Here is a 121,896-nt window from a genome sequence, read left to right as displayed (position 1 = left end):
GAGAGAGAAAGAGACCAGGAGAGAAGACAGCACAGTACAGGTCTAAAAAAGGGAAGAATGGAAGGAAAGTGATGGACGATGGGAAGATTTACAAAGAGAGTTCAACACAGTGAGGACCAGAAGCAGAGAATGACATGAAAGGTCTGGCAGAGAGAAGTCCACACATGGTGGTGGGGGAGGGGGGAGAGGAGGTCAGAGCTAAAAATAGGCACAGAGTTGGCGTCACCACGCCTTTTCTTGGCATTTATGAAGAGCCTGACTGAAGTGTTTGTGACTCTTGGGCACAGACCTGAGGTGACCTGAGGGGCTGAGAACCTCGACTGCATAGGTGACTTATCCTTACATATGTAGCTTCCCCAGGACCTGCACTGACCCTGGGGAGAAGGAGACTCAAGCTTCTGCTTCTGGGCCCTCGGGGTGGCACCCCCTCCACAGCCCGGGAGGGGCCCTGGGAGGTGTTCACGTGGCCATGTGTGTGTGTGGACAATTTGTCAGCGGGCCCAGTCACAGCCATGCTCACTTTCCTCCCTGACTTAGGCAGGTTGCGGTCACTCCATGTACAGTTACACCATCCACACATGTTCTGGTACAGACACGGCCTCGAGGACACACCTCCCACCAAAGGCCTGTGGTCCTACAGCCACACGAAGGCCGCCGGTGATGCCAGGGCTCTGGGAGGATGGAGCAGTGAACAGAAGCTAAATTCCACATTTACGAAGCCTGAGACTAGGCTGCAAAAAATTCTTCCAACCATCAGATGCAACACAGTAAGGATTTGGTTCCTCTCAAGGCCTAATCCGGAGAAGGCAATGGCACTCCACTCCAGTACTCTTGCCTGGAAAATCCCATGGACGGAGGAGCCTGGTGGGCTGCAGTTCATGGGGTCGCTAAGAGTCGGACACGACTGAGCAACTTCACTTTCACTTTTCACTTTCATGCATTGGAGAAGGAAATGGCAACCCACTCCAGTGTTCTTGCCTGGAGAATCCCAGGGACAGGGGAGCCTGGTGGGCTGCCGTCTATGAGGTCGCACAGAGTCAGACATGACTGAAGCGACTTAGCAGCAGCAGCAACAGCAAGGCCTAATCAACACTGAGGTTCTTGTCTGTCAGGGACATACATGGTGACGTAGCTTGTGTGGTTGTGGTGCAGCCACATCCCCTGGGGGACACAGGGTCTCTGGTCCTGGAGATGGGTTAGTTCTGCAGCCCGCCTGTGGGTGCTTTCGCTAAAGGGTAGCTACATGAAGGCAGGTGTTTCTTATCTCTAGTAAACAACATAGTGCCGGGCACGGAGCAGGCAGTCAACAAATAGTTGTAAGATTTATAAATGAATGAATGAAACACACACTGAAATCAGTATCTGATAGTTCCTTCTCCAGACTCTTGAAAGTCCCTTGGACAGCAAGGAGATGAAACCAGTCAATCCTGAAGGAAATCAACCCTGAATATTCATTGGGAGGAACTGATGCTGAAGCTCCAATACTTGGGCCACCTGATGTGAAGAGCTGACTCATTCGAAAAGACCCTGATGCTGGGAAAGATTGAAGGCAGGAGGAGAAGGGGATGACATAGGATGAGATGGTTGGATGGCATCACCGACTCAATGGACATGAGTTTGAGCAAGCTCTGGGAGACGGTGAAGGACAGGGAAGTCTGGTGTGCTGCAGTCCGTGGGGTCTCGAAGAGTTGGACACGACTTGGCAACTGAACAAAAAGTTCCTTCTCCAGGCACTGTGAGTGGAGCTTTATCTGCAGGACTACGTGGTTCTGGACGAGGGTCCTGTCCTGTCCACCTCCTACCACCCCACTTCCAGCAAGTTGATGGAGATTAGACATGAGAACATTGACGGGACTAGATTCCAACACCCAGTCTCATTCGCCTTGAAGTCCCTAGGTTCTAGATTAAAGAAACCTTGGTTTTAGCTGATTCTTTGGAGTCTTCTGATTCCCCGCAATTTTTTAAACACAGGACTTGCTTGTTGCAAAACCTCCTTGCCTGTTTTTGTTCCCTTTCAGTAGAGACCTCGCCTTGGCACCAGAACTGAAGTTTCCTCACAGGTTTTGGATTACAGAGAGTCCTCCTCCAGCCCCGGAGCGTTCCCGCTGGGAACATGGTATTATTTTTTGAAGCTGTGACTGTGCAGAATCTGAGGCTTGGGTAAGGCCGCAAAGACTCCAGATCCAAGGACCAAAAATCCACTTTTAAAATTAAGTAGAGGACTTTGGACCCAGATTTTTATTTGGAGAGCCTGGTTCTTGGAAATGTAGCTGGTCTCTCTTGGGATGTCTTAGAAATGCTCTCATGAATAGCTTCAGGCATCTGCTGTCCACCCCCTGTTGCAGAGCCTGCTATAGGGGCTTCTTGGGGTACAGGGATAGCCCCCCTTCCCATGTAGGTGGTGCTTCTGAACTGGTGGGTTTTCTCATTTGGGGTCCTCTGTAGGCCTCTCAGAATCTGTGCTATTGTGAAACTCTGATTCACCCAGATCAAAATGTTCCCTGAGGATGTTTAAAACCATTTCTTGTGGCTCAGTTCTTCCTGGAAAGGAAGATCATCTTTGTTTTTTGGCCACACTGTGAGGTTTGTGGGGTTTTAGTTCCCCGACCAGGGATTGAACTCAGGCTCCCTACAGTGGAAATGTGGAATCTTAACCACTGGAATACCAAGGAGGTCCTAGAAGACCATCTCTTTACCAGCTTATACCTAACCTCCCCTCTTTCTTTCCTTTTTTAAAAAATAATCTTATTTTTTATTTTTGGCTGCGCTGGGCCTTCATTGCTAAGAAGGCTTTTCTCTAGCTGCAGAGAGCAGGGGCTACTCTCATGTTGCAGCTCCCGGGCTCCAGAGCACAGGCTCAGTAGTTGTGGCCCATGGGCTTGGTTGCTCTGCGACATGTGGGATCCTCCAGGGTCAGAGATCGAGCCCATGTCTCCTGCACTGGCAGGCAGAGTCTTTACCCCTCAGCCACCAAGGAAGCCCCCTAATTGCTTCTCCCACCCCTTTCTGAATTGAAAGACATTAATCCAATCCTTCTGGGGTATTTTCTTTCTCTCTTTTGGTGGTGCTGATAGTGAAAGGAGACCCCACGCTGATCACACTTTCTGGGGTATTAGCACTTCTTTTCCAACCAGGTCTATTGCCCTAGCTGAGATGGCCCAAGGAGAAGTTCTGAGGCTTCCAACCCACTGTGGAAGGGCGAACTGAGGATGGGGCCTGAGGGCAGTCCCCTGGCCTGTCCAGTGATCCCCACTGAGGGAGCAAGGAAGTGGGGTCATTCATGTCTGGGTCCTCTCCAGTCCCCAGGGACCGAAACCTTTAGGGTAGTCATCTCCCCCATTCAGCAATGTGAGTTCCAGTGGTGCTTTCTGGGGAAAGAAGCTCCCAGATCCAGCCTGGAAGTCAGGGATTGGAGAGACAGGCTTCCTGGAGAACTGAGCATCTGATAAGAAGGATAGACAGGAGGTGGTCGCTCCTTTGTGCCTCTGTGCCTTTTCCCATGCTGTTCCCAACACCTAGGAATGGCCAAGCCAGTCCTGCCCACCCGCCTCATCCCACTGCCTGTCTGCCTTCACCTCTGCACCCTGCCCCCCACTTGCTGGAAGGCAAGGCATCTCCTCCTCCACTCGCCCACTTCCCTCCCGCCACCTCCCAGGCGCTGTCTTGTAACCACTTGCTTGCTTATCTTTCCTCCATCCATCGTGAGGTCCTGAGTCTTAATCATCTCTGTGTCCCCTGAAGCCAAGCACGTACACACACGCACACACAGGCACAGGCATGCACACACTCAACAACGCTAGTTGAATGAGAAGCATATTATTTGCACACAAGTCTGGTTTGGCCCCCGAGCTTCATTTTTAGAGATGCCATTTTCAGCACAGGGGGGCTTCCCTGGTGGCTTAGTCAGTAAAGAATCTGCCTGCAAGGTAGGAGACCCGGGGTTCGACCCCTGGGTCGGGAAGATCCCCTGTAGGGAGGCATGGCAACCCACTCCAATATTCTTGCCTGGAAAATCATCACGGACAGAAGAGCCTCGGGGGCTACAGTCCATGGGGTCGCAAAGAGTCAGATACAACTGAGTGACTAAACCACCACCACTATTCAGCACCGGGGTTGTGGCCCCACTTTCATTGGCATTGGTCACCCCTGGTCATCCCTGGGGTCCAGTGAGGCATCACCAAGAAGGACTTTGAAAAGCAGGGGTGTGGCGGCCTGAACTCGCATCACACAGATCCTGCAGGGAGTGAGAGGCGCTTTGGAGAGGAGAGGGTGAAGGGCAGAAGTGATGGGCTCCACAGCTATGCAGAGAACTGACACAGAGAGAAGGCGGGGCTCTGGAGTCAATGCAGGGTGTGTGTGTGCGTGTACTAAATCGATTCGGTCATGTCTGACTCTTTGGGGCCCCATGGACTGCAGCACACCGGGCTGCTCTATCCATGGGTTTCTTCAGGCAACAGTAATGGAGTGGGCTGCTGTGCTCTCTTCGCCCAGGATGTAGGCAGAAGGAAGAAACTCACATTTCAGACCCATGTAAGGAAATGCTTTCTGAGGAAAAGAATTATCCAATTGTTGGCCAACTGGTCTGGAACTCTCTCATGGACACGTTCAAGGAGATGCAAACCAGCCCTCTCTCCAGACACTGTCAGGTCTGGGCCTTTCATTCTGGATGGAAAACTAGCTCAGATGAGTCCCTAGGTGGTGTGCAGACCTAGGATTCTTCAAGTCTAACATGTAGCTTCTGGATGCCTCCTTCCTTCTGAACCGAGTGCCTGGCTCCTTCCCCTCCCTGGAAACTCCGAGGCTGCTAGAAAGATTGGAAGCCTTGAGAAGGTGTTGAGGGAACGATATGAAACTCCTTCACTGATTGATTGATTGTCCCCATGGGCGCTGTCTCCTTTGGGCATGGACACCCTCCCGGCCTTTCCGGATTAATTCAAGTGCATCTCCCAGGACCAGCCCCTGACATTTCTGTCCCCTGTACTTAGAAGGAGGTGCCCCAGCCCCCCGGCTCCTGGCACCTGGTTGGAAGGCCAGGGGAGGCCTCTGACAACTTGCTTCCCCTCTCTGGGTGGGTCCAGGCACCTGTCTGAGACCCCAATCGCTATAGAAACAAAGAAGATGGTGGGGAGGTTAGCAGGTGAGTTGGGCCCAGACCTTTCTCAGAGATAGGTTTTTTTTTTTTTTTGCTTTATTTTCTGGTGGAGAAACACACTTCATATTCCCCATTCATATTCATTGTGGGCAGTCTCCACCCCACACATGAGTTTTAATTTTAAATTTCTCTAGTGGAACAATGGAGTCATTTTTAGCCAGCCAGTTTGGGGCGCCTTTGAAGGGCCCCTGGAATCTGCAAGGATCCACAGGAGCCGGCGGGGCTGGGCTGCATTTGATTTAAAATTGGAAACAGGAGGCAGAGGAGAAGCTTTATATAGCCTGGGAGGTCCAGGAGCCCAGCGCTGATTTATGACCAGCCTGCTGAAAGCCCATGGAAGCCGAGGTAATATTTATAAATTCCTTCTCCAAGGATGGATGGAATGTTCTGAGCTGCAGCAGAAAGCACCTTTTTGGGGATGAAGGGAGGTGGTTTAAGTGCAGCTATTCAGTGATCCAAAGGAAAAGGAAATGAGGGTGTGGAGGGGCTGCTCCACGTCTCTTCTGGAAGCACGGGCTGGTCCGCAGACCTGGGCTCCTTGCTCACATCTCCGGGACCTCCCTCCCATCCAGGAGGGCTTGGGGCCTCCTTTCTGATGCTCTGGACCCCCCCACCACCCCATCCTACTCAAAGAGGCCAGGGTCCCATGCCTGACAAATGTGGTGACTGCATTTTACTAGTGAAATGAATAGCTGGGTATCTGGGGACAGGACAGGTCCTGGAGCTGTGGGGAGGGAGGAGGGAAAAGAAGATGGGGGCGGGGAGGCTAAAGACAGACACGGGTGCAGTCCAGGAGCCTGAGTCCTAGGCGAGAACCAGAATGGGAGTGGTTGGTGCCTGGCATGCAGGTGGGCACCTTGAGGGGTCCCCACCTGTGAGCCATCGTGAGGGACTTGTGGCCACTGCAGTGTGGATGTACCAGCCAGGGCAGGGGACCCCCAGCCTCAGACAGCATTGCCCTCTGTGTGCCCCTCTGGCCGGCATCCCTGTTCCAACCCCGGCAGGTGGGGAAAGTGGCCAGCAGGCGGCCAAGCTGGCTGATGACCCTCCTGGAATGAGACAGGACCATGGAAGACATTTTTAAACATTGTGTCAAGAAAGCAAAACCAAGGGAGGCACAATCCCCCTCGACCTTGATGCCAGATTCGCACCTGCTGGCAGAAGGGAGGCCCATGCATCACCAACCCACGTGTGCTGGTTCCCCGAGGCTCAAGGTCATGAGAGGTGAGCTGAAAACAGAAGGGCTCTGCTGTCTCTGGGGAGGGGGCAGTGGTTGCAGCCCGTCTGGACCCCTAACCTGCCGCCCAGCCTCTGGGCATCACTGGCACACCCACGGGAAGACCAGGAGGTCTTTCCAACACCAGCCACATCCCTGCCCTGCCCCACGGGTCTCCACGAAGGGCTCTAAAACCTGTTAAATGCAGGCACAGAAAGATACCCCAGCCCTTCTAGCTGAGGTGTGGGCAGGTACACAACCCCTGTACTTCAGGGCACCCCATGGGATGGGGGGCACTGAATGCCAGCTCCCCAGCCAGCTCCACGCTGGTGCCTACAGACCCGTGGACACTGGGCAGGGAGACTTGGGACCCATGCCCTCACTCACCCCTCTTCTCTCCCTCCTGCAGCGCTGAGGGCACATGCCATGGAAGGCATAAGGCCCCTGGGGGGGACGTCACTGCTTCTTTTGGCAGGGGGGGCCTTGGTGCCCAAATGAGCCTCTGAGGCAATGGGCACTGGACTCTGCCCATGGCACTGCGGGTGCTGCATCCGTGGCATCTGGATGTGCCGTCCTCTTTTACGGGCTTGTTCCCAAGTCTGTGCCTGGAGGCGCTCAGCCACCCCTGGCTGTTGAGACGGGAGGAGGCTGAGCCCACGAGATCCCATGGTCAGAGTCCCGGCTCCCCTTCCTGCATGAAGGGGTCTCTGTGGTTGCCCTGCCTGGACCACTTCCCATTCCAGACTCCGACTCTTCCCTTGGACCATTTCAAGGGAGGGACATGCAGTGCTGGGGCTGGAAGGATAATAGCAACGGTAGCTGCCATTTATTAAGCACCGACTGCATGCCAGGTGTGTTAAGAAGATGGTATCTAATCCTCACAAGTGCTGGAGGAGGCATGGTTCTCATCAGGTCACGTGGAGGCCCCAGGGGTGATGGGTGGGGAGGCAAGAAGCAAGGTTGAGGTACAGACATGCCTCTACCCCCAGCTCTGCCCCTTCCGCTGCTTTCTTAAGCTCTCAGTGTCTCGGCTTCCTCCTTTGTAGACGGGGAAGCGATGAAGGGCAGCTGCTTGTAGGGCGGCTGTGAGTTACTGTGCAGGCAGTGTGCTCACAGGGGGATCTGGTGCCCAGTTCAGCTGTCCCCATAGGGAGGACGAGTGACTTGGCCCAGTCAGTGGGGGCAGCAACAACCACCAGAAGGCCAGAAATGCCAGTCTGACCAGGCCCAGAGCCAATGCACACCCCTCTACATATGAGGACCCATGCATGTGGGGAGGGTGTTGGGAAAGGACTCATGGAGATGGCCCAGCTGCTCTGTGACCATCCCAGGGCTGGCAGCCCTTCCTGATGAGCCCCAGGGTAGCGTCCACCCCTTGAAACACTGATGTCATCTCTGACAAGCCCCTTGGCCTCTGGGTCATCTGATGCCACCTCTGGGAGCCAGAGTTTAATGCAGGAAGTGCGTCTCTTACTGCACTGGCATCATGGTGGCCTCTCCAGTGCTGGAGTCTTCACTCTATACTTCCCAGCAACTCCATCGTGAATGCAGGGAGACCACGGACACAGACCAGTGTTCCTTCCACCCCACAATCCGCTCAGATCTTAGAGCTCTACGTGGATTTCTAACCACCCTTTGCTGCCAACTCATCCATTTTATTTGAAATAAAAATTCAAGATTCACCTTGCTGAGACCCCTCTCTTTGCTCTGCCCACCAGTGCAAGATTTCATCACATTTCCAAAAGGCACAAAAAGAGAGATTGCTGCCTCTTGGAGCTAACAAGGATCATTTCTGTCTGAACCAGGGAAAAAGAGCAGGAACGCAAGCGTCTTCTTTATTCCCCTGCAGCCTCTTTCTCCCTTACATTCAAATTTCCTTCCAAGAAGGTGAATATAAACCCGTTAGAACTGACTCCTGGCTTCAAGAGATGAATCACCATGGTTTGGCGGAGACAGAAAGGAACCAGGGGGCATGTGGGGAAGAGAGGTTGGACCCTGGTTGTCAGCCCCAGTCAGCGCCCCTTGCCCAGGGCCTGGGCCACCCCCTCCTCCTGAATCAGAGTGGATTGATGGGGGTGCCAGTTAGGGGTCCTGGGTGGAGGGCCCTCCCCAGGGACACGCAGCTGTGACTGTCTTCCTCTGATTCCTGCCCAGGGCCCCCCTCGAGCATCTGCTCCTGAGGCACTGAGCATTTGAGCTTTGCTGGTCTTGGCAGTGGTCTGGGTCGTCCTGAACAAGGAGAGTGTGGGAAGGTGGGCAGGAGCAAGGAAAGGAAGTGAGGGCAGAAATCTGGATTGGTCAGCCAACCAGAGAAGGAGCAGTGCCCGGAGGGGTGGGGATAACAGAGACGGGACACCTGGGCAGGGGTGGGCTAGGAGAGTGGCCTCACTTGAGACCAGCAGGTGCATGAACTCCTCGCAGTTCACCTGCCCATCTGCATCCATGTGTGCTGCCCGGATCATCTCCTCCACCTCCTGGTTGTTCAGCTTCTTTCCCAGCCAGGTCATTGCATGCCGCCACTTGGCGGTGCTGACCAGAATTTTGCTGTCCTTGTCAAAGACGTGGAAGGCCTCCCAGATGTGGTCCTCGCTGTCGCCAGCCTTCACCTTCCAGGCCATCAGGCCCAGGAGCTCGGGGAAACCCACAGGGCCCCTGCCGTCGCAGTCCAGTTCACCCACCACTTTCTGGAGCTCGGCCTTGGTAGGGTTTGGGCCCAGTGACCACAAGACAGTGCCAAGCTCCTGCATGGGAATGGTGCTGTTGCTGTCTGAGTGGAACAGGGAGAAGGCCTCCTAGAACTCAGCTACTTGCTCCTTGCTCAGTTGCTTGGCCATGACCATTGCTAGGAGGTGGCTGGGCATGCAGGGAAGTGGCCATGTGTGTGTGGAGATGGCCTTGTGCATGTGCAGGTGGCCAGGTGCGTGGACAGGTGGCCGAGAGCACATGGAGGTGGCTGTGCTGCATGAGCCCCATCTTTCACCGGCACTTAAAAGCAGCCGGGTTGTCCCTCCCCTAGCATGCTCACCACCCTGCGGTTGCCTAGAGCCCAGGTCCTGTTGGGACAGGAGTCTAGGACCAGGCAGCAGGCTGGCCAGCTGGTTGCACTGATGCCAGCAGCTCTGGGAATGGCCAGACCCTTGTCCCTACTGGCCGGAGCTGCGGGGACAGCTTCAGAGAGGTGAGTGGACAGCCTCGAGAGGGATGAGTTCTGGGTTTGCCTACTGGACTCGCCCAGTTCCCACTCTTTCTCCTCCAGTCTTCACACCTTCCACACTTAGTAAAAGCACCAGCCCTGAGCCCTCTCCTCTCTGAGTTTGGGTTGGGTTTAGAGGATGACCTTTGAAAGGAAGACTTGATAAACTAAGTGCTATAGCTGGACGGTGTGTCCCCACAAGATCATATGTTGGGGGACGTGTCCATGAAAGACCACGAGGGCAGGGTCAGGAGAAGCACTGGCCGTGGGTGTGAAGCTGACACGGTGTCTGGGGGGACCAGAGGCCAGCATGCCTGGGTCACATTGCCTGACACTGTCCGGTGGATGGGCTGCCATATTCTGTGTCCTGCCCTCCTCACCTGCAAGGCGTAAGTGGCCAACAGGAGTCTCCAGGTTTCTGGGTCAGAGCCTGAGTGGACTCTTCATAAAGCAAGTTGAAAGGGAGCTCAGGAAGGGTTTTAGAGTTGCGCCTGACTCACAGGACACAGTGCTGTGATGACTGAATTGTTGCAAACTGCTGGTTAGGAAACTATGACAGAGGGAATGTTTTTAATTTCCTGAGCTGTGTGTTTTTCCCCTGTGGCCTCTTAGGGTGGTGATTCCCTTCCCTGCAGGATCTATTTGTGGTCTTCAGTCCCATTTATACATTTAAGGATTACTGCAGACTGTAAAGAGCCTTTAAAAATGTCTATCAATATTTTCTGTGTTTGACATGAGAACTAATAAAATTTTAATATATGTAAATGTATTTTATGTATTCATAACTTTTTGTAAGGAATGTAGAATTTTATTAAATTTTTTTTTACTGGAGTATAATTGTTTTACAAGGTTGCTTTAGTTTCTGCTGTACAACCCTGTGAATTAGCTATAAGTATACATATGTCCCCTCCCCCTGAGCCTCCCTCCCACCCCAGCACTCCTCATTGTACCCCTCTAGGTTACCATGGAGCACTGAGCTGAGCTCCCTGTCTTACAGAAGCTTCCTACTAGCTATCTGTTTTATGCACAGCAGTGTGCGTATGTCCAGCCTACTCTCCCAATTCATCACACCCTCCCCTTCCCACCCTGTGTCCACAAGTCCCTTCTTCATGTCTGCCTCTCTATTCCTGCCCTGCAAACAAGCAAAGAAGAAATGAAAAAGCAAAAATAGCGTAGTTTTATAAAAAATAATTAGGGACTTCCCTGGTGGCTCAGCAGTAAAGAATCTACCTGCCAATGCAGGAGATGCGGGCTTGATCCCTGAGTCAGAAAGATCCCCTGGAGAAGGATATGGCAACCCACTCCAGTATCCTTGCCTGGGAAATCCCATGGACAGAGGAGCCTGGTGGGCTACAGTCCATGGGGTAGAAAACAGTCAGACATAACTTAGCAAGTAAACAACAACATAAAAAAATAATTACATTTCCAAAACAAAAAATTAGAATCACAGTACCTAAAAAAAATAATTTTTCAAATCTCCTTAATGCCTGGCTTTATAAAAGCTTGTCTGCTTCTGCACTCAGTCTGTGGGCAGGTACTTTGATTTGAAGTATATGATAATTCAGCATCACATGATAGGCACACCTGGCAAAGGAGAGAATGTTCCCTTCCAGAGAACTGTGGTTCTTCTTGTTGGATACCATATCAAAAATTGACAGGTGGCAGCTTCTTAAAAGTTCACTGTGGTATGGACTCGGGAACCATGTCAACGAACTTTCATCCTGTTCCGTTGAAATCCACTGGTTGTTCCTGTGCTCCGAGTGATCTTTCACCCGCTCGTGATTTGGTAATTCCATGTGTCAGCCAATTGGAAACTACTAGTTTACTGAGTATTGGAGAAGGAAATGGCAACCCACTCCGGTGTTCTTGCCTGGAGAATCCCAGGGACGGGGGAGCCTGGTGGGCTGCCGTCTATGGGGTCGCACAGAGTCGGACACGACTTAAGTGACTTAGCAGCAGCAGCAGCAGCAGCAGCAGTTTACTGAGTTCCGCAGATCTTCTGAATGCTGAATCACTTTATGCATAGTTTAAAAAAATTATAAAGGGCTCTTGTGTCTCCAGCATTGGAAGGCAGATTCTTTACCACTAGTGCTGCCGGGGAAGCCCCCACGTTCATCAATATCATCACCAATTCTGTTAGAAGAGGATCTAAGTATTGGGATCTAAGTATTGGGAAGTCTCAGGGCTGTTTCTGATTTCCCCCCCGACCAGCACTGGTGGCTCAGACAGTAAAGAATCTGCCTACAATGCAGGACAGCCCTGTTGGGAAGATCCCCTGGAGAAGGGAATGGCAACCCACTCCAGTATTCTTGCCTGGAGAAGCCCAGGGACAGAGGAGCCTGGTGGGCTACAGTCCATGGGGTCACAAAGAGTCAGACATGACAGAAGTGGCTGACACACACACAGACAGAAGCCCTCCATGACAGGACGGGCCCTGCGCTCGGGAGACATCATTTGCTGAATGAGTGGAGGGCCGGGTCATCACTCGGGCAGACTTCTTCCACCTGCAGGAGGCCTGGACCTGTGTCATCCCTTCCAGCCCTTCCCTCTGGGCCAGACCCCATGGGGTGCCCCCAGGCGCTCCCTCCCAGGTGCCAGCTTCACCCATGGTGTGGTCTGTCATCTCTTTTCACTGTTCACAGGTTTGCCATGTGGCTCCGTGGGGGCGGGTGACCTCTGTGTTGACCCCTGGGAGCAGCTGCTGAGGTTTCACTCTCTGGCCTTCCAGCCCTGGCTTCTCCGAGGCTTCACATCCCCACACTAATGCTAGAAAAGTCCACCCCCGCCCACGCAGCATTCTTGCTGTTCAGGCCTCAGGGGGACAGACTCACCTCCCAGCTTCCTGCAAACCGTCTGATCACCTGGGGCACTTTGATCCAACTCGGTCTTTATTGTGGAATGCTGGCTTGGCTTCATAGCGAGGCCCGAACACAGTCGGGGTGATGGGGGCCAGCAGATCTGGGGATGGTGGACTTCTCTCCTCCAGGCCAAATGTCTGGATGTGAACCCAGCAGGATCAGGCAGGAGGTGCAGGGAGGCTCAGGACAGAGGTGGGCGAGAGTCCTGGGAAGGGAAGTGTGGTCCCAGGACCCCAGGGTAGGGCCTCCACCTTCTCCCCTTGTGGCTTTAGGGCCAACAGCCCCTCAGAGTCTCCTCGGTTCCAGTGCATGCATCTAAGGGTCAGTGCAGGGCTGTCCCCGTCTCGGGCTGTCTCTGGGGTGTTTGGTCTGCGCGGATCAATTTCCTACCTGTGACTTTCCATCACTCAGTCTCCCAGAAATGAGCGGACACGCCTGGGTTTGCAGGGAGCACACAGCATGCACTATTGTTGTGGGAACTTTGCAGTTCACACACAGTCTAAGAGTAACAACACTGACACAGACAAACACGGGATGTGGTGGTGGGATACCGAGAGGTGAGTTCAAGCCCACCTGGGGGCAGCAAGTAGCCTCTACCAAGCACGTGGTCTGGACCAGTGCTTTCTGGGGCTTCTTGCTTTCCAAGGCTGGGAGGGGCCAGTAACATAAGCGCATTTTTGCTCAACTTCCTGAGACCTCGGGAAAAGCAACACTTTCTTAGTCGCCCTTGTTGCCAGGAGAGGGTCTTTGCAGCTAGTGGGGGGCCTTCTGTGGGAACTTGTGGGGGTCTGGATTGTCCTTTCTCACCTCCCCCTGAAGACAGTTGCAGCCCGGAGCCTGACCAGCTTGGGAAGGATGTTTGCTTGGTCTTGGTCTTGTGTGAGTCATCAGGACTCCTCCAGGCCTGTCCTGGGCTGTGCCTTCAGTTCAGGGAGGAGACCATCGATCTGGATCAGAGCTGTGCAACGTTTAATTAAAACCTGATAAACAGTCAGGTGCGTCACCCTCCAGGACATGGGCGCTGCTTCCCGCCTCCTGCTCGGGGTCATAGGCCACCCAGGTGATTCGTGTTTATGATCTGAGGCCTCACCTGCGGAATGAAGTCCACCGAGTGTGGAGGAAGCCCAGTGCTCAGGTTGCTCTGAGGGTTCCCTGTGTCTTCCTGGGCTGCCGTGTCCTCCAGGCAGGTCCTGCTGCTTTCTTCAGGTGGCTGGTCTATGAGTCCACCTCCAGGGTGCCCCCCTGGGCCACCCCTGCCTCTAATCCTTCCAGCTCCTCATCAGCTTATCTGCACCCACAGTGTCTCTGGGGGCCTCACCCTACTTCCCACCCAAGGTGACATATTGTTCAGTCACTTGGTCGTGTCCGACTCTTCGACCCCATGGACTGTAGCACGCCAGGCTTCCCTGTCCTTCACTGTTTCCTGGAGTTTGCTCAAACTCATGTCCATTGAATTGGTGATGCCATCCAACCATCTCATCATCTGTCACCCTCTTCTGCCCTGAATCTTTCCAAGCATCAGGGTCTTTTCCAATGAGTTGGCTCTTGGCATCAGGTGGCCAAAGTATTGGAGTTTCAGCTTCAGCATCAGTTTTTCCAGAGTTGCTTTCCTTTAGGATTAACTGGTTGGATCTCCTTGCAGTCTAAGGGACTCTCAAGAGTCTTCTCCAACACCACAATTCAAAAGCTTCAATTCTTCAGTGGTCAGCCTTCTTTATGGTCCATCTCTCACATCTGTACATAACTACTGGAAAAATCATAGCTTGACTATATGGCCCTTGGTTGGCAAAGTGATGTCTCTGTTTTTTGATATGCTGTCTAGGCCCTAACATATCGGTGCCTGTGTTTAGTTGCTAAGAGTCACTTTGATTAACTCAGGATTAAACTGTCACCCAAATCAAAACACATCAGTGCTACAGCTCACAAAAAAAGTAGCCAAACAGGACAGAGTCTCTTCTTGAACTTCCTGCTTTCCTGGGGAAATGATGGTTTCTGTGATTCCTGTGGTAACTTTTCTCAAGTAGCTTACCCCGCCGTCACTTACTGCCTCCGCTGTGCTGTGGGCAGGCGAAGGGGTTCTGGGCTGGCCTTGGGGTGGAGGCCAGTGGAGAGCAGGCTGGGGGTGGGCAGGGCTCATGTATGTGACTGTCCCGCCTTTCAAACTTGCATTTGATGGTTTGAGAAAAAATGGACAAAGTATTACAGAGACCAATGTGGCTGAGGGGCTAGAACGCCACGCTACGAATCTTTTGATACCGAGATGCACTTGATGAGTGGCTAAGGAGGCCCATCTGTTCCTTTGAGCCCTCGTCACCACTGGGGTGTGGTAATTATGTTCAAGAGAACAAGCTGCTTTCCCCCAAGGGTCTGGGACTCACTAAGAGGCCAGAAAGGTGTTGGTTCCAAGTTCCCAGCCTTTGAAGTTTATGGGGTACGTGCTCAGTCACTCAGTCATGTCCAACTCTTTTTGACCTACTGTAGCCCCCCAGGCTCCTCTGTCCAGGGGATTCTCCAGGCAGGAATACTGGAGTGGGTTGCCATTTCCTCCTCCAGGGGATCTTTGCGACCCCAGGTATTAAACCCACATCTCCTGTGTCTCCTACTTTGGCAGGTGGATTCTTTACCCATGAACCACCTGGGAAGCCCAAAGTTTATGGGTGATGAAAACCTTTGCGTTTAACACAGGAAAACACGTGTATGTGCAGGTTCAAGCATCTATGGGTGGACACATGTGCCCGCTGGTGAGCAAGTGAGGTGTGGTTGAGGCAGGAGGCTTGGGGCGTGAGCATGGTATCTGGACAGGGCATCAGAAGAGCAAAGTAGTTTAACTCCCTTTAAGGTCATTCATCCCCTGGATTTGAACTTGCTCTTGGAGACACCTGGACTCTGCAGAAGTCCTTCCAGAGATGCCGAGGGAGCAGGAAGAAGCCGATGGGCGCTACTCTGCTTCCTTCCTTTCCCCCCGCCAACCAGGAAAGCCTGCTTTTAGCCACTTCACTCATGTTGGACAAGTCAGACTCTCCTGACCCCTGGGCCTCACCTGTCAGCTGATCACAGTGAGGCCCAGAGCACCGTGCAGTCACACTTGGAAGGGTCACAGAGCAGCTGGAACATAAGAGCTCAATGAAGATGAACTGCTCTCTCTCAGACCAATAAGGCTTCATTTGAAATGTGGCGCCCCTGCCAATAAAATTCTGAGAGCCATCCTCTAGTGCAATGCCCTCATTTTCCAGACCTGGTAACCCATCAAAACTAAGTGGTTATCCAGGACTGTGCAACTGGTGAGCGAGGGACAAAAATGTGCCTCATAGGAGGGTCTCCTGGCTCCGGGGCAAGTGCTCTCTATGCCTCCCAGGCCGGATGTCCTTGGAGAATAGACCCAAGGGTGTTTCCAGCCTCTGAGGGGTCCTCTCGCCAGCCTCAGCCCCTCTGGAGGTGGGGAGAGCATCTGGTCACTGGAGGCTCTCAAGGTCAAGCTCAACCCTGGCAATGGCATCTGTTGAATGGACGAAGAAGGCTCTGCTTTTGGCCACGTGGCTGGATGGAGGCCCCACTGGGATAGAACTCAAGTCTCCTGGAGCGAATGATGGAGTGATGGAGGGGAGGACCAGGGTGGGGGAAGGCCTTGTGACTTCAACCTCCCAGCACCCTAGGGAGAATCAGTGCAGTCCTGGCTCTGAGAGCACCAGCAGAAAGTCCTCCGTGCGCACTCCCAACCCCGGACGTGGAGACAGGAGGGGTGAGTGCACCTCAGGGTCTGACATCCCACCCCCTCCATCCCCTCCACCCTCTACTTCCTCACCTAGACCAAAGGCTTTGCGCCTGGACTGAGTTCTTGGGAGCGATGGGGCTGAGAGCCAGAATGTCTGTTTTCACTAATGAGATGCCGGCAGAATCAGCACTGTAAGTACAAATGGAGGAGAGACGCTGTCCTCCTGGCACCTTGGGCTAGCCGTCTGCTCTGCGCTCCGCTCTGGACAGATGCCATGAGAGGTAGAAGGGTTTGGGCTTCGTGGTCTGGCAAGCCCAGATCCAAAACCCTGGCTTGTCCATGACTCTGGTTTGTGACTTCTCTTGAGCTTCAGTTTCTTTATCTGGGAGCGGGAGTGAACAGCGAGGATGAGATGAGGTCACCTTCAGAACCCTTCTCAAGGCACCTGGCACACGGGAGCGCAGCTGTGAGGAAGACTATCACCCTCTCCCCCAGGTAAATGGGGGAACACAGGTGTGGGCGTGGCTTTACCAGGTCAGGCAAGTAGGTGCTGGCAGGTGTGGAGGGACAGCTGGGGACAGGGGAAAGCTGGGGCTGCCACCCCTGCTGACCACAGATATAAAAGGTTCTCATCAGCCCATCACTGAGGGCACCCAGAGTCCTGGGGCCGTACAGAATCAGGTGCAGAAGGGAGCAGAAATATGTTTCCTCACTGTTGACCGGTGACAGCGGGTCTGTAGGAGACTCTAGACCAGGAAAGAGCAATTTCCCCGAAGAAGGAAGCAGCCTGAGAGACAGATTCTGTTTCTAGGAATCTTGGTTGGCTGGACGGGATTGTGGGAAAGAGAGACCCCAGCTCTGGTGGCAGAGAAAGGGCTTCTGGGATCTCATGATGAGGGAGGAGGGGGCAGGGACGCTGACCCAGATCCTGGGCACCGGGCTGAGCCATCCTGGCCACGGGCAAGAGGTGACCTGCCAGGTTATGCCGTGTGCTTGTATGGTTGGAGCGGAGCTGCCCCCACTCCCCAGGCGTCAGCCCTGACCTGGTCTAAACCAGCACCCCTGTGCGGCTCAGCCAGAGTTCCCCAGACAAGCACAGGGAGACGAGTGCCCCCTGCTCAGGACTGGGTCCCCGTCTTCTTTTTTAAAAAAAAAAGGATTTATTTTTTACAGCACTGAGTCTTCATTGCTGTATGGGTTTTTCTCTAGTTGCTGAGCGTGGAGGCTACTCTTTGGTTGTGTCTTCTCTAGTGTGGAGCAGGGGCTCTAGGGCACCTGGGCTCAGTAGTTGCGGGCTCCCAGGCTCAAGAGCACACACTCAGTAGTTGTGGGACATGGGCTTAGTTGCTCTGCAGCACATGGGATCCTCCTGGATCAGGGATTGAACCAATGTCTCCTGCACTGGCATGTAGATTCTTCACCACTGAGCCACCAGGGAAGTCCCCCATCTTCTGTTTTGTCAGGCCCACAGTGCTGAAGGCAACTCTGGGCTTTTCCTCAAGTGATGTCACCAGTAGAGATGAAGAGGACGCTGTGGGACACTGGGCGAGAAGTGGGGAGGCCAAGTAGAAAAACAGCAAGTCAGGACTGTGTAGCGAGTAGCCAGCACTCCTGCCGGAGTCCCAGTGGGCAGTAGGGCATTGCAACACAGCTGATGGCCACACTCATCTCCTCTGACCACCGGAGGGACATTCCAGCCAGTTCTACAGTGATGGGAAATAAAACACGTGAGACCTTAGGAAGATTTCCACCTGGGATGGTTAAAGTGAAAGTGCCTGGTGTCCTGGGATAAGTCTCAGCCCTCTGGAAGCACTTGATGGAAGCACTTTTTACAGAAAGTGCTGGAAGACAAGTCCACTGTTATCGGGTCAGGCGTGTGCATGGATGGTGAGTGGAGCATGATATGTCTCCTGCCAAGTTCCCCTAAAGAGGGGAGAGGACAGTCCTGCCAGTCTGCCCTATGCAGGCGAGTTGTGGGCCCTGAAAATCCAGCAGGCCTGGCTGGCGAAGAGTCGTGGGTGCAGAGCAATCAGACGCATGCACGTGATGTGATGTCTACCTCCTGGAAGCCCCAGAATCACACATCTGCTGCAACAGAGACCTGGAAAGTGGCCTCCAGCCTCTGATCATGTCCTGAGAACGTGCTCATCCAGCGAATCTGCTCCTCTACCAGGAGCACCGGCCATGTGAGGGCCAGTAGGAACAGGAAACAATAGAAGCGCTAGGAGCGAAGCGGGACAGACACTGTCCCCCAAATTTGGGAGCCCAGGTGTTTAGTTCAGATAAAGACTTTCTGAGACCTTAGAACAGCCACCCTGGTCCCCTTCAAGGATGCTTGTCCTTTGGCCTGGAAGCAAATGCAGGGAGGAAGTGTGGAGGTGCCGGGCGGACAGCAGCACTTGGGTAATGGGGCAGCGAGGGACAGTGGAATCCCTATTATTGAGTGCCTTCTGTATGCCAGGCTCTAAGCGACTGCCTCCTGTCCGCTTGTGTCACCCTGACATCCCCGACACCCCATAAAGCCCGCGCTGTGTCATCTCCTTTAAAGGGAGGCCCCTGGAGCTGGGGAGGTGAAGTCACCCACCCCAGGCTGGTGGAGAGGCCAGCCCCACACCCCATGCTTTCTGGACCCTGCCGTGTGGCCCAAGTGGGAGTGCTGTGTTCAGGGTGGGGGCCTGGTGGGGGCAGCAGGCTGGAGCAGGGGAGGGGGGCTTGCCTTGTGGGCGGCAATGACCCCCACACGATGTCTTTTCCCTTTTCTTGGAGTGGGTCTCCTGGGTAAGATCGTGGCAGGGCCGTTCCTGCGGAGACTGGCTCAGGTGGACGGACAGGCAGGTCCCTGCAGGTCTGGGAGGCGGAGGAGCCTTAAGACCCGTTCTGCTGGTTCCTGGTGTTTCGCCCACAGAACCCAGACAGCAGTGGGGTGCTGTGTCAAGTCCCTGGGAAGCGGAGCCACCCTTGACCTGGATCTGCACACCTCCCCCGCACACTCAGCCACACACATTCACGTGCACGTGGGCGCACACACACACACACACTTATGGCTACTGAGTGTGTGGGTTCCTTACCCCGAGGGCCTCAGGACTCACCCGGCCAGCCTGGAAGAGGTCACCTTCTTGTCCTAGCCTCCTCCATCACCCTTCCTCCTGTAGGACCAGGGTTGAGAGAAGTCGAGTGTCCCTGGGAGAGAGAGGTGGGGTCAGGAGCAGACGAGGCCCGGCAGGGCAGGCTTGCTGGCCCACCTGCCAGAGTCTCCTCTGCTTCCCCCTTCCCTCTGCTCCAGGCTCTCCTTCCTCTGCAGACCGAGCACCCCAGTGGGCAGCAGGCACAGACATGCTGTGCCCCTGCGGGGACCATGGCCTCCCTGCTGGGTCTGCAGCCCTTCCTCCCTCCTCCTGTGCCTGAGGGCTGCCCAGGGAGTGGCAGCCCCCAGTCTCCTCATGCTCAGCCCCCAGCCTCCCAGGCGGCCATCCTTGTCCTCTTACCCACTGGCCTTGAGAGCAAAGTCCTCTTCCAGTGAATACTTCTAGGAGTGTTGGTTCACACCAAATGCAAACATGAGGACTGCATAGTCAAAGCTATGGTTTTTCCAGTAGTTATGTATGGCTGTGAGAGTTGGACCATAAAGAAGGCTAAGCACCAAAGAATTGATATTTTTGAATCAATTGGTGTTGGAGAAGACTCTTGAGAGTCCCTTTGATTGCAAGGAGATCAAACCAGTCAATCCTAAAAGAAATCAACCCTGAATATTCATTGGAAGGACTGATGCTGAAGCTAATGTTCTAATCTTTGGCCACCTGGACTCATTGGAAAAGACCCTGATGCTGGAAAAGATTGAAGGCAGGAGGAGAAGGGGACAACAGAGGATGAGATGGTTGGATGGCATCACCCACTCAATGGACATGAGTTTGAGCAAACTCCAGGAGATAGTGAGGGACAAGGAAGCCTGGCGTGCTGCAGTCCATGGGATTGCAGAGTCAGACATGACTGAGTGACTGAACAGCAACAACCAAACACAAGGTGGTCATGGAATAACAACACCTTCCGTTGATCAAAGAAGCTTCGAGCTTTGATCCTAAGAGGTCTGATCAGATACGGGGACTTATTATCCTATCTGATAGCTTTGTATGTCTGTCATACAGACACACAAATTAAGTCCCCAAATCAAAGATGGAATTAGAACCCAGAGTTCAAGTCTCCTGACAGTATCTGCAAAGCTCTCCACTTACAGTGCAGAATCAGCAATGAGAGTAAATGAGATGAGAAGAAAAGGAAATTTAAAGCATAGATTTAAATCTTCAAATATTCTTTAAAAATAAGCAAGGGAGCTGGGCTGGTCCCAGTAATCAGTGGCCCCACCCTCCCCACTTGTCTTATGAAGCTGGTCTCCCAGGAGAATCCACACCCTCCACCCAAGACAATTGTCAGTTTCATTGAGAAATTGATTGCTCATTATGTATTGGCCTCTGCACTCTTCTGCTCTGAGATGAGATAGTGATCGTCTTCATGATGTCTGTGTGCGCTCAGTCGTGTTCGATTCTTTGCAGTCCCACCAGGGTCCTCTGACTATGGGATTCTCCAGGCAAGAATATTGAAGTGGGTTGCCATTTCTCCTCCATTGGATCTTGCTGACCGAACGACTGATCCTGGTCTCTTGTGTCTCCTGCCTTGGCAGGCAGGTTCCTTACTACTGAGTCACCAGGAAAACCCTTCACATGAGGAGATGGGCAACCAGAAGGTTTCCCATCTCTCTGCATCTGGGTCCCCTGGACTCAGGGTGGCCAGGGGTGGATGTGCATGGTCAAGAAGTGGAGAGGTGTTTGCCCACTGCCCTCTAGGGAAGGACAAAATGCTGTCAGATGGCTGAACCAGGAGTGGAACTTACTAATTTCTCAGGAGGACAGAAGAAGTCTGCTCCTCCCCTGGAAGCACAGCTGGGGCAAGTCAGGGGATTTATAGGGATCATGAGGGAATTTGCTTGAGAAAGTCACCATGGGGGCCCCAGGGCAAATGTCCCTTTACAGCCTTGGATCTCAGGGCTTAGGACTTGGGTATGGCCCCAGGGCCTGAGCTCTTGGTCTAAACTCTGCTTCAGAGCAGTGGACATAGGTGAAACAGATAAGGCTATGCAGCCTGGGAATTTGTCTGCTTAGGGCTGACTTAGTAAACCCATAAGGCAGACCAAGTACCAGCCACCCACTTCTACATCCTCCCGCCCCTGGCATCTTTGGGGGCTGCCCGATCCAGCCCAGCGCTCTCAGGCAGGACCCCTCTGGAGTTATAAGTGAAGGGTCCCCGCCTTCCTGGGGTCTCTGTAGAGAACCCGGGACTTGGGACAGAATCAGAGAAGCTAGAAGGGAGCTAGAGGAGAGGACCTTGCAGGATACTGAAGGCTTCCTCTCGCCTCTGAAATCACACTTCGAATATTCACTTCATGAATGAACCTCAGCAGTACTTGTGGCAGGCTCTGCCCACCCCCACCCCCCACCCCCCCGCCTGGCTCCCCCTTTCTCCAAGCCAAAGGCAGGCAGACGCATCCCCACCTGAGGACCTGCCAGCCACTGTGGGCTGGAGAGTGATGAAACCCGCAGTGCATCCTGGGAGAATCCCACTCAGCTCTACCACCACAGCCCACCCTGCAGGACGGGGGCTGGACAGCCCCAGAGAGAACAGGAACGCTGGCCACAGCCCTCCCGGTTCTCAGGGCTGTGGGAGGCTCCCCTCCCCTCCCCACACTGGTCTCTAAATTTGGAGAAGTTGTCTTGAGCCCCCCATCTTGAGCTTGGCTGGACGTGAGAGTGCCATGGGCACTGTGCTCTGCTGTTGGGGTGGGCGAGGCCCCGCCACGTTGGTTCTCTGCAGCCTTTCCTGGGGCCGGCCCGCCTCTCCAGTTCCTGTATTTCTTGTCAGTCTGCAGTCCGCTGTCCCTCCCTGGGAGGAGGATCTCGCCCCGGGACATGGGGTGGGTGGGGAGTGTCCTCCTCCCTTTGCTGGGATGCACAGAAAAGGAGGGAGTTCCCAGCAGTGGCAAGGCTGCCGCCTGAGCTGTGTTCTCAGACACACACAGCTTTGGTCCCGAGCTGGTCCCAGCTCTGACGTGAGCCCCTCCGGTGGGTTGGCAGTGAGCTGGCAAGCTCCGTAGCAGGTGCGAGCGACATGGCAGAAAAGCTGTCCGAAGAGCAGGTGGCGGAGTTCAAGGAGGCCTTTGACAGGTTCGACAAGAACAAGGATGGCACCATCAGTGTGCAGGAGCTGGGCACTGTGATGCAGGAGGTGGGCCTGAAGCTGTCAGAGGCTGAGCTGAAGAAGCTCATCTCCCAGCTGGACACGGACAAGAACGGCAGCATCAGCTTCCAGGAGTTCCTGGAGGCCATGGCCGCAGGGCTTCAGACCTCAGACACGGAGGGACTGAGGGAAATCTTCCGTGCCTTCGACCAGGACGACGATGGCTACATCAGCGTGGACGAGCTCAGGCAGGCCACGTCCCAGCTGGGGGAGAAGGTGTCTCAGGATGAGCTGGACGCCATGATCCGGGAGGCGGACGTGGACCAAGACGGCCGGGTGAACTATGAGGAATTCGTGCGCATCCTCACCCAGAACTGAGGTCCCCCCACCCCCCGCCTGCTCTGCTGCCCCCTGCCTCTGCCTGACTCTGGTTCCACTGCCTGGTCAGGCCCTGCTTCCATGTGGGGACAGTTGGTGGTGGGCAGGAGGGGCTTCCCCGTCGCCTGGGGTCTGATCTGCCCGGCCAGACGGAGAGTGCTTGAGAGACGGGGGTGCTCCTTACCTTGCAGAGCTGTTGTGAGGAGACCCAAAGTGATGCGCCTGTTGGAATAAAGGGATGTGAGCTCCAAGGTGTATGACTGTGCTTGAATGGGGGTAGAGGGGGGCTGGGGAGGGTGGGGTTTGGGTGGGGTTGTTGAAGGGCCCCAGCGGGGGCACGTGGGGTTCCCTTGAGCCTCTCCCCATTCCACTCAGCCCTAATGGGGGACCCTAGGGCTCCAGGCAGAGAAGGCAATGGCACCCCACTCAGGTATTCTTGCCTGGAAAATCCCATGGATGGAGGAGCTTGGTAGGCTGCAGTCCATGGGGTCGCGAAGAGTCAGACACGACTGAGCGACTTCACTTTCACTTTCACTTTCATGCATTGGAGAAGGAAATGGCAACCCACTCCAGTGTTCTTGCCTGGAGAATCCCAGGGATGGGGGAGCCTGGTGGGCTGCCGTCTATGGGGTCGCACAGAGTCGGACACGACTGAAGCAACTTAGCAGCAGCAGCAGCAGGACTCCAGGAGGCCCCTCTTTGATGCCGGTGGTTGAGGAGGGTGGGGGGAGTGCTGTGAGTGGGATGGGGCAGACGGGACTCGAGTGTCTGCCTGAGCTCCAGTCAGAACCTGGGGCCAGAGTCTGGACCAGGGGTGGGACACGCCTGCCCCTCTGGTGATATTTATTGCCCTTTGCATGTAGCCATCTGAAAGAAAACTCTGTGTGTGTGTATGTCCTGCATTTGAGATATGGGGACTAATAGAGCCAAGTTGGGAGCCCTGGAGGACCAGCCCTGCCTTACCTGAAGGAGGGCGGGATGGTCAAGACGTGGGAAGGACCAGAGATGCTGTGATGGGGTAATGGGAGGGGATCACACTTGAGGGGTGGGCGGTGTTTCCCATCAGATCCTAGCTCAGGCTCAGGGAGGAAGGTGCCCCTAAACCCTTCGGCTCCAGCCCTTCGGGGCCCCTTTGGGGTTGGGGCTCTGAAGCAGCTCCCTGGGTGTGCGTGCGCCCACAGAGGAGCTGGGGAGAGGCCAGAAGTCAGAGATGGGAGGAGCATCCCCCCTTCCACCCCCTGATGTCAAGCTGAGGTGCCATTGGAACCTGGGTTTTTGCAGTGTTGCTGTGTAGTTTCTAAAAACCATTCTGGCCAGAGCCAAGGCAGAGGTTCTCAGTGCAGGGTGGAGACGGACAGAGTCTGCTTACCTGGAGGGCTATAGCAAAACACCTGCCCAGCCCTTTACCCTCCCCTATTCCTGTTCGAGGGCAAATGACAGAGCAGTGTACCCGTGCAGAGGGGGTGGGGCCAGACCATCAAGGTGTGCTGTAGCACCGATGAAGTGTTTCCATTTGGGGATATTTTCAGTGGGTCACTGGGCCCCGTGACATCACACCCGCTGCACGGTCCATCCTAGCCCTGTCCTCGGGGTCTCCCTGAAGCCCCCTGCTCAGGCCTGGGCTAGAGGGGGAGGAAGACAGAGAAGACAGGCAGGAGCTCTGGTCCCTGAGGGTTCCCAGGGTGGGATCGGGTGTGGCGTCTGGTGGAGATAAGAGGGAGATGAGGAAGGGGGCGGAGGCTGCTCCCTCCTCCTGAGATTTCAGGGGTGGGGCGTCCAGGATGGGGGTGGACTCCCCCAGAAAGTCCCCATTCTCTTAGGGACGCAGGTCACAGAAGGTGAGTTTCTAAATGAGAGATTCTTAAATGCCAAGCTGGTCCAAGGCGAAGGGCTCCAGGCTCTGCATGGAAACAAGGAAAATAAAGATGTTTGGATGAACTTGATGTATTCAGTTTTTAAAGTTCTGAGAACATGCTCTTTCTATAGTTCAAATGTCCTTTCTTTAATGAAATGACTCCCATGGCAGATGGTTTTTTTTTTTTTTTTTTCCCTTTCACGTACTTCCTTTGAAACATGGGGAATCCCATGTTAATTTTGACATCTTACTGTCCTGTAAGGCCCCAACCTCTGAGAAGAACAGCTCCAGCCTGTGGTACATAAAACTGATCTTCTCAGGCTCTATAACAAAGCCACAGTTATCAAGACAGTATGGTACTGGCACAAAGACAGAAATTTTGATCAATGGAACGAAATAGAAAGCCCAGAGATAAATCCACACACATATGGACACCTTATCTTTGACAAAGGAGGCAAGAATATACAATGGATTAAAGACAATCTCTTTAACAAGTGGTGCTGGGAAAACTGGTCAACCACTTGTAAAAGAATGAAACTAGAACACTTTCTAACACCATACACAAAAATAAACTCAAAATGGATTAAAGATCTCAACGTAAGACCAGAAACTATAAAACTCCTAGAGGAGAACATAGGCAAAACACTCTCCGACATACATCACAGCAGGATCCTCTATGACCCACCTCCCAGAATATTGGAAATAAAAGCAAAAATAAACAAATGGGACCTAATTAAACTTAAAAGCTTCTGCACAACAAAGGAAACTATTAGCAAGGTGAAAAGACAGCCTTCAGAATGGGAGAAAATAATAGCAAATGAAGCAACTGACAAACAACTAATCTCAAAAATATACAAGCAACTCCTACAGCTCAACTCCAGAAAAATAAATGACCCAATCAAAAAATGGGCCAAAGAACTAAATAGACATTTCTCCAAAGAAGACATACAGATGGCTAACAAACACATGAAAAGATGCTCAACATCACTCATTATCAGAGAAATGCAAATCAAAACCACTATGAGGTACCATTTCACACCAGTCAGAATGGCTGTGATCCAAAAGTCTACAAGCAATAAATGCTGGAGAGGATGTGGAGAAAAGGGAACTCTCTTACACTGTTGGTGGGAATAAAAACTAGTACAGCCACTATGGAGAACAGTGTGGAGATTCCTTAAAAAACTGGAAATAGAACTGCCTTATGATCCAGCAATCCCACTGCTGGGCATACACACTGAGGAAACCAGAAGGGAAAGAGACACGTGTACCCCAGTGTTCATCGCAGCACTGTTTATAATAGCCAGGACATGGAAGCAACCTAGATGCCCATCAGCAGATGAATGGATAAGAAAGCTGTGGCACATATACACAATGGAGTATTACTCAGCCATTAAAAAGAATTCACTTGAATCAGTTCTAATGAGATGGATGAAACTGGAACCTATTATACAGAGTGAAGTAAGCCAGAAAGAAAAACACCAATACAGTATACTAACGCATATATATGGAATTTAGAAAGATGGTAACAATAACCCTGTGTACGAGACAGCAAAAGAGACACTGATGTATAGATCAGTCTTATGGACTCTGTGGGAGAGGGAGAGGGTGGGGAGATTTGGGAGAATGGCATTGAAACATGTATAATATCATGTATAAAACGAGTCGCCAGTCCAGGTTTGATGCACGATGCTGGATGCTTGGGGCTGGTGCACTGGGATGACCCAGAGGGAGGGTATGGGGAGGGAGGAGGGAGGAGGGTTCAGGATGGGGAACACAGGTATACCTGTGGCGGATTCATTTCGATATTTGGCAAAACTAATACAATATTGTAAAGTTTAAAGATAAAATAAAATAAAAAAACAAAAAAACCTGATCTTCTTCCCTTTAAAAAAAAAAAAGAAAAAAATGATTCTTCTGTCTTTGAAGAAGTATGAGGCTCATACCTGGGAAGAGCAGACTCTAGGATTGTGGCGGGGGAGGAGGGGAGGAGAAGGGTAGGGAGGAGGAGGGGAGGAAAGAGGAGGAGATGGAGGAGGGAACCCGGAAGCGCTTGGTTCCCTAGGCCGGCTGGTGCTAGGATGCTAATGTACATGTGTGTTTAGTCACTTCAGTTGTGTGTGACTCTGTGACCCCATGGACTGTAGCCTGCCCAGTCTCCTCTGTCCAAGGGATTCTCCAGGTAAGAATACTGTTGCCATGCCCTCCTCCAGATCTTCCTGACCCAGGGATTGATCCCGGGCCTCCTGCATCTTCTGTGTTGGCAGGCAGATTCTTAACTGCTGAGTCACAGGGCAAGCCCAGGATACTAATACATGGATGCTATTTTACTCTCCATATCTCTGTGTGTAAAGATGTTATACTGAGAACAATGCAAGCAGTTCATGAATAGTTAGAGCTCGCAGAGGGAAAGAGAGAGATGAAGCCACCAGCAGCCTCTGGCTGGTGTGAGAACTTTGAGGCTCATCCCTGCTGAGCTGTTGCTGAAGAGGGCTTGCTGGGGCCACAAGGCAGGAAGAAAGCCGCAGCAGTTTCTCTTCATCTGTTGTCCCAGGAACAGAGAGGGAATCGTGAGTCTGGGAGAGGAAGTGACTTGTTTCAGGGCTCTGATGAGAGAAGGACCTGGAGGGACCTCAGGGCTCCATCGGCACAGTTGATTTCCATGGAGATTCCTGCAGCCCCGCCCCTGGAGGAAGTAGCCCTGGGGAGGGGTCTTCTGGGTGGGCTGGTGGGGACCAAGGCTGGACCAGCCTCTCGAAGCTGTGGGCCTGCATTTGAGTGCCTTTCTCCTTCCACCTGACACTGCAGGGGGCACAGAAATGGCTTCACATCGGCTCCAGGGGGCCTGAATGACCTTGGAGTGGGGACCCCACGTTACCCACTCCCCTCAGAAGCAGCCCCACTCAGTTTCGACCCCAGGAGAACGGCAGAGCCAGCTGGAAGTTCCTGGCTCTAGGTCAGATCAGGAAACCTGGGCCTCCAAAAGCCATTTCTCTGAAAGTCCACTTGCTAAGACTAGTTCTGCAAAACATCAACTTGCTGTTCACCCCCAATTTACCAAACAATTATCTCTAAGGACACTAAGGATTACAGAGATTCACACTGGATAAGATGCTCTGAGCAGTTTCTGAATATTTCTCTGGTTTTCTTTGTTCAGTTAGATATTTTAGTTTTTAGTTTGTGGCTTGGAAATTGGTTTTGTTGCTGTCAGTTCACGTCAACATTGAACCATAACCTGACAGAGATGAACAGTCTCTGAGTCTTTCTTTCTTTTTTAGTATATTGAGGAAGGGAACCGATTCCTTTCAAGGTGGAGTAGCTAAACCCTTGGCCTTAAGAATTGTAGATGGATGGGGTGGGTTTCTCTTGAATAGATTTTCAAAACAGACTGCTGCTTCAATACTCCTTTCAATTTACAGATTTGTTAACTGCCTCCATCAAAGCGCTGTTTTGCATATGTTTTAAGTATTTGATAATTGCTCATGTCTGAAATGTGTCACACACAAAACTGACATTTGGCTGAGCAGAACTAAACTGACACATCTGTGGGAACTGGCTGGGGTGAAACCACTTTGGCGAAAACAAAACTAATTTCAACTAAAGCAAAAATTCCCCCCAATCCTTCAAGGTAATAATATTAATGAATTATGCTTTTTGTTGTTCAGTCGCTAAGTTGTGTCTGCGAAGGACAGGGGAGCCTGGTGTGCTGCAGTCCATGGGGTCACAAAGAGTTGGACACAACTGAGCGACTGAACAACAACAGGGTCTGTAGAGACACAGAGAGGTTTGTTACGGGAACTGGGCTCATGCGTTATGGAGGCAAAGCCCCAGGACCTGCTCCCTGTGGGTGGAGGCCCAGGAGAGTTCAGTCCAGACCTGAAGGCTAGGCTTCAAGGGGCTGACGGGGTACACCCTGATGTCAGCCTGAAGGCTCAAACCAGGAAACCCCTGTCCAAGGGCGGGGGAAGGCGGAGGTCTTGGCTCAAAGCAGGGAGTGAACTCGCCCTTCCCCTGCCTTTTCGTTCTGCTTGGACCCTCAATGGATTGGGCGATGACCCCCCCTTGCCTCCCGGCACTGGGAAGGGAAATCTGCTGAACCAGGTCGAATTCGTATCACTGCTGTACACACCCCTCCCACCTGCACCCAGAAACACGGCTCCTGCAGCTCTTGGGGCATCTCTTAGCCCCACCAATATGACACACAGAATTAACCATCACTCGGTGGAGGACGGAAGTAGGAGATCCCTGCGCAGGTAACTGGCAGGACAGATGATGATCTGGACGTCAGGCCACTGGTTCCAGCTGATAAGACCTCAGATCGATGCTCCTCTCTTCCCCCGCAAAGTTGGGAAGAATAGGTTCTCAACAGATTCAGCTGTGCTCCAGGTCCTCAGGAACCCTCTAGATTAATTATCCAGCCCCATTTGCTCTGTCACCCCGCCCAGGTTCTGAGCTTTGAGGTCATGAACATGGCCCCTTCACCCAGATTTTGCTAGATGGTCACAGTCCAGAGGGCATAGCCCTGCATCTGAGAAGCCAGGGCCTGCCTCCTCCCTCCTGGCATCACCCAGCATAGATGACCTCATCGGCTCCTCCCATGCTCCGCTCCATGTTACTGCAACCTGGGAAAAGGCCCGTGCCTCTGCAAGCTCCTTCTTGCTCACCTGCATCTGTTTGCTATCTCTGGCACTTGGGTCTCTTTCCTGCCTAGATGGCCCCACCCCAGGGCACGGCAGGAAATTTCCACATCATCCCTGCCAGTCCAGCCTGAGCCCGCCTTTGCTATAAGCCATGATTCCTTTTAATTTTTTTTTTTTAAATTTAGCCTTTTTATTTTGTATTGCAGAATAGCCAGTTAACGATGTTGTGATAGTTTCAGCTGAACAGAGAGGGACTCAGACATACATACACATGTATCTATTCTCCCCCAAACTCCCCTCCCATCCAGGCTGCTACCTAACACTGAGCAGAGTTCCCTGAGCTGTACAGCAGGTCCTTGCTGGTTATCCATCTTAAATATAGCAGAGTGTACTTATATATAGCTGTGATATATTGAGTGCTGGCTGCCAATTAAAGTACCTGGAGAGCTTCGGAAAAGGTTACATGTGGCCCCCACAATGTTCTGAACCCACAGTTGGTCGGGGGGGTCCTTGATGTTCTGGGGTCCCTGGCTTTGCCCTCTGCTTCATGCTCCCAGGTGCTTGGTGGCCGAGGTGAGAAAGTGAGAAGAGAAAGAAGCACTTACTTGCCTCCAAAGCCACAGTTCTGCCTGATGACCCTGCCCTGGGCCTCTTCCGCCCCGCTGGTCAGGGGGCAGTGCGCTGGGAGAATTGGGGTGGTGAGCACGGCTCAGGCTAGAGGCCGCTGTTGCCCAAGTCAAGTCTGAGTCACTTTGGGAGCTGACGGTGCTCTCCCGGTTGACTCGCAGCCCCCTGCACCTGCTTTGCCCCGCAGAGCCAAGCCTGGATCCCTGGTCTTTCTGCCTGGCTGACCTGGGACCCAGATGGGAGTCAGATCTGGGGAGGGGGTTGCAGGTGCTCTTGGCAAACTGAGTTTTCCTGCATCCAGAGCCGTGGGTACCCACGTGGGTGCCGATGATGCTTACCTGCTCATTCATTCCTTCCACAGTGTTTCCTTGAGCCGGGTCTGAGGATGGGAGGGGGTGGTCACAGGAGCCGCAGGAGGAGACGGAGCTGCCCCGAGTATGCCAACAGGAGCCAGTTCTCCCCGGGAGAGCCGGGCTTTTGCTGAAGCTCAGATTCCTTTCTGACTTCATTTTCCCATCCTTCCCTCCCTTCAACATATTTCTGGGTAGAGTGCTGTCCAGCCCTGGTGACGAAAGAGAGTGCCCACTTTGAAAGCTCCCTGTGCTGGGGACAAACCTGGGCACAGATGAGAGCTGGAAGAGGGGGTGCCCACTGGAGCACTCCTCCCCCACCGAGATGGGGGATTCATCCTGCCGGGGGCAGAGATGGTTGGACAGGACGTTTCAGTGGGTCTCTCAGTGTTGGGGGCTTCGAAGACCACGTGGGTTGTGGGCAATGCGAGTTTCTAGCAGTTGCTCACAAACGTGTGTTGAGGCTCCCAAGCTCCTGAGGGCGGAGTCAGGGAGGTTCTTCCGCTGCCTGGGCATGCGTCCGGGTGGCCGCCCATCCCTGACCACACGTGGAAAACAGATGATGCAGCACTTGCGGTTTGTTCGGTGAGAACACCATTTGGGGAATAACAGGGGTCCTTGGGGGAGAAGAGTTGGGAAGCACTGATGTGAGGTTCTCCAAGACCCTCTACGGCAAGGCCAGTGGGGGAGGAAGGAGGAGGGTCCCAGGCCCTGGGGGTGAAAGCCAGGGGTCGGGCGGGACTCAGGTTCTGACCTGAGCCTCACTCGCTCTGCCTGCTGCCTGTAAGGACGATGGGCCAATTGTCCTGAGTCCGCCTGGTCTTGGAGAAGGCTGGGAAAGAGCACAGTGGAGACCCTGCCCGAATCTGGGGGATCTTCACCCATCCCTCGCCCCTTGATGCTGAGCCCCGGCCCCCCTCCCCCCCTCCCCCCTCCCCCCGCGCCCCCTCCCCCCCCGACCCCTCCCCCCCGACCCCCCCCCCCCCCGACCCCGTCTGCCCCAGCATGGGGTTGGGCAGCAGGTGATCCTTGATATGAGGACCCAGCCCTGTAGCCAGGGCTCAGCTGCCCTCTGGCCCAGTCGATGACGGGGGTCACGGTCCTTGAGGGGAAAGAAGGCTGGACAAGGCGCCTGGTCACCAGGAGAAGAGCCCAGGGAAGACCGTGGACGGGAGGGTGGGCTGGGGGTACCAGGATCTCCCCTCAGATGCCCAGGCTCACTTTGCCAGTGGCCTCGGAAGGAGTGAAGCTGACCTTGGTGCTGACCTCGAGTTAGATCTTGGCCCTGGTTTTCTTGTTTGCAAAATGGAGGTGGCAATACTTTTCCCCTGAGGGCTCTATCAAGTGGTACACAGGGGCCAAACCACCTCAGACATGGTAGAGTAAGCACAGAGGCGGCCGCCTGAGGCCGGGGGGTGTGTGTGTCTTGTCACAGGCTCCCAGGTCCCTGTGGATGCCCGGGCCCGAGATGATGGGCTTGTTTTACTCCTGCAACTCTGGGTGGAGCCTGAGAGGTCCACGGGGCTCCGCTTCCTCCTCTGGGTTTTCACGTGGCAGGGAATTTCCTGGCAGGAACCACTGCGGTATCTGTCAGGGCCAGTGGGCAGGGATGCTGGAAACACAGCCATTATTGCTCCCCGGACAATGCTGGTGTCTGGCTCTGTGGGCTGGTGCTGGCGAAGAAAGAAAAAAATAGACTTTTTCAGCACATACTTTCAGACCAGAGGATTGTACTTACGTGTACATTATGATTTTTATGGGGGAAAGAGAGGGGAGAAAGAAACAGAAAAATAATTAAACCAGTAAATCTGTTTTTGTTTTTTTTTTTTAATTTTTTGGCTGCTTCACGTTCAGGATCTTAGTTCCCCAACCAGTGGTTGAACTTGTGCCCCCTGCAGTGGAAGCATGGAGTCTTAACCCCTGAACCTCCAGGGGAGTCCTAAACTGGTAGATCTGAAAGGAAGTCCATTGCTGACCAAAGTTTGGGCCTCATGGTGCCCGAGGTGGTGTGAGGACTTAACCTGACAGAGATAGCCAAGGAGAGAGCTGGCCTCCCCCTCCGAGGGGGAGTGTCCCGGGCAGGACTTATCTCCTGGTGTTTTGTTTTCAGGACGCTGATTGTTAGTGTTTGCTTCTATTTATAGTGAGGAAAGCTGGTTTTCCACTTATAATCATGGCCTTTAAAATACATTTACTGAGTGCAGAATGTGTGGAGTAAAGAACAGCAGGTAGTGAATGGTTCAAAAACACCAGAGAATTGTGATGGTGGTTCTAAATGACTCGGCCTCTGGAGATATCCATGCGCCCAAGCCTTTCATTGTCCTGAAGACTGGCGGAGGCCACAGGAGAGGTGGGCTTGACCAGAGTCCCAGGAGGGAAAGATGGGGCATTAGTGCCCTGGAGAACAAGAGAGACTGGGGGTAGAAACAGTGATGATGTAGGAGAAAAGGTCAGAAACTCCTCCAGTGGGACAGCTGAGGTGGGGGCGGGAACAGCTGAGGGCAGAGGACCCTGGACCTCACTCCTCTGCAGGGGCAGGCTCTGTTGCCCTGGGGAGGGCCCCAGCATGGTCACCGCCTGCCCCGTCCTCAAGCACCGGGGGAGCTCGGGACTCAAGCCAGAGGCCAATATCTGGCCACAGCCACAGGGGGACCCTTTAAAAGCACAGCTTCCAAAACTTCTGATTCTTTGCAAAGTTTTTCAGAAACTTTTGGAGGTCTAAAAACTTGTGTTTTTGCTCATCCGCACAAGCACCATGAACCACTTTCTGCCTCGTGACCTGCAGGTTTCCACCCAACTCTGAGGACAAGTCTATCCTCCGTTGTAAAGTCAAGAGATTGAGTAAGAGTGGGCTGTTCAAGGTCAGCTTGTGGGCCTGGGCCAGTGGGACGCAGGATTTAGGGGCAGAGGGCGGCAGGCCTCAGGCCACAGTGCATGTTTGTGACCTACTCCCCTGTTTGCTGCCCTGGGAGAGTGGCCTTGGTTTCTCTCCCTGAGGTTTATTTTTTGCTCCCTCTGCTTTGGTCCAAGCCCCAGGACATGAAAAGGGAGAACAACCCTGCCTGAACTCTACCTCCCTAAAGGTGAGGGGCTGGGGTATTCACAGGGTAAGGACGCAGCGTGGTCTGAGGTGTGGGGAGAAGGGAAAGGTGATGGGAAATAAAAGGTGAGTTTCACTGTTGTTCTGAGCAGGCCTTGACTAAGCTGTGGGTTTTCCACAGGACACTTGTTCAGTAGATGGAGCAGTTAGCAGCTTCTGAAGGTAGCCTTTTGGTCCCCGATGTCTCAAAGGTCACTAGGCGGACACTCGTGCGTGCCCAGTGGGAGGCTTGGTGGTCCCAACCAGCCTGAACCAGACACAACTAACTCCAAATTCTTAGAAAGCAACTTGGGCAAACATCTTATTGTTTGTGCTCAGTGACGTGTGGAGGACACGCAAGCCTTTTGTGACGGCAGTGAAAGCAAGCTTGATAAAATGAGGACAGGTACAGGTGTAATGGATTTAACAATTTCCTTTGGTTTCAAAACCTTAGTAAACATGAGTGCATGTATGCTAATTCTCTTCAGTTGTGTCTGACTGCGACTCCATGGACTGTAGCCCACCAGGCTCCACTGTCCATGGGATTCTGCAGGCAAGAACACTGGAGTGGGTTGCCATGCCCTCTTCCAGGGGAGCTTCCCACCTCAGGGAGTGAACCCGCACCTCTTACATCTCCAGCACTGGCAGGCAGGTTCTTTACCACCAGTGCCACCTGTGAAGCCCTAATTTCAGTTTCTCCAGGAGCAAAGTAGCTAGTAGCTAGTTCTGGCCCAGTGTCTTTGATGAGGTTGCCAGTGGCTGGGACGTCCTTGGTGGTCCAGTGGCTAAGACTCCACGCTCCCAATGCAAGAGGGCCTGGGTTCAATCCCCAGTCAGGGAACTAGATCCCACATGCCAAGACCCAGGGCAGCAAAATAAATAAAAATTTAAAAAGAAAATGGTGGCTGAGGTTACAGCATCTGAAGGCTTGGCTTGGGACTCAAGGTTTCCTCCCCTGCTCAGGGGCCCCCTCATGCTCTGGGCAAGCTGGTGCTGACTGTGGGCGCGAGGACTCAGTTCCTCTGCCTGGGGGCCTGTCCACACACCAGCGTGAGTGTCCTTACAGCCTGGTGTCTGGCTCCCTCCAGGACCGAGCACAGCAGAGGGGCTTCAGAGTCACGAGCTGTCAGCTCCATCTTATTCTGTTGGTCATGCAGGCCAGCGTTGAGGCACTCCAGGAGGGGGCGGGAGAAGGTCTGAACTCCAGGATGGCGGCTCATGGCAGGCCTGGCTGCCATAGGGCCCTTACAGCACTGAGGGTCTGCATGGGCCAGCTTCCATCTGGTACCTTGACTCTTGCTAAGGCTGAGCCAAGATATTGTGGCTTTTCTGGTTCATTCAGCAGATACGTCTGAGCACTTTTTCTGTGTCAGGAGAACTGGTGGTAAGGACGCAAAGGACAGTAACCTTACAGACCAGTAGAGAAGGTGATGCTGACGGTGGGAAGTGCTCAGTGTCGCGGGGGCAGCAACAGATCCCTGGGGGGACTAGCGGGGGGATGGGTCAATGGGGCCTTGGAGGCGCAGCCTGGAACAGGTGGGGCCTGGCTGGGTCTGAGGGATTGAAACCAAGGATTAGTTAAACCCATCGCACCTGCCTTTACTCATCAAGGTGCTTTTAATTGTTGCTGCAGACGTCTGGCTCATCCTCCAGGCTGCAAGGCGCCTAAACAATAAGACGTTTGCTCCGGTTGTTTTCCAGAAAGCTGGAGTCAGCTGTGTCTAGTTCAGCTGTGCAAGAGTCAGCGGTGTCCAGTTTGAGCTGAGCTGGTTGAGACTGGCTGGGACCACTGACCTTTCAACTGAGTGTGCGAACATGCAAAGGCCTGTTGCTGAGCTATGCCTGCACAAAGCGACGACCGGGACACCCTTTTCCATCACCTTTCCCCACGGTCCCCGTGTCTCAGACGACCTGCTTCTTCAGTCTTCATCCCATAAACACATAAGCCCCTTGCCTGAGGGGAACCGGATTTGGGGTTTGTTTTCCCATCTCCTTGCTTGGTGGCCCTGCTGATGGACCCTCTCTTTGCTGCAGACCTTGGTGTCTCAGTGTTTTGGGTTGCTGTGCACCCAGGTAAAGAGGAGCCTGGTTGAGGATAGGTAGGAGGGAGAGGGAGGGGGAAAGAGGGGGAGGGGGAATGTGTGGAAGTGGAGGGAGGAGAAGGAGGGAAGAGGGGGAATGGAGAGGGAGGGGGAGAAAGGGGTGGGGAGGAAGGAAGGGAGGGGAGAGGGGAGGAGGGAGGAGGAAGTGGGGAGGGGAAAAGGGAGGAGGGAGACGGAAAGGGGAAGGGGAGGGAGGAGGAAAGTGGGGAGGGGGAAGGGGAAAGAGAGGGAGGGAGGGGGAAGGAAAAGAGGGAGGGGAGGGGGGAGGGGTAAGTGTGGAAGTGGAGGGAGGACAAAGAGGGAAGAGGGGGATGGGGGAGGAGGGGGAAGGAGGAAAGAGGGAGGGGGAGGGGAAAAGAGGGAGGGAGGGAGGGGGATGGGGAAAGAGGGAGGGAGGGGGATGGGGAGAGGGGAAAGGGGAGGGGGAAGGGGAGAGGGGGAGGGAAGGAGGGAGGGAGGAGCACTCTCCCAGGTCAGGGAGCCTGCCTGGCAGCTCAGGGTGCGGGGCATTGCAGGTCAGGGTGTCACTTTCCATGGCTCTGACTGAAGAACCTCATTCCGCACCCTTTGGACCCATGCTGATCAGCAGACAGATGCCAGCATCTGCCCTTGCTAGTCTGTTCCTGCAACAAAGAAAGTGACTGGAAAGTCAGGAGCTCCTGCCCTGGAGGACCTGGCTGTGTTAGCGCTGGAGCATGGCTGCTGAAATAGTTTCCACTTGTGGAAAAGATCGCCTACACGCCCCTACCCCGCAGGCACGCAGCACGTCAGGTTCCAGGGACTCTGCCCAGTTGCTTAGATGCGGTCCTGGAGTGTGTACTGACACGCCTGTGGGTCTCTTTCCCTTGTTTTGGAAGAGCACGCTGCCTGCTGGGATCAGCCACACGGAGGTCTGAGAGGACTTGCCTGACCCGGGCCTACTGTGCCCCCAAAGCTGTGCTGCTCCCTGTGAGATGCGGGCACATCTGATGCTATGAAAAAGTCACCGCTGGCTATTCACTGACCCCTGTGGTTTGTGAGGTTTGTCCCATGTGGGCTTCATACCCTCTTGTCTCAGGCCGCACTTTCCTTTGGGCAGAGACTCTGGGCAGCCCCCTCCTGTCCTGAGGCTCAGCAGGGCCCTGAAAACACTGTGGTGGAGTGGTAAGAAAGCAGGGGTGAGGGCGCCCCCAACTCTGCAGAGTCAACCTTGGGGGTGCCTTCTGCCCATCTGCTTCCTGCCCCTCCCCCAGTTATCACAGCTTTCATGTTTTTCTCTGGCAGGTGGGTGAGAAGCTGAGGGCTGAGCATCACACCTGGAGATGGAGCCTGGCGGGAAGACGAGCTCATGTTGGCAAAGCTGCATGCTGGCAGATAACAGCCTCTTTTCCAGCCCTGGGGCAGTTTCCAGCTTCTCCAGTCACGTTCAACCCACAGCTGTAGCCGGAGAAGCCAGAGGGGAGAGAGCTACTCCAACCATGGGAGGAAGCCTGCTGCTTCCGGATCCCATCATAGAGCCCCGTTGGGGAGGGGCCAGAGTGGGAGCCCCCCATGGTCCTCCATCCTCGAGCGCAGAGATGGGAGAGAGGCAGCGGTCTCTGCCTGGGGCTGGTCCACCCTAGCTCAGCTGAAACACAGGCTTCTCCAGCCCAGAATCCATGGGGTTGGACAGAAGGCAGTTTGGGGCCCCTCCCACCCAGACTGTGGGGCAGGCCCAGGACGCATGCCTGTCTTAGATGCTGGCCCTTCAGGAGTGGCTGCCCTGGGTAGGTTGGGGCTGGGATGAAAGCCTGAGGCCTGGTCTCTGGGTCACTGTGTTGGGTAACTGCTGGCCATGTTTGTAGAGCATGCACACTCTTGTGTTCTGATCTCTGCAGACCGTCCTTGAAGGATGTGTGCTCCTGGGTCTGGGTAATGTTTTTCCTTTCTCTTAAAAGATAGACTTCTAAGAGCAGCTTTAGGTTCACAGCTAAACTAGGTGGAAAGTGTGACATTTCAATATTCCTCCTCCCTCACACCCGTGGCTTCCCCGTCATCATCTCCACCGGTTGGTACTTGTGTTACAACTGATGACCCCACATGGACATGTCATTATGACCCAGAGTCCACAGTTGACATCAGGGGTCACTGTAGGTGGTGTGTGTCCTGTGGGTTTGGCCAAACAAATAATGACACGTATATTATACATCAATACAGTATCATACAGAGAAGTTTCACTGCCCTAAAAACTCTCTGTTCTCCACCTGTTCATCCCTCCCTCGCCACAATCCCTCAAAATCAGACCTTTTTATCCTTGGCATATCTTGCCTTTTCCGTGACATCAAACTAGTTGCAATCATATAGCGTGTAGCCTTTGTTTCCTCCATGTCTTCATGACTTGACAGCTCACTTATTTTAGCATGTAATAATATTCCCATCTGGATGCCCTGTAGTTCATTTATCCATCACCTACTGAAGGACACTTTGGTTGTTTTCAAGCTTTGGCAATTATGAATAAAGTCACTGTGAAAAAGCACCCATGTGCAAGTTTTTGTATGGACATGAGCGTCTTAAGAGGCAGGGAGGTGGTTTACTATCTGGTCCTTGCTGGAAGCTTCCCTTGTAGCTCAGTTGGTAAAGAATCTGCCTGCCAATGCAGGAGACCAGTGTTTGATCCCTGGGTTGGGAAGATTCCCTGGAGAAGGAAATGGCAACCCACTCCCGTATTCTTGCCTGGAGAATCCCATGGACAGAGAAGCCTGGCAGGCTACATTCCATGGAGTCACAACAGTCGGACATGGCTTAGTGACTAAACCACCTTGCTGGAAGGTCTCAGGGTCGGGCTGCGTGGAGAAGCTTCCCTGGGGGACCTGGAAACACCTGGTTTCTCACTGGCTTAGCTCCAGGGGGAACCCATGTCCGTGTGTCTAGGAAAGAGGGCAGGCGAAGGAAGCCACTGATGGAGAGGGAAAGGAAAGGCAAACGGGAAGAAAAAGAGAGGAAAAGGCTGTGTGGATTAAACCAGAATCCAGATTTTTCTGATCCTGTTGCCAAACGGTAACATAGGACATGGATGTCGAGTCGTTGAGGCAGGTTTGTGTGTCTCTGAGAGGGTAGAGAGTAGACCATCTGTATTTGATGAACATTCTGCCTTTATTATGAAAAGTGAAGCCTGGGGGTTCAGAGGGGGTTAAGAGATTAAGGACTTGGATACAATCCTGGAATTTCATTCTTTTTAACTTTTGCATTTTTAATGAAAAATTTCAAACATCTCTTCAAAGAGATATGCAGAGTATAAATTCTCATGATGCTTCATCTTGCTTCAGCAATTCTCAACTTATGTGGTTTCCTTTTTATCCCTAACTATGCTCTTGCCCTATAATTTTGAAGGAAATCTCAGACCTCATGTGATTTTTATCCATAAAGATTTCAGTGTGTCTCTCTAGGGAGACTGCAATCATAGTACTTCTGTCAAAGATAAAAATACAACCTTATCTTGTGCACTTTACCCAGTCAATTCTGGATATTTTGGATTGTCTTATTTAAAAAACAATTTGCTCGATTTAGGATCCAAACAAGTCCATACAAACATCACAATGGTTTGATATATCTCTTAGGTGTAGGATTCCTCCAGCTTTCTCTTTGAATTAATTTTACTTTGCTGAACGAACTCATTTGTCTTAACTTCTTGCAGATTGAACTCAGGCTGACTTTCTTGGCAAGACTGCTTAGGTGGTGGGTGGGCGCCTTGTTTGGAGGTATGGTGGTCTTTATTAATGGTTGACATCTGGATCCATCAGGTCATGAGGGCTTACAAAACGGTGCTATTCTATCCTGCCTTCTTCACTGATTAGCTGGGCCACTGCTCTAAAGAAAACATTCCCTTCGTCAGCTAGTTACCCTGAGATATGGTTTGTGGAGGAAAGGGCAGAATAAATGATTATCAGTTTTCAAAGGAGTTCGGTTTTCTGAGATACTCCAAAAGGCGTTTAAAAAGTGGTGTTTTCTTCTTACGGAATCACTTTGCAGCTCTGGGTTTAAACACTCATTATCTTAGTGAACGTGTCCATTGTCTCAAAGCCTTATGATACATAGGACTATGGACACTGGATCTGAGTAAACAACTGTACCTGGTAAGTCCGAAGACTTGCAGTTTGTTCTGGAATTCCTCACTTATGCAGGCAAAACTCCAAGCCCTTCTGATCTGGGAAGGTCTCTGATCTAGGATTGAGGGAGATTTTCTTTTCTAGGATACTCCTCTCATGGGAACTGGCTTCACTGGACAAAGGGATGCGATTCTTTCTAGAGTGTTCTTTAACGCTGATTAAGAAAAGCCCAAGTTTGCAGGATATTATCAGCTACTTTTACCTCTAGGTCGTGTAACCCTAATAGACAATACCACCCATCCACCAGTGAGTGTCTCCTCGAGGGACTGGCAGTTCTGATGAGGAAGAGAACCAGAGATGCCCACGCGGGTCTGCATCAGTCACCAAGACTGAATCATGGTGGCCCAGGCCAGGCATCTGCTGATGGTTGTAAAATGAACTCAGTCACAGTAGCGTTAGGCATATGTACAGAAAACCAAGCACTGGGCTAGGTGTGCACGTTCGCTCAAGCACTAAGCGTACAGGAGAGCTAAGTCAGCACAAGACTGACCTGGATCAGCCAAGGAGATGCCCGTCTTAATCGATTCAAAGGCGACTTGGTGACAATGGTGCCCCACTGGCTGACAATTCACCCAGGCGCCCGTACCTCCCCTCCCACCTGTGTGCACACAACCAGATCGAGCCCTGGGTTCAGAAAGACCACTCTTTGCTCAAAACAGACAAACACAGTGTTTTGAGTATTCTGCTTGTATATATTTAACTCAGACTCTGTGAAGAGTTTAAAGGCAAACTGAGAAGCAGGTTAAGTAGATATATGTCACTACTACCTACATACCTGCTGGATCAGTGATGACTAAGAGCTGACTTGTGGAATTCTCTGTATCAGAATTACCAGGGGGAGTGTTGACAAGTATAAATTAGGACCCCTGTACCCCACCCCCCTCCCACTGATTCAGTGAAACAGGTGTGGAAATTGGGGGAGGGGAGCTGGGGGTGAGGCCCGGTTTCCTCATTTTTTTTCAAAGTACCCCTCATGACTCATGCCCAAACAGGCTTGAGAACTACTGGAATAATCAGAGATTTTCAAATACAGATGCAATTTCTGAAGGGTGTTCATTCTATACAATTACTCAGTTTCTGGGTCTTATTTCTGCCCTAGAGTGATCCCAGGAGAGCTATATAGTTTCCAATAAAACATCTTTTGATTAAGAACATCTGAACCATCATTGTTTCTACAACTTAGGAAGCTTATCAAGGTAACTCTGGAAGAAACTGTATCTTACAACATCTCTAGGAACGATTAGAAATCTTGCCGATTTCCGATCACAACCACTGGTGTAATCTACACTATTAGGTTTGAGTTTGCAGAGGTAGAAACCTGAGTTACCTAAATTAAAATCTGAAATTAGATTAATGAAGGTCCTTTGTTAACAGCTCGACTACTGTATCCAGAAAGTGGCCAGGTGTTCAGCAGTCTTCAATTCAACTGCTGTTTCTGATTAGAGTGTGTTCTAATTGGTTTAATAAGATTCAAAAAACTTGACCTAATCTTTCTCTTTTTGATGCATTTCGAAGGCGTATTTGTGACCTTCTAAAACCTCTGTGAGGCTTGTCATCACCTCCTTGGCTGTAGCAGCATGTTCTGGCAGAGGTCCAGCAAACATCCACCAGTCAGGAAACCTTTAGGTGATTATGGGTGTGACTTTTTTTTTTTAATTGTATAATTCATTTATACAGAGAAATCATTTGGAATTAATTATTTACAGTCTTTTTCAGTTTTCATTTCCACTGGCCAGATACAGTTCACATAACAGTCCACGTTTACTGGAACAGTCACCATGACAAATCTTCCACGACATGGGTTTTCAGTCCTCCCCCGTCCAAGACAATGATTACATTTGAACAGAAACTTTTCAGAGTAAAACACTCACCAGTCTCTTTTCCCCTCTTACGAATAAATCTGCCAGAATGGATCTAATATGGTCAAATTTTCAACACATTTCCTTTTCTTTTCAAACCCCTTATTTGCAAGTACTGTAAATCAAGGCAAACACCATTCACATCCCCCAAGCCTTCTACGACTTACTACATACTCTCGACTTCAGCTTTTACTATCTCTTCTCAGAAATGTCTGACACAATCAGACATTTTTACTTTAAGACAAAACTACACTCTTTTTCCCTCTGTTTTTTTTTTTTAAAATACTTATTACCAGTCAATTGCCTTCCCTCTTGCTTTTCAGAGAATATTAACTTTCCATGAAATCCTTAAGATGGTTTTCTTTCAGTAGTTCAGAACACACTGAGTCATTTCATGTGTGTCCACCACCCTGAAACACTACACTTTAAAAATCGCAATTTTCTTAATTGGCTCAAAAACAGTATGGCTTGATTTCACTTGGTAAAGTTAATATGATTTAAAAACATACATACATACACACATTTTTAATCAAGGGAGAAAAATACTTTAAAGACGTGCCAATTTGAAAAGGGATCAAAGTAAAAAAAGGAAAGACTAAAAACTACTTTACAATAAAAAAAAATTAAATAATCGGCAGGTTAAATCAATGAAAAATGAGGAATGTAGAGTGAAAAACAAACTAATAAAAAGCATTCCAGTTGGCAAAATGGAAAACCGATTAAGTTTGGTTTGTTTTCCAAGAACTTATGTTTCAATGTAAATTTTGAAATATTACAAATATTCCAAGTAGATCTTAGATGCCAATGTTACAATTTCAAATTTTGCATGCAAAGTTCATCAAAGAAACACTGGTAAAATCCTGGTATTTGTAAAATTTTAAGTTTTGGCAAATACTGTAAATATCACAATTGGTATTAAAAACTCATGATGAGTGCAGAATGAAAATACCTGTTAAGTATTTCATTTGATTAAAAATACCAGGTTTGCATGTTCTAAATGATCTGAGAAGAAAAAAACAAACAAACTGCAGTTTAACAGTAATCTGTATATGTATCTTTAGCTGCCATTAAAAAAAATAAAAGAACAACAACCAAAACCAACCAAACACACAGAAGACATGAGACGGGTACTGAGTAATGCTGCCGTGCTCACAGGACAGAAAGAAAAACTGTACAACGTCATAAATAAAGTCTCTCGCAGCTGTTGCCCAGAGCTTCCTTTATACCAGGGTCTCCTTCCGCTTGCCACCGACCTGGGCTCTGTCCCTGGCTTTGCGGAGGCTGGTCTGGGCTCGGGGTGCTTTCACGCCCGTCGTGTGGTCTGCTGTGTGCACCGGGGCGCCACACTCAGCAGCGTCTCCATCAGCTTTGCCCTGAGTCATGCTAGAGACCATGGATGCCTGTCTCTGGGCCCTGGCGTTGCTGGTGGTGGTGGGGTTCTCCCTGCACTCCTGGTGGAGCTCCGAGGGGCCGGTGGCCTGCTGGAAAGGGGCGATGGCATTGCGGATGCAGCTGAACCACTGCTGCTTGTGGAACACGTCGTTGGCTTGGAGAGTGTGGGACTGGCCCAGACAGGGGTCTTGGAAGCGAACTCGGAAAATGTTTTTAGCTAGAAAAATAAACATTGACAAAAGGAAATAGACTTAGAAAGCTATTCCTAGATGTGGTCCGACTACATGAGTATGGGTGTTGGTCTCCCCACAGCAGGCACATCTAGGAGGCAGTGCCCTATGTATCATGTATGTATGAGGCAGTGCCCATGTGTATCAGGTACACATGCGGGAGTCAGAGCACCACAGCACCTGACGACTCAGCGAGTGGACCAGCTCGGGATGACAGAACCCATTTCATGTTTAGTGTGTTGTCTGGGGACAGATTCTTAATTAATAAAGCTGAAATCATTTAGGTTCTGAGTTTATGATCATTGAAACCATTTTAAAGTGTGACTGGTACCTTTATCTGAGTTGCCAAAAGCCCCTCGGAAGGACCCTCCCATCCTCACGTCTCCATCCTGCAGATCTTCCAAGACCAGCTCCTGGACGGGGATGGGCTGCCGGTAAACCTGGTAGGAGTGACGCTCGTTTCGAGTAACAGGTCGAGTCAACACCAAGATGTCTTGAAACAGGAAAATGTGCAGTTTCTGGAGAAGCGAGAAACAAATACTTCTTAAATGTAGAACTTTGTGACTTTAAGTGAGTGAAATCCATTGTTAAAAAAAATGTGACTGGATCTTAATTTTATCAAATTGATTTACTAAGATCTCCTTACAAATGACTTCATATAGATGGCGCTTTAAAAGCAATGCACATTCTCCTTGGAGAGCTTTTCTCACTGTAGACTATATACAACTTTTCTGTCCATGTGTAACATTAGATCAGCAGCAGCTGAGCAAACGCCACGCACCACCAAGACCTGTCGGTGGCGACGTGACTGGAAATGCCAGGACTGTACACTACAGTCTTCTAACAGGGCAAGAACTTAAAAATGTAAGCTGGTAAAAATGTTAATGGTTCTGTTTTGTCTAAACAGAGACAAACCTAAGCTTTTATAGAACAATGAAGCCTTATAAGAGAAATCAGAGATGGAAGATTAACTCTTTCCAAACAGAACCTCAACTTATGAATTGGGCTTCTGAAAAGCACATGATGAAATAAAAAAACCATTCCACGTGTATACTTAGTTTCAGCAGGTACCTTTGTAACTAAGATTGAAAAAAGAAGTGTGCTCTCATTCTATGTGCTGTCAAAGTTTGTTTCATAGTGCTAAAAACTTCCACTACTATAAACTCTTCAAAAAATTATTCTGAAGGATATGCTTTTTTATTAAACATCATAAAACTAGTAATTTATTTAGAAAGGAACCCCTAGCCAAACAAGTTGACTTATGCTTCAAAACTAAAAAATAAATTATTACTGATTCTCCATCAAGACATTTAAGTCACTCTGTAATGACAGAAACCAACTATTTGCTTTATCAAAGCTGATAACATAAAATCCAGTTACTTTCAGTATGTGATGAGTTTATTTTATAAACCTGCTTCATAATTCATGTGGAAAAAACTAAACAATGGGAAGAGGGCAGGAACTGCTCACTTCACATTAGTGTTAAATGCACTTACGTGTCCATTTTTATTTTTCAGTTCCCCATGGCAGAGCAACACTTTGCTCGATTCAATTCTAGGGTCCTTCTGCTTTTCCTCCAGATACTCCAGCTTGTCAATGTAATATTGGCATTCTGATTCACCTTTCTTCACGTTGATATCAGAGAGAACTCCTTGTATTATTAGTATCTAAAAAATTATATATATACAAAAAAATCAGTGGTGCATTTTCAGCATATTAATTTATCCCTGTTTTCCTACAGGATTAAAATGATAAAATTTTACAACTTGAAGGGACCCCAGCAATCAGATAATTCAGTCAGTCCCTTCATTTTACAGTGTCAGCCACACTGGTGATTTGCCTTAAGTCACATAGCTAGCTAATGAAAGAGGTCAGATTAGAACCCAGTCTTCCGACTAAAACATAGATAAAACATCTATTACACCTCTTTACTAGTGCATAGTGCGCTAATATACAAGAACTGAAAGTTCATGTACTCATTCAGCATGCAGAAGCTGTGAGGGGATCACTGTATATCTTTCTCAGGCAAGCTAACATGCAAACTGGCAAAGCACAGGAACCACTTCTTGGGTTACTTACAGCCTTCTCCAGGAGCTGAACATCCGGGTGGTCTTTGGGAGTATGTCTAAGAATCTCTTTCAACAGTAAAGGGTATTTGACAAGGCGGCTTCGAGGAATATCGAGGAAGCTCCAGAGATCCAGTTTTCGGCTGAAGGGAGACTCCAGACACCGCTGGAGGAAGTCCTGGACTCTTGGGTCCTGTTTCTTCTGATCCAGAAGAGCCTTGGCTGCCAGCTGGTTACTGCAGTAGCCTTTGTAGGCATTCAAGCCCGGCAACTAAAGAGCAGTAAGAGAAATCAAAGAATAGTCCATTAGTGAGACTGCAACATGTCTGTTTCTAAGACATGAAAGTGAAAGTGAAGTCGCTTAGTCGTGTCCAACTCTTCGCGACCCCGTGGACTGTAGCATACCAGGCTCCTCCGTCCATGAAACTTAGAGCTATTCGTGAAAGTTTTTAACAAGCTGTGAAGATTCTCCTGCAGGTGATAATGGGTGACTGTTCTCTCACTTGACTGTACATGCAAAGGCTGTCTTTCATCACAGAACCCCAGCCATTCCTCCTAGAACAGGGCCTGGCATCGGCAGGCACTCAGATGTTAACTGAGAGAGTAAGACAGGTAATTAACAGATGTAATGTGGAAATTCTGTCCAAGGAGGAATATATTCTTAAAACAAATGAAACAGTGTCATTCATGATATGTTTTTCTTAAACAGTGACTGTAACTTCTATGTACATTTGTTCAGTTTAAGTGCCCCATTTATCTGATTTCAGAATCCACTAACTGGATCAAATCAGTGTGATTCTGATCACAAGTGACAAGCCTGCCCTGTCTGCATAAACCTGCTACATACCCAGTTCACGAGAATCTGGCCAACGTGCTCCACTGTCCCGCCAGGCTTGGTGGCTTCTCCTATTCTCTCCAACAAATCTGAAGTGTAAGAAAGCAGAAATTCCAAGAACAAGTTTATTTAAAAATAATTCAGGGAGGAGCAAGACAGTGGTAGGGGGTTAAGAGATACAAACTACTATGTATGATACAAATAAGCTACAAAGACATACTGCACAGCACAGGGAATGTAGCCGTAGCTTTAAATGGAATATAATATTTACAAATAGTAATCACTATGCTGTACACCTGAAACTAATGTTGTAAATCAACTCTATGTCAATAAAAATTTCAAAAATATCCTGAACTAAATTAGAAGTTTAGATTTAAAATTACTTGTTGCTGTTCAGAATCTTACGAAAATTAGGGAGCACAACTTACCTTCATGCAGAGGTATGTAAGCATCCAAATCACCAAATATATGTGTGAGCTCCTCTTCTGACATAATAGACAGCTTTAACATGGGGTCGTGGTAGGCCTGTTGGAGGAGAGAAGTACATCACACACAGATCAAGCAAATAAAACACGAAGAGAGGTCCGCATGTGAATCAAGCCTGACTATGTAAAAACCAGCATGACTACTATTTTATACATAACAGAAATTAAAGTACATGTTCATCTTGAAAAACTCTTCCTGATATTCATATTTGAAGAAATGAGTCTAATAAACCTCATCTAAAATTAATATACACCAGTAGATATTCTCTACTTTTCAACTTCTAAAGGTAACATCCTTTAGAATTTGTGGAATATAATTCTTAAAACCTATGGCACAGGAGAGAAAGTTCTTTACTGACCTTTCTTGCAAGTTTTAGGTCCTCAATTAAGTCCTGTTCCCCTCGGGACATTTCATAGATTGCCTAAAAAAATCCAGCAAACATCACAGGTCACTCCTTCCTTTCAGAAAGGAAAATTACATGCAATGGATAGTTACCATTATTTAACTTATGTTTGAACAGCGCTTTTCAAAGTGACTCAGTCTGAACACTATAATTCAGAATGGAACCTCTAATAAGAGGATGCCATACGTTTCATATTCTACCCCATCAGGGTGTTAAACCAAATGACCACCACCTTCTGCAAGTGCTGAAAACGGCTACTCAAATGCAAAAATGCAAGTTTATCTTGCCGGAGGTGTTAGTTTGCTATTCTTCCGACAAAACACATGTTTAAGAATCAGAGTCTATGTTTCATTTTATGCTAGTGCACATAAAGTCTTGCTGTGGGGTGCACACCTCTTGACGTCTGATCTCCCTGGAGGTTAGAGACTGCTTCATGCTACCGTCTAACGTCTCTGACCACAGGGCGCTGCTTCTCCTCTTGGCAGGCACTGGGACTGTCGACCTGCTGGAAAACTTTTGGGCTGAAGCTGGGGATCTGCTGTCACCACGAAGGGTAAATGACTTAAAAGAAAAGAAAGAAAAGTGAATAAGAAAAAGCTTTGGAGGATACAGAAACTATTTATTTTTTCCTCAAAAAAAAAAAAAAAAAAAAAAAAAGGGACAAATTAAAAGGTTCTGGCAGTTTCTTTATGCATAAAAGTCATTTATGCCAGCTTCAATCTGACAGTATTATAAAATATTTGTCAGTCAAAATTACTTTCTGGGAATAAAAACTATCCAAGTTCTTGCTTTGCTCTAAGATGTAAACTAATATAATGAGGTTATATAAATATTGTTTTGACAATAATATTCCTTAACAGCATATTCCAAAAGAGGAAAATTATATTTAAGTATAACAGTACAAACTTGTCTGTACAGCTCACAGAAAATGCAAATTTTAGGCTTCTATAAAACATTGCCTCACTGCATTACTTGCTCCTACCTGTATTGTTTGACCAAAGCGCCTGACGGCTCCATTTCTTACAGGAGAGATTAGATTTGCCAAGGATGTGACCCGAGCTAGAGGTCGTACTCTTTTATTGCTTGGCTCCTGTGAAAACAAGAACAAGTTATACTAAACGTGTGTTTAGGTATAACTATTTCACCAAGTTTGTACAAAATGTTAATATCTCTCAAAAGTCAGATATTTGTACAGTATATACAAGAAACATGGAACGCTGAAAGTAAATGTTGTTTCTCATTGTTAAAACATGAAGGACACTAATGAGTAATGGAAAATTAAAAAATAAATGGTACAAGAAAGGTCAAATATCTGAACATCACTGAGAACATAACATACTATCATTAAACAAACAAACAAAAATCCAAAATTAAAACAAAAGAATTAGATACTAAAATCCTACAGAAACTTTTAGTTTAATATAAAGAGTAACTTTTGAAAAACACCTTCATGTTATGAAAAATTAAGCATACACAAAAGGGGAGAATTGCATAATGGATCTTGGTCTAACAACAGGTTTCATCTGTGCCCATACTGAAATATTTTACAGCAAATGCCAGACCTTCTATCATTTCACTCTTAAATACTTCACTTAACGAACAGCCTTTAAATGAAGGCATCTGACATTGGGATGAGTCAGCTCCAAGGCAGCCAGGTCCCTGTGGTGGGAGGTGTTCAAGCGTAGGTAGAACAGTGGTTAAGAGGAGGCTGAGCCTCTGGACTCAGACCGACTGGGCCCAAATCCTGGTTCTGACACTTGACAGGAAACATCCTGGGTCCCAATGTTCTGTAAAATGGAGTTAACATGAGAACGTCTCTTATAAAGGTGATATGAAGATTAAATAAGATGTTTAAAGGGTTTAGAATAGTTCTTGGAACATACTGAGTTTTATCTATTACTGACATCCTTTCTCAGGAATATTTCCACTTACTATGTAAATACTGATATTTATAAATAATTAGATCCTCTCATACATTTAATTATCAAGGAAAAATATATACAGATTGAGAAGATGTAATTATTTTACATATATTGTTTTTAAAACAATAATAGTATAGTAAACACAGCATTTACCAAAGATTCCAAAACCTTACAAACTGCATTTCTTTAACTTTACAGCTAGGAGAGTGGAGGCACTCCACCAGGTGACTCACACAGCTGCCTAGGTAATGAAGGTTAGATCAAAAAACAGTCCTACCCTTTATAATGTCCATGGCGCATAATTATTTGTTTGTAATTTTTGGTGCCTTTGGCAATTTGTGGCATGCTTGACAAAATTTTAATGAGGCTACAGAAGGGTACATGATGAAAAATTATACAAAACTCACTACTTAAAAATGACAGATGAAATTTTTTTTTTAAAAAATCTTTGATATGACCCAAGTCATGAAAAAGAGGAAAGTGAATAAAAATAATCCCCTGAGAATAATTTGAGAGTAAAGTGGCAGAAAGGGTTAAAATCCTTCGGAAAGAACTTAAAAGATGGAATATCCAAACAAGCAATGAGACTTTTCTAGGCTCTGAAGGTGTGGACACAGCCGTGGCCAGGAGGCTCTGCAGACAGACCACACAGTCCAGGCTCCTGGGTCAGTGCTGAAGAGGTACTGCGGCAGGCCAGCCCCCACCCCCACCCCAAGTAACTGACTCCGAAGTAAAACCGTGACTATAAAGCCACAAGTGTGTGAATGTTAAATGAACTGAAAAAGAAACCTCCCGAGATATCTACTAAAACGACGCACTGTGTGGCTGAGGACATGTGTGAATGCCTTTACCAGACCCATCTGTGCAAGACTGAAGGGACACATGCGCGGGCAGAAGGCAGGCAGAAGGCATTCCTTTCTATTTAGTAAAGGCAGGACAAAGACGCTTCTGTGTGAACGGAGATAGAATTACCTCACAAAGTAAGATATGCCAGTGCCAAGGAGAAACCGAACAGTTGTCAGAAAGATCTGCCCACCGATTGGAAGGAGAGGTTAATTCCTCATCCTTGTTTAGAGCATAACCAATTTACTTCCTGGTAAATCATAAAATATTTAATTTCAATTGAAAAGTCTTTGGAAAGGTGCTCTTCCCAGTGAATTTGAAAGGAAAAGTTAAGTTTAACTGGAAGGAAAGGAATTTCTGATATCTATTTTAATACATAAAAAATTCTTATCTTTGGATCAGTCAGTGCAACTACTAATTTCCTGGTAATGTAAAACTGTGATATTTAAAATGAAATCTACTGAATTTAATTTAGATAATTAAATGTAAAGATATCTAAAGCATCTTTCTGAAACTAAAACTGAAATGTGGATTCTCTCTCTGAGGGTGGTGGGGTATTATGCCAGGCAGTATATGCGTGGTATTAATATGTTCCCAGCCCTTGAGAAGCCCACCCATAATCTCACTGCTTCACAAAGGAGATGCCAGTCTCAGGAGTGTATCTAATCTAAAACGTCTGGGAGGAGCGTCCAGCTAGCTCTGTCACAGAGCAAGATACTCTTGAGTCTGTACCAAAGTAGTGCTGAATCAGTACACAGAGGAGGGCCTGGGGTGAGAGGACATTTTCATACTTTCCACACTGGCTTTTGGGATCTGAAAGTAATTTTCATGCCTCACTAAATGTTCACATGTGAAGAATGCTTGTAAGATACAACACAAACTTTTAGCATATATATTTATTATAAAACTACACAGAATTTTAATGAATAACTAATTCAAAAAATATGATTGAAAGGCAAAGATTTAATACAGAATATGGCTCACTAATCTCAGGATAAACACATTTGAAAAAAATGAGAGACAACTGTTGGGGAAAAGTGTTATAGACCAGGTCACCTATAAGGTAGGGACAACAAATTGTCTGTTATGGGTTAGAATTTGGTCTGTGTGAGCTACAACCAAGAGCAGTGTTTCTTTAGAGGTTGAGATGTGCCATCTAACCTACTCTGGTTTCTTGTGGGGAGTGCTGTGGAATCCACCCATGTCTGTCCCTCTGCAGGTGAAGGAACAGAGGGTAGGAGTCTACCTGTCTTACCAGTACCCAAATAAGGCTTTCTTCCTGGTTTTATTGTCATGTTATTTTTGTTTTGAAGTGTTGTTAGCAACATTATGGTAAATATAAGAAGCTTAAAGAATGCATACAGATAGTGAGATTGTACACCCTCCTTCAAAGAGGATCTGAAAACCCAGGGGAACAATAAAGAACACAAGCAAGTTTCACATGTTCAAGGAACTTTCTACTGTCGGCAACCTTTCACTAGGGCTAAAGTTCACTTAGAGGGAAAAAACCCAACACCCTCTAATATAAACTTAAGTTGTTTATTTAGGTTAGCTTTTAACCAGACTATCTAGGTTCGCCAGGCAATCACATGTATTGTTATAGGGAATCTGACTTGAGACCTAGTATTTAATCAATTTATTTATTTCACTAACCCAGTTGTACTCAGATTTTATGCCTTAAAATATTTTCTGGATAGCTACAAACAAAATTCTTAAAAACAATTTAAAGTCTTTTACTGGGATGTACCTTGTGCATAAAAGCAACAACATGGAAAAGTTCTAAGGTGAACCCTGTTTTTTGTAAAAAGGTTTTTTTTCTCCTCAGGATGTCACATAGAGGATATTTTTTGGGGGGGGGGTCGTCTTTTCTAGAGTCAACCAAATCAAGACACAAAAAACCAAGTATGTGTCTGGGTTTACTCATTCGGGTTATTGGATAAATAATTTTCTCTTCTATCTGGCAAAAGCTTTAACAAGAATGAAAAGAAAAAGTTATTTATAAAAAGATAAAAATGAGTTATGATCACACAGGATTTCTTCCCTTTCCTCTTAGTACTAAATAGTCAAATACAGTTATTTATTTAAGGTTGTGCTGTTAAAAGCCTGATGACATCCTTGGTGTTTTTAATCTTTGGAATAAAGGTATGCTGTAAACACGGTCAGTGTCTGATACCAAACAAGACTAGTTCCGCTTTAGTATTTACATGATGACCACTTTCGCAAAAACTGAAACACATAAGCCAAAACCAAACAGAAAAACGAAAACCAAAGGCAAATCATGTCTTTTAAAGATGGCAGCTATTTTAACTACCAAAGGTGTGTGTGTGAGACACAGCTTTGCTGAGACACACAATACACTGCGCATATTTAAAATGTATAATTACATAAGTTCTGATACACGTACATGGCCACAAAACCATCACCTCAAAGCAGCGGCATACAGTTAACTGAATACAGGAATGATATTTCTATTCTCTCAGCAATGATGAAGTATATACCATAAAGTATATCTAATTGCCGTGTGCTATATATATAGAATGAGCACAGAGCATTAACTATTAAAATTAAATAAGAGGCATAAAAGTCACTTATTTTGATAAATGTTCACAAAGACCTTAAAAAAGTACGATAACTTGAGGTAATTAAGGCAAGGACGGCAGAAGTACCTAAACAATGGTTCACTGGCTTAAATAATTTAACATATTTTTCTTTCTGAAGGACAAAGCCACACACAACGAACTTATCAGATGTGGAAAGAAAATTAAAAATGAACGCTGGCATTTTGTTCACTAGCATTAACTTCTAAGTAAGGGATTCCTACTTTCTGCTTACTCCACAACCCAATTCCCAAGACTGACTAGATAACAGAAATAAATGCAAGACAAAAAAACCCCCCAAAACAAAACCTAACCAAACAAAAAACTGTATTAAACATCAGAAATGTGACCAATTCAACCAAACTTAAGTATATACATTTAAAATCTTTTTCTTTTGTATGAAAGTTTGTGTACACTTAAGTAACGCTATGCATAAACACATTTCAAACTTGCATGTGAATCAAGGCCAATTTATTTTTTTTTCAAGGCCACTTTAATGCTCAGTAAGAGCAAAAGTTCAGTTTAACGTCATTCTGTTAATACGCTGTTCAAGAGGGTAAGTTTCGTGGCGTTAGAAACCTTCCCTGGGCTGTTCTCGGTCCACTCTTACCTCCTGCTCTCGGAAGGACTGGTTGTTCACGTCGAGGACTCGTATGGTCCTTTTAATGGGCAAGAGACCTCCGACCTCATCGTGTGCCACCATGCTTCCCAAATGACCCCGTGTCCCCAGCCCGAATTCCCGGGCTCCTCCCGGCTGGGTGCTCAGCCGGCCAGCGCAGCCATCAGCTAGTCTCGGCGCGGCCGCAGCTTCTGCGGGCGCCCGCCTGGCTCGCAGCCTCCAGGCTCTGGGGGCGGGGCCCCGGGGACACGTGACCGCCTTAACTGACAGCCGGGCGCACCTAGGCCTCTCCGCTTTCCCTGCCAGAGAAAACTATCAGGGGTTTTGGAATTTCTACAGTGAGGCCAGAGGGCAAAAGGAAACTGGGTTAACGTAAGGCTCTTCCTGATTTAAAAAGCATTCCCAGAGACAAAGGAACTGCTTATCCAGGTTACCTTTTTCGTACTTAGCTGCAGACACGGATACTTTTTCTATAAAACCCTGTTACCTAAAAAATAAATTATGGACTACTTGACAACGTTCAGTTCACTTCAGTTCAGTCCCTCAGACTCTTTGCGACCCCATAAACTGCAGGATGCCAGGTCTCCCTGTCCATCACCAACTCCCGGACAACTTTAAGAAAATCGTAATTCAGAGTTAAATAATGTAGATACTGAAGACAAGAGTAATTGTCCAGGGACCTTGCTTTTATTTTACATAAGTGCAATTTCTAGTCCAAACCTTACCTCTGTGAAGCAACCCTACTTCTGTTGGTTTGGCAGGCCTACAACCGAGCAGGTTTTCTTCTTAGACAATAAGTACTGTATTCCATTTTGAAAAGTAGAATTTTCTCTTAATTATATGGTAATTAAGCCTGCCAGGAGAAGGCAGTGGCACCCTACTCCAGTACTCTTGCCTGGAAAATCCCATGGACCGAGGAGCCTGGTGGGCTGCAGTCCATGGGGTCGCTTTCACTTTTCACTTTCATGCACTGGAGAAGGAAATGGCAACCCACTCCAGTGTTCTTGCCTGGAGAATCCCAGGGACGGGGGAGCCTGGTGGGCTGCCATCTATGGAGTCGCACAGAGTCGGACATGACTGAGCGACTTAGCAGCAGCAGCAGCATGAGCCTGCCAATGCAGGAGACTCAAAAGACATGGGTTTGATCCCTGGGTCGGGAAGATCCCCTGAAGAAGGGCACTGCAACCCACGCCAGTATTCTTGCCTGGAGAATCCCATGGACAGAAGAGCCTAGAGGGCTATGGTCCATGGGGTCACAGGAGTTGGACATGACTGAGCAACTAAGCACACATGCACTGTGAATGACAGGATGCTGGTAATTTATGAAAACAATTCTTAGGACTTATTTAGTTCAGTTCAGTAGCTCAGTCATGTCCAACTCTTTGTGACGCCAGGGACTGCAGCACACCAGGCTTCCCTGTCCATGACCAACTCCTCCTGGAGCTTGCTCAAACTCATGTCCATTGAGTTGGTGATGCCATCCAACCATCTAATCCTCTGTCATCCCCTGCTCCTCCTGCCTTCAGTTGATTAGGATCAGAGAAATCTGAGGCATCTCTGTAAAGGCACTATTCTAGATGATGCAAGTGATAGAAAACAATAGGTTCCACATCCACTTCTGAAGTGCTAACAGATCATTGTGTAAAGCAAGACCACACAAAGAGATAAGTGATGCAAGACAGCTTCTTACAAGTCCCCAGATAAGTTGTCCGGCTAGTGAGGCATTCAGGAGAAGAGACCACTTCCAGAGTCTTCCCAGCTGAGAGGAGGATGGGAAAGACATTGGGGGCGGGGCTGTAAGACATTGTTTCAGGGCCTGGAAGGTCATGTTGTGTTTTTCATAGGTCTGAGCAAGGGAACAGTACAAGGCCTTCCCAAAGGAGCACAGGGAACAAACTCACAGCATGAGGTCATAGGCACAGATGAGCACATGGTTTTATTGAGCAGGTGAGAGAGATAAGAGGTGTGTTATAAGGTGGGGTTTATGATGGTTTAAAACATGGCTGGAAACCTAACACAAAAATCATAGCCAGGTATCAAGAACTTTGCGTAAGGTAGGCCAGTGGGAAAAGCAAAGGACAGATGCGAGACAACATGTGCAAGAAGTTAGAGATTCCGACGACTGTAAAGTTAGGAGGTTAACTATTAATGCAAATAAAGAAGAATCAGCTTTGAAAGGACATTCTGAGTTTCATTTTAGATATACTGAGTCTGAGGTGGTAGAAAAACATGCAAATAAAACTACTGAGTTAGTAGTTGGAAATGTTGGACAAAGACTCATGAAGAGGTCAGAGAGTGGATTTAGACTGGGCAGTCAGAGACACAGGGATCAGAGTTGAAGCTCTGGGAGTGAATGAGATGCCTGGGGGAGAAAAGCTGGACAAAAAGAAAAGAGGCCCAAGGATATAACTTTGGAGAAATGCCAAGGGAAAAAGAATTTTGCAAAAGGAACGGTCAAAAGGAAGGAAACAGGATGCCAAGGGAAGAAAAGGTGTTAATTATGGCAAAAAGGTTATGAAGGGTAAGAAAAGATTCATGGATTTGCTGATTATAGGTCTAATGAAGACCTCAAGTGTGCTAGCTCAGCAGAATAAAGACAGAAGAGAAACCACAAAAGTTGAAGACTGAATCAAGCAGAACAACAGTGGGCATAGACTATAATGACAAATAATCTATAAAAAACAATTTACTAAGATTTGCAGAACAGTGTTACTTCTTGCAGGGAGGAAGAATGCTGTCCTTCCATAAACACCAATATGTTTTGCATTTAGGATGGTGTTAATAATCTGTCGGCTTTGAGACGTGGAAAGAGTAATGGCAACTGGCTATATTTCATAAACTAATCTTTATTACCAAGTCACACCTGGGCAACATGTGTGACGCACGGGGCCTTGAGAGAGGCTGCTTGTAGTAGACAGTTCTCTGCTACACAGCATAAAAGTGGAAGCACCTTAGAGATCCTGGAATCTTGTCCCCTTATTTTACAGGTGAGAACACTGATCTGCTTAAGCCCTCGGAGCTCATAGGGTCCAGTAATCTGGTTCAATTAGTTTCATCCATTAAAAAACAGTTGCAAGGAAGGCTAATACCTTGTGGCTACTTAGTTTCATAGGGAATAAAGGACTTATGCAGAGAGGGATTGAGGAAAAAAGCTGCTAGCGTATTTTCACGGCCTCTTACCTGACGTCTTTCTCAAGGCTCTGTTTTTCTATTTAGTTCTGATAGAGGTAAGGCCAAGGTAATTGGGGGGAAACGACTATCTCTCATTTCTCTCCTTCAGTAAGGATGTAACGGATAAAGGTAGAAATAGCCACAAAAGCCAAGGAGGTATAGTGATAGTCCCAGTGGAAAAAAATCTCAGCTCATCAAACCTAAAATCTTAGATTCAGTTTGGATGTTCAGGTTTGTAGTCTATATCTAATTTAGACAACTGTAGAGATTATCTATAAAAGCAACAGTGACCCTGGGATTCAGTTCAGTGAGCACTCTGAGTGATGAGTCTGAGGGACTCTTGACTCTAACAATGCTCTATTAAAATCCAATGGCTGAAAAAGGTCCCTTTTGACTGCTAACTCACCCTCCTAAGAAAACTTAAGAGGAAAATGGACAGTGGGGAAAAGAAAAGGGAAATGTGAGTCCTTATTCTGTGCTGGAAGCTTTATGTATGTTATCTTGTTCACCAGACTTTATGAAGTATGTATTATTACCTTCATCTTACAGATGGAGGAAATCAGGCTTCAGAAGGTTTGAGAAACCTGTCCCAAGTTTCAGGGGTCATCAGTGGTAGACAGGTTCGAATCTGGTCTGCTCAACTGCTGCTGCAGTGTCCCTTCCCCATGAGACAGTCTGTGTAGCACCTTCAGCTCAGTGCTCAGGCATGGCTGGTTGTCATTCTGTGAGTTAGGAGCAGAGCTGAGTTTAAAACCCAATCTCTTAGTCCCAGGCTAGTTTTGCTAAATAACTGCCAACAGTTTACAGGGAAGCAAACCATAGTAGAAAGATTATTTGTATTATAGGCAGGTAAATAAAAAGATAATAATGAAATTATTATTAAGCAGTTCCAGCTGCTTAAGTTTTAGGAAAAAATCCTATTTCAATCAAGTTTACTTTAATGATGTTATTAACAGCAATTTGACTTTCAACAACTGGCATAATTGGAACACAACTTGGTTAAGTGTCTTGTCTGTGTATAAAATCTAGAATTTATAAACATAAAAACAAAATTGCATTATCTAAAAATAGTAATGCAGATTTAAAAAAAAAAAAAAGTTTTTGGTAAAATTACTGTTTTCCAAAAACCAAGTGTAATGATAGCCTATGTTCATCTGTTCGCATGGTGCCTTCAATGCTTACTTTCCTAAAATTTGAATACTGTGAAGAGAAAGATGTTTTCCTTCTCTATAGACAAAGGACTATTAGCCAATTTACCTTTTTTCTCCTTTTAATGTGAAATAAGAATTCTGGAATTTAGAAATAAATTAGAGCTGAAGAATAATCATTACTTTTTTTTGGGTCTAGATACTATTTGTTCTTACTTACTTTTGTCTAGAACAATAACAAGCAATTGGAAATTAGGCTAGGAAACCCTTCTTAAAGGTAAAGAAGAAAACAAAATCTAAGCTCTCTGCTGCCCTCTACAAGGGATAATGTGAAATGCAACCGCCAACCTGCTTTTCTTCAACTTTGTAAGGATCTTATACTGAGGACAATAAAATTTTTATCTTTAGCCCTTGTATAGCGCTCATGTTTTATATTGCTAAATTAAACATTTTAAAATTGTACAAGTATATAAAGAGATTGCAAAGTTCACAAGATATATTTTAAGAACTTTTTATAAATATAAAAATCTATGTTCCACTTTAAAACGAGTTCAAGATTACAAAAACTACTGTACTTCACTAAAAATACTTGAGTTAAAAATAGAATTTCAAATCTTACTAAAAAAGGAAACACTGATTGAAATATTAACAAAGTGGTACTTCTGAGGAACGAGTGCTCCACAATATCTAGTAATGAGTTAAAAACAACACCAAAAAAGGCATTCACATTTGGGCGAGATGCGTATGAAAGAAGTCAGCAATGAAACTATATGTGGATCTGAAATTGTAAAACATTTGGAGTAAAATTTGAGTAGTATGTCCAAGTTTTACTAAAAATTTATTTTGGGAAAAGATCAACTCAGATCAGTTAATACTATGAGAAAGACTATAACCAGAATAGCTGACAGGCTAAGAAGCTTGGTATTATCAAAACCACAGTTCTCTTTGCAATGATAACCCAAGCATCAAACAGAATCAGATACTGCTGCTGTTAGTGATGACTTTTTATCTCAAGTGTACAGGATAACATTTCTTGCATCATTTAAGATGGTCTGTGCTTATGTATTAATATCATGATGTTGAGTGGGATTTCCCAAATTTTCCCCCTGAGAATCAGCTAAGGCCCAAACCCAAAGACCAACTGCACTGCTCTGAGCCAGTCCTGTGTTTTCAACCCATATCTCACTCCAGCTGCTGCTGCAGCAATGGCTCGGCCTCAGATAGCCCCTGGCCCCAGCTGCCCTGGCCCCAGCTGCGTCGAGTTCTCACCCTGGGCTTCTCAGAGGCGGAGACAGGCATTTACAAGTGGTTGCCTGGAAGTGTGAGGGATTAACATCCCTTGGGACACCCACTGACTAATGGAGCACAGAAGCTGGTGGGTAAAAGCTCCCCGGTGAGTCCCCTGAGAAGACAACTGTGTGGTGTATTTTATGTGGCTCTTCAGAAGGTCCCATAATTAGACACTTGCAGTAGCTGCCTCCATGTTCCTTGGCACCACACCTGGAACCCGACTACCTTGTCCACTACTTCATGCCTCAGGCTTGGATTTCTGGAGGGACCATGGGCTGAGACACCGACACGGAGACTGGCCCTAGAGACCAGACACTCGGGATGGGAGTCTGAAACTGGTCATTCATGGATGAAGTGGTGACAAGGACCACAGGTATGGACTGGTACAGATGGAGCGGTGAAGCAATGGTATTGTAGCAGGGGTGACATGGGGGCAACAAACTGTAAGGACTACAGAGTTGGCTGGCTTCTGTTAATTACTTTAAGAGACTGAAAAAGAAGATGGTAACCTTCATGTTCTCAGAAGTCATTACAGAGGGAAGGGCAAAGTGGGAGCCCCTGAAATGTAACCCCCTACCCCTGGGCCAAGGTAAGAGACTGAAGCAATATTGCATACCGAGAGAAAACGCAGAGACAGCTATCAAATTTGGAGTAAGCAAGAGCGGTGATCTCTACTGTACCTCTGTTAAGCCTCCTGCAAGGAGGTGGTGGTTCTTTCTCTGAAGGTTCAGATTTGGGGATCTCATTTTCTTAAAAGTTAATAGTGCATTGAAGGGTTACATTTTGACTATTGGTATACTCAAACTGTATACCAATCTGCAGAGTATAATGATATACTCTACAATTTTAGATTATACCTAATACTAAATTATATATTTTATTCTTTAATGACTATGACAGGCAATTGGTACTTTAATACTATGAAATACTACACAAAAGCATGAGGTAGCCCTATATATTGGAGAAGGCAATGGAACCCCACTCCAGTACTCTTGCCTGGAAAATCCCATGGACCGAGGAGCCTAGTGGGCTGCAGTCCATGGGGTCGCTAAGAGTCAGACACGACTGAGCGACTTCACTTTCGCTTTTCACTTTCATGCATTGGAGAGGGAAATGGCAACCCACTCCAGTGTTCTTGCCTGGAGAATCCCAGGGATGGGGGAGCCTGGTGGGCTGCCGTCTATGGGGTCGCACAGAGTCGGACACGACCGAAGTGACTTAGCAGCAGCAGCAGCAATACCAACTGGTACTTCTGCAGTCTACTGTAATCTATGCAGGTATGATTCTGTCAGAGGTTCTTGTTTCCTGTCTTCTCTCTAAAGTTCAGTATAGTATTTGAAATATTGTGGGTACTCTAAATGTCTGTGGTATTTTTTTTTTAAATAAAAGAATAAAAGAATTTAGATCAGACCTCAGTGAATTTTGGGTATACAAAGATGATGTTCAATAAATAATTATTTCAAATTCATTCTTTCATTACTATAGTTGTACACAAATCCTTGGCTTTGGAACAAATGGAGACTGCATATCGCTGCATTATTCTCTTTGTAGCTGGGCGTGTATTTAATGCAACCAAAATTTTATAAGGATTTCCTTCTTGAATATAATTCCTCAGTTTAAAGGAAGTTAACAACAGTATGTACAAATATACAACTACTGCCCTAAAATGTACTATTAATAAATTCTGAAGGGCAACAGAAGCCTGTCTTTGGCTAGTTGGTGAATATTAGTTCATAATATAATATCTACCCTCAAAATTATAGTAATTCAAATAATTCCCATAAATTCAACGTCAATAAAAACTGCTAAAATGACATCAGGTTTAGAAGAAAGCTGAATTTCCCTCTCACCGGACTGGGGACAAAATAACACAAGGCAAAGACCATATGACCCGCAAAGGCTTGGAATACCTTGTCGTCCGGGAAGAAAAGGAGGCCATTTAGTCTCTGGCTGTGAGGTGAGGCTATCAAAAGGAATGGGGAATCAACCTGCTGTATACATTAAATTTACCCAATGTTGTACGTCAATTATATCTTACTAGAGCTGGAGGAAAAGGACATAGGAGCCATCCAGAAGCCAAAGATGGGACAATGTGAGCCCAGTAAGAGTAACAGCTAAAATGGATCAAAACACAACAAACATGTTCACATCCATGAGTTCATAGTACTATTAAAAACAAAAATCACTAGTTACTTTTAGAGGATTTTAATGACTAAAACTCATTATTTTTGAAAACTGATAAAGGAAAGGAATCAAGCACTTGTCCAGCCTTTATTATAAAAGAGTACTCTGAGTAGCCGAGGTTGATGAGAGGAATTTTCTCTTTACAGAAATGTTCCAGTTAATAAAGAGCTGATAAAGGCACAACAGAACTATTCTGCAATGTCAATGAATAAATGAATCTAGGCAATGACAATTAATCTTTGATAATCAAGCAAATTAACCAGGTTTGCTAAAATGTTGAGGGGCAGATCTATAAAAATCTGATTTTTAGAAAATATCTGTCTTTAAAAAGTAGCAGCTCCCATCATTAAACATGATGGCAAACATATTTTAAAAAACCTCACTTAAAAATGTATAATTTTTCATAACAATCTTTTAAAACAAAGTTCGTTAAAACCAAGGTGGTTCTGTAAAACTTCCAAGTGACAAGAGTGAAATAAGTAATTCCAAAACAGTAGTTTTGGACTTCAAAGTACAATTTTACAGAATAGGAGACATAATTGTTTCTAAGTGTGCACTGAGCTCTGGTTGATCATACATCACACACTGGAAACCCCTGGGCCACATCTGGCTTGCAGATAAGTTATTTGGCTTGCACAGTTGTTAGAAAAAATCTGATCCAACACTTAAAATTTGGATTTCATACAAAATTTGGATTTCATACAAAACCCCAGATCTGGGGATAAGGCACAGGAGAAGCTGCCTCTCAGAGGAGGGACACGTGCTCTTCCATCCATCAGCTACCTGCATTCCTCTGCACAGATGACAGGCCTGGTCTCCTCAGGTACAGGAGCTTGTGGTCACTACTGTTTTGAGTGACATTTTCTGCTCATTCTTCACAGAGAAGTAGAACAGAAAAAGGAGGGTATCTGTAAGAGCCAATACCACTCAGTTCTGCACTTAGAAAATGCAAAATGGAAAAAAACTCAGCATTTGCTATTTTTATAGCACAGAAATAAAGTGCTATCTGCATATTCTTAAACGCTTTTCTTTGCTAGAGCATAAGGCTTACCTTCAGATCAAGGCTGCTAAGGCTTACAACATCATCATCTTTCTCTCTTCGTTTTCTTTTCTATAAAAAAAGGAAAAGATTTCATTCTTATATAGAAGGAAAATCACTTTTAAAAAGTGAAGCCTTAGGCTATATTCGTAAGAAAGTTATTTTTATGAGGGATACTCATAATTTATCACTGCTGCTGCTGCTAAGTCGCTTCAGTCGTGTCTGACTCTGTGTGACCACATAGACGGCAGCCCACCAGGCTGCCCCATCCCTGGGATTCCCCAGGCAAGCACACTGGAGTGGGTTGCCATTTCCTTCTCCAATGCGTGAAAGTGAAGTTGCTCAGTCGTATCTGACTCTTCTCGACCCCATGGACTGCAGCCTACCAGGTTCTTCCGCCCATGGGATTTTCCAGACAAGAGTACTGGAGTGGGTTGCCATTGCCTTCTCTGATAATTTATCACTAGCACATACTATATACTTTCTAAAAAGTTCCCTCAGATTGAATTATCTGGTGTGAAGTGATTCCACTCTACTAAAAAACTTATCTAAAGTTTTCCAGAATAGAACTCTTATGCAAGTCAAGCCTATACTTGTTAGAGAAAAAGTAAAATATATTTTATATATACAGGCAGAAGTATTTTTAAAAAGGAACACATTTTATTTATTCTATGAGGGGGTGATTTCACTAGGAAAGAAATATCCTTTTTTCCTGGTCCAAGTAATTAAGGTGTGTTGCCCAAAGCAGGACTTTTCAGCTGGAGGAACATGCACGTACCTAGAGAACCTTCCAGTAATCATTACCACCTTCCTTCAGCCCTACAAGTGCCAGCAGTGACCCAACTGTGTATATAGCTTTAACTTCTAGTCCTTAGTCAATATTGCTGGGAAAGATTGAAAGCAAAAGAAGAGGGAGGCAGAGGATGAGAGGGTTGGATGGTATCACCGACTCAATGGACATGAACTTGGGCTAACTTTGGGAAATGATAAGGAATAGGGAGTCCATAGGGTTACAGAGTCAGACATGACTTAGCTACTGAACAACAACAAAGTCAATACTGAAAAAGAATCCTTAAGTAACATTTCTTCTGTATCTCAAAATAATTTTCTGATTAAATATGACACAGCCCAGCTCCTGTGAACTCTCAACACTGAGCAGCCAGGACCTGGCCACCCCACAGAAGAGGAACTGGGAGAATAGAATCTACACTGCGCAGGATGGGGACAACTGAGAAAAGGAAAGATAAAGTCCAGGTAGAAGTCAGGGAAATACATGGAAGGGAACATGGCTAGCACTTTATCATCATGTATGTTGCTTGTGGTAGGTCTCAGGCTAAGTACGATGTTATAGTCTATATTCTCACCTTGGTTTGCCAAGACTTTTACTATGATTGGGTGTTGACTTTACTTTTCCACTCTTACTTCTCCTCCTCTTTTCTTCAGTTCACTCTATTGTTCTTCTCACCCCTTGAGTTAGATGCTTAATTTTTGATCTTTTCCTTTCAACTATGTATTTAAAAAGTAATAAATCTCCCTCTTAAGTTTTCTTAATCATATGCCAAAAGTGTTAATACATGAACCATGAGATATTTCTTTTGTCATGGAGACCTCTATAGAAGTGTTTTCACAAGTGAGATGCACCTATCTCAGAGAAAATGCAAGATATCTTTCCTGGAGTACAGGAGTAAAATATTAGAACTTCATTTCTATGTATTTCTTACTCCTTAAAGTGAGCTACTAAAATTTAATATACAGATGACAAGCTCATCATCACTCACATTTTCCAATGTGAGTTAAAGACAATGATAATCTAATCAGATCCAATTTAGAAGTCAGTCCCCAACTGTGAAATTATTCTGGCTATCTGAAATACACATTTATGTCCACTCTCATTAACCTCACCCTGAGTATTGTGTTTTGATACACTAAAATATCAAATTAAATACAAGAGAATAGAATACAAATGAAGCATGTATTATTGGACCATCATAATACATGCACACAGGTAAAGTTTGGCATACTAGAAGCAGAACCATTTTTGCTATTTCCCCCAAATAAGAAAAGCATAAGAATCATGCTCTCTTTGTACATATTTTATTTATATGGGTATTATGAAGCAATGAGGTTTTAATTATTTAAATTAGTTTTTAATTATTAAAAAACTCCAATTTTCTGGTGTTAGTTTCCATAAGGTTGGATGCCTTTGGAAGTCTCCTAAAAATAATGAAGCAGTCCCTCTATACTAAGATTGTTTATAACAGAAATAATTCATTTGTTATATATATTACCTACAATCATTTTTATATTTTTCAACAAAGGAGAAACCTGTCAGAGTATGTACATAAAAATATTAATATATTCATGTTTCATAATATATTAATTTTAACACTGGTAGAAATAAGAGAATGAATTGAATAAAGATGAATAGATCCAATACTTTTCAAAATACATTTTACATTTAACTGAAATAAAAATTTCAGTCTGTTAGCAGAGAAGAGTTAAATTATGCTGGCAAAGACAGTGATAGAAACTCTGTGCCTTAAGACTTTCAGAGATGCACAGACAACTAGATTGAAGGACAGTCAGGAATTATTTCTATCTAATGTCTTGAAATAAAAACCCAGGTGTCTACTCACCAAAGTGAAATCCCAATGGGGGCCAGGTGTTAAAAATGTGAAGGAGCTACCTCTCCGAAGGGAGTATCTGTTAACAGAAAATTCAAATACATTGAGAGTAACTTCAGTAAAATTAAGCACTAACAGGTAAAAAGCCATCTTTTTCATAGTTTCAAAACTCTTCAAAGTAGCCTAATTAATCATTCAATTGTAGAAAGAAGAGGGAGGGTATTTAAAAACAAAACAAAACAACCCACAAAAACCAAAATCCAAAAAATCAGGGTATAGGTTCTAGTCACTTCTGGAAATTTTCAGAAACATTACAAAAGTGAAAAAGCCTTTATAAAACTAGTAGACAGATTAAACTAATTCACCAAAACAAGCAGAGTTTATTTTAGAAGCGTATACATGGCTCAATGATATGAAATATATTTTATATATTTCACTAATAGGTTAAGAAAACAGTAAATGATGCAACAAATTCTTGATAAAATTCAGCATTCATGTTTAATATTTTAAAAATAATAGTAAAAAAACTCAACATAATAAACAAAAGTTAAATGAATTTATTTTGTATTTTATGTGTAAATCTCTTCCATGTACTGATTGTTTTTTTTTTAGTGTTATAACTTAAATAAACCAAATAAAAAGCTTTGAATAACTATATCTGAGACAAAGGTCTCAAGTAAGGTTAAAATGTGACGAGGATTTTGTTCTTTACTACTAAGTGACACGGGCTTCCCTGGACAGAGGAGCCTGGTAGGCTCAGTCCATGAGTTGGGCACAACTTAGTGACTGACCAATCCTGCCTTCAATCTTTCCCAGCATCAGGGTCTTTTCTTATTTATGAGTCACCTCTTCACATCAGGTGGCCAAAGTATTGGAGCTTCAGCTTCAGTCCTTCCATGAATATTCAGGATTGATTTCCTTTAGGATTACTGGTTTGTTCTCCTTGCAGTCCAAGGGACTCAAGAGTCTTCTCCAACACCACAGTTTAAAAGCATCAATTCTTTGGCATTCAGCCTTCTTTATGGTCCAACTCTCACATCTATACATGACTATAGGAAAAACTATAGCTTTGACTATACGGACCTTTGTCGGCAAAGTAATGTCTCTGCTTTTTAATGTGCTGTCTAGGTTTGTCAAACATGTAGAAAATCACAAAACATAGGTAGTGCAGAAATGTTTATAAACTATGTACACATGTTCAGTCACTCAAGTTGTGTCTGACCGACTCTTTATGACCCTGTGGACTGTAGCCTGCCAGGCTCCTCTATCCATGGGATTTTTCAGGTAAGAATACTGGAGTGGGTTGCTGCTATTTCCTCCTCCAGGGGATCTTCCTGACACAGGGATTGAACCTGAATCTCCTGCTCTTTACCACTGAGCCATCTGGGAAGCCCTTATAAACTATACTTATGAGAAAAGCAAAGGTTATTATTTCAGAGCTTGCTACAGCAAGGGAGCTGGCCACCATCACTGGTGTTTAGGGAGACTGAAAGGCAGGCTGGGGAATGAGGAACAAGGGAAGGCTTCAGGTGTGTTCTGACTGGAGGCTGTCAGCAGGGGGAAGGTGCAGGCAAGCTAAGTGGGACTGGGGCTCCTGTGTGATTTACTGGGTGCAGATAGGATTTGCTTGAGTTGGTTTTAAGTTGGAAGTGAAGTGTTAGTCGCTCAGTCATGTCTGACTCTTTGCGGCCCCATGGACTATAGCCTGCCAGGATCCTCTGTCCATGGGATTTCCCAGGCAAGAATAACTGGAGTGGCTTACCATTCCCTTCTCCAGGGGATATTCCTGACTCAGGGATCGAACCCAGGTGTCCTTCGTTGGAGGGAGATTCTTAATTTGGAACCAAAGACAAAAACTGGGGAAGCTGACTGTTGCTGATCAAGTCTTGGCCATTTGGGGCCAATTATTACAGAAGTTATTGCTTAGCTCTTGCACTGTCAGGCCACTGTCCACTTGTGTACTCTGTCTCTCACCTTCATTCTCAGTCACTGTAAGTTACAGAAACACCACAGACGGTGGTTATTTCTACAAACATTTACAAGCTTAAATCAAACACAGGCTTTTTGTAGTTTTCTAAGCTAAATATAAAGCAGAAGTTTGTTTATTTTTGACAAGGAGCACAAGTGAAAATGGCTGCAAGGAGAAAGAGGACAGCAAAATGGCTTTGCAGAAGAATTAATACTGCTGCTGCTAAGTCGCTTCAGTCGTGTCTGACTCTGCGACCCCACAGACAGCAGCCCACCAGGCTCCCCCGTCCCTGGGATTCTCCAGGCAAGAGTACTGGAGTGGGTTGCCATTGCCTTCTCTGAACCGTAAAACTGGAGCAAAGAGAAATCTCAATCAGCAAAGCATATAAGAGCCAGGCAGGCTCTGTGGGGAAACGGAAAGGCACAAGTGAAGCGGGGGGTGAAATGAATTATATACAGGAAACTGCAAGTAGCTCTTTATGTTTGAGCATCAAAAGAAATAAAACAGGGCTTGATCATGATAAAAGGCCTCATGTACAGCCCTTAAAAATATGAACTTGATCTTGAATACGTATGGCAGCTGTCGGCAATTGAGTTCTAAGGAACAAGAAGGCTGAGTTGGAAGAAGGCAGCACTGGTCAGGAGGCTGGTTAAGAGGCAGTTCTGATACTGCTGACAACAGATGGCTAGGGGCGGAGGGACAGCAGCAACGGCAGAATGGGGAGGTGACTAGAAAGGGCTCAAGGTCCGGTTGGAGAATTCTCCCTTCCTCCCAAGGCCTGTTCAGTTCCTGGGAAGGGTCCTGACACAGTGAAATAGGATGCCATTAATAATAATTAGAAACAGATACGAAAGATCTGAAGATATTTAAAGCAAATGCTACCTAAATAACTATTTGTAGCTCAAAAATTGTTTTGAGGGCCTCTCTAGTGGAGCAAAATAAACTAAGGAACTGGTGATTCCTTGCCACTATAGAAAAGTCAAGTAACAATGAAGATTGCATGATTTCTGGTAAAACAGCAAGATATCAGCAATAAATTATAATTCATATGACTAAAGAATACATAGATAAGAGTATACAGAGATATAGTACTATAATCAAATGCCAAAGGATTACAGGGCAAATGGAACCTTCATGTTATGATTACTTTTTAAAAACACTGTTCTAGGTATCATATACTACACAAAGAGCCACCAGTGGAGACTGGGTTGAGAAGCAAAAATTATAATTTCTCAGATTATTTTTAAAGTTATACAAATATTCATTACAAAATAGAAATCATAGTGGCACTTAAAATAGTCACTGAGCACTTCCTTTCAGATATAAGACAAGGAGAACACAAAACCAAAGATATTCATTTCTTTATTCCCTAGAATTGTCCATTCTGACCTCAGAATGAATTTGATGTTTAAAAGCTGGAAAGAATTAGCTGTTAGGAATTTTAAACACACTGAAAACTGGAAAAATATTTCCAACTGGATGGCAAGATTGTTTCCAGCACCAGCTGTAATCAGCTTTATAGTAATGCTATTTTTTCCTATTTCAAAAGCAAGTACCTATTTATTTTGAGAACTAATGGAAAATAGGAACCCAAAAAACAAACTGTGCCCTGAAAGTATGTGAGTCAGTGCCAGCTTTCAAAAAACTTGGAAAGATATATAGTCATTTTTTCATAGGGGTCACACTCAAAATGTAGCAGCTATTTTAAATCCTTGTGGGAAAATTTTTTATTTCATAAAACATTAAAAGTGGCCTTTAAAAGATACGCAGTACAGTCCGTTTAAAAAGCAGCTCAAACGCTGAAATAAGAAGTGACAGTTCATCTTTTTAAGAATTTTTGTCCAATCTTTTTTCATATATCCAATTAATTACTAACTTTTAAGGCATAAAATAAATGAATACCCGAAGGAACTAGCTTGATATATTAAACTGTGTTTCCTATTAGCCCCACTGATCACTCCTTGGTCTTTACATACTTCTTTTTGTGTCATTTGATGTATTTTCAAACTATGTAAATTATTTTTACACTCAACTAGATTTAGTCTAAACAAAACATAAATAAAATGGTACAGTTGATGTTCCACAAAAAATCACCTGTTATTTCATTCTCAAGCCAAATTATATGAAAAATATGAAAAATTATATGAGATTATGACTTATGTCATTGCCCTCCTCTATCATGGCAGGTAATTAATATAGACGAACTACAAACACGCAAATGTGAAAGATTATATTGTGTGGTTCTATTTAGATGGATATCCAGAAACAGAAATTTACAGACATGGAAAACAGACTAGTGGCTGCCTAGGCCTGGGGGTAGGAGGAGGACTGACTGCAAACAAACTTGAGGGAGTATTTGGGATGATGAATATTCTAATGGTGGACTGTGTCTATACTGCTGCTGCTGCTGCTAAGTCGCATCAGTCGTGTCCGACTCTGTGCGACCCCATAGACGGCAGCCCACCAGGTTCCGCCATCCCTGGGATTCTCCAGGCAAGAACACTGGAGTGGGTTGCCATTTCCTTCTCCAATGCATGAAAGTGAAAAGTGAAAGTAAAGTCGCTCAGTTATGTCCGACTCTTAGAGACCCCATGGACTGCAGCCTACCAGGCTCCTCCGTCCATGGGATTCTCCAAGTGAGAGTACTGGAGTGGGGTGCCATCGCCTTCCACTTACTAATAATTCCTGAATTGCACACTTACAACAGGCGAATGTTATGATATGCAAATTATGTCTCAATAAAACTGTTAAACAGTACAGTCATTTTGATGTGGGAGGAAACAGCCTTAGGAGCTAGTGGGGGCATCCTTTTATTTTCAGCAACTATTAATATAAATAGTAATAATGATGACAATCCCGGGTTATCGAGGACTGGCTCAATTTCTGTTTAATTTGGTTTTTAAAATGTTTTGAAAAACAGTCCATCCAGGAAGTTAAATTCCCTTAAAGGCAACAGGAACCCTTAGCTCAAAATTAACAGAACTTGCTTTAAGAATATACATTTAACTCTGGATGTCCACTCTACAAATCCATCAATTTCACTAGAAAAACAAAAGTCAAAGATCTACCATCTAGTCAGAGATCCACCTCTACAAAACTGATAACAGAGATAATTGCTAAATACTCCTTGATAGAGGGTAAGTTATAGCTCTTAGTGTTTCCTGCAGAAAATGAAAACAATGATACCTAAGATTTATGGAGCATTTGTTAATATCTAGGTATTATTCTCATGTTTTACATGAATTACCTCTTATAATTTCCACAACCTTATGGGACAGATACTATAAAGTGAGATTTAAAAAAGATTAATCACAGCCTGATGAGACAGATACTACTAATGAGCTAGAAAGTATGAAGTGAGGTTTAAAGAGATTAAATCCTCAAGAGCCAGAATTTGAACCCAAGGAGTCTGACTGTAAAGCCTAAACTCTTTAAACACTAATGTTTTATTCAGCTTTGGATCTCAGTCTAAAAGAATGTCCATTCCCAGAGAGAGTAATTAACTGAATCAAAGCCGGGGCTAGAATAGACTCAGTGTCAGGAAAACTAGGCCAGAGAAGCACGCTGCTTTCTGAGTTCTGAGCCGTGTAGCGGGGCCCAGGGCTGCCTGTGGACAAGAAACTGGCCTATTACTACCAAGAACAGAGAGGGACAAGACAAGGAGGAGGAGAAAGCAGCCGAGAGCCACTGCCACAGAGCAAGCTTAGACCCCCAATGGATTCCAGCTGTCTTTACTCACTTTTTCTCCCTAATTATCTTGCCCCAGCTATGTCCTACGGTGTCAGCATTCACATTATGTTCAAGATTTTTTTTTACCTCTGTGTGAAGCAATGCCCGGGATCAGTCTTTAGCAGAGGCAGATCAGAGTCATGATCTGTTATTTAACTTGGTACAGTAGGCCCTCTCTCTCAGGTTCTGCATGTATTAGCCATTCCAACTCCTGAGCTCATTCTCAAGTCTACCCGTTTCTCATCTGGATGGCTAGGATTAACAATTAGCAAAGATGTGGCTGAAAATGAGCTCCAACCACATGGACAGGCTGATTAAATGGCAGGCCTGTAAACAGCAGTGTGCATGCAAATATGTGTACAAACACACACGTGCTGGATCACTCTGCTGTACACCAGAAACTAACACAATTTGTAAATCAACTGGACTTCAGTTAACAAAAAAGACAACCCACAGAATAGGGGAACATGTCTGCAAACCATGCAGGGACTTGTTATCAAGAGTAGATTTTTTATATCTTAGTAATAAAAAATATAAATAACCCAATTTTTAAAATGGGCAAAGGATGCCTCACTAAAAAATGGCCACATATGATTTCATTCATGTGAAATGTCCAAAACAGGAAAATTCATAGAGATAGGAAGCAGGTTAGAGTTTGGGGTAAAAGAAGAGAGAGGCGTTAGGGAGAGAGGTATGGGCTTTCATTTTGAGGTGAAGAAAATGTTCAAAAATTGCCTGGTGATGGTTGCACATATCTAGAGGACATTCACATGTCCTGAATCCAGAGGAAAACAGTGAATTGTACACTTCAAGTGGGTAAAACTGTATAGTATGTGAACACTGTTTTATAAAAAGGTGATACTTTCATTTTCTTTTTTTTTTGTCCTTCAAAAAAAGAACAGAGTAATGAAGTAGGACAACTTCATCATTCTCCTAACGCTGCCTATGGTGGTGGTTTTGTAGCCTGCCAGGCTCCTCTGTCTATGGGATTTCCCAGGCAAGAATACTGGAGTGGGTTGCCATTTCCTTCTCCAGGGGATCTTGCTGACCCAGGGATCAAACCCATGTCTCCTGTGTCTCCTGAATTACAGACAGATTCTTTACCACAGAGCCACCAGGGAAGCCTATGTCACCACCCTTTTCTCAGCTGACGTAATTTACAACCTCACCTAAAAAACAGAACCCTGGTGGGAAAGCCCCCAAATTCCTGCTCATAACATCCCACATTCCCCAAACTTACCCCAAAGGCTACTGTCCACAGCTCTCAGACAGGCTAGATGCTCTATCTTTACACTGAGGAGTCCATCCTTCTCTGTCTTTCTGGCTGCTTGTTTTATCACCTTTTTCCTTTCCTGTCTCTTCAACCTCTCTCTGTACTTGCTTATTCCCTCATCCGCCCCATATCAAGTTCACCCCTTCTTCAGAATCTACCCCACAAGCTGGTGTTGCCTCCATTATTCTTTCTTGCCCTCGGGTTGCAGTGAGGCTTCCTAAAAGTGTAACCCAGTGTTTCAAGTTCTCCAATCTCACTGCCAGCCACCAGATTCAAACACTCATCCAGGTAACTGCAAATTGACTTCCCGCCGATGATGAATTCACTTGCGACTTTTAATTTGGTTCCATAGTTGGGCTGCAAGAGTGCACAAATTTGGAATTTTGTGTATATGAGCACTTGTTTGGGGGCTAGTTTTCATCAGGTTTACTATCATGGCATACAAGGCTTCCCTCAGTGATGTGGCTCTTACTTCTTCAGTATCATCACTAATCACTACCTCCTCTCTATCCCCATCTCAGTCTTCTCCCTATACAGTCAGTGTCATGATACCTAAAACTCTTCACTCTCATTTGTGTAAAGGGCCTTTTAACATTTAAATGCTTCCCCCTACATGATATCACCCATGCACATCCACTGTCTAAACTGGCCCTCCGAGACTCAAGGGTTACAACAGGGAATCATTCCTGTCCTTTCCAACCAGAATTTCTCCTTTTATTTGCATCTATGGCATCATATACCTAACACGATAGTAACTGTCATCATACACGATTATGATTATTAAGTTTCTTCCCTATACCACTGTAAGTTATTCTGTAAGAGCAGAAATTGGTTAAGGCTGCTTCCAACATGCTAGGCCTTATTCTTTTAAGTCCACTAAGCCATTTTCTCAGAAAAGCTTCTCTTGCTTACTTAATTACATTTTGAAAATGATTACCTTCTAATCAGAGCTGTGTACAATGCATATGGTGTTCGCTTCTCTGAGGAAGCACTTCCTAACACTCCCTTCTTTTGTCAGCATTCTTTATTCTAGAAAGTCAGTGCGATAGCTTCAAGGACTTCTGTATTCCTCCCGACAGCCTGACACTGACTTAGACTATGCAGAGATTTTCCAAAAGGAAAGAAGAATGCAAGCTTGCTACTGCCCTATTCCTTATCTACAGCACTCCCTTCCCCTCCTGAACTTTAAAATCCCTTCATATTTTTCCCAAAGGAGGACAGTCTTGAGGGCGCTAGCCTACTGTGGCCTCCTTTGCCTGGCAAAACAATAAAAGCTACTCTTTTCAACTTCACCCAAAACTCTTGTCTCTGTGTTTCTATCCAGCACCAGAGAACAGAGGCTGGGATCTCGGCAACACTCCCAGAGTAAGGACAGTATTTTGCATCTCCATATTTATAGTGTCTGACACTCACACATTTCTGGAAAAAACCACACCTCATTCTCTTCTCAACCCTCTACAAACATTCTTAATAGTTTAACTATATTATGGAAACTACTAGAGGTCAATATGCTCTTCTCATGACCAGATTCAACGATCACTCATTCCTTATCTCACTAAACTGTTCATTCCTTCCTTATCAGTAACACTTGACATACTTTCCCATCTCCTTTCTCAAAACCCTTTCGCCACTTGGCCTCCTGGACACTGATCTCACCTGGTTCCTCACCAGCTGTGGCTCCTCTGAGCTTGTTCATCTCCCGGACCTTTACATGTGGGGAGTGTCTCGGGGTTTGGGCCTCAAACTCTCCTCTAGTCAGACTATCTAGATGACTTCCCAGTGCTGAGATTTCAAGTCTATTTGCTGATAAGCCCTCAATTTATATTTGGTTACACAGATGTGTTTACTTTGTGAAATTTCACTGGGCAAAACACTTACGGTTCATGTACTCTTTCATTTGACTGTTAAACTTCAATGAAATTTTTTTTTTTTTTTAAGAGAAAAAAGCAAAGAAAGAGAAGAGGGGGAAAAATTGTTGTGATGCACTCCTTAATAGGAGCCTCATAACGCATCCCAAACCCAACTTTTCTCCAGGAACATGGAAACCTGGTCTTCTGGTGCTCAGATTAAAAACCTCGGAATCATTCTTCATTCCTCCGTCTCTCTTAACTCCACACTGAATCCATATGCAAATCCTGTCGGTGCTACTTTAAAAATACATCCCAAATAGGAGTATTTTCCACCATGTTTACCACTCAGATGTCTCAAACTGCAATAACCTCTTCATTAGTCTACCGGATTTTCTCCCAGCCACATAGCAGACCAATCCTTTTAAAATACACATCACAGAATTTTCTACTGTCTCCCAACCACAGATTCAAATTTGAAGTCTTTCTGGTGGTTGGCTATGTACTACCCAATCTGACCCCAGGCATCTCTGTGACCTCGCTGTCCACCTTTCTCCAGCTGTTTTGCTCCACTCCAGTTACCGTGGCTTCTCTACAGTCCTTGAACACACCAAACAGGATTCTACTATGAAGCCCTGCACTTACTGCCTTTCTCTCCAAATCTTCAAATGGTGGAGTTCCTTAATTCCTTCAGATCTCTGCTTAAATGGCATCATTACCATGGAGGAGGCTTTTTTGATCTTTAAAAAATAGCAACACAGCCCCTCTCCTTATCTCTGCCTGCCCTTACCATGCCTTAATCCTCCTCACAGGATGACCACCTGGTATTTCATTATCCTCTTTCATCCCTAATCAGAATGTAAGCTTTATGAGAGCAGACACTTCATCTGTTCACCCAAATCTCCAATATCTACAACACCATGAAGATCTAGGGAAGTGAAAATGTTAGTTGCTCAGTCGTGTCCGACTCCCTGTGACCTCCACAGACTGTAGCCCTCCAGGCTCCTCTGTCCATGCAATTCTCCAGGCAGGAATACTGGAGTGGGTTGCCATGCCCTTCTCCGGGGATCTTTCCAGGCAAATGCTCAAAAGCTTTATTGAATGAACGCACAATGAATTTATCACTGTTTTTCTTCCCTTCACTACATGGTCCTGATTCTCCTATTTCTCAGTCTCTGGGATGATGACGTCTTTCTGCTCTTTCACTACCTCTTTCATATAAATTGTAATCAGTAAAAGGTTTCAGGCAAGGATTATCCTAATCTTCAAAATAAAAAATCAGTATCTAAGGAAAAAGTCTAGTTCTCTGCACAATGACTTATTAACAGTGAATTTACAAATGCTCTGTCCATGAAAGTAAGGTGTTTTCCTTTCTCTGAAAAAACGACTGGCACATCCGAGCATGACTGGAATGTAACTTCAGTAAGGAACTGTAGTTTAAGAATAAGTAGTGGACCACAGGGACTTCTGAAAAGAGAAGCGGATGTGGAATTACCGATAAAAATCAGCAAATAACAGTTTGTTTCTAACTCCCTGCATGTAGGCTCACACAATGACCTCACTGAATTGCACAACTTGGAGGAAGTGGATACTATTTCAACCCCGTATGACGGATGAGGACCCAACCTCAGCGATGAAAGGTCCAATGGCCGGTCACAGGAACCCAGGGCCTGCAGCATCCTGACGGGAAAGCAATGCCCCCAGCCCTTGTTCACCGCTTGCCTCGCAGACACCACCTCTGACACCCTCGGCCGGTGTCCTCCCTTCGCAGACGCACCGGACAGAATGAAATGTGTCAACAGCTAAAAAGTCGAAGACGGGCCTCTGCGTCCTCTTTACCCGGGAGGCTGGGGCCCTGAGCTGCGCCCTGATCGCCGACTTGGTCAGAGGCTCGAAAGGAGGGACTCTGGCGTCGGCGAAACTTTTTATTTTAATTCTTGCTTTTAGGCTAAAAGTTTGGTGTCTGGTAGAAGTCCTCGGGGGCTTCCCCGGTGGCACAATGGTAAAGAATCCGCCTGTCAATGCAGGATATGCTGGCTTGATGCCTGGGCTGGGAAGATCCCCTGGAGAAGGGAATGGATCACAAGAAGGATTCTTGTCTGGGGAATCCATGGACAAGAGGAGCTTGGCGGGCTGCGGTCCATGGGGTCGTAAGGAGTCGGACACGACCGAGCGACTGAACAAAAGAAACTCTCCGGCTCCAGGAACGATTCCAGTCCCCTGAGCTAGCAGCTCTCCGTAGGCATTTAGGAACCGCCCCCGCCACCCCCAAATCCAGCCGGAAACCTGCTGGGTGTGCAGAGAGGACCTCCACCCCCTGAGCGGGGAGGGGAGGAGACGAGAGGGAGGAAGGAGAGGAACCGGAGGTAAAAATAAAGGAGGGTCAGGCGATCGGAAGACAGGGACGAGGGGAGAAAGGAGGAAGGAGAGGAGAGCAGGCAGCCCGGCTCTTCTCTGCCCCCGGCCCCTTCCCTGCCCGCCACCCCCTCCCCAGCCTCGGGCCCGACACCCCGAGTCCCCAGGCGCCGTTCACCCCGCGCTCACCTGCCGTCCGGGCCGGGCCTGGGGGTGTCGGCCGCTGGCTCCGCGGCGCCGCCGGCGTTGAGCCCCGAGGCCCGGCGGCTTCGCCTCCGCGGCCGGCTCTGCTCCTGGGCCTCCCGCTCGGGCTCCATGGCGCGGAGGGGGCGGCGCGGTGGCTGGGTGCCCGGGAGGCCCTCTGGGAGCCGCACGGCGCCCGGCCGCTGCGGCCCGAAGACAGGTTTCTGTCAGGACGGCGCCGCCACCTCCGCCGCCGCCATCTTCCGGGGTTTGAAAATGGCGGCCGCGCGGCGACCAGCCAATCAGGGGACGCGGCGCGGTTGCTAGGATCGTGGAGTCCCGCCCCTCCCCTCCCTTCAGGCGCTAAACTGCGGACGCTGTGAGGGGGAGCGTGGTCCTCAGGGTCGCCCAGCTGATGAGCCGGTGGCCTGGGGTCTAGTTTTTAAATCGCCAAGGCCCGATTACTACTGTACAGTTCATTAGGACTTTCACCACAAGTCAAGGGAAACTGGGAAGCATTTTCAGCTCAGTTCAGTCGCTCAGACCTGTCCTACTCTTTGCGACCCCATGGACTGCAGCACGCCAGGCTTCCCTGTCCTTCACTATCTCCCAGAGATTACTCCAACTCATGTCCATTGAGTCGGTGATGCCATCCAACCATCTCATCCTCTGTCGTCCCTTTCTCCTCCTGCCTTCAATCTTTCCCAGCATCAGGGTCTTTTCCAATGAGTCAGTTCTTTGTATCGAGCGGCCAAAGCATTGGAATTTCAACTTCACCATCAGCCCTTTCAATGAAAATTCAGGACCTATTTCCTTTAGGATGGACTGGTTGGATCTCCTTACCGTCCAAAGGACTCTCAAGAGTCTTCTCTGAAATCACAGTTTAAAAGCACAATTCTTCAGTGCTCAGCTTTCTTTACAGTCCAAGTCTCACATCCATACATGATTACTGGAAAAACCATAGCCTTGACAAGATGGACCTTTGTTGGCAAAGTAATGTCTCTGCTTTTTAACACGCTGTCTAGGTTGGTCATAGCTTTTCTTCCATGGAGCAAGTATCTTTTAATTTCATGGCTGCACTCACCATCTGCTATGATTTTGGAGCCAAGAAAATAAAGTCTCTCACTGTTTCCACTGTTTCCTCACCTATTTGCCATTAAGTGATGGGACTGGATGCCATGATCTTATTTTCTGAATGTTGAGTTTTAAGCCAACTTTTTCACTCCTCTTTCACTTTCATCAAGAGGCTCTTTAGTTCTTCTTTGCTTTCTGCCATAAGGGTGGTGTCATCTGTGTATCTGAGGTTATTGATACTTGTCCTGGTAATCTTGATTCTAGCTTGTGATTCATATAGCCTGGCATTTCATATGATGTATGTTGCATGTAAGTTAAATAAGCAGGGTGACAGTATGCAGCCTTGACGTACTCCTTTCCCGATTTGGAACCAGTCTGTTGTTCCATGTCCATTTCTAACTGTTGATTCTTGACCTGCATACAGATTTCTCAGGACGCAGGTCAGGTGCTCTGGTATGCCCATCTCTTGAAGAATTTTCCACAGTTTCTTGTGATCCATACAGTCGAAGGCTTTGGCATAGTCAAAGCAGATTTGGATAAAGTTTAGCAAATTCATCAGTGGTTGTGCACAGATTTTTATCCCAGGGGACTCAGGCAGGCCTGTCACACCTCCTTTGATCCCAGAAAAGTGAAAAACTGAAAAGAGGCTGTGCTGCTTTAAGTGTGCAGCCCTCAGGTGGGATCATTTCCTGCCCTGTGATAAAGCTTACTTAGGCTGGCACCTCCTGTCATTACCATGGGCAGGGGGGCACCTTCAGAACAGCATGGTAAGTGCTGCTGTCAATAGTTATAGCAAACTTTACTCATCCTGTGTCTTTCTTTTCCCCACCAAACAATTCTTCATAGATTCTTCCTACAAGAGACAAAATATTTAAGGAGACATTTGTTTCTTTCAATATCTGTGTTTGGATCAGATTTAAATCTACTCTGACTTTCACCTGTTCATCTATAATTCTGCTACTTTGGGGGAAAGCTTCATTGATTTGCCTTCAGTGGAAGCACTAAGGCCCACTTGACTTTGCATTCCAGGATGTCTGGCTCTAGGTGAGTGATCACACCATTGTGATTATCTGGGTCATGAAGAACTTTCTTGTATAGTTCTTCTGTGTATTCTTGCCACCTCTTAATATCTTCTGCTTCTCTTAGGTCCATACCATTTCTGTCCTTTATTGTGCCCATCTTTGCATGAAATGTTCCCTCGGTATCTCTGATTTTCTTGAAGAGATCTCTAGTCTTTCCCATTCTATTGTTTTCCTCTATTTCTTTGCATTGATCACTGAGGAAGGCTTTCTTATCTTTCCCTGCTATTCTTTGGAATTCTGCATTAAAATGGGTATATCTTTCCTATTCTCCTTTGCTTTTCACTTCTCTTCTTGTCAAAGCTGTTTGTAAGACCTCCTTAGACAACCATTTTGCTTTTTTGCATTTCTTTTCCTTGGGGATGGTCTTGATCACTGCCTCCTGTACAATGTCATGAAGCTGCATCCATAGTTCTTCAGGCACTCTATCAGATCTAATCCCTTGAATCTATTTGTCACTTCCACTGTATAGTTGTAAGGGATTTGATTTAGGTCAGACCTGAATGGTCTAGTGGTTTTTCCTATTTTCTTTAAGACAGAATTTGGCAATAAGGAGTTCGTGATCTGAGCCACAGTCAGCTCCCAGTCTTATTTTTGCTGACTGTATAGAGCTTTTCCATCTTTGGCTGCAAAGAACATAGTCAATCTGATTTCAGTGTTGACCATCTGGTGATGTCCATGTGTAGAGTCTTCTCTTGTGTTGTTGGAAGAGGGTGTTTGCTATGACCAGTGCATTCTCTTGGCAAAACTCTGTTAGCCTTTTCCCTGCTTCATTCTGTACTTCAAGGCCAAATTTTCCAGTTACTCCAGGTATTTCTTGCTATCTACTTTTGCATTCCAGTCCCCTTTAATGGAAAGGACATCTATTTTTGGTGTTAGTTCTAGAAGGTCTTGTAGGTCTTCATGGAACCATTCAACTTTTAGATCTTTCTTAACCTTTGGGGAGAAGAGAGGTTGAAAGTCATGAGCTAAAATGAATTATTCATGTGCGATAATCCCCAGTTGCCAAAGGTACTGGAGATGAGTTCTCAGGTTGTCTCTAGGAAACAGTAAATCTGATTCTGAGACCTCCTGCCTCCCAGTGCAGTGGGGACAGCATCTCCTTAGCAAAAGAGAGTGAAAGTGCTTCATCCTCTAATTATAAGAAAGGACCACATCACCTAAAGGACCTTCTTAAATAAAAAAGGCAATTTAACAATTGTTATATAGTACATTCTTTGGTTTAAAATACTGCTTTGTAGGTGTTCAAAGCTTTTAAAAATAGCCTCTCCTTTCACACCAGAAAGGGAATCTATCCCAAGAAATGAAGTTATATACACATTGAAGGGCAGCAGAATGTGCTGCCCCAAATATGCCGCTTTGGAAGCAGGATTCTTTTGAGCTGAAGAACAACAAAGCCAGAAGCGCCTTCTGACCTCTCCTTTCTTCCTAAAGGCGGGAGATAAACCTCTCTTGTGAGAGGGGCCCTCCCGGCATCAGGGGGAAAGATACACACTTATCACCAGAGGTAAGCAGAGCCAAGAGACAGAGAACTGTGTGGAAACAGACTTTGTTTAAGTAGCTCCTATCTTCCTTTGGTGGCCCTGTGTGTTTTAGCTACTTTTCCACAATTCCCTCTCATTGTCCCACCTCATGCCTAAGCACTGAGGATTTGCTGCCTTTTTTCATCTTTGTTTTCTTATGGAGGCTCCTCTGTACATATCAAAGTCTGTTTGCTTTTCTCCTGTTAATCCATCTTCTGTCATTTATATTCTCATGTCTACTGGATACCCTAAGAGAGTGAAAGGCAAAGGAGAAAGGGAAAGATGTATCCATTTTAATGCAGAATTCCAAAGAATAGCAGGGAAAGATAAGAAAGCCTTCCTCAGTGATCAATGCAAAGAAATAGAGGAAAACAATAGAATGGGAAAGACTAGAGATCTCTTCAAGAAAATTAGAGACACCGAGGGAACATTTCATGCAAAGATGGGCACAATAAAGGACAGAAATGGTATGGACCTAAGAGAAGCAGAAGATATTAAGAAGAGGTGGGAAGAATACACAGAAGAACTATACAAGAAAGTTCTTCATGACCCAGATAATCACAATGGTGTGATCACTCACCTAGAGCCAGACATCCTGGAATTCAAAGTCAAGTGGGCCTTAGGAAGCATCACTATGAACAAAGCTAGTGGAGGTGATGGAATCCCAGTTGAGCTATTTCAAATCCTAAAAGATGATGCTGTGAAAGTGCTGCACTCAATATGCCAGCAAACTGAGAAAACTCAGCAGTGGCCACAGGACTGGAAAAGGTCAGTTTTCATTCCAATCCCAAAGAAAGGCAATGCCAAAGAATGCTCAAGCTACTGCACAATTGTACTCGTCTCACATGCTAGCAAAGTAATGCTCAAAATTCTCCAAGCCCAGCTTCAGCAGTACGTGAACCATGAACTCCCAGATGTTCAAGCTGGATTTAGAAAAGGTAGAGGAACCAGAGATCAAATATCCAACATCCATTGGATGATTGAAAAAGCAAAAGAGTTCCAGAAAAACATCTGCTTTATTGACTATGCCAAAGCCTTCAATTGTGTGGATCACAAGAAACTGTGGAAAATTTTTCAAGCAATGGGAATACCAGAGCACCTGACCTGCCTCCTGAGAAATCTGTATGCAGGTCAAGAATCAATGGTTAGAACTGGCAATGGAACAACAGACTGGTTCCAAATCGGGAAAGGAGTACGTCAAGGCTGCATACTGTCACCCTGCTTAATTAACTTATATGCAGCATACATCATGCGAAATGCCAGGCTGTATGAAGCACAAGCTGGAATCAAGATTGCTGGGAGAAATATCAATAACCTCAGATATGCGGATGACACCGCAGACACATAGAGATTTCTTATCGCAGAAAGTGAAGAACTAAACAGCCTCTTGATGAAAGTGAAAGAGGAAAGTACAATGTTGGCTTAAAACTCAACATTCAGAAAACTAAGATCATGGCATCCACTTCCATCACATCATGGCAAATAGATGGGGAAACAGTGGAAACAGTGAGAAACTTTATTTTCTTGGGCTCCAAAATCATAGCAGATGGTGACTGCAGCCATGAAATTAAAAGATGATTGCTCCTTGGAGAGGGATTCATGGATAGCTCAGTTTGTAAAGAATCTGCCTGCAATGCAAGAGACCCTGGTTTGATTCCTGGGTCGGGAAGATCTGCTGGAGAAGTGATAGACTACCCACTCCAGTATTCTTGAGCTTTCCTTGTGTCTTAGCTGGTAAAGAATCCATCTGCAATGGGGGAGACCTGGGATCGATCCCTTGGTTGGGAAGATCCCCTGGAGAAGGGAAAGGCTACCCACTGCAGTATTCTGGCCTGGAGAATTCCATGGACTGTATAGTCCATGGGGTTGCAAAGAGTCAGACAGGACAGAGACTTTCACTTTCACTTGCTCCTTGGAAGAAAAGCTATGACCAACCTAGACAGTATATTAAAAAGCAGAAACATTATTTTGCCAACAAAGATCCATCTAGTCAAAGCTATGGTTTTTCCCATAGTCATGTATGGATGTGAGAGTTGCACTATAAAGAAAGCTGAGCACTGAAGAATTGGTGCTTTTGAACTGTGATGTTGAAGACTCTTGAGTCCCTTGGACTGCAAGGAGATCAAACCAGTCAAACCTAAAGGAAATCAGTCCTGAATATTCATTGGAAGAACTGATGCTAAAGCTGAAGCTCTAGTACTTTGGCCACCTGATGTGAAGAACTGTCTCATTTGAAAAGACCCTGATGCTGGGAAGGATTGAAGGCAGGAGGAGGAGGGGACGTCAGAGGATGAGATGGTTGGATGGCATCACCAACTCAATGGACATGAGTTTGAGCAGACTCCAGGAGTTGGTGATGGCCAGGGAACCCTGGCATGCTGCAGTCAATGGGGTTGCAAAGAGTCAGACATGACTGAGCGACTGAACTTGCACTAGAATCATGACACAGGGAAAAAAGTTTTTTTTTAATTAAACTTTAGTTGATTTTCAATATCGTGTTAATGGACAGGAGTGATTCAGGTAAAGGGATATATACCGTATATATTTTATATATTTCTTTTTAGATTCTTTTCCCTTATAGGTTAGTACAAAATGTTGAAATAGTTTTTAGTTGTAGAAAGAATGAGAAGTTAGAGAGTAAGAAGCCGATAGCTAAGAATCATCTCTATACTGCTTTGGAGCAGTTTGAGTAAAGCAGTACAGAAATGTCATCTGGGGAGCTGGTCCCCACCCAGACAGGGCTTCAGAACATGCAGGGATGTCAATGGTACCTAAGAAATTGCTGACATTTGATCTTTTTACTCAGAGAAACAACAATTTCACCCTTTCAACCTAGCACTTAGTTGAGATTTTCTGAAGTTAGAATCTGTCCTTAGCTCTTTGATGGTGTAAAAGGAAACAGTCCTTTGGGATTTGTGATCATCAGTTCCCACAGTGAGAGGTAATCCAGGATGTCGACTGGGATTCTCAGTGGGGAGGGGTTTCTTATCAGTAATCAGAATACTGTCATTTTAGGCAGAGCCTCCCTTTCCTATTTTTAGACACTTGGTAACCTACTATTTTGTTCAGTTACTCACAAGTGTTTATTGAATTCCTGCTATAAGATGCCCCGGCTACACACTAGGGAAGTGATGAATAGGAGACAAATTTTACTAGGTACTGCAGAAACAGAGCAGAGGATAGTGGATTAGTATGAGGGCTGGGTACTCAAAGATGTGAAAAGTCTGGTGAACCATCTTGATCCTACAAGAGATCAACTTTCTTTTGCTTAATCCCGTTCCCAAATGGAATGTCTTACTCTGCCTAGGACAGTGCTGAATACATGACAAACATTCCCTGAATCCTCTTTCTCTCATTATTTTTCTTGTAATAATCAGACTAGATTTCCCTCCCAGAGAAGATCTTCCTGTTACCTTAATTGGACCTAAATGTCACCTAAAGTCCTTTAATCATGGATTTACAACAATAAATTTACAAATACTATTTAGGGGGATTTCCTTCTAGATTATTTCCAGAATCTTCAGCTGTATGCAATTACATCGATCACTGTGTAGGTTGATATTACATATATTCAGCAACTAGTATACTAATATAAATTAATGTGTAAATTAATCATTCTAAAACCAACACATTGTAAAGCAATTACCTTCAATTAAAAATTCAAAAACAGGATTCAAAGAGGCAGTAACAGATACAAATGTGATGAATTAGAAAATAAAGTTAAGGAGTAAAGAGGAAAAAAAAATCAAACAGTGTTTTTGTAAAACTACTTACCAAGTGAAACATTCATCAGTTGTCATACATTCTTAATATGAGAGGAGGATTTTTTTTTTTTAAAGACATTTGTTATTTTCAACCTAGGTATATGTTAGAAGCAGATTTGGATAAAGTTTAGCAAATTCATCAGTGGTTGTGCACAGATTTTATCCCAGCGGACTCAGGCAGGCCTGTCACACCTCCTTTGATCCCAGAAAAGTGAAAAACTGAAAAGAGGCTGTGCTGCTTTAAGTGTGCAGCCCTCAGGTGGGGTCATTTCCTGCCCTGTGATAAAGCTTACCTGGGCTGGTGCCTCCTGTCATTACCACGGGCAGTGGGGCACCTTCAGATCAGCATGGTAAGTGCTGCTGTCAATAGTTATAGCAAACTTTACTCATCCTGTGTCTTTATATCCTATCATACTATATCATACTATATCCTCGCAGCTTTTCCCCGCCAAACAATTCTTCATAGATTCTTCCTACAAGAGACAAAATACTTAAAGAGACATTTGTTTCTTTCAATATCTGTGTTTGGATCAGATTTAAATCTACTCTGACTTTCACCTGTTCATCTATAATTCTGCTACTTTTGGGAAAAGCTTCATTGATTTGCCTTCAACGGAAGCACTGAGCCAAGATCTTCTTTCTTTAGTTTTTACATTTGCTTTAGAGTGAGTGTGCTGATCTTTCAGTAGGAATCAGTAGCTTCGTTTTTAGTTACGCTTTCAAAGTTTCTGGGGACTTTAGACCTAGGTTGCTCTTGCTAAGCTCACAAATGCGTGGCCAGGTGATGTACAGGGACCTCTGTCTTATTCTCTCTTGAGTGTAGTTCTTTGTGGACAATAATTAATACACACTTAACAATAATTCTGTTTGGAGACCACCTTTTAAGATCCACTTTCCTTTCATTCTCTCTTTCTTTAGTTGACATATAGTTGCTTACAATATTATATAAATTACAGGTATATAGTATAGTGATTCATAATTTTCAAAGGTCATACTCCATGTATAATTGCTGTGGCATATTGGCTGTATTCCCTGTGTTGTGTACTATATCCTCGCAGCTTATTCTTTGTACATAATAGCTTGTACTTCTTAATCTCCACCCCTGTCTTGAACCTCCATCCATCCCTCTCCCCACTGGTAATCAGTAGTTTGTTCTCTTTGTGAGTCTGTTTCTGTTATTATATTCATTTGCTTATTTTTTTTTAGATTCCATATATAAGTGATAACATGTAATCTTTGACTTTATAATACACTTCAGGTCCATCTAGTTTACTGCAAATTGCAAACATTTGTTCTTTTTAATAGCTGAGTAATATTCCACTGTATCATACCGCTTCTTCTTTGCCCAGTCATCTTCAACGGATATTTAGTTTGCTTTCATTTTTTGGCTATTGTTAATAGCGGTGCTATGAACACTGAGGTGCGTGTGTCTTTTCAGTGTTTTTGTTTTTTTGGAATACAAGGAGTCAAATTGCGGATTAAGTGGTAGTTCTATTTTTAGTTTTACACAGTGGCTGGACCAATTTACGTTCCCACCAACAGTGTAATCTCTTATGTTCCAGTCACAGTAAATTTTAGTATCTTAGAATTTTTTAATTCTTCAATGGAAGCAAGCATTCAAACTGCTTTTTGTTTTTGTTTTTTTTTTTCATCTTTTATCATCTCTCCCTGTTGGACACTCTCTCCAAATTTAAGGATGTTTGTTTTATATTGTTTTGATCTGAAAATTTTGCCTTTCTACATGAGGAGTGCTTGCAGCATTGGAAACCCACTGTGTTTTTACTGTATCAATTTTGATATTCTGGGTGTGACCCTGCAAGATATTTCCATTGTGGAAAAATGGGTGAGCGATCCATGAATCTACAATTCATATTTATCTCAAAATAAAAAGTAATTAGAAAATTGTGCTGTCCCAATAATTCCAGTAAGCTTTAAAGCTGCATTTATTAGTGCTTGGACATCACTACTGATATTCTGTGGGCATTTTTTTGTTTGTTTGTTTAAATAGTGTGATCATTTTAACAGATAGTTTGGAAAGGAGGAAGAGGCTAAGAGAAGAATAAGGTCGAGATAGCCTTCTGTCCCTAGGGATATAGTTATGAGATAAACTCGGCTGCTTCTGCAACCAGTATGGGCAAGATTTGTCCTTCTTGGGCCAAGTATTCTTGCTAAGTTCAAAAGGCTCAGTCTCACTCCGATGTCTGCATCACACAGGGGAATAGTCCCCATGAAGAGCAGTGATTTTTTTCCATGTTGGTGTTTACTTTTACTGTGAATAATTAAGACAAGTGCCCTGTGGACTGGTGGACTAGGTAAAACACAGCCAGGGGAGGAGGTTGTGAGAGAAGTCCACATGTAAGTGGTTTTAATGATGTAGAAACAACAAACCTCCACCCCACCCCCACTGCTTTCAAGTTTGTACCTGAATCTTGAGATGTAGGTAAGTTTTGATCTGATTACAGTAGCTGATGTACTGAGATCATCTTGAGTTCTTCCTGAGGGGAGAGGAGAAAGCTGTGCTTTGCAGATGGGGTGTGAGGAGGCTGTTGATGGAATGTGCTGTTTAGGCTTTCCTGTGCCAGAAAGAGATTGGAAAAATTGGTTGATACTAAGTGAAGTTCACTGCTTTTGTTGTGAGAGACATGGTGGCACAGAAAAACGACAAGAGGGAAGTTCTACTCGATTTGTGCACTTGAATTCCTGATAAAGCACTGTTAGGCCACATGACTCAGAGAGGCAAAGTACAGGGTTTGTGCAGCTAAGCAGGAACAGAGTCCAGGTCAGATGATGGGGGTGTGACCAGCCAGAGAAACTACCCCCAACCTCCAGCTAGTGTCTTTTTGTGGTCCAGTCTCAGTCACTTTGGATAGTGACAGCAGCCATGAAATTAAAAGATTCTTGCTCCTTGGAAGGAGAGCTATGACAAACCCAGACAGCATATTAAAAAGCAAAGACATCACTTTGCTGGCAAAGGTTTGTAGAGTCAAAACTATGGTTGTTCCAGTAGTCATGTACGGATGTGAGAGTTGGACCATACAGAAGGCTGAGCACCGAAGAATTGATGCTTTTGAACTGTGGTGCTGGAGAAGACTCTTGAGAGTCCCCTGAACTGCAAAGAGATCAAACCAGTCAATCGTAAAGGAAATCAGTCCTGAATATTCATTGGATGGACTGATGCTGATGCTCCAATACTTTGGCCACCTGATGCGATGAGTCGACTCATTAGAAAAGACGCCCATGCTGGCAAAAATTGAAGGCAGGAGGAGAAGGGGATGGCAGAGGATGAGATGGTTGGATAGCATCACTGACTTAATGGACATGAATCTGAGCAAATTCTAGGAGATAGTGGCATCTGGGAAGCCTGGCATGCTGCAGCCGATGGAGTCACAAAGAGTTGGACTGAACAATAACTCAGACCTTGGCAAAGTGCAGCCATGGACAGACAGACGAGGGCAGAGTTGCCTATTAGTGGATCGGACAGACAGCCTGAAGGGTCCTGATATTGCAGCAAATAGACCTCTTACCCTTCTGCACAGACTTGTTCCATGACAATTGGCAATCGGAACACAATGATACTAAAGCCAGCAATTGCTGTTCTTTTAGATTTTTAGGATTTAACTTTTTCTCCTCTTAGGTGAGTAGATACTTAAATTACCACAAAAAGTTGTTTGCCTTAAAAAAAAAAAAAAAGAAGTGAATGGTGATTTAAAAGTGGGAGAGGAAGGGGAGGCCAATGGAAATGAAAATAGGTACGTTTAAAGAGGATAAAAAATTCTCCCTAGATATAACTAGAGTTAATGTTTTTATGCATTTTTAAGACTTTTTTCTATGCTTATTTTTATTTTACTTCATTTATTTATTTTTATTGAAGTATATATATGTATATACTCTTTCATATTCTTTTCTATTATGGTTTATTACAGGCTCAGATAGTAAAGAATCTGCCTGCAGTGCAGGAAACCTGGGTTCAATCACTGGGTTGGGAAGATCCCCTGGAGGAGGGCATGGCAACCCACTCTAGTATTCTTGCCAGGAGAATCCCCATGGACAGAGGAGCCTGGTGGGCTATAGTCCATGGGATTGCAAAGAGTTGGACATGACTGAGTGACTAAGCACAGAACATTGAATATAGTTCCTTGTGCCATACAATAGGACCTTGTTGTTTACCTATTTTATATATGAGTAAGTGAAGTCGCTCAGTCGTGTCCGACGGTAGCCTACCATGCTCCTCTGTCCATGGGACTTTCCAGGCAATAGTACTGGAGTGGATTGCCATTTCCTTCTCCAGTGGATCTTCCCGACCCAGGGATTAAACCTGGGTCTCCTGCATTGTAGACAGACGCTTTACCGTCTAAGCCACCAGGGAAGTCTTATTTTATATATAGTAGTGTGTGTATTTTAATCCCAAACTGCTAATTTATCCCTCCCCACTTTCCCTTTGGTAACCGTAGGTTTGTTTTGTATGTCTGTGATCTGTTTCCATTTTGTAAATAAGTTCATTTTTATCATATTTTAGATTTCACATATAAGTGATATCATATGATATTTGTCTTTCTCTGTCTGACTTACTTCAGTTCATATGATCATCTCCAGGTCCATCCATGTTGTTCCACATGGCATAATTTCATTCTTTTTTTACGCTGAGTAAGAAGGCAATCGGAGAAGACAATGGCACCCCACTCCAGTACCCTTGCCTGGAAAATCCCATGGACAGAGGACCCTGGTGGGCTGCAGTCCATGGGGTCGCTAAGAGTTGGACATGACTGAGCGACTTCACTTTCACTCTCCACTTTCATGCATTGGAGGAGGAATGGCAACCCACTCCAGTATTCTTGCCTGGAGAATCCCAGGGACGGGGGAGCCTGGTGGGCTGCCGTCTACAGGGTCCCACAGAGTTGGACATGGCTGAAGCGACTTAGCAGCAGCAGCAGCAAGCTCATTTTTAAATGTATCTGACATCATACTTTATATAAATTACATAACATATGCTTTTCATTCAACATTTTAACATAAGCATTTCCTATGTCATACAGGTTTTTTTGGGGGGGTAAATATAAAAGTTTGCATAACATACCATTGTACTATTTTCCTTTAAATGCCACCAAAAAGTGAATGGTTAACTATGTTGGTTCTTGGTTTTTACCCTTGCAAATAATGGTGCCGTGAATGCCACTCTGCCTAAATCTTTCCATTTTGGATTCTTTCTTTTGTAATTCATTCGCTTATGTCATTTGCCCATTTTTCTAATAGATATCTCAAGTATTTTAAAAACGATGTATATAAAATTGCCTTATACATAGCTCTTATATATGAAGGGTTATACATAAATCCTTTTTATATACATCAACATTTTTGCCTATTATGATATGGAGTTTTTGTATTTTGGGGTTGTTAAATCTCTAGCCTGTTTCCTTGGTGAAATTTGCTCTACTTTTAAGCTTAGCACATCCTTTCTTATTTAGAGCACATGAGAAAAGTGAAATCTCAAGATATGAAATGATAACATCTTTAATTTACTGCAGTGGGTTTTAATATGTATCAGGCTGTACATCAATTTTGGTTTTATTCCTTTCTAATAACAAATTTTTTTCTGGGTGAGTAAGCTTGATTTTATTCATATATAGTATGTCTTAACTCCTTCTTAGCTCATCATACAATAGGTGCTTAATTTATGTTCCTTGAACTAGAGTCCTTGATTCCCTTGTTCCTTTTCTTTTTTTGGCTGCATCACACAGCATATAGGATCTTAGTTCTCTAACCAGGGATAGAACCCATGACCCCTGCAATGGAAGTGTGGAGTCTTAACCTCTGGATAGCAAGGGAAGTCCAGTTCAATCATTCCTGAAGCTTACCCGTACCCTGGTTTTTGGTTTCCACGACACAGCTTTCATTAGCCTTATCATCAAGTTCTCTTGCTGGCATAGGCTAGCCTGGTTTCTGTCAGTCATGAGCAGACATGCTGAGTGATGTAGTTCATGTTGTCACGTTAGGAAGATGCACACAGTTGTAACTTCTTACTATGGCTCATTTCAGAGGGAGTGCCTGTCTATCCACATTGGCCAAGCCGGTGTCCAGATTGGGGGTGCTTGCTGGGAGCTCTATTGCCTGGAACACGGAATCCAGCCAGATGGTGTTGTTCTCGATGGTGGTCAGGATCTGCTGGCACCTGCTAAAACAGAGCCCACTCGTGCATCTTTTGATTCCTTCTTTTGTGAGACCAGAGCTGGGAAATATGTGCCCAGAGCACTCTTCATGGACCTGGAGCCTACTGTCGTAGGTAATGTACGTTCCCGTGTGCTTAACTGGGTCCACAACCCAAACAAACAAGTACAGAGACTGGCATGACTAGCTGTGGGCCTGGGAACTCCAAGAACTGTCCACAGTCACCAGGAGCTGGAAGAGAGGCAGGGGGCAGTTTCTCCAGCAGAACCTCCAGAAGAAGCCAACCCCACCAATGCCTGGACATTGAACTTCTGGCCTCCTGAACTATGAGACCATAAGACTCCCTTGGTTTTGTTTGTAAATTAATTTATTTTATTTTTGGCTGTGCTGGGTCTTTGTTGCTGTGCTCAGGCTTTCTCTCGTTGCGGTGAGTGGGGGCTACTCTCTAGCTGTGGTGCATGGGCTCAGTTGCTCTGTGACATGTGCAATCCTCCTGGACCAGGGATGGAACCTGTATCTCCTGCATTGGCAGGAGGATTCTTATCCACTGCACCACCAGGGAAGCCCAACCTCCCCCGTTTTAAGCCACCGAGATTGTTGTAATTTGTTAGGGCAGCCCCAATAAACTAATAAAGGGTGGGATGATGGAAAAAGGTGCTTTCCATTTACGTGGGAATAATTACACCTTTTCATAGACTGAAAAAGCCAATTGGGCAGTTTAAATTCATTTCTTTCTATGATATTGGTGGAGAGAAAGGGGGCTGTGCACGAATTAGGGGTGGGATGGTGTGGGTTGCACTGACCTCTTTTCCTGTCTGCAGACGGGGTGCGTGCAGGCAGCCACCGCTCACTCTTCCACTCTGAGCAGCTCGTCAGTGGAAAAGAAGACGCTGCGAACAACTACGCCCGAGGGCGCTACTCTGTGGGGCCGGAGATCCTCGACTTGGTGCTGGAGAGGATCCGCAAGCTGGCAAGTGGCTCCCTTCTCCTTCCGGGGCCATTCAGAGTGCCCGGGGTCCCTGGGGGCCCACCTAGCCAGCACCAGCACTTTCTCCCTCCCCTCCATCACCCAGCTTCTACCGTGAAGCCTCCCAGACATGAGCATGCTCAGAGCTGGGTTGGTCCTGATGCTGGCACTCCCAACCTTCCTTACTAGAGAGGGGAGAAGCCTCACACTTACCCCACGGGCCAGGTCAACTCCTTTGTTTCTTTTTCCTTTTCCCATGCATGAAGAAATGTTTTATTTTATCCCCCCCTGCTTTATTGAGATATAATTGACATATGGAGTAGAGTGTGTTAGTTGCTCAGTCGTGTCTGACTCTTTGCAACCCCATGGACTGTAGCCCACCAGGCTCTTCTGTCCATGGAATTCTCCAGGCAAGAACACTGGAGTGAGTTGCCATTCCCTTCTCTGGGGGATCTTCCCAACCCAGGGATTGAACCCAGGTCTCCCACACTGCAGGCAGATTCTTTACCATCCGAGCCACCAGGGAAACACTGTGTAAATTTAAGGTGTACAACAAGATGATTTAATTCCTATTATCAAATATACATATATATTATCAAATGATCACCACCATCAGGATACTTAAGACATCCATCCCTCACATAATTACCTTTTTTGTGTGTGGTGATAGCATTTAAGATCTATTCTCGCTTCCCTCGCAGTTTAGTGTAACCACTGGACTTCACCTTCCAATGCAGGGGATGGGGTTTGATCCCTTCTCAGGGAGCTAAGATCTCACATGCCTCTCAGGCAAAAAAGCCCAAAACATAAAATGGAAGTAATATTGTAACAAATTCAATAAAGACTTTAAAATGGTTCACGTTAAAAAAAACCTTTAAAAAAAAAAAGATCTCTTCTCTTAGTAGCGTTCAAGTGTACTATACAGTGCTGTTAACTACAGTCACTATGCTGTACGTTAAACCCCCAGAACTTATTAATCTTATAACTGGAAGTTTATGCCCTCTGACCACCAGCATCTCCCCTTTCTCCTTCATGCCCCCCCACCCCACCCCACCCCAGCAACTACTATTCTACTCTCTGTTTCTATGAGTTTGGCCTTTTTCGATTCCACATGTCAGTGAGATGATTCAATATTTGTCTTTCTCTGTCTGACTTATTTCACTTTGCTTAATCGCCCCTGAGGTCCATCCACGTTGTCGCAAACGGCAGGATTTCCTTCTTTTAAATGACTAGCCACCATCTACTCTTGCTTCTGCCGACTCATGACTTGTCTGGTTACCAGAGACTTCCCTCTAAAACTTGTCATTTTCCAATAGTGACCATGAGTTGTAAAGTTAACAGGAGGCACGTCCTCCCTGGAGATCAGTTCCTCTATTTACTGACAGTGAATTCTTCTTTAAAATCCTGTCTGGAGAATCCTCTGTCTAGTAAATATTTTGGTGTTTGGCATCATCATTAGGGAATATGGTGCTTTTTTCACATCAGCACAGTAGATTGGGTACAAAAATGACAGATATTTCATCTACTGAGGGGTGGTGGTGGGGAACTATATTGCTTCAATATTTTGCTTGTCATTTTCTTCATTATTGATAAACACCTTACTTTAGCTCACATATATATTTATATACTCATATACATATACTTTAGCTCATATACATGTACATTCATAGAGGGTAGCAAAAGACAGTTGAATGTTTATGCCCAGCTTATAGCAAAACTCTAAAGGATTTCCCCCACTCCGGAAGTAACCGCTCAAGTATGTTTCAAAGTAAACATGTTTGTGATGGTGATAACAATGGTAAACCAGAACTTTCTGTTTTTGGGTACTGGCTGTGTCCCACAGTTACCACTGCTTCTAGGTTTATTTGGCTGAATTCTCATTTCTTATTTATGAATACTTTCCCCAGGCGGAACACTGCAGTGGGCTTCAGGGGTTTCTCATCTTCCGAAGCTTTGGAGGAGGCACTGGGTCGGGATTTACGTCTCTCTTGTTGGAGCAGCTCTCCGTAGAATACAGTGGGAAGACTAAATTGGACTTCTCCGTCTACCCAGCCCCTAGGATCTCAACCGCTGTAGTGGAGCCTTACAACTCCATCCTCACCACCCACCCAACCATAGAGCACGTGGACTGTACCTTTCTGGTGGACAACGAGGCCATCTACAACATCTGTCATGGCAAACTTGACCTTGAATGGCCCTCTTATGCCAGCATCAACAGGCTGATCAGCCAGGCAGCATCTTCCATCACTGCCTCCCTCCGGTTTGAAGGCATCCTGAATGTGGACCTGATCGAATTCCAGACCAACCTGGTGCCTTACCCGCGGATACACTTCCCAGTGACCAGCTTCGCCCCCATCCTGTCTGCCGACAGCACCCACCACAAGGAGCCCTCTGTGTCAGACATCACAGCTGCATGCTTTGAGCCCTCCCACCAGCTAGTCAGGTGTGACCCTTACCTGGGGAAGTACGTGGCCTGTTGCCTGCTCTACAGAGGGGATGTGGTCCCCAAGGAGGTGAACGCGGCGATTGCGGCCACAAAGTTGAGGAACTCTATTCAGTTTGTAGACTGGTGTCCGACTGGATTCAAGGTGGGCATCAATGATCGACCCCCCCGAGAGGTGCCAGGAGGGGACCTGGCCGAGGTCCAGCGGGCAGTCTGTATGCTGAGCAACAGCACGGCGGTTGCAGAGGCCTGGGCCCGTCTGGGCCACAAGTTTGATCTCATGTTCGCTAAGAGGGCGTTTCTGCACTGGTATATCAGGGAGGGCATGGAGGAAGGTGAGTTTGCAGAGGCCAGGGAGGACTTGGCGGTCCTAGAGAAGGATTACGAGGAAATGGGGAGAAGTCTCTGATGCAGATCTGACCGGTGACAATGAACGCTGAGTTGAAGTGTCACGCTTTATGTTTCAAGGCTAGAGTTCCCTCGATGAGAAGAAAAAGGAAACTAAGTCAAGAAAGACCTCAAGTTCCATGTTCAGTCAAATGGGGGTCAACATTAACAGTAAGGCCAGACTTCCCTGGTAGTCCAGTGGTTAAGAATCCGCCAGCCAATGCAGGGGACATGGGTTTGATTCCAGATCTGGGAAGATCCCACATGTCGTGGAAAATAAATAATTAAACAAATAAAATACCAACAATGTACCACTTTGCCTCTTTTCAGCTCACACTGTTGTTGCCACAGAGGAGAATGACTGCAGTTTGGTAGAAATGATGTGTATAAACACATACTTTTCACCGTGTTCTCACCCACTCCAATCAAGCTAGACAGCTTGCCCCTGCCCACGTTTTTCTCTCTCTTGACTGCTTCTCTCTCTCTGTTTCTCTCTCTCCTCTCTCATTCTTTCTTCTCACTACTTTCTCTTTTCTTTCCTTCTATGACTGTGGGGTATAATTCCAACTTCGGACCCAGTTCAGGTGTCACCTATTGCATATAGCCTCTTTGGAATTCACTTACTTTCATCCAGAATACCGGGAGAGTGAAGGTACACTGTGAAGTTCCTCACTATATTGAAAATACTCACTGATAAAATATATTTTTTCATGTAAATATCTTACGTAGTAATTTGAACTTTTATTAGGCTGGTTCCAAATTGGGAAAGGATTACATCAAGGCTGTGTATTGTCACCCTGCTTATTTAACTTATATGCAGCATACCTCATGCAAAATGCTGGCCTGCATGAAGCACAAGCTGGAATCAAGATTTCCTGGAGAAATATCAATATCCTCAGATACGCAGATGACACCACCCTTATGGCAGAAAGTGAAGAAGAACTAAAGAGCCTCTTGATGAAAGTGAAAGAGGAGAGTGAAAAAGTTGGCTTAAAACTCAACATTCAGAAAACTAAGATCATGGCATCCAGTCCCATCGCTTCATGGCAAATAGGTGGGGAAACAGTGGAAACAGTGAGAGACTTTATTTTCTTGGGCTCCAAAATCATAGCAGATGGTGACTGCAGCCATGAAATTAAAAGATGCTTGCTCCATGGAAGAAAAGCTATGACCAACCTAGATAGCATATTAAAAAGCAGAGACATTACTTTGCCAACAAAGGCCCATCTGGTCAAGGCTATGGTTTTTCCAGTAGTCATACATCGATGTGAGAGTTGGACTATAAAGAAAGCTGAGCACCAAAGAATTGGTGCTTTTGAACTGTGGTGTTGGAGAAAACTCTTGAGAGTCCCTTGGACTGCAAGGAGATCATACCAGTCAATCGTAAAGGAAATCAGTCCTGAATATTCATTGGAAAAACTGATGCTGAAGCTGAAGCTCCAGTACTTTGGCCACCTGATGTGGAGAACTAACTCATTTGAAAAGACCCTGATGCTGGGAAAGATTGAAGGCAGGAGGAGAAGGGGATGACAGAGGATAAGATGGTTGGATGGCATCACCGACTCAATGGACGTGAGTCTGAGCAAGCTCCGGGAGTTGGTGATGGACAAGGAGGCCTGGTGTGCTGTAGTCCATGGGGTTGCAGAGTCAGACAGGACAGAGAGACTGGACTGAACTGGAGGCTTTTACAAAGTATTTTGTTTACCTGTGCTATTTCTCTATTTAGACACTAGAGGGCGCTAGTGAAATGCTTAAATAATTGCTCAATTTATAGGGAAGCAGGCATACTGCAGTACACGGGGTCGCAAAGGGTCTGACACCACTGAGCGACTGAACTGAACTGAAGGGCATTTGTATCTCTATATGTAAGTGTACGCATGTGTGAAAAGACATTTAGAAAACTCAGAAAAGACCTTTTAGAAGTATCCTTTTATTTTTTTAAAATTAGTAATCTACAATTAAGATTAAAATCCTAATAATTTCTTAAATTTTAAGTTCAGCTTGTAAATCTTATTTCTAAGTTTAGCAAAATTTAAATCATCATTTTAAATATGTATGAATTTTTGGTCCCCTTTGCAATCTTAGATAAATGCTTAAATACTTTACGTTATATTCATTTTAATTTATTTTATTTTAAGAATTTTAATTATGTGACAAACCTTCCCAAGAGCTCTAGTTCTTTTAGAATCAAATAAACTAAACTACAAATGTGGTGACTGGTATTCTTATGTTCTCAAAACTGTCTATAAATTAATAAGATTTTTATTTAAGACCACATGCGTAAATCCTTTACTCAAAATATGTATTTAAAATTGGAATTATAAGGCTGACTATAATTCTATTAGGCCAAATACTCTCAAATATTATACACATTGCACTTTAAATGCTAAATATGCACGGATTCCTATGTCATAAGAACTTTAATGATCCGTATTCAATTCACTCATTCACCAGTTATTTTCTGAACACCTGTCATGTGTTCCTAATTATTCTGACCACTGAGGATAAACAGCGAACCAAAAAAAAAAATAAATAAAAATTCTTGCCCTTATGGTTTATATGACAGTGAAGTTGGGGGTCTATTTCCTGAGTATGTAAAGATGCTCACTCCCTAAGAAAACACCATGTCTGGGACTTCCATGGCCGTCCAGTTAAGACTGTATGCTTCCATTTCAAGGGGTGCAGTTTCGATCCCTGGTCAGGGAACTAAGATCCCACGTGTCTCGAGGCATGGCCAAGAAAACAAAAGAGAAACACACTGTGTCATCCCATAGGCTTGGGTTATCTTCCCAAGATACCTTTTTTGTCTTTTGCCATCTCCGCTTGCTGCAGCTCCTAAGTGATGATGGCCAGGCTGTGACAGGGTCTTTGTGGCTCTAATGGACGTGCTGAACCCTAGCAACTGTCTGTAATAGGGAGTTCATTAATTAAAGGATGATGTGGGATCTTTGTGTTGTATGCCTGAAACTAGTGAAATGGTGTATGTCGATTACACCTCAATAAAAATAAATGTTAAAAAGAACGAAGTGTCCCATAGCGCACTTAGATTTGAGTCACATGTTTAGTTTTTCAAGTCTGATTCCATCTGTAATTTTTACAGAGGTAGCTAGCTACACCATTTGATTAGATTTTGTGTTTCTTCAGCTCTATCTATCAATGTGTTTTAGTTTAATACTACATACCTTGGAGCACATGTACCTCCCATTTCTTGGAATTATATTGAATTCTGGGTATCACTTGGCTTTTGCTGATTATTTTGTTATAGCTTCCAAAATTATTCTGCTATCAGGAAGCAGGAACCATTTTTGGTTTTTAGTATTTGTTTTTGGGGTTTCTTGTTGGGTAGACCATTTAGAGATCCTGTCTTCCAGGCACTGGTCTCTTTGGGAAGGTTCACTTGGCATTTGAGCCTTGTTTTAAGTAAAAGTTGCTCAGTCATGTCTGACTCTTTGTGATCCCATGAACTGTAGCCCCCCAGGCTCCTCTGTTCATGGGATTCTCCAAGCAAGAATGGAATTCCAGTACTGGAATGGGTTGCCATGCCCTTCTCCAGGGGATCTTCCCGACCCAGGGATCAAACTTGGGTCTCCTACATTGTAGGCAGATTCTTTTACTGTCTGAGCCACCAGGGAAGCCCCTCGAACCCTTTTTTATTTTAAAAAGAGAGCTTAAAACAGTTTTTTTCAAGGGAACTCAATCCAGCACAGTTCTCCTCTACTCCTCTGCCCCCATCAATGATTTTACAAAGTGAAATCAAGAGAATCTTGGTTTTACGAAGTGAACTCATGGGTGGGAGAAGGCAGTGGTAGTAGTCTGGATGTGGCAGTCTCCTCCACTTGCTTTTTTTTTAGAAGTTTTTTTTTTTTTTTTTGATGTGAACCATCTTTGAAGTCTTTATTGGATCTGTTACAATATTGCTTCTATTTTATATTTCAGGGTTTTTTTGGCTGCAAGGTGTGTGATTCTGGCATTTGCAATGATCTGTGTCTTCTTTTTTAATTTTTAATCACCCTCTTGATTGGAGCTTTTGTGATGCAGGAACCATGATTTAAAATAAAGCAAAATATGAGAACCAATGTTATAGTACAGAGAACTCTACTCAGTGGACTGTGATGACCTAAAAGGGAAGGAAATCCAAGGAAGAGGGGATATATGTACATACATAGCTGATTCACTTTGCTGTGCAGCAGAAAATGACACAACATTGTAAAGCAACTATACTCCGGTACAAAAAAAAGCGAAACAAAACTTTGTAAAGCCACTTATCTAAGTCTACTAGAGGCTGCTGTCTTCAAGGCTTTGTTCACCTAGCCAAAGGCCCTAAGAGGAGATAGCTGTGAACTTGGGTGTGCTTGCAGGTACCAGCCCCAACTTGGAAGTTCTTCTAGTGTTTTTGGTTGTTCAGGGAAATGTCATACCTGCTTGAGTTTTCTTTAACCAAGCTAATTCCCACCCCCCCCACCCCCACCCCCCACCCCCCCGCCAATTTCCTGTCCTTTGCATCTTTGGTGTGAGCAGAATGCCGCACGCACTGTTAGAACAAAAATAAATGTTAAATATACTTGTGAGAACTCCGTGACGTCTCGTTCCTAAAGAGGGTTCCTGGCACACCAACGCTGAGGGAAGTTAAAGGATTTGCTCAGAGACACAGAAGAGGAGGAACCCGGACTCACATAGGTATTTCTGCTGTGTCATGAGGGTTTTTCCCCCCTACCCAGGATGGAAAAAACAGCTGCATTTCAGCTTTTTGAGCATTGGTTCTGTTTAGAGATGGGGTATTTTTCATTTCCAAGTTAGCTTAACATTTAAAAAACTGCACAGTTTTGCCTTTTCAAATAATGTTCACCAGAATCAGGGTTGTTGAGTTAAAGGTAAAGTGAATTTGTGGTTTTGATACGGATTTTCCAGATTGCCTCTCAGAATTCATGTTCCCACCAACCATCAGTGAAGGAAGGAGGCTTTGCACCTGTCAGTCACAGTGTGAACCGATTGTCAAACAGATTTTGCCAGTCTGATGTGTGACAAATTCTGTAAGAGTGCAGTTGTGCTTTTTTTAGCAGTGAAGTTTAGCATCTGTTTGTACATTTAAGGGTCACTTGTATTTGTGTGTGTGTGATATATGTATTCCTGCTTATTTTTTTGAGGGCGATTGTTTTTTTTTCAGTTATTTTGTGTGCGTGTTTGTGTGTGTTAAGTTGCTCCAGTCATGTCCGACTCTTTGCAACCCTATGGACTGTAGCCCGCCAGGCTCCTCTCTCCATGGGATTCTCCAGGCAAGAACACTGGAGTGGGTTGCCATGCCCTCCTCCAGGGGATCTTCCCAACCCAGGGATCGAATGTCTCCTGCAATGGCAGGCAGGTTCTTTACCAGTAGTGTCACCTGGGAAGTTATTAGCTCTTTATGTATTTGATCAGTAAGATACTTGTCTTTTGCCTGTGTGGCAAACATTTTTCCAAATTTGTTGTCTGTTTGTCTCTTGACTTTGTCTGATGGTGGTGGTGTGTGCATATGAGGTTTATTTCACATGAAGATGTTCTTTGTATGTATTCATGACTTGTCACCATGCAGAAAGCTCTGCTGCCAGAGGCCATCAGGGTGCTTGCTGATGTCCACTTTTAGTGAACTGCTTCTCATATTAAGCCTTCTCATCTTGCTCTGATTTCCTTGTATTTTTTACACTAATTGCTATGACCTTGCAGTTCATCACTTATATACTCCCTAGTGAAATTGCTTCTTTTCACATTTTGTTTTTGTCTGTTCACTTAAGACTGTTGACTCATGGACAGCAAGGGCCTTGGCGCCTCCCACGTCAGTATCCCTAACCAGGCCCAGCACTGGGCTGGACAATGACCATCGATTCAAGAAGCACCTGTGACAGACTTAGTGGCCCAGGCCCTAGCAAGCCAGGGAGGAGCTGGGGGTGTCTTTCGTTCTACCCAGGGGCCCACTCTGTAGCAGACCCAAGGCTATGCCTCTGGTGGGACCTGGCCACATAGCCAGCTTCAGATCCAGTGATAGCCAACAGGGTCCTGCCAGCTTGGCCTTTCCCAAGCTCTTGATGCCTCCCAAGACCTCCAGGGACTGTCCTGGGAGGGTCAGGAACGGACTCACCTGTACCCTGTCTCACTAGCTGCCCCTTTCCAAGCTTGGAGGCCTGAAGGCAGCTGACTGAAGGAAGAGGAATTGAAACCAGTCAGGGGTTCAAGAAGCCATGGGTTTTAATGTAGGTGAGAGGGGTTTTAATGAGGGTCTGGGGGCAGGGTGCTCAGCGCCCTCGCCTTCCTGCCTGGGCTGGGGTTGGTGTGGGGAGGGGAGGGCCTCCCTGTACCCCTCTTCTTGGGGTCAGAGAGCAGAGTGGAGGGCAGGGGTGCCTGACCTTTGCCTCTCCTTGTGGGGAGGGAGAAAGGAGACGCCTAGGGTAGATCTCAGTGTCTCAGTACCGTGGCCTCCATCTGTGGATCTGGGACAACAGGCCGCTGGTGTGTGTAGATATAGAGGGTGGGGGGGCCCGGCTGGAGGCCGGAAGGCACAGAGGGGTGGAGAGCCTGGAAACCAGGGCCGATCCCTCCGATAGAAACCGGCAGGACGGGCCAACCCTCCCTGTCCATCCCCCAACCTCGGTCCTCGTCCCAGGGGGTCCCCAGCCTCCTCCTCTACTTCTTCCGCCCAATCTGGGCCATGAGGTGGGCGTTGGCGGCGGCCTTGGCTCGCAGGTTCTTGGCCTTGGCGATGTTGAAGAGGATGTTCATAATGTTAGTGGGGACGTCCAGGGACAGAGTGACCTTGGTGCGCCGGTCACTCTTGGCCTTGTCCTGGGACGGCCGCCCCTGGAACTGTGCCTGGGATGGGTACTTGTACCGGGTGCTGCCGGCCCCGCCGCCACCGCCGCCGCCCACGGAGCCAGGGAAGGTCCTTTTCTCTGTGTCCTCCTCCTCCTGCCCCTCCTGGTCCTCCGGGTCTCCGCGGGGCGGGGCAGGGACGGTCCGCTTGATCAGCAGCGACGTGTCCTTCCGCTGGCTCTTCTCGGCCTCACGTAGAGCTGTGTGGAGGCAGCTGGGGCTGGACCCGGCTTTGGGGGACCTCTGGGAGAGGCCCACCTGGGGGGCCCCGAGGAGCAGTAGCAAGACCAGCAGGAAGGGGGCCGGCACGAGCATCTCTCCCTGCAGCGGAAAAGACCGATATGTGTGAGAGGGTCTTAGGGTTCAGGGGGAGAAGGGGCAGATCTACCAGGCTTTGTGCAAGTTCAGCTTTGCCGGGTTTTGAAAGCGTGTTCTCTGGACTTGCAGGCCGTGTATCATGGACATTTGTTAGCAATGCAGAGATTCTCGGGTCTTGCTCCAGAGCTGGTCAGTCAAGAGCTCTGGGGCCAGCAATCTGCGTGTTAACAAGCCTGATGATGACAGACTGTTGCCAGATGTAGGAATGGTCCAGATGTAGGAACTAGCTACCTAGCATGTGGAAAGAAACACAGGCTCTGGAGTTAGACAGAGGTAGGTTCAAATTCCAACTGGGTCCTTGTTTGCTTGAGGGTGGCAGGCAGATTACTTAACCTCTGAGAACGTCAATTTCCTCATCTGATAATAATAATAATGGGGGATAATAGGTACTAACTCATAAAGGTTAAATTAAAGTGGAAAAGCTCCCTGTCTAACCAAATACTTAACGAAGCGTGTTGGTTACTGACTGTTTACATGTAATAATCCCCATGTGCTATTAGGATAAGATTCAGTACACAGGCAACCATCTCAGAAGTGATCTATCTGTATCTGTGTATCTGTAAATGTACTATACATTATATAACTAACGAATATAATTCATACGAATATAAATATAGATGTATAGTATGCCAGGGAACTTCATCCTGCAGACCATTATCTTTGTTGTGTTGCTTTTCTGGCTTTTCTTTTTTCGTCTGTTTGCTCCACTCTTACCCAGGTAGGCTCATCGTGCCTTGAACTCTAAGTCAGCAGTTCTCACGCTTCAGAGTGTTCAGAATCACGTGAATGAACTGTTCAAACACCAGCTGCTGGGCCCCATCTCCAGCATTTCTGAATCAGTAGATTTGGGGCAAGGCCTGAGAATCTGCATCCCTAACACATCCCTAGAGGATGCTGATGCTGTGGGTTCATGGACCACGCTTTGTGAACCACTTTCTCAGCGTTCCTATCCATCTCCGAGGTCCTTAGAACTGTGTGCCCGATTCCCGGAGAACATTTTACAGGGCTCTTTAGACTGTGGAAGAATGGACTTATCCTTTCTTTTGATATTGTGCTCAATACCCAGACTTCTGGTTTCCTCATTCATTGAGGCTGTCCTTAGTTGTTTTGCATAAACATCCATGAATTGTGGCTTTAGCTGCCTTATGCCTTGAAGGCATTTTAAAGCTTGGGAGCACTCTCAAAGGGCCTGATAAGCCTGAAAAGATTAAAAAACCCAAAAACCAATACACAGAGAAAGGGTTAATAACGGGGTGGGGGTCGGGGTGGGAGGGGATCTGTCTCTTTCTGTCACTATCTCTCTCTCCCTTGGTCCCCTGCTCTTTTCATGGGTCAGGCTCGGCCCTACCTCCCACTAACTGGCTCAGTGACTAAACGCCCCTGGTCCCTGTGTTCCCATCTGTGAGATTAGGGGATTGAGCTCCAGGCTCTCCTCTCTCTCTCCTTTTCTCCCTCTCTCTCCAGTTTAGCTTTGTTTAGCATTTGCATAAAACCATGGGAGATTGTGGGGCTTTCCAGGTGGCACTAGTGGTAAAGAATCTGCCTGCCAATACAGGAGACACAGGTTCAATCCCTAGGACGGGGAAGATCTCCTGGAGAAGGACATGGCAACCCACTCCAGTATTCATGCCTGGAGAATCCCATGGACAGAGGAGCCTGGCGGGCTATAGTCCATAGGGTTGCAAAGGATTGGACACGACTGAAGCGACTTAGCACTCACCCCTGCATGGGAGGATGTTTGTAGATTATGTGCAAATAATACATTATTTTATATAAGGGACTTGAGCATCTGGGAATATGTGACGGTCCTGGAGCCAATCCCAGGAACAGAGAGGACTGTCAAAGAAAAGAAACATCCTTTCCTCCTTACTCAGGTCTGATTCCTAAGCAAGTTTCTCCTCTTACATTCTTTGGATTCCTTTGCCTTTACCATAGTGCAAGAGTACAAAGGTTTAAGATTTCCCTGCTACCTGCTCTGAAAACACGTGGCCCCCATCTAGTTAGATTTACAGGGAAAAGTTCTTCATCTTCATTTTTCTTATTTGGGTACCTGACACTCAGCCATTCTTTGGGGGTTATTAGGGCAGTGCTTCTCTGGAGACGGACACTTGCTTCTAAGAGCTGTGACAGTCACGTCGTGCCCAGAATGACAGGCAGCGAGGGACTCAGCTGGTCTGAAATTCAGAGCACCTGTGAGAGACAGCTCCCTGAAGGAAAAAAGTGAAGCTAGAGGCAAATGCAGGACACCATGGGCTTTGCCCAGAGGCAGCCCCATTTTCCAGCATCCAGGAAGGCAGAGATAGTTCGCAGTCTGCAATCACGGCTAAGAAGTTGAATTAAAAAAAACACTTTATAAAACAGTCACTGCTGAACCCAGGGACCCTTTAAGCATTTTGAAAGATATTATAGTAATGAGCTGCAGACTCATGGAAGCATTTATGTGTAACACACACACTTCTTAGCAATTCACACTTGAGTGAGCAGAGGGGGTTCATTCATGAAAGGCCTTTCCCCCCAAGAGGGAGAAAAGCCAGGAGAAAGTTGACAAGATCTAGATAACACTTGTTACTGGAAGCTTTTGTGTTGCTTTTCTGACTCCATTCATCCTCAGAAGTGGGAATGCTGGCTAGATTGCTGTGTTACAGGAGAACCCTGCAGACAGGATTTCTCAGAACACTTGGACATCAAATGGAGACATCAAACATCCATCTTTATGGCCTCTCCCCTTCAAGGGGGGGCACCTAATTGTTACAGACATCTGTTCCCTTCCTCCAGTGTCCCCGGTGGCCAGGGGGAAAGGACTCCAGGCTGTGAGGGCAGAGGACCTGGGCTGCGAACCTCTCTCACCCTCAAATGCCTTCCATCAGTCACTTAACCTCTCAGTCACCGCATCTTAAAAAGCAGGCGTTACCTGCCTCACAGGTGTATGAAGAGAACGAAAGGAGATGCCTTAGCAACCAGGAAATGCAAGCATTTTCCCGATCGGTCAGGCAGCGGGGACTGGTACCCCGGTTTCCACCCCCATCTTCCCCATCCACCCCATCTGGAAACACGATTTTCATGTTCACAACTGGACTCTGTTCAGAAAAACACATTTGTGAGAACCCATCCTGCTTCCGGTCTATTACCTTTTGCAAAGCAGGCCTCTCTACTACTGGGGGGAGGATGCTCTTGCCCCCCCTGAGAAACTTCCCCTTGGTCCCTTTGGGGCTGCCTTCTCCCCATTTAAAACACAGACATTGACGGTTCAGCACAGTGCCCCCAGGGGTGCTTGCAACTCTTATCGCTCACCCCATCCAGTCCCCAGCACCTCCTGCATAATTAAGGGCAAATCAAGTGATCCTTCGTAGGGAAGTCCCCAACCAGAGCCTTACCTGTGAGCAGACTTCACTCTGGAGTGCAAATGCTCAGTGAGGCGGGCGGGCAGCTTCAGAACCGAGAGGTCTGCCCCAGGAACATCCCCCCCGAACTTCTGTCTTCTCTGGGGTCGCCGGCTCCTTTTCTTGAATTGTTTGTAAGTGGGCCGTGATCTTTCCTCTCTATGGAAACCACTCCACTCCCTCGTGTGTGTGCATATACATAAAAGTGACAGATCACGGGGTGGATCATAAATCCAGACGCGGTGTCTACCCTGGGATGTGATCCCGTTTAAAATACAACCCAAGCAGCTGTGCACGTCACGGAGATGACAAGCTGTCAGCATCTCTGACCGCTCCTACCCACCTTCTCTCCCAGACCTCCCATCACCGCCCCCACCCCCCACTGCCCTTCCTGCCCTAGCAACTGGCTTCATTGATAAAAAGGAAAAAACACACTCTGTTAAACTGAGAAGCAGCTTCTTTGAAGAGTTTTATTACTCGTCTTCGTTCTTACTAACTTCAGTCTCTCTACCCTTCTTCCTGGAGCCAACACCTGCTTGAAAGTAGAGAAGAAAGTTTGTCTGCTGTCCTGTGATTAGTTTTTTTTTTTTTTTTTAATTTCTTTGGCATCACCAACTCAATGGACAAGTGTTTGAGCAAACTCCTGGAGGTTATGAAGGACAGGGAAGCCTGGCGTGCTGCAGTCCATGGGGTCAAAAAAGAGTCAGACACGACTTAGCTACTGAGCAATGGAAGCACTTATTTATTATTATTTTGGCTGTTCTGGGTCTTCATTGCAGTGTGCAGGTTTCTCCAGTTGCAGTACATGGGCTCAGTAGCTGCAGTGTGTGGGCTTAGGCACAGTTTGCGTTTTCACCAAGACCTTTATTGAACAGCCTAGCTACATTCCAAATGAACTTTTTGGCCAGCTCAATGCAAATAACCCCTTTAATAATTTGACTATAAACCCTTTCAAATCAAATAACACTTTTTGTCTTACAGTCTGCTTTGTCTGATACTGAAACAGCTATTCCAGTTTTCCTTTGGTTGACATTTGCTTGGTGCATTTTTTCCAGTTTTTTTGTGTCAAAGTTCTTTTGTGAAGGGTATATACTGAAATTAAAAAATCTAATCAACCATCTCTGTATTAACAAGGCCTTAATACAGGCCTTTGTATTAGTTTGTACTAATAGTGATCACTGACGTGACACATTTGTATGAATAATGATTACTGATGTTTTCGGATTATTTTCTGCTGTTTCACATTGTAAAACATTTCCTGTTTGGTCTGCTTTCCCCCTCTGTTTCTGTTTATTTCTCTTTTTCCTTGTCTGTGTTCTTCTAGATTGATTAAATTTTCATTTCATTTTCCCCGCTATTAGTTTGTATCTAAGCATTTAAAACTACAATTGGGGCTTCCCTGGTGGCTCAGTGGTAAAGAACCATCTTGCCAATGCAGGAGCTGTATGAGACTCTGGTTTGATTCCTGGGTTGGGAATATCCCCTGGAGGAGGAAATGGCAGCCCTCTCCAGTATTCTTGCCTGGAGAATCCCAAGGACAGAGGAGTCTGGTGGGCTACAGTCCATGGGGTCACACAGTGTCGGACACCACTGAGCAAATGAGCATGCAAAAACTACAGTTCTTGCTCTGAACACTGATTCACTACACCTCACACATGAACAGAGCCCCCTGTAACCTGGTGAAATTTCTCTGGTCTGTGAAGTAAGGGGAGACCCTTGCCTTGACTCTTGTTTTTCCCAACAGGCAGGACTGATTTAGTTATTAGTAACTGTACTTCTATAATAACAGCACACCCATGATCCTGCATTAACATCCAGTCCTTTCTGATATGGGTTCTCTAGCGCTGTCTCCTATCCACCTATCAGGAATCAATCTCATTGGACTTTGCATCCCCCTTGAAACCAGCAGCGGTGGAAACAGGTGGGGACAGTTCCAGCCTGTCTCTGTGTCCAGGTGCCATGGTGAATTACAGACGTTTTATGATCCTCTCTGATGGACTTTTAGTGGCTGAATGATTCCTGGAGCAAAGCTCCTGGGAGCCACAGGCTAGAGGCAGCTGCCTCCCTCGGGGCCTCGTGAAACAGCATCAGAGCTTTCTGTCTGGGACTTACTTCCTTGATGGTCCAGTGGTTAAGACTCCATGCTGCCCTTGCAGGGGGTGTGGGTTTGATCCCTGGTCAGTGAACTAAGATCCCTCATGTTGCATGGCCAAATAAATAAATAGTAAAGTAATAACCTTAAAAAAAAAAAAAGGTTTCTGTCTCCTTCCAGGGGAAGGGGAGGACGTTGGCTTCTTGGGCAAACTTGCAAACTGCCCCATAGCCACTTTTCCACATGTGGACACAATCACAGTGCCCTGTTTACCTGACCTGTAGACAAGGGGATCAACACCAACAGATACACTTAGGGGACATGTTTTCTCTATTGACAAGGGAATTGGAAACTCTTCCGAACATCTTACAAAGCAGTGGACTGGGCAGCATGCTCCCAGATGGGGCCAGGATGGCGAGCTCACTTGTGGTTCTGCTCATGGGAAAAGTAAGTAGTAATGGTAACCAAGCAGCCCACGTTCTTCCAAGGCTAATACACGCACTCTGCCACCCCCACCCCTGAACATGTTTCGGAATCTCTTATCTATATGTTGTTCAGTTGCTCGGTCATGTCCCACTCTTTGCAGCCCTGTGGACTGTAGCCCACCAGGCTTCTCTGTCCATGGACTTTTCCAGGCAGGAATACTGGAGTGAGTTGCCATGGCCTCCTCCAGGAGCTTTTCCTGACCCAGGGATTGAACCCACATCTCTTACATCTCCTGCATTGCTGGCAGATACTTTACTGCTGAGCCATCGAGGGGAAGCCCAACACATAGCACACTATGTTATTATTCAGTTCAGTTCAGTCATGTCTGACTCTTTGCGACCCCATGGACTGCAGCACACCAGGCTTCCCTGTCCATCACCAGCTCCTGAAGCTTGCTCAAACTCATGTCCATCGAGTTGGTCATGCTCTGTCATCCCCTTCTCATCCTGCCTTCAATCTTTCTTACATTGGGGTCTTTTCTAATGAGTCAACTCTTCGCATCATGTGGCCAAAGTATGCCTGCCAGCTAATCAGGGACTATGCTTAATCAGTTCACCAATCAATCAATCAGAAATAAACCACCATGTTCCTATCTACTGTGAATTTTAATCTGTTTCCCTTGGCAAGTCTAGGCTTTGAGACTGGCTGTGGTCTACTCCTGACTGTGTCCGTTTGTCTGTAAGCAGCTTGAGACTGAAGTCTATGCCAGGAAAAGCACCATGAACACAGCATCTGCTGTTTAGCAGAGACTCAACAAGTGAGGTTGATTCTCCTTATTCAGTAGCTCCGTGTATGTGCATATACAATTGCAACCCATCACATATATCCAAACAGATAATATATATTTAAAAAAATTTATTTAGCTGCATTGAGTCTTAGCTGTGGCATGTGGGATCTAGTTCCCTGACCAGGGATAGAACCTGGGCCCCCTGCATTGGGAGCGTGGAGTCTTAGCCACTGGACCAGCAGGGAAGTCCCAACAGACATTCTTTAGTATTTTACATGCTTTTGTTTGCATGAACTCTTCCAGAATCACAGAATGTTAGGCCTAAAAGAGAGTTCATGCTCTAGTTCAGTCTCTTAGCTGGGGTCACACACAGGTGAACCTCAGAACTCAGGCCCCCGACATGAACATTCTCAAGGATGATCTCTTTTGCAAAGCTGGATAAGCCTGCATTTCCAACTACAAGGAGAGAACAGAACTTGGCCTTGAGAGTGAGGGATTGTTGTAGACACGGAGCCCATAATTGAAGATAATAGTATTGAAATGAAATTAAAAAGAGATTATTAGAGGTTTATTCAAAAAGACAAGTTACGGGGACTCAAATTGCATTGAGATTCCATTTCATCTCTAATAATCAAGGGAGGGTGAAGGATATGTGTGCAGGTCTCCACAGAATGAGGCTGGGTTAGAAGACAGTGATGTCATCACTATAGTTGGCTTTTGAGAGTATAAAATCCTACAGTTTCCATTGTAGAGGCAGAAGGAACAATTCAAATTTCAGGGAGTACACTTGTTTGTATACAGGTGTACAAGACAGAAATAGTAGGGGGAGAGTAAAAAACAGACAGTTCTGCAATTTTGGCCAGTAATTGTCATGAGGTTAGGGAGGAGAGCTGCTACAAACAGGAAAAGCAGGTTCATCCCATGGTGCTGGATCACTGGCCACATGGGCAGAGACCTCCACCACTGACTCCACCTCCAACCTTTCTTGTTTTGCTCTATAAGCCAGAAAAGAAACACCACTTTGCCAAGTCTGCCTCCACCCAATTATGCCCTGGCTTCCTTAACTCCAAGAAAAGAGAGGGAACATGAGTAGGGTGAAAGACCGATGTGTTGGTAAAGCTTTCCCTCTTTATTCTACTACTGTAGAAACATTTAATAAATTCAATCATAGCTCCATGGGATGAATTAGGAGATTGGGATTGACATATATACACTATTGATACTGTGTATAAAACAGATAACCAATGAGAACCTGCTGTATAGCACAGGGAACTTTCCTCAATGCCCTGTGGTGACCTAAATGGGAAGGAAATCCAAAAAAGAGGGGTATATGTATACATATAGCTGATTCACTTTGCTGTACAGCAGAAACTAAAAGCTCTAATACTTTGGCCCCCTGGTGTGAAGAGTCAACTCATTGGAAAAGATCTTGATTCTGGGAAAGATTGAAGGCAAAAGGAGTATGGAGTCGAAGAGGATGAGATGGTTGGGATAGCATCATCGACATGAATTTGAGCAAACTCCGGGAGGTAGTGGAGGACAGAGGAGCCTGGTGAGCAGCAGTCCATAGGTCACCAAGAGTTGAACACGACTTAGTGACTGAACAACAACAACAGCAGCATCAGAATCTAAGACAGCATTGTAAATCAACTATACTTCAATCAAAAAGCCATCCCTCCAAGTCAGGTTTATTGTAGACCTACTAAGGACAAGAAACACAAGTGCTTAATATTTAATACTAAGGACTATAGTAAGTACTAAGAACTATAGAAGCCAGCTGCTCAAACTGTGGTCCATGGACCTTCAACCTCAGCATCCCTGGGAGCTTTTAGAGATGCAGAATCTCAGTTCTCACCTCAGCCCTAATGAATCAAACTTCCTTTTAATAAGAGCCTCAGGTGAGAAGAACAGCCTTTGGAAGCGCTAACCAAAGGCTGTATCACAGGAGTATTTTTGTAGACAAGTTTGAAGAATCAGGTAGTTAAATGGGAAGAGAGCCTCACAAGAAGATTGGAAATGATAAGCTTTTAATTTGTTTTTAAAATAATTCTATTTATTTTTGGCTGTGTTGGGACTTTGTTGCCGCTTAGGCTCTTCCTCTAGTTGCGGCGAGTGGGGGCTCCTCTGTAGTTGTGGGGTGTGGGCTTCGCGTTGCGGTGCGTCTCAGGGCACGAGCTCCAGGTGCAGGAGCTCAGCTGTTGTGGTTGTGGGGTCAGTAGTTGCGGCTCCTGGGCTCTAGGGCACACAGCAGTTGTGGTGCATGGGCATAGCGGCTCCTAGGGGGCTATGTGGGATCTTCCTGGACCAGAAATCAAACCTGGGTTTCCTGCACTGGCAGGCAGATTCTTTACCACTGAGCCACTGGGGAAGCCCAGACATGATCACCTTTTTAATCCTCTGTGGAACACAGCTTGACTTTGCTGCTGTTGCTGCTAAGTCGCTTCAGTCGTGTCCGACTCTGTGCGACCCCATAGACGGCACCCCACCAGGCTCCCCCATCCCTGGGATTCTCCAGGCAAGAATACTGGAGTGGGGTGCCATTGCCTTCTCCCAGCTTGACTTTACTCCCCAGTGAAAGCCCAGTGTCACTTTGGTCCCATGGCCTGTAACTTTGGGAAGTTACAGGTCCCAGGGCTTGTAACTTTGGAAAGTTACAGGTCCCAGGGCCTGTAACTTTGGGAAGGACATCTTTTTACCATGGTGAGGGGCCAAAAGTGGATGAAATTAAAAGTATTGTTCAGTAAGACAGGCCCAGAAATCGCTTGTTGGGCCTTGGAGGCGGTGTGGACTGCAGGTCCCACGTCATCAGACCAAGGCATGAGAAACTGAACTGGTAATCTGAGAAAACATGGGTGCATGAATTTGTAGCCATAGCGTAGGTGTTATTTTATATTCTACCCTTTCTTCCTCTCTCCCTGCCTTTGTGAACATTTAAAAATCTGCATTTCTCTCTGTTCATCCCAGACTTGCTTTCCACCTACTCTCTGTCCTGGGGCTGATGACATCTGTTCCTTCATGTCACACTCTGGACGGTGGACAGCTCTCAGGATTGCTCATGTTCCCATGTGGGAAGGGATGTCTCCACAGTCATCTTGGTGAGCAGCGGGTGCCTGCTGAGGTCCTGGGGTCTGCAGGAAATAGCACTGATGTTACGCGGTGTAGAAGGTAGAGAAGCCTGGGCTGAACCTGAGCTGCTAATGAGAACATCACCACACCCTGGAGTCTCCCTGCAGCAGCTCAGAGGTGAAAATGAGATCCTCCCTCATGACAGTCCATTGTTCATTCCCACCAGCTGGTCCTTCTCTCCTAGGCTTGTTTTCAACAATCCAAACCTTGTTATTGAAGATGGCGGCTTCTTAGTGCCTTACCATGATTGTAAGCTCACTGTCTCTCTTGTAAAACAAGCATTTGTGCTCAGTCGTATCTGACTCTTTGCGATACTATGGACTGTAGCCTGCCAGTCTTCTCTGTTCTTGAAATTTTGTAGGCAAGAATACCGGAGTGGGTTGCCATTTCCTCCTCCATAGGATCTTCTGGACCCAGGGATGAACCTATGTCTCCTGCATTAGCCTGGGAAGCCCTGTAAAACAAGGCAGTTGCCCCAATAACTTTCTGTGCACTCTTTTAAAACTCCAATTGTTTTTCAGAAAGTTTCCAGGAAAGTAGAAATGAGTGTGATGAACAAAGGTATACTCCTTATCTAAATTAACCAAATATCAACATTGTGATTGTGTATGTGTGTGTGTGTGTGTGGGGGGGTGTTGTATGAGGAAATGATCAGCTTTTTAAATCTTCGAGGAACACAGCTTGACTTGCATACCCCTTGAAATTTGAATTGCTCCTTCAATATATTAAGAATTGTGGCATGTATTCAAAGCAGCGTACAGAGGAAATTTATAGTTTTAAATGCTTATATGGGAAGAGAAGAGAGGTTTCAAACCAGTGATCTAAGCTTTCACATAGAAAAAGAAAAACGAGTTAAGTCCAAAGCAAGGAATTTAAGTAGTAAAGATAAGAGTCAGTTCCGTTCAGTCACTCCATCATGTCCAACTCTCTGTGACCCCAGGGACTGCAGCACGCCAGGCTTCCCTGTCCATCACCAACTCCTGGACCTTGCTCAAACTCATGTTCATCAAGTTGGTGATGCCATCCAACCCTCTCATTCTCTGTCACCCCCTTCTCCTGCCTTCAATCTTTTCCAACATCAGGGTCTTTTCCAATGAGTCAGTTCTTCGCATCAGGTGGCCAAAGTACTGGAGTTTCAGCTTCAGAGTATATATATATATCTGAGAGTAGATATATATATATATATATATATATATATATATATACACATGCAGTGTGATATACATCATTGTGTATATATACATATATATATGAAATAGAGACTAGAAAATGAGAGGAACAATGAAAACAAAAGCTGGTATTTTTTGAAGAGCAACAGAATATATAAACCTCTAGCTAGACCATGAATAAAAGAGAGAAGACCCAAATTACTGATATCAGGAATCCAAGAGGGACTTCATTACTGACCCTTCAGGACAGTAATGACTGTGACAAACACCTCTCTGCCCTTAAGTACATTGACTTAGATAAAATGGAAAGATATCTTCCGTGTTCTTTGTAATGCAGTCACAATGCAGAGTTCTTTGCTGCGTACTAGAACAGGCACCCAGTTCCACCATCTCTTACTTCATTCTGACTAATTGCCAATTAAAGCTCTGCATTCACTCGAGTCTCTGGTTGTCACCTTTCTCCGATGCCCTAACCTTTGCTGGCCCTCCTCCACTGAGTGTAATATGCAGAGAATTAGATGTAAATGAGGATATATCTATCTGGAAATGAATTTTCTTCAGAAATATTTGCAAAGGGGGAGTAGGTGGGAGCAACACTTAAATGTCAGTAATAAATGTTTCAGTTTTCAACTCAGGAAGAGCTTCAGAGACGCCCTGTTTTGCCCTTTCAAAACAATAGGACTAGTTAACTGTCCCGTTTGGAAGAGGAGCACACTGAGTTTATAAAAATAGGTTTTACATGATGAAGGCAATTTGAATTTTTGGTAAGGTCAATTGTTCACTTAAATATTTATTGAATGCCTATGGGTGTTAGGGACAGTCTTGACTCCTGAAAATTGAAGATGGAGCAGGATAGTCACGATTCTTGCCTTCAAAGCAGCATCTTTCAGAACAAATGATGAACTCATTTCCTGTTGAGAGAGGATCATTCCTGTTCATCCTTCACTTGGAAGATTAAGTGTTCGGTTAAATGTGTAAGAACTGCCAGATCAAAGACTGTTCTTTTATAATTTTTAAAGCCACCAGGGAAGCCCAAAAGATATGATAAGATTAGACAAATATTGCCAATTGTCCTCTATAACAATAAGTAGCAGTTTTCAGTCTTAATAGCAATATATCAGAATGCAAATTAAGGTCTCTTGAATCTGAAGCACCTGCCAGGTGGGCTGGAGTAAGCTGAAGATGGATAAAGAGGGAAGTGGCTGGACAGTGGGATGACCCATTACTATAAGAGGGAAAGACCAGGGTACATTAAGGACATCCAAGTCCAATCTTGGGGGCCACCAAAAGACTCAGACATCAAAATTTACACTTAGTATAAGAGGTGAGGATGAACAGGACGCATCTATCTCCACTGGGAAATAAGTTCACCATTTCTCTGGGGAATGTTGCTGGCTTGTTCAGTCTCTAACGTTTCTCTCTCTAAATCTCAGATGAAGATAAGATTTCCTGTCTCTCTGCATACATGAAGGGATGGTTGTTTTTCTTCCCTTTTCTTGATCATGCACTTAAAAAGAAAGTATGTTTATAAAGACTTTTCATTTCATGCTGCTGCTGCTGCTAAGTCACTTCAGTCGTGTCCGACTCTGTGCGACCTCATAGACGGCAGCCCACCAGGCTCCCCTGTCCCTGGGATTCTCCAGGCAAGAACACTGGAGTGGGTTGCCATTTCCTTCTCCAATGCATGAAAGTGAGAAGTGAAAGTGAAGTCGCTCAGTCGTGTTGGACTCTTAGCGACTCCATGGACTGCAGCCTATTAGGCTCCTCTTTCCGTGGGATTTTCCAGGCAAGAGTACTGGAGTGGGGTGCCATTTCATTTCATACTGGAGTATAATTGATTAACCATGTTGTGATAGTTTCAGGTGTAGAGCAAAGTGATTCATTTATATATTTATGCATTCATTTATTCATTATACATACACATGTGCCTCTGTGTGCTCTGTGCTCAGGTGCTCAATTGTGTCTGACTCTGCAACCCCATGGACTGTAGCCTGCCAGGCTCCTCTGTCCATGGGATTCTCCAGGCAAGAACACTGGAGTGTGTTGCCATGCCCTCCTTCAGGGGGTCTTCCAGGGGATCTTCCTGACCCAGGGATAGCACCTGCATCTCTTGTGTCTCCTACATTGGCAGGCGGATACTTTATCACCTGGGAAGCCCCAACATATGTACCTATTCTTCTTCCAATTAAACAACAAAACACTTTTAACAAATACATTCTTTATGATTGTTTCCCTCAAGCAAAGACCTTTGATGGATGGTTTAATATCCTTCCCTCTGATCAGCTTCTGATAGAATGAACAGGAGGGCAGAAAAGCTTTGAGAACACCAACATAACAAGATGATTTCTTAGTACACTCCATCAAGACTTAACTCCAAATGGTATGTCAGCCCTGATAGCCTTAGCACATCTGAGAACCTTTGGCCTTGTCTGGCCTGTGCAGGAGGAAACATGAGCGAGCTGTCCCAAGGACAATGAAGTATGGACAAAGCTGAGGGGAGAGAGACCTGCCAGGCTCGGCTGGGCCCCCGCTTCCCCAGACTGATCTTTGGCTTCCTTAGCAACTTCACTAAGAAATGTGCATGAATATCCATCAGCTTGTTCAACTTGAAGAAATATGAGTGAGAGTCTGGCTCAACAATATCTAGGGAACATTTTCTGGAACACAGTTCTGTACTGAGTTCTGTTTTTGGGTCCTCACTACTAAAACAGAGGGGAGAGAGTCACTCCACCCTCCTCTGTGACCCCTACACAAATCGAGGAAATAGAAATCACACAATTCAGTCTGGGAGACAAGCCCTTACATTTTTGAGATGCTATAGAAATCAAGTAGTTACGATATGAGTTGGATATATGTCGGTGTCCTTATTAGGTAAGACAATACCTAGTCTGTCGAGAACAAATGACTCAAGGAGGTAAAAGAGATATATTGATGAAGCCTGCATGTAGTGACAAAGGGTGTGAGTTATTCCTCTTCTTAGAGCTTTTTCTCTGGATGTTAAGAATTACTGTTTTAGTTGGGAGGCTGGCATTTCCAATTCGATCAACGTTTTTTGAGGAGAAACCACATGAGAGGTCCTGCAAGGGACACAAAGATGAACAGCACTGGCACTTGTCCTCAGGGCTCACAGTGTGTGTGTGTGTGTGTGTGTGTATGTGTGTGATTAGAGACAAAAAAAAAATAGCTACCAGAAAAGCTACCATAGATTGAGTACTTCATATGCCCGGCACTACTCACAGTTATTTTTATTTATTTATATTTTCTATTTATTTTATTTTTTAGGCTGGTTGTATGGCATGTGGAATCTTAGTTCCCAGACCAGACACTGAATCCATGCCCTCTGCATTGGGAGCTCAGAGTCTTAACTACTGAATCACCAGGTAAGTCCCTCCAAGTTATTTTTAATCTCATTTAATCCTTTCAACAACCATGTAAGGTAGGTATGATTCTCTATGCTTAAGTGATTTTCCCAGTTCAGTTCAGTTGCTCAGTCGTGTCCAACTCTTTGCGACCCCATGGACTGCAGCATACTAGGCCTCCCAGTCCATCATCAACTCCCAGAGTTTACTCAAACACATGTCCTTTGAGTTGGTGATGCCATCCAACTATCTCATCTTCTGTTGTCCCCTTCTCCTCCCACCTTTAATCTTTCCCAGCATCAGGGTCTTTTCCAATGAGTCAATTCTTCACGTCAGGTGGCCAAAGTATTGGAGTTTCAGCTTCAGCATCAGTCCTTTTAATGAATATTCAGGACTGATTTCCTTTAGGATGGACTGGTTGGATCTCCTTGCTGACCAAGGGACTGTCAAGAGTCTTCTTCAACACCACAGTTAAAAAGCATCAATTCTTCAGTGCTCAGCTTTCTTTATAGTCCAACTCTCACAACTATACATGACTACTGAAAAAACCATAGCTTTGACTAGACTTTGTTGGCAAAGTAATGTCTCTGCTTTTTAATATGCTATCTAGTTTGGTCATAACTTTCCTTCCAAAGAGCAAACATCTTTTAATTTCATGACTGCAGTCACCATCTGTAGTGATTTTGGAGCCCCTCAAAATAAGGTCTGTCACAGTTTCCATGGTTTCCCCATATATTTGCCATGAAGTGATGGGACCAGATGCCATGATCTTAGTTTTCTGAATGTTGAGTTTTAAGCCAATTTTTTCACTTTCCTTTTTCACTTTCATCAAGAGGCTCTTTAGTTCTTCTTCACTTTCTGCCGTAAAGGTGGTGTCATCTGCATATCTGAGGTTATTGATATTTCTCCTGGTAATCTTGATTCCAGCTTGTGCTTCATCCTGTCCAGCATTTATCATGGTGTACTCTGCATATAAGTTAAATAAACAGGGTGACAATATACAGCCTTGACGTAGTCCTTTTCCTGTTTGGAACCAGTCTGTTGTTCCATGTCCAGTTCTAACTATTGCTTCTTGATCTGCATACAGATTTCTCAGGAGATAGGTCAGGTGGTCTGGTATTCCCATCTCTTTACGAATTTTCCACAGTTTCTGGCATAGTCAATAAAGCAGAAGTAGATGTTTTTCTGGAAGTCTCTTGCTTTTTTGATGATCCAATCGAGTTGGCAATTTGATCTCTGGTTCCTCTGCCTTTTCTAAAACCAGCTTGAACATCTGGAAGTTCACAGTTCATGTACTATTGAAACCTGGCTTGGAGAATTTTGAGCATTACTTTGCTAGCTTGTGAGATGAGTGCGATTGTGCAGTAGTTTGAGCATTCTTTGGCATTGCCTTTCTTTGGGATTGGAATGAAAACTGACATTTTCCAGTTCCGTGGCCACTGCTGAGTTTTCCAAATCTGCTGGCATATTGAGTGCAGCACTTTCACAGCATCATCGTTTAGGATTTGAAATAGCTCAACTGGAATTTCATCACCTCCACTAGCTTTGTTCATAGTGATGCTTCCTAAGGCCCACTTGACTTCACATTCCAGGATGTCTGGCTCTAGGTCAGTGATCACACCATTGTGATTATCTGGGTCATGAAGATCTTTCTTGTAAAGTTATTCTATGTATTCTTGATATATTCTGCTTCTGTTAGGTCCATACCATTTCTGTCCTTTATCGAGCCCATCTTTGCATGTAATGTTCCCTTGGTATCTCTAATTTTCTTGAAGAGATCTCTAGTCTTTCTCATTCTATTGTTTTCCTCTATTCCTTTGCACTAGTTACTGAGGAAGGCTTTCTTATCTCTCCTTGCTATTCTTTGGAGCTCTGAATTCAAATGGGTATGTCTTTCCTTTTCTCCTTTGCCTTTTGCGTCTCTTCTTTTCTCAGCTATTTGTAAGACCTCATCAGACAACCATTTTGCCTTTTTGCATTTCTTTTTCTTGGGGATGGTCTTGATCAATGCCCCCTGTTCAATATCATGAACCTCCATCCATAGTTCTTCAGGCACTCTGTCTATCAAATCTAATATGACAAAACATGGTCCACTGGAGAACGGAATGGCAAACCACTTCAGTATTCTTGCCTTGAGAACCCCATGAACAATATGAAAAGGCAAAAAGATAGGACACTGTAAGATAAACTCCCCAGGTCAGTAGGTGTCCAATATGCTACTGGAGATCAGTGGAAAATTACTCCAGAAAGAATGAAGAGATGGAGCCAAAGCAAAAACAACACCCAGTTGTGGATGTGACTAGTGATGGAAGTAAAGTCTGATGCTGTAAAGAGCAATATTGCATAGGAACCTGGAATGTTAGGTCCATGAATCAAGGCAAATGGGAAGTGGTCAAAGAGGAGATGGCAAGAGTGAACATCGACATTTTAGGAAGCAATGAACTAAAATGAACAGGAATGGTTGAATTTAACTTAGATGACCATTATATCTACTACTGTGGCCAAGAATCCCTTAGAAGAAATGGAGTAGCCATCACAGTCAACAAAAGAGTCTGAAATGCAGTACTTGGATGCAGTCTCAAAAATGACAGAATGATCTCTGTTTATTTCCAAGGGAAACCATTTATTATGACAGTAATCCAAGTCTATGCCTCAACCAGTAATGCTGAAGAAGCTGAAATTGAATGGTTCCATGAAGACCTACAAGATCTTCTAGAACTAACACCCAAAAAAGATGTCCTTTTCATTATAGGGGACTGGAATGCAAAAGTAGGAACTCAAGAAATGTCTGGAGTAACAGATAAATTTGGCCTTGGAGTATAGAATGAAGCAAGGTAAAGGCTAATAGAGTTTTGCCAAGAGAATGCACTGGTCATAGCAAACACTCTTTTCCAGCAGCACAAGAGAACACTCTACACATGAACATCACCAGATGGTGAATACCAAAATCAGATTGATTGTATTCTTTGCAGCCAAAGATGGAAAAGCTGTATACCATCAACAAAAACTAGACCGGGAAATGACTGTGGCTCAGATCATGAACTCCTTATTGCCAAATTCAGACTTAAATTGAAGAAAGTAGGGAAAACCACTAGAACATTCAGGTATGACCTAAATCAAATCCCTTACCATTTTCCCAGGGTCATGTGCTAATAAGTGAAGGGTCACAAGAGAATTCCTAGCTAAGTGAGATGGGGGCTCAGAGGAGGAAATCATCACATTTGAATAATAAAATGTCAAGGCTTCATCAGGGAGGATGTCTTTGCAAGGCTTGGATATTAGGGAAAAACTTTGAAAGGCAAAGACTGGTTGTGGTGTGTGGGATGTATTCTTGGTGGAGGGAATAATTGAGCAAAAGCTGAGGGTGTTCATGGAACAGCGAGACTGATGGACTGGGCTGTGGTGGGGTGCGGTGAGAGACAAGACTGGAGAGATAGAACATTTTGGGGATGACAGCTGCAATGTAGGGGACATTAACAACTGTGGTCTTAGCTGTACTCTGAGGAGGACTGTCAGGATTAATATTGGAATCCAGGAGTGAGGGAAACAGTTAGGAGTGTGCCCTAAGAATTTCATTAAAGGTAATGAGAGTCTTAACTAGGGCAGTGGCTTTGGGAGTGGATGGCATTATGATTTTTAAGATGAGCATCCTGTGGGTTATTTGGTTTTAGGATTCTTAAGGAAGAAATTGTGCCGGTTTCTACCAGGTGAACCCTGACTATAAATACTCTGATGTATAATATGGTTCTACTAATTCTTCTAGAAATTATACTAATATATGTCAATACTTTCCAAGCAATGTTGTTTCCAAGTAGCTCCAGGAGCTATCTGCTGATGCTAAAGGCAAGCACAGGTGGTAGCATCAGCCCCCAGCCTGCAGTCACCTTGGCGAGGCCAGCAGCTCAACCCCTCACTCACAGGCTGCAGTGGGCAGACTGGGGTGGATGCTGTACCTCCTGGTGCCCACATCACTAAGGGATTAATCTCAGGAGCCTGAGCCAGGTCATACAGGAGTCCTTCTCAGGTGTTAACTATTTAGTTCAATTCAGTCACTCAGTCATGTCTGACTCTGCGATGTCAACTGTATGTGGTGTAAAACTAACTTCCTCTATGAAAGTTTTCTGCAGGCTGGTCTTTTCCTTCTTGATGCTGCTGTATCACCTTGTATGTCCTCTCATGAGACCACTTATCTCATGTCACTATAACTATCTCTTTCCCCAGCTTCTGCCTCTATTATCTTGTGAGTTTCCCAAGGTCAAGGACTGTGCCCTGTTTAATTGAGGACTTTTATCCCAAAGACTAGAACTAAGGAGATGAAGCTGACTGAAGGAGGATGAGCTGTTAGAAGGAGCACACCATTTTGGGGGACCAACTTTGACCAAGAGGGACCAGGATCAGAGTGACATAAGCCTTGTGGAGGAGGGCAGACCGTGGTGGGAAATGTCAAGATTCCCTGCATGTTGAGTGCGCCCTCTCCTTCCCATCCTAGAGCTTCTCCTATCCATCACTTTTTTTGTTCAAACCTTGGAGGGTTTTTTGTTTTCTTTTAAACTTTTATTAATTTGTTTTTTAATTGAAGGATAATTGCTTTACAGAATTTTGTTGTTTTCTATTAAACCTCAACATGAATCAGCCATATATGTATGTGAAGTTGCTCGGTCATGTCTGACTCTTTGTGACTCCATGGGCTGTAGCCCACCAGGCTCCTCCGTCCATGGGATTTTCCAGGCAAGAATACTGGAGTGGGTTGCCATTTCCTTCTCCAGGAGATCTTCCCAACCCAGGGATTGAACCTGGGTCTCCTGCATTGTAGACAGATGCTTTACCATCTGAGCCACCAGGGAGTGTGCATATGTCCCCTCCCTTTTGAAACTCTCTCCCATCTCCCTCCCCATCCCACTCCTCTAGGTTGATACAGAGTCCCTGTTTGAGTTCCCTGAGACATACAACAAGTAAACCTTGGAGGGTTTTCAGCTTGGTAATTACCACAGAGGTTATTCCCTTTCAAAACTAGAGGAGCTTGGCAGATTGTCCATGAAAACTATGCTTTTCACCACAATGCAGCCAAACTCCTCCAGCCATAGTGGAAGGAAACGTTCGACCTTCTTGGTGTGAAAATGAGGAAGGAGGTGATTGTTGGGAGTGAGGACAGCAAAAAGCAAAATCTGTGGGGGACCCACCGTTCCATCTTTGAGGAGACATTGCGCAGAATTCATCTGATCAAATTTTGTTCTTGGGAACAGGTGAGGTTTTGTTATCCTTATTTTACTGAAGATGTACCTGGGCCCAAGGTTAAGAGGTTAAATCATTTGCCCAATGGCTAGTAAGAACCCAAACCTTATGACTTTGAAGGCAAGATTCATTTTCTCAAACTCTCAGAAGCTACTTGAGCAATAAAGAGATCACTTGAGGTTCCTTCGAGGAGTGAGTCAGCGTCTCCACTGTTTCACACTGACGTAAATGCCTTTCTTTTCTGGGCTCTGGGATAATCAGAAATCATCTTAGACGTAGACACATCACATTGTTAGGGCTAAAGGCAGGGGGATGTGGACTGTCACCCCCACCCCCAGGGGTAAAGCCATTTCCTGCCATCCCAATACCCTTCCACAGGAAGGCATTCTATAGAACAGTGCTCTAGAGAAATGACATCCTTTTCTGAAAGTTCAGTATCTTTTAACTTTGCTGAATACTCACTAATTCTATTTCTTTTTGTTACAAACTCAACAGCAAACTCATTAGTAGCTTATTAGCTAGGGCTGTTGAAGCTGAGCTGATGCGGTTAAGGAAAATTAGTTTCTGAAGTTCGGTCAGTGCCAGAAGTGATCCTTGTTGGGGCTAATGAGAGCTTGATGAATGCCACAGCACATTGACAAATGCCGCCAATCAGAGACAATAAGACCATTAATGAATTTCAATAATTCCAACAAAAAGGTCACACATTAGTCAGGGATAGGATGAACAGAAGGAGGATGTGGGAGTCAGAGAGTAATCCCAACAGGAGTTCAATAAATTTGCCAAGTTTTGGAAAGGAAACGAAGTGATGCTGAAGCCAACACTTCTGGGCGATGGTAAATACAGTAAAGAAATCCTGATGCTAAATGTTAGAGAGGTACGTTAATTCTTGATAACTTTATGACTTTGATAGAAATGATTGGTAAGCTTGGATTCACAGGGAAAGGGAAGAAAGGGGAAAATTTCCACTTGTAAATCTCTTAACTCTATCCTTAGCCATTGACACTCTAATGCAATTCTTGTTATAATTCTATGAGACAATTAAGGCATTTCAGTCTAGGGTGGCTTTGCGTGTTATTTAGTTCAGTTCAGTCGCTCAGTTGTGTCCGACTCTTTGCAATCCCATAAACTGCAGCACGCTAGGCCCTCCCTGTTCATCACCAACTCCCGGAGTTCACCCAAACCCATGTCCATTGAGTTGGTGATGCCATCCAACCATCTCATCCTCTGTCATCCCCTTCTCCTCCTGCCCTCAATCTTTACCAGCATCAGGTTCTTTTCAAATGAGTCAGCTTTTCACATCAGATGGCCAAAGGATTGGAGTTTCAGCTTCAACATCAGTCCTACCAATGAACACCCAGGACTGATCTCCTTTAGGATGAACTGGTTGGATCTCCTTACAGTCTAAGGGACTCTCAAGTGTCTTCTCCAACACCATAGTTCAAAAGCATCAATTCTTCGGCACTCAGCTTTCTTTATAGTCCAACTCTCACATCCATACATGACCACTGGAAAAACCATAGCCTTGATGAGACAGACCTTTGTTGACAGAGTAATGTCTCTGCTTTTTAATATGCTGTCTAGGTTGGTCACAGCTTTCCTTCCAAGGAGTAAAATGTCTTTTAATTTTATGGCTGCAATCACCATCTGCAGTGATTTTTGGAGCCCCCCAAAATAAAGTCTGTCACTGTTTCCCCTGTTTCCCCATCTATTTCCCATGAAGTGATGGGACCGGATGCCATGATCTTAGTGTTACTTAGAGGCAGCACAATGATGGATGACTAGGTGACTGTGCCATCTCCGAAGGCTGCCCTCAGCCTCCAGTTTGAATGTTGTAAAATTAGATCCATGAACCTATACAACAAGGGACTTTGGTTCAGTTAGACCCCAAATAATAAGAAGCCTCCCTGTCACAGGCACCCCACTTTATAAATACCTGCACTTCCATCTTACTTAAGTCCTTTGGACTGAAAGGAGATCAAACCAGTCAATCCTAAAGGAAGTCAACCCTGAATTTCATTGGAAGGACTCATGCTGAAGCTGAAGCTCCAATACTTTGACCACCTGACATGAAGATCCAACTCATTGGAAAAGACCCTGTTGCTGGGAAAGATTGAGGGTAGGGGAGAAGGGGAT

At 45.8% G+C, this 121,896-nt stretch overlaps 4 protein-coding genes, 3 long non-coding RNA genes and 1 pseudogene across 10 annotated transcripts; 4 read left to right on the top strand and 4 right to left on the bottom strand.

The window, feature by feature from the left end:
• Nucleotides 1-5,296: 5,296 nt before the first annotated feature.
• Nucleotides 5,297-8,015, top strand: LOC147360812 (uncharacterized). Its single transcript, XR_015140046.1, has 3 exons — nt 5,297-5,497; nt 6,157-6,376; nt 7,900-8,015. It is a non-coding gene; the product is annotated as an uncharacterized LOC147360812 (long non-coding RNA).
• A 365-nt stretch (nt 8,016-8,380) lies between these two features.
• On the bottom strand, nt 8,381-9,509 carry LOC147360811 (uncharacterized; annotated as a pseudogene).
• A 6,052-nt stretch (nt 9,510-15,561) lies between these two features.
• On the bottom strand, nt 15,562-19,320 carry LOC147360810 (uncharacterized). The gene is made up of 2 exons (XR_015138742.1): nt 19,221-19,320; nt 15,562-17,834 (listed from the first exon to the last, which is right to left on the bottom strand). It is a non-coding gene; the product is annotated as an uncharacterized LOC147360810 (long non-coding RNA).
• A 2,815-nt stretch (nt 19,321-22,135) lies between these two features.
• On the top strand, nt 22,136-22,985 carry LOC147360809 (uncharacterized). Its single transcript, XM_086331164.1, has one exon. The coding sequence runs from the start codon at nt 22,288-22,290 to the stop codon at nt 22,732-22,734; it is 447 nt and encodes a 148-aa protein (XP_086187290.1). The 5' UTR covers nt 22,136-22,287; the 3' UTR covers nt 22,735-22,985.
• Nucleotides 22,986-30,694: 7,709 nt separating this feature from the next.
• On the top strand, nt 30,695-37,877 carry LOC147360808 (uncharacterized). Its single transcript, XR_015138741.1, has 3 exons — nt 30,695-30,788; nt 34,984-35,355; nt 36,648-37,877. It is a non-coding gene; the product is annotated as an uncharacterized LOC147360808 (long non-coding RNA).
• A 3,261-nt stretch (nt 37,878-41,138) lies between these two features.
• NET1 (neuroepithelial cell transforming 1) lies at nt 41,139-75,850 on the bottom strand. 4 transcript variants are annotated; one of them, XM_086331162.1, is made up of 13 exons: nt 75,579-75,850; nt 64,229-64,295; nt 61,605-61,664; nt 56,468-56,653; nt 47,762-47,869; nt 47,173-47,340; nt 46,735-46,797; nt 46,319-46,415; nt 45,903-45,979; nt 45,069-45,326; nt 44,486-44,656; nt 43,321-43,507; nt 41,139-42,976 (listed from the first exon to the last, which is right to left on the bottom strand). In XM_086331162.1, the coding sequence occupies exons 4-13, from the start codon at nt 56,471-56,473 to the stop codon at nt 42,588-42,590; spliced, it is 1,524 nt and encodes a 507-aa protein (XP_086187288.1). In that variant the 5' UTR covers nt 56,474-56,653; nt 61,605-61,664; nt 64,229-64,295; nt 75,579-75,850; the 3' UTR covers nt 41,139-42,587. The 4 variants fall into 4 exon arrangements, with proteins under 4 accessions (XP_086187288.1, XP_086187285.1, XP_086187289.1 ...); XM_086331159.1 differs by lacking the exon at nt 56,468-56,653; XM_086331163.1 differs by lacking the exon at nt 64,229-64,295 and having other exon boundaries at nt 75,579-75,637.
• A 13,156-nt stretch (nt 75,851-89,006) lies between these two features.
• On the top strand, nt 89,007-93,231 carry TUBAL3 (tubulin alpha like 3). Its single transcript, XM_086331165.1, has 3 exons — nt 89,007-89,289; nt 89,996-90,144; nt 92,049-93,231. Exons 1-3 carry the CDS (start codon nt 89,007-89,009, stop codon nt 92,991-92,993), a joined length of 1,377 nt encoding a protein of 458 aa, XP_086187291.1. The 3' UTR covers nt 92,994-93,231.
• Nucleotides 93,232-99,625: 6,394 nt separating this feature from the next.
• On the bottom strand, nt 99,626-100,126 carry UCN3 (urocortin 3). The gene has a single exon (XM_086331158.1). It carries the CDS (start codon nt 100,124-100,126, stop codon nt 99,626-99,628), a length of 501 nt encoding a protein of 166 aa, XP_086187284.1.
• Nucleotides 100,127-121,896: the final 21,770 nt, after the last annotated feature.

Source organism: Bos grunniens, chromosome 13 (assembly GCF_055505025.1).
Source record: "Bos grunniens cultivar Pamir isolate PY7600 chromosome 13, Bosgru_T2T1.0, whole genome shotgun sequence".
Classification (NCBI taxonomy): domain Eukaryota; kingdom Metazoa; phylum Chordata; class Mammalia; order Artiodactyla; family Bovidae; genus Bos; species Bos grunniens.
This window is presented reverse-complemented; position numbering and strand designations above follow the sequence as displayed.

What these genes read in the sequence shown, in the direction of transcription:
- LOC147360809 (XM_086331164.1), top strand. Translation starts at nt 22,288, where the DNA reads ATGGCAGAAAAGCTGTCCGAAGAGCAGGTGGCGGAGTTCAAGGAGGCC.
- NET1 (XM_086331159.1), bottom strand. Translation starts at nt 75,706, where the DNA reads ATGGAGCCCGAGCGGGAGGCCCAGGAGCAGAGCCGGCCGCGGAGGCGA. An exon ending in GGGAGATCAGACGTCAAGAG is followed by an intron (nt 46,798 to 47,172) that starts GTGTGCACCCCA and finishes GGATTTTTTTAG; the next exon opens with GCAATCTATGAAATGTCCCG. An exon ending in TTTTGGCAACTCAGATAAAG is followed by an intron (nt 42,977 to 43,320) that starts GTACCAGTCACA and finishes TTATTTTTCTAG; the next exon opens with CTAAAAACATTTTCCGAGTT.
- TUBAL3 (XM_086331165.1), top strand. Translation starts at nt 89,007, where the DNA reads ATGCACACAGTTGTAACTTCTTACTATGGCTCATTTCAGAGGGAGTGC. An exon ending in CCTGGAGCCTACTGTCGTAG is followed by an intron (nt 89,290 to 89,995) that starts GTAATGTACGTT and finishes TCCTGTCTGCAG; the next exon opens with ACGGGGTGCGTGCAGGCAGC. An exon ending in TGGAGAGGATCCGCAAGCTG is followed by an intron (nt 90,145 to 92,048) that starts GCAAGTGGCTCC and finishes TACTTTCCCCAG; the next exon opens with GCGGAACACTGCAGTGGGCT.
- UCN3 (XM_086331158.1), bottom strand. Translation starts at nt 100,126, where the DNA reads ATGCTCGTGCCGGCCCCCTTCCTGCTGGTCTTGCTACTGCTCCTCGGG.